We start from the raw sequence: 144,179 nt of genomic DNA on the forward strand, positions 1-144,179 counted from the left end.
ATTGGTCAGGTCTGGTGTGGCAGTGTTACCCAGTCACAGTTTGGTATACCTGTTGTGCCCTGTATATACATGTACTGTATAGATGGAGTAGGGAGCCCTGTATATACATGTACTGTATAGTTGGAGTAGGGGGTCCTGTATATACATGTACTGTATAGATGGAGTAGGGGGTCCTGTATATACATGTACTGTATAGATGGAGTAGGGGGTCCTGTATATACATGTACTGTATAGATGGAGTAGGGGGTCCTGTATATATATGTACTGTATAGATGGAGTAGGGGGTCTACCAGTTATTACTGTGGATGTTGTGAGGCAGCTTCCCTAGCAACCATTGCTCCCTGTGAAAATGAAAGCAGTAATCCTATTGGTTGCTAAGGCTCCAACTGCCGTGTCTGCTGCAGCTAATTATATCACCTGTGTTTGCAGTGAGGAGATTTTCCCATTCATCTCTATGGGGGCGCCTCTCTTTCCCCTCCCCCTCCCCTCCTGTACATCTGGCGGGGACGGGACCTTCGCAATAACCTTCCCGGGCACCCAATGTATCTGTGTGCCAAATTTGGGGTCAAACGGTTCAGGCGTTTGAAAGTCTATAGAGGACAGACAGACAGACAGACAGAAGGACAGACAGACTTTGATTTTTATGATATAGATAATCGATGGCTTTCATCATACATGGATGGTAGACATTAAATCGAATTAATGTGAAAATAAAGATGTTAATATTGTAGGGGAGCCAACACACTATAAAGACCAAGAATACGGACAGGACCAGCCAAGTGGCTTTCCTCTCTTTGTTGACATTCTTGCACAGTCGCATTAAGTTGTTCCTTAAAACACAGATCATTTGAGATGTACAGAAGGTGGTGATGACCACAGGCACCAAGAAGCAAAGAACATTTGCGATGATATTTGTGGCAATATGCCAGTTCTTAAATGTTTTGTCCGTTACACAGTTAGTGGTATTGAATTTTTCATTGATCTCCACCTTATGGAACACCCCATCGGGCAGACTTAACCCAACTGCAAACACCCAGATAATTCCACAGTTCACCTTTGCCCACCAAGGTCTTCTCAGGCGCCCAATGGTCATGGACTTCACCAGAGCCAGATATCGCTCAATACTGACCATCATAAGGAAGTAGATGCTGCTGTAAAAGTTGATTTGAAAAATGGAGAAGACAGCTTTACACATGAAGCTTCCGAATGGCCCTGAATGGCAGGCTACATTAAAAAAAATCAGATCGGCAGCTGCCACATTGGCCAGGTAGATCTCAGTAACTGTGCAGCGACTCTTATGAAGGACAAAGACAGAAATGACAAACAAGTTTTCTGTGAAGCCCAAAATGAAGATGAACCAGAGGTACATGGGGTGGTAGGTACGGAGCCACGTGAAGCTTCCCAGATCTAGACATACTTTCTTTGGAATGTCTGCCATTTCTTTCAAATGTTGCCATTGGGTTAGTAAAAGTCCCATTGGGTTCTGTGCTGAACATCTTGTGTCCTATATGTTTGGCTCCTGTGGAAACACAGAAATAAATAGATTTTTTATAATTTCAGCCGATATTATCACCAGTACAGAACAAGTAATGCCCAACAGCAACATCGCGGAAAATCTTTGAAAATAGGGTCATATTAACTTAAAATGATAGAAAATGAGCCATACCTACTAGTGGCTAGTACAATGACAGATTAAAACCATTCCAAATAATGATGCAGACAGGCCACAGTGCTATATGAATCATCTAAAAAAGGCCAAATAAGACCAGGCCATACACTGACCAATCACAGATGGATAAGTGCCATGTCCCAACCAAAGTTTGTTGTGCTGCTCAGGAATATTTTGCAGAGTTTTGCAAATTGTGTCTATCATAAGTTTACTTGTATACACTGTCATTTTGCTTTTCACACTGTTAATCACTGCTAGTACTGTATATATTATAGTATAATTGAAGAGCAGGGGTTAAAACTTGCATTAGCCACACCCAGTGGTCACATGTCAAGCATGTAAAGAGCTTGGTCACAAGATCTTCCCACAACCAGCTTTAAAGGGGTACTCCGGCGGGGTTGCTTTTTGTTTATCTGGCCGGGGAGGAGGTGGCTGAGGGCAACGACGTCCACTCACCTCCCGGTTCCAGCGGCGGGTCCCGTATCACGGCGCTCCGGTCCCCGCTGCCCGGCCGCTTCCTGGTCTTTGACGCGGGCTTGAGACATCACATTTCAAGTCTACTCAGCCAGTCAGTGATGGAGGTGGGATCCCGCCTCTGTCACTGACTGGCTGAGCGGACTTGAAATGTCACGTCTCAAGCCCGCGTCAGAGACCAGGAAGTGGCCAGGCAGCGGGGACCGGAGCGTCGCGATACGGGACCTGCCACTGGAACCAGAGAGGTGAGTGGACATGGTTGCCCTCAGCCACCTCCTCCCCGGCCAGATAAAACAAAAGCCCCCCGCCGGAGTACCCCTTTAATCTAAAATGTGCTCTGAGGGAGGAGTCTTTCAGGTTCAACCTGTTTCTGGGCTGGAACTCATCCCTGCAAACTTATGTTCAACCATCTCTCCCCCAGGTGCTGGAACATTCTAGTTAGTTCTGGCTTAACTATGTAAGAACATTTACCTTTGTCTCCTCCTGTTTGCTATGCCCTACAGAAAGCCTGGTCAGGTTCCAGATCCTCTACGCAACTAAGTAACTAAAGACGTGTGTGCTATAGAAGTTACCAAACATTCTGTTCCGAATGCTACCTTCACCTTGGATGCCCTAAACCAGTGTTTCTCAACTTCAGTCCTCAAGTACTCCCAATAGGTCATGATTTGAGAATACCCCATATAAAGAACACTTGTGATTATGTTGATGTACAATCATTATTATTATTATTATTATTATTATTATTATTATTATTAGAATTATTATTATTATTGCACCTGTGAAATATTAAGGAAATCAACAGAACATGACCTGTTAGGGATTCTTGAAGGTAGGAGTTGAGAAACACAGCCTTACGCAACACAAAAAGTTCCTCCTGTGTGCGCCCCACCTGGTGTCATACAGCAACTTGACTATGGGTAAGTGCTTAAAGTATTCAGTGACTTCATTTCAGTAAAACTGCTTACAAAACAACTGCTAAAGGGAACGGAGACCAAAACCTCACAATTTACTTCAAGTTGTGTAAGTTTATCCTAATGCTCTTAATCTGTGTTATTTCAGCACCTAAAGGTTAAATTATTAGACGGTAAGACGAAGTATAATACATTTAGGGGGAGATTTATCAAACATGGTGTAAAGTGAAACTGGCTCAGTTGCCTCTAGCAACCAATCAGATTCCACTTTTTATTTTCCAAAGAGTCCGTAAGGAAGCAGGCAATTAGCAGGCACGGTCCGATCACCGTGCCCGCTAATTAGCCTTTTAAATGCAGCTGTCAAAGCTGACAGCTGCATTTAAAATGCTGCTTGCCCACTTCCCTGGTGTCTAGTGGGGGGATCGCCCCCCCGCGAGTTGTCGCAGAGGAGCAATCCCCGCATTTGAGTCCGGCCGGGGTCTGCGCCGTAATGGCCAAAAGCAATAGAGTGCCTATCTCATGGATCTATGCAGTAAATCTATACAGCATAGATCTCTATGAGAGATCAGAGCAGGCATACTAGAAGTCCCACAGGGGGGCTTCTAGTATAAGTGTAAAAAAGTAAATAAATGTTTTACTATTAGAGATGAGCGAACCGGGTTCGGGTTCGAGTCCATTCGAACCCGAACGATCGGTATTTGATTAGCTGTGGCTGCTGAACTTGGATAAAGCTCTAAGGTTGTCTGGAAAACATGGATGCAGCCAATGACTATATCCATGTTTTCCACATATCCTTAGGGCTTTATCCAACTTCAGCAGCCCCCACTAATCAAATGCTGAAAGCTCGGGTCCGGATGGACTGGAGCATGCTCGAGGTTCGCTCTATTCTCTATTTATTATTAATAAATAATCCCCTCCCCTAATAAAAGTCTGAATCACCCCCCTTTCCCCATTTTACAAACATAAATAAATAAACATATTTGGTATCGCCGCGTGCGTAATCATCCGAACTATTAAATTATCACATTCCTGATTTCTCACGGTAAACGGCCTCAGCATAAAAAAATTTCAAAGTACAGAATTGCGCATTTTGGTTTGCATCAAATCCAGAAAAATTGTAATAAAAAGCGAATAAAAAGTCGCATATGCGCAATCAAGGTACCGATAGAAAGTACATATTGCGCAAAAAATGACACCTACAGCCTTTTAAACAAGAGGAGGAAAAACAAAAGCGCAAAAAAAATAAAATTGTCTGGTCCTGAAGGGGTTAAAGGGGAACTCCACATAAGGAAAATTTGTTTTCTATTAAATGTACATTATAAGTTATATAGATGTGTCTATACAATGTATTACGGTATCTGTACGGTTGTGCCACACTGGTAGCTGATAAAAATCCAGGAAGTGAAGAAAAATGGCCTCTGTGCCAATTGTCTCCTGCTTCCACTGCTCTTCCACCTTAGGAGACAAATATTCCATGCCTCTGTCTCACATTGTGCATGTTTTCTGAGCACAGGCTGATGATGCAGACAGGGGGCAGGGTGTGATGTCACAGGAGGTGTGGCTGGATCCCCCAATCCCCTGAGTGATTCACCATCTCTGACCGGCCTAAAGCTGGTGCAACAAGGACTATAGACTGTGATGAACAGCTGAGGGAAAGCATTGCATTCTGGAACCAGTACTGCATTCTGGGAACTGCTCAACCAGGAAGTACAGAAACACAATACAGAACAACCCCCCTACCCCGCCACCCCCCCAAAAAAATAAATAAATAGATTTTTGGTAGTTTCAAAACTGGGATAGACATGTATGTAATGTGTTATGCTTCTGCAGAAGTTTCATTTTTTTTAACCTTTACCTGGAGTTCAACCTTTAAGCAGAGGGGTACATGACATTGAGGGGGGAGGGAAGGGGTATAGCCCCTGCAGACTTTACTGTATTATGGTATGCACTTAAAGAGAACCTATCACCTTAATTAACTGTCCCTATAATAAAAGTTTCTCTCTCCCTAAGTCTACTCATTAAGATACAGACCGCCGCCATCTTAATGACATCACTTGCGTTCCAGCGGTGCGTTCCAGCGCTGGAACACAAGTGACGTCATCAAGATGGTGACACCCGGCAATACTACACCGCTATACAGGATTATGTAAAGTATATGTAACATACTTGCCTTCGCCCGTGGCAGCTCCACCCTCACCTGACATATCAGCGCAGCTTCCTGCGAGGGTAGCGGGCATAGGGAAACGCAGGTCCATTTATCCACATGCTGTGCAGCATGTGAATGCTGTCAGGAGATTAAGCCTCCGGGTCAGTCAAATGTGGTCCCAGTCTTTCAGATCTCCTTGATCTGGTCTCCCTGACAAGCTCTATATAAGGCTTCAGCTGCTTATGGGAGTTGCCTGTGAATTGGTTTCAAAGCCTCTCTAGCATTTATCTACCTGCTGATACCTGTTGTTCTACCTCTGCCTGTACCTTGGATTTCCCTGTGTCTCCGTTATTTGGTTTTTGACGTGCTTCTCCTGGACTTTCTGACCTCGGCTTGATATGTGACTTTGTCTCTGTTTTGAGATTTTGTTCTTGGCGTGTTCTCCTGGTTTGACCTGGCTAATCTGACTTTGTTAGTTCTGTCCTTTTCCCTATCCCTCACAATATCGTAGGAAGGGACTGCCACCCAGTTGGGGGCCACTGTTTAGGGTGGTCGTCAAGTAGGCAGGGACAGTGGGGGGGTTTAATTCCAGGGCTGCACTCACCCTCTTCCCCTCCGGACATTACAATATAAGATACAGACTGCAAAGGCAGTCTGTATCTCCATGAAGTCTTCTTATAAAGATACAGACTGCCTTTGCAGTCTGTATCTTATACTTTACCTAATCCTGTGCAGCGGTGTAGTTCGGCCGGGTGCCATCTTGATGACTGGAAAGCACCTCCGGCCTTACTGCACCGCTACAGGGGAGTAGGTAAGGTATAAGATACAGACTGCAAAGAGCCGGCGCATGACAGTGAAGACAAACATGAATAAATTTAAAATGCGGCCAGAAAATGTATTAATTCTATTTACAAATATTAATAAAAAAGTAATTTAAATAGAATTAAGGAATAAAAAAAAATATTTCTTCTGTGATTGGTTCTCTTTAAGCACATATGTATATGTATGCCTAGAATATTTCTATGAAGAAAGTGAAGTATATGTGTTCCTAGCGTATTACTATGAGGAGGGTGAGGTATATGTGTGCCTACTGTATTACTATGAGGAGGGTGACGTATAGGAATAGATATAACTTTCTGTCTTGTCTGTTTCTTCCTCTCTTTCTCGCAAAAAGATCTGGGGAAAAACATTCCCCCCCCCCTTTTTTTTAAAATCTTTACCAAGTTTGATGCATGTATTATTATAAATCTTATCTGTTTGTTCATGGTACCAGATGGGCAATGACAATATCAATTCTTTTTTTATTTGATTAGCTACAGTTTTGCATTAACCCAATAAGCCCAAAGAGCAGTACAATCTTTCAGCCACGGTCCCCTAGAGGTTTCCTCCATGGTGGGTTTTTCCCTGCCCTAAGTGCTGTGTAAAGATGAGACAAGTTTTAGCTTTGCTTGTAGTTTTACCTTATATGTTCATGTTATTGAATTAAGTGTGCAAAAATGTGTAAATAGATAAAAAAAACATGGCATATTAACAATTTTACCTTTAGTTTGGGGTTCAGGAGTCGGATATAAGTTGCAGGCAAGTGATGGTGGACTCATTTTAAATTATGGAGGATGTAAAGTAGTCTGAGCATAAAAAGTGGCCAACCAGATGAATGTCATAATGGTAACATCATCCAGGGGCGGGCGGGTGATCTATATAAAGCTGTGGCAATTCTAACACCAAAAAATATGTGTTGTGTATTTATTTCATAGTCTGTCTTTATTGTGGTTGGAGTTGTTTGAGGGGAAGGCGAGGATCCATCCCATATCCAAAAGTCATGTCGAGAATGGAGTTGCATGCAGGACCTACCCTTAGACACTCCATTCTACTAGGCCGGAAATGAGGAACATCAGTAAGTATTGCTGTAGAGCAGTAATATGATCATGGAACTCTGACATTTCTCATATACTCCTTTAACAGGAAAGCTATACGAGAAAGCAGATCAAAGAAGTAGTTGGAGTCGCTAAAGGTCTCTTTACACAGAGAGATTTATCTGACACATTTTTCAAGCCAAAGCCAGGAATGGATTTGAAAAGAGTTGAAATCTCAGTCTTTCCTTTATGACCTGTTCCCTGTCTATAGTCTATTTCTTCAGCAACGTGAAACCCCAGCAATCAGATCAAGTCCATACAGTATGGTGATTCCTGTCAGTCAACATGTCGATGATCACCACTTGTCTCAAACTGAGAGGGACGGACTCCCCGAACTTGATCTTGGTTTATCACAGCAGCAGATGGCTATGTATGGAAGCCAAGACTGTTCAGAACTGCGTATCCCAATGATTGTGAAACCAAGAACAAACTGGAATGACAGCAAGAGGTGCACAGGGGAAGGGCAGGTGACCCAGGGCATCCCAAGGAAGTCAGTCAGGATGGTCGCAGTGCGCAGCTCCTGAAATGATTCTCAGTAGACCGGTTCCGTGGCCTGCACCCTCCCAGCTGACCTCCAGAGTCCCCACCTTCTCATCCTATGTTAACCAGACTTCATAGGTTTATGCTCAGGAAAACTCCCAACATCCATTAAGGAGCAATTCTTGTGCTCTGGTAAATATTAGAAAAACCGGAGTTACTCACCGGTAATGTAGTTTCCCCGAGTACATGACAGCACCACCAGAGAGAGGGACTCCGCCCCCCAGGGACAGGAAACCTAGAGAATAAAAGGAAAGGCCCTCCTCTCCACCCTCAGTGAATATCCGAGACTGAAGAGAGCCTTATAATTTTTAATCATGCATATACACAGTGTACAAACACATAACCATAACATAAATTATCCATCTTTGCTTTCAGAATAGGGAACACTTCCTTATCTATGAACTTGTTAATAGAACCCCCTAGGTGTTCACCCGGTGAGAAATAGAGTATTAAGGGGTGGGAATGTAATGGTGCTGTCATGTACTCGGGGAAACTACATTACCGGTGAGTAACTCCGGTTTTCCCCATCGACATGACAGCACCACCAGAGAGAATACCAGAGAGGAATTCAGGGTGGGACTACAGCTTGCAAGACCCTTCTACCAAAGGAAACATCAGAAGTAGAGGACAGATCCAAACGGTAGTGACGGAAGAAAGTGTGAGGAGAAGACCAAGTGGCAGCCTTACAGATCTGCTCTAGAGAGGCATCTCCCTTCTCTGCCCAAGATGTTGATACTGCTCGTGTGGAGTGAGCCTTAAGAGAGAGAGGAGGCGAAAGACCAGTGGAAACATAACATAAGCTTATGGCCTGTCTGATCCAGTTTGCTAGAGTACCTCTAGCCACCTTGTTCCCTTTATTGGGACCAGAAAACTGTACAAATAAATTTTTTGACTTCCTAAAAGGTTTAGTGATGTCTAAATAGGTAAGGACTGCCCTCCTGACATCTAAACAATGATACTCTCTCTCTTCCTCGTTTGCGGGTTTATCAAAAAAGGAAGGCAAAACCACTACCTGGGACCTGTGAAAAACTGAAGCAACTTTCGGAAGGAAAGCCGGATCTGGGGTAAGTATAATTCTATCTTCTAGAACCTTTGTGTAGGGTTCCGAGGCTGAGAAGTGAATCATCTCACTTACCCTCCTGGCCGACGTAATTGCTACCAACAGGACAGTTTTTAGAGTTAGCATTTTTAGAGACGTCTCTGTTAGAGGCTCAAACGGGGCTTTTATTAGGGCTGAAAGAACTATATTAAGGTCCCAAGGGGCCACTCTATTAGTAATTTTAGGACAGAGTCTGGTTAAGGCCCTAAAGAATCTAACAATCCAAGGGTGTTTTGCCAAAGGGTGACTGTATAATGCTCCTAGAGCCGAGACCTGTACCTTAAGAGTAGCTGCTTTTAGTCCTTTTTCAAGTCCTTTTTGCAGGAAGTCCAGAATCGCAGCCAGGTTCGGTTTGTCAAGGTCTATTGTCGTGGTGCCTATGAAAGTAAAATATGCCTGCCAAATCCTAAAATAAATTTTACATGTTATAGGCTTTCTACTTTTTTGCAATGTCGAGATGACTGCATCCGACAACCCTTTACCTTTCAGGATTAACCTTTCAAGAGCCAGGCCGTCAAGTGGAGCTTGTCCACTTGTGGGTGCTGAACTGGCCCCTGAAGAAGAAGATCCGGACGGTCCGGGAGAACCCATGGGTCGGAGATGGACATCTGAGTTAGGCAAGAAAACCACGCTCTTCTGAGCCAAAAGGGAGCCAGTAGAATCACCCTGGCCCTGTCCTGCCTTATCTTCCTTAGTACCCTTGGAAGAAGAGGTAGCGGCGGAAAGGCATACATTAGCCTCCACCTCCAAGTCTGTGATAATGCGTCTATTGCTAGAGGTCGGTCCCTGGGAGATAGCGAACAGAACTGTGTCACCTGCCGGTTGGATCTTGTGGCGAATAGGTCCACCTCCGGTATTCCCCATAGGTCCGTGATCATGTGAAATATTTCCGGGTTCAGTTGCCATTCTCCCTGGTGCAGTGAATTCCGGCTGAGATAATCTGCCCTGATGTTTTGTGTTCCTTTTAGGTGAACCGCTGATAAGGATAGTAGATTTTTTTCTGCAAAGGAGAATATTTTGTAACAGAGGTCCAGCAATGCTGTACTTTTTGTGGTTCCTTGTTTGTTTACAAGCACCACTGAGGTAGAATTGTCTGATAATATTTTCACGTTAGAGTTTTTTACATAATGTTTTGCCGATCTGAGGGCTTCTAATATTGCTGCCAATTCACGGTAGTTTGAGGATTTATCCCTGAAAGATCCATCCCACATACCCTGGAAGTCCAACTCCCCTAAGTGTGCTCCCCACCCCCTAGGGCTAGCATCGGTTGTGACCAAAATCGGAGAAAACATATTCCAACTTAAACCTATTGTGAGATTTTCCTCTATTAACCACCAGGAAAGACTATCTGCGACTTCATGGGGAATGACTGTTTTTCTATCTAACCCTTTTGGAGACCCATCCCACACTTCAAGGAGGTGTTTTTGTAATGGTCTACTATGGATTAGGGCCCAAGGTACCGCTGGGATGGCTGCAGTGAATAGACCTAATAGAGACATACCCTTCCTGATGGTTATTCTGGGGTTTTCTAGTACTGCGGTTACTGTATCCCTTAGTTTGCGAGTTTTGTCTTCTGGTAGGTAGGACTTTTGAGAAGATGAGTTTAAGTCTATTCCTAGGAATTTTTTCTGCTGGGCTGGGGATAGAAAGGATTTTTCATTATTTACAATCCAACCTAACCTATCTAGAATCTTTAGAGTTCTCACTATTTGAGTATTTAGTTTTTGCTCTGACTCAGCTACCAGTAAAAAATCATCCAGGTATGGAATAAACAAACCTGGACCTTCCCGAATGTGTGCTGCCATCTCTGCGATTATTTTGGTGAAAACTCTCGGGGCTATCGCAATTCCAAAGGGAAGGGCCTGGAATTGAAGGTGACACAGGTTATTATTAATCCGTATAGCAATCCTCAAGTATTTTTGATATTGTTTGTGTATGGGTACATGAAGGTAGGCGTCTTTTAAATCAATGGAGGCCATAAAGCAATTTTTCTGTAATAAATTTATTGTGGACTTAATAGATTCCATCTTAAATCTCTGATACTTCAGAAATTTGTTAAGGGGTTTTAAATTAATAATGACCCTAAAGGACAAATCGGGTTTTTGAACTAAAAAGAGTGTAGAGTAAAACCCCTGTTCTATTTCACAGTGTGGCACAGGGACAAGCACGTCCTTATCAATAAGAGAAATCACTTCTTTCTCTAGAGTCTTAGCCCCTACTTCTCCCATTTGGCTCTTTGTTATTACAAATCGTGTGGGGGGTCGGGAGATAAAGTCAAAGTCCACACCTTCCTGAATGTATTTCAGGACCCAGGAGCTGCCACAGATCTTCTTCCACTCCTGGGCAAAAAATTTTAATCTACCCCCCACCTTGATCCCAGTACTACTGGGTAGATGGCTTTTTATAGGTATCGGATTTTTGGTTGAAGAGGTAGCCCCTTGATTTACCGTATCCTCTACCTCTTCCTCCTCTGTCCGATCCTCTTCTGCTAAATCCACCCCTACCTTGTGGACGAAAGAATCTATAGGCATTTGGCTGAAAGGAGGAGGGAAACCCTTTCTTTTTATCTCCCGCCTTCTCCAATAATTTGTCCAGTTCTGACCCAAACAAAAATTCTCCTTCACACGGAAAGCTGCAAATTTTTGCTTTTGCGACTGCATCGCCAGACCAGTTCTTAAGCCAAATAGCTCTTCTGGCTGAGTTTGATGATGATGCTGATCTGGCTGAGAATCTGAGCGCATCGGCTGAGGCATCTGCCAAAAAAGAGGTAGACTTCTTAAGTTGAGCCAGGGAGGATAGAATAGTCTCTTCTGACTCCTTGGCCTTAATTGCATCCTCCAATTGTGCTAACCAGACTAACATTGAACGGGCAACACAGGTACCGGCTACATTTGGTTTAAACGTAGCCGTAGATGACTCCCAGGCTTTTTTAAGGTAACCATCCGCTTTTTTGTCCATGGGGTCTTTTAACGTGCCTAGATCTTCAAAAGGCAGCTGAGACCTCTTTGAAACCTTTGCAATAGCTGCGTCTATCTTGGGGGGCCCCTCCCAAGATGGGATTTCCTTTTCGTCAAACGGATATTTCCGTTTTACGGCTCGAGGAATAAAGCCTTTACGGTCAGGTTTTGCCCATTCTCTATTAATCAGTGCTGATATGGTTCTGTGCACCGGGAACACTCTTCTTTTCTTGCATTCTAAGCCACTGAACATGATATCCTGTACGGATCTCTGTTCCTTCTGCTCCTCAATTTCCATAGTGGAGCGTACCTCCTTAACTAGAGTGTCCACATCCTCCACTGAGAATAAAGGCTTCCCGGAAAGTTCATCATCTGAATAATCCGCCTCTAACTCATTAATAACCCCCTCTTCAAACTCATTCTCTGCAAGGACTACTGCTTCCTGAGAGGTACTCGGAGTAGCGGGGTTAGGAGCAGAAGCAGGTGCAACCGCAGGAGATACCTGCACAAGGGATTTTTGGATTTCCTCTTTAATTAAATCCCTAAAAACAGAAAAAAATAATTTCTGAGAGAGCTGCTCTTATTATATTATTTAACATAATAGAAAAAAGGAGAGAAGGAGTAGAAATGAAAAAAAGAAACCGTCTCACTTCATGGATGATAGAATAGAGGATATATTGGGTGTTTCTGCAGCCACCATCTTATCAATGCAGGATTCGCATGTTGGTTTGTCATAATCTGTAGGCAGTCTCCCCTTGCAAATTCTACACTCCTTCTTTGCAGGTCTAGATTTCCTAGCTTCCTCCTCCCTGGATTTCTCTGCTGGCCCAGCAGCATCCTTCTTCCTCTCGCTCATGCTGGCTGGCACACAACAAAACACGCTGAAATGCTGGCCACCACCTCACTCCAGCACGATCTGCAGCTTTTGACTTCCCAGTGCTGCCTCGCTTCCTGGTGCCCGGCGTCTGACGTCACTTCCGCCGCGCGCTCCGAGAATCCCGTGACGCGTCACCGCGCGTCACTTCCGGGTATTCTCCTGCCGGCCGGATCAAGCTCCACAGCCATACGATGAGGCGTACGAGCGTACCGGCCTCCAGGACGGTGAGTGTGGACTTATGGACCCAACTAGGGCCCGTTTGAGACTCCCCCTCGGCCGCACCGAGCCACCAGGGATTAGAGGGAGCTCCAGCATGCTACATCTCCAGGCTCCCTGCAGGGACAGGAAACCACTGAGGGTTGAGAGGAGGGCCTTTCCTTTTATTCTCTAGGTTTCCTGTCCCTGGGGGGCGGAGTCCCTCTCTCTGGTGGTGCTGTCATGTCGATGGGGAAAAATAAAATATATATATACTCCGCCATCTTTCTTCTCATAAAACTTACATTCCCATATAAACGAATCATGCCCCTCCAACAAACTTTCCCATGTTAACAACATTACCTAGTTCTTCAGCTCTGCAGTCCCATGCATGTCCACAGGCATGATGGGGATTGTAGTTTTGCAACAGCTGGAGGGTTGCGGGTTCCCAACCACTGGCTTAAGCTTCTATTACATGGGGCGACGGAGAGGAGCAATTGAGCACTGTCAGCTCTTGCTTGCTCCTCATTATATGCGAGCGAGCGTTGAGAGCCGGAAGGGGGGTTGGGGGGCTGTCCGGTTTATCGCTAGATTGTCTGGGCAGCCTATAGAAGATAGCAGCAGTCTACTGCGGCCGCTCCTATTCCACGGAACGACTGTTACAGATCGTCGCTATATCAGTCGTTTGTCTTCCAATATGTTGAAAGATAAATGACTGCAACAATCAGCCAACATCGTTCATGTCGGCTGATCGTTGTCTTCTATTACATAAGACGGGCGAATACGGCCGATATTGTTTCGCGTAATAGTACCTTTAGGCAATCGACTCACTGCTAACCTGTCACTGTGTGTACTGTACTTATACTGCTTGTATAAGTGTGTTATTTGTCCATTTAAATTATTTGGCAGTTCTGATTTTGTCCATGATCAGCAATAATGATTCACATAAAGCAGAGCTGGATTTGTCATCCGGCTCTCCTTTCTGTAATGTGATGAATCTCTCTAGAATAATTCAGTAAATATACACAAAGTCCTATGAAAAACCACAGATCTCTTACAGTGATATCCGGATGAGTTATGCCAAAGACATACTCAGCTCTGCATACTGTGTGACATATAGTGCTCTGCATCATCTGTAATAACTTTGTACTGAGTTCTGCTATGTAGGACTTTACAAACAGAACATTGGCAAGAAAAAAGACACACAATAATGGAAAAACAAACAAACAAACAAACATAAAACTGCAGCCACCCCCCAAATACAAAAACATATAGATGTAGCAGAACTAAGTTTGTATTTCGGCAGAGCACATAAAACCAATTTGTGTTTTTACATAGGACTGCATGTAAATCTTCTGCCTTATATTATCATAGTAACAATGCAGCTTCCCTAAAGCTTTAGTAACAACTTCAGCTCTGCTACATCTAAATAAGTAAACTATGGCTGTGAAACGCACAAAGCTCACAAAGATTTTTTTCCCATCTTTGCTGCTGTGAATTAGTTGTGTGTTTCCTGTGGATCTCGCTCCTTTACCTTGGATATAGTAAGATGTGCAGAGTCGGCTCTGGAGATTAGTCGCTGACTGATTCCTCTGTGCTCTGAGTGTCTGTGATGGGGAGATCTGGGCAGGGAGGACCACACCCAGGCTTTTATATGGAGCTGTGGTCCTAATGATCAGATTCTGTTGTAAGCTGAATCAATCAAACATTAACCCCTTAATAGGAAGAATAATTTATTGATTTCAATGCAGACTATCATGGGAGCTTGGTGTCAGGGCTGCGGCAGCGTCCCATGCTCTGCGCTGCAGCCGCACCGGCTCTTTTTGCCACTCGTCTGATGTGGACGCTGGCGGGCGCCTCACCGTTCCGCAATCCTGCTGTCCATTGTCTCGTCCAGCGTGCGCGAACCCACAGGATTAAGGGGACAGTGCATTCCTAATTGGTTAGTGCACCAATCACCTTCCCTATAAGTGCACACCTGTGCTGGCATTCCTTGTTGGAGCCTCTGCATGCTTCCATAGTGTGGGGTCCCAGCTCTCCGTGATTCCTGCCTTTCCTGTTATCTGTGGTTCCTGTCTGTGACTGCTGTCCCCATTCCAGCCCTGAATCCTGCTGTGGTCCTGCCTGCCTACATGTCTCCAGCTGCACCTGCCTGCCGCCGTTAGCAAGCTAAGCCAGGGGTAGCAACCTGGGGGTCACTTGCCGCAGCAAGTCCATCCCGACAGTGAACTTATACAGAAGGAAAGAACTCATGTTCCATTGCATAACTATTACTGGTCTCTACTGCCACCTTGTGTCCCTTTTAAAAACTACTGATGACCAAGGCATAAAACAAACTAATATTTTTCTTTCTGATGAAGAAATCTCCTGATGAAGTGAGCGAAACGTACGTCGGGCTGCTGTGCTGGACGGGGGGTAAGACCTCAGTGGTGGTTATGTGGTATTGATATTATGAATGGCATAAGTGTATAATCTCTGTATACTATGGTGGTTGACTATTATATCTACCTACCTGTATTTGGGAAATTACCTTGGGATTACATACCAGTTTCCCTCAGTATCTGTATTTTTTCCTGAAATATTCTTTCTGAGTATTCTCAGTCACACCTGGCTTTCTATGTCTTAGAAGCCTGTTTTTTTGTGCCATAACCATTAATGACCACTAGATGGTAGTGCTTCAATGCGATTGCATTGCAGCAACCACTACTCTTTCCATTCATCCATGTAATACCACACTGATGTCTTTCTCCCCCTCTAGTTTTGACCTCTGTGTTCTATCCCATATGTTATCTTATCTGCTTTTATGAATTTATTGAATTTCAATAAAGATTTTTTGTATATCTATAGCTGTTGTGCATGTGTTTTTGGTCTCCTTGGGTTTGTTATTGCGCAGCACATTTGTATAGGCAGGACTTTGTAGGTTGTCTAACTTCTACAATGGTTAAATAAGGCAATGCTATTTGCAAACTTTATTCGAATGGACAAAGAAGATAACAGTTCAGACAAACTACCCATCTCTTGCAGCTTTCTTCAGCAGGCATCAAAATGGACCTCCATCAAATTGGTTTTGGAACAGTCCATTAGACAAGTGGAAGGCAAGGCTTAGCACATGCTCTGTGTCGCAGAGAGGGGAACACTGTGTACCTGCAAGATGCGTTCTCTCTCTAAAGGATCTGCACTGCCTCTGAAAGGTAAATCATGGCTTCCCTTTTATCTCAGGAGCAGTTTTAGTGCTTAGTACAACCTCCATCCTTGCTCTGCTTCTGTTGTTTCTTTCATTCCTTCTCACTTAGGGTGGTATTACATGGACCGATGGGGGCTCGATAATACCTGTAAACGAGCGTCGATCTGCTAGATCGACGCTTGTTTACTGGGCCTATTACACGGCCCGATTATCGTTTAACAAGGGCTGCATGGACATCGTTACCGATGTCCTTGCAGCCCTTGCTTAAATTTTATACATTACCTATCCAGGCTGACCCGGGGAGAAGAAGACCGCAAGAGGAGCCCTGCAGCCTGGATAGGTAATGTAAATTGTCAGTCGCTGGCCGAGCACCGCTATTACACGTAGCGATGTGCGGTTGGCGCCTGACAATTATGGGTTCAAACCTATATCAACGATCAGTCGATGATCGTTGTCATCAGCCGATCGTATTTATTCCACGGCCCGATTCGGCCGATTATCCCTCCATGGAAAAGGCCGTTTAGCGCTTTGCAAAGTCAATGCATCAGTCACCACTTCTCCCCTCCACATGCTATCTATACTACTGTAATGTAGAAGTCGTCGGCCAGCACAATGCCAGACTATTCAGTGCACTTTCACCAGCACTATATTTAGGCAGAGCAGAGTAGAGTATGAGCCGTGCTATAATTAGACATCCGACTAAGGGAGGAAATTACTGTGTGTGTACTGCAGGCAAACAGCTCAGCTCTGGTAGAGAGAATGAAAAAGCTGAGCACACGCAGGGTGCTCGGTATTTGCAGTGATATCAATCAAGGACCACGTGCATTGCTCAGAGCTCTGATATACCTCCTTTTTAAATGGGCGGGGAGCACATTCGGTTTATTGAAGTCAGCATATTTATAAGAACATAAATGGGGGGGGGGGTTCTTAAGCCAAGCATTTGTATTGGGGCTCATGCCCATGCAGTCCACCATCTTTTCTTGCACATCCAGTCTTTGTCATGTCGCTCTGTTTCATTTTATCTGAAACTGAACACCTGGGAGCCTTGATGGAGAGTGCATGGGTCAGTTGGTCACAGTTTAGAGTGGGTACGTCCAACTCCAGGTGCATCATGGCCTATGGGATTACAGCAGGGACAGGCAACTTGTCGCAAAACTACAATTTTACAAATCACCAGCCATTGTCCGCACATTTCTCCACGTTATAGGGCAGGGGTGGGGAACCTTTTCCCTGTTGAGGGCCAGTTGGGCATTAATAAAATCATTTGAGGGCCGCAAACTATGCGCCGCAGTTTGTAGCGTGGGTTAGCAGCACCCGGGGCAAGGCAATGCCCCTGCTATTATAGTTAACCCTCTGTGTATCTCTAGTATCTGATGTGAATCCTTAGTGATGCCCGGTGGCAAGAGTTAACCCCCAGTGATGCCCCTGGTAGTCCTAATAAACGCCCAGTGATGCCCCTGGTAGTCCTAATAAACCCCCAGTGATGCCCCTGTTAATCCTAATAAACCCCCAGTGACGCCCCTGGTAGGTCTAATTAACCCCTTATTCATGCCCCTGGTAGGTCTAGTTAACCCCTTATTCATGCCCCTGGTGCAGAACGGCGCACGTCACAGGAGAGCGGCGGGCCACATCAGGAGGTCTCAGGGGCTGGATGCGGCCCGCGGGCCGGAGGTTCCCCACCCCTGTTATAGGGGATCTATGGCTCATGGATGAATAAAGCAAAAGACCATGATTGTTCGACCAGTCCTGGCTCCATGATTCCGGAGCCATCAGTGAACGAGCACTGATTTTCGAAGCGTCTCAGGCTTCTGGAACCATACAAGTCTACTATAATAACGACAAGACTACAGAAAGTAAATGGCGGCACTTTATTGTGTAGATGAAGTGTGCTGCGTCAATTTATTTCTTTGGGTTGACAATCCTTCCGGTGAAAAGAACAGTATCAAGATCTTTGTTTTGAATGGAAATTATAAAAGGTTTATCAACTTTCACATGTGGTGGGAGACTTATATTTGCTATCCCAATGGCTGTGGCGGCAGAAGCTTCTTTTCCCTCCTCATCCACACTCAGCATGGCTTGATGCACAGCCTACAGAGGTTGAGAACAGAACATAAAACATTACAAGAAATAAAGACTACGGGGGAGATTTATCAAACATGGTGTAAAGTGAAACTGGCTCAGTTGCCGCTAGCAACCAATCAGATTCCACCTTTCATTCCTCACAGACTCTTTGGAAAATGAAAGGTGGAATCTGATTGGTTGCTAGGGGCAACTGAGCCAGTTTCACTTTACATCATGTTTGATAAATCTCCCCCTACATCTCCGTTTAAAAGTCTCCTGATTTCCCAGGCCTAGTGGGCAGGGGTATAGCGTGTACTTAGCTCTGCCCTACTCTCAGACACGTCCCCCCACTTCTCACATCCCTCACATTATCCACTGCTCCAAATATAAAGGAATTTTACCTTTGTCACTTTAATATCGGATTCCACCGTGATCCCGGATAGGTCAGCATTGTTAGAGAAAATGTCTGTAAGACCTAATTCCTGTAACGGCCCCAGAAGATCAAGCTCAGAAGAAAGGGTAAATCTGGGAAGCGTTATCATAACCTCCCTGTGCAAAGAAAAAGTGCATTATAATCTATAAATAAGGCTCTGTACACACTAGCATCATGTCCTTTTTCTTATTTATGATCTCTCAGGATCAGTACAGGATAAGTAATGTAATGTATATACACAGTGACCCCACCAGCAGAATAGTGAGTGCAGCTCTGGAGTATAATACAGGATGTAACTCAGGATCACTACATGATAAGTAATGCAATGTATTCAGCATATTCTCTTGCCACTGCCTTACATTGGACGCATTTCTCCGACCCAGGATGCTATTGACACATTCAGAAGAGCTTTTTCAATATCATGTAATTTTCCCTCGCTGGGTATAATGAACATTGCAGAGGTGTTTCCTTTGTAGGGGACCTCGACTATTGTATATCCTATTTCGGGCTTGAAGACCACTGGATATTCTCCTGTTGTGGTCATCATTGGCATCTTCACTACAGTGTTCTTATCCACATGGAAGTAGTCTTCTATGATTTGATATCCTTTAAAAGGGGGTCCCCATGATCCTGCAAGAAATGTAACCAGTAAATTACATTGTAACTAATGTCTATCACATTTACATATTTTGAATTTTAAACCTTTGGGTACTTGAATCACATTTATGTGTTTCTTTGCTTAAAACCATCTTAAGTAACTTTATGTATCTTATAGTAGGATTCTCTGGGAAGCTGAGACTGGTTGCTATGGACAATAAAAGCAGAGCTGGGACTGGTTGCTATGGACAGTAAAAGAGCTGGGACTGGTTGCTATGGACAATAAAAGAGCTGGAATTGGTTGCTATGGACAATAAAAGCAGAGCTTAAACTGGTTGCTATGAACAATAAAAGTAGAGCTGGGACTGGTTGCTATGGACAATAAAAGCAGAGCTGGGATTGGTTGCTATGGATGATAAAAGCAGAGCTGGGACTGGTTACTATGGGCAACAATAATCTTTCTATAAGACAATGCCATTCATTTCCAAGTGTGTACAAATAAGTGTGTATCTTATAGTAAGATTCTCTGGGAACCTGTGATTGGTTGCTATGCACAATAAAAGCAGAGCTGGGACTGGTTGCTATGGAAAATAAAAGCAGAGCTGGGACTGGTTGCTATGAGCAACAATAATCTTACTATAAAACAACGCCATTAATCTCCAAGGGTGTACAAATAATAGTTTTACACCAAGCAATTATTTGCCATACTTGATCGATTGCCAGCTGGCCAAAATCGTGTAATAGGTCATGTTAAAAGGCAGCGATCAAACGACATTGTGGTCTTTCAACATGTTGTATCCAAACGATCATGATAGCGACGGCCTGCTGCCCTTCGCTCTGCACTACAGGAGCGGTGGCAGCAGACTGCTGCTCTCTTCAATGGGCCACCCCTAGATCATCCGAGCAGCCCCTCTCGCAGCTCCCCACGGCCCTCCGCTCCTTCCCGCTCGCTGCCTGTGCGTGTAATAGCACAGACAGCGAGCGGGGAACGAGGAGAAAGCAAGCGCTGATCTGACAGGTCTAGATCGTGCCATGTAATATGGCTTTAGGCCATGTTCACATTCTGTAAGACAGCGGCCGTGTCACAGAACGACTGCTGCCGTCTGCATAAACATAATTTCTTTTGAATTGTAATGCGGGCACATTCGGGTTTGTCCACATTTCAAATTAACCATAGGAGACAATGTAAAGTGCTGCCGGAACCACACTTTACATTGTCTGCACGGTCAATTTTGACGCCAGTTTTCTGTGCGCCGCATTGAATCTCTGTCAGAGTGTATACAGTGTGTATACACTCCAGCCGGGATTCCATATAAAGCACTGTCATTTAATATTTCAATAAATAGCGTTGGGTGTTGCAAACTGCAACAACAGATGTTATTTATTAAAATAAGACATTGTGTGAACGTGGCCTTAGACTGTAATACTAATTGCTTGTCTCTAAAGTAGATCAACACTGAGGGCTTGTATGCCCAGCATTTCGACCTGATAAGTGGAAGTAACATCTGCAATCTGGAAAGCTTCACATCCCCTTCATTGTTTACCAGACACAGCGCCATGCATTTGGTTGTGGCTATGCCTGGTACTGCAACTTAGCTTCTATCACTAGAATTGGATTGAGATGCTGTGGGCTGCAGTATAAGGCAAAGGCAAAAACTTAGTGTATGGTGCTGTATCTGGTTAAAAAAAATGGAGAGGATACAATAATCACTGGAGAGCCTTGGTCCTTTTGACTTGACGGGTGAAGGTGCCAAGAATTGGACTTATACTGATCCCAGTAAGAAAAATAAAATAAGTTCCTGTGGCTAATTTATGGCACCATGCCCTCCTATACTAGTAAGACAACAACCCCCCCATATACCTTGTGAAGAGTACGGACAGTGCGACACATCAGTCAGCTCCCCCATCTGCCAAATGCTGCCTATTGACACCTATGCAAGTTCACAAGCCAGTTGGATATAGGGGGCCCTTCATCTCTATGGGCCCCATAACAATTAAAATAGCTATTTCCATAAGATATACTTCCTTCTTAGAGGGGTTATTCAGAATTGCAAAAACATGGCCATTTTTGTAGCTAAACAGCGCCACTTTTGTCACCAGTTTGCGTGCAGTATTGCAGCTCAGTTCCATTGAAGTACATGGAGTCAAGTTGTAATACCACACATAACCTGAGGACAGGTGTGGTGCTTTTTTTGGAAATAGAAGCATAAGCTGAAGGCTTTGCCACTTACCCTTGAAGAGGACCATATTTACCATAACTAGAATGTTCTGCGGATAAAGATCGTCCAACAAATGTTCAATTTTTCCATTGGTTTTCTTCTCCACGTAACTATTTATTTCTTTTAGGGCTTCTCCTTCCTTTTGGAAATCGGTGGAGATGGCTTCAGATTGATACCAGTTCTTGGCACCATCTAAGAACTTTTCGTGAAGTTTAACTTTGTTGTCAATGAAGAGAGCGTTGGCCATGTTCAGGTTGAGGTTACTTTTAGGTTGGTTTATGAAGTTTAAAAGCTGATGAAAACCCTCGTGGATATTCTCTTCTTTCATCAAAGAAGGGGTGAAACCAAATCCTTCACGGATCTGACTCAGGGTCTTGCCTTTGGCACCAAGTGAGAGCAAAGAAAATGCAATTGAAATACTCAATGGGGAGAAGAAAAAGTTGTCATTGGGTTTAGTAGTAGCCAGGTAGTTGTAGAGCTTATAGGCAAACTTGACATTAGATTCACCTATCTGGTGGAGAAGCTTTGATTCAATATGATGGTGGTCGAGGTGATCATGGTCATCGTCGTGTGGTCCTCCATGGTGACCACACACAAGTGCACAAAGCAAAACTTGGCTCAAGCAAAGAAAAATCAAGAGCTTCATTTTGCTGAAAGAAACATGTTAAACCATTATCAGTATGTGCACCCCTCTACTCTAATATAAGCAGAAATGCAGAACGGTTAATGTATAGATGGAAATCACCTCAACAAAACCTGAAGATGAAAAAGAGTTCAGGAGGGCTGAAAAACATCTGTGAACATAAGGGGTAGAATTACCATTGCAAATACTTTACAACTCCAGTGCAAGTTGCAGCAAAATAAATCATAAATAATAATCATTATTTTTGGGGTGTGGAACCAATTTCTATGATTTGCATTTCTATGATTGGTTATGGGAAAATGTGCTTTGGTTTAAGAGTGGATTTGGATTACAAGCACGGTCCCGGAGCGAATTGTGCTCTGAATCCAAGGCACCACTGTATATATAAATATAAAAAAATATTTATTTATTTATTATTTTCAACACCTTTGTTACTTGCTCAGTAGAGGGACGTGGAAATCAAAATTGCACCTCATTTTGATGCAAAATTTTCACATACAGTAAGCTAACTAACAAGCAGCCTAAACTTTGACTTGGTCAGTGTTCCCCAAATTGTGGCTCTGTAGGTGTTACAAAACATCCAACGTGACATAAGAGCCAAAGTTGCAAAACTACAAATCAAAGTTAAAATAATATAGCATTCTTAGTGAGCTCTGATGGGCTTTGGCTATTAAAGTATGGTGGGAGTTGTAGTTTTCCAACAGATGGAGAACCACAGGCTGAGGAGAATGAAACTAGGGGGTAGACAGCACCAGATTCATCAATTAGCTTGAGCCCCCCCTGCCTGTACCCCCCAGCCTAAATCCCCAAGCCTGATCCCCAGCCTTATCCCTAAGCCTGATCCCCAGCCTGAATCCCCAAGCCTGATCCCTAGCCTGATCGCTAAGCCTGATCCCCACCCTGATCCCTAAGCCTGATCCCCAGCCTGATCCCTAAGCCTGATCCCCAGCCTGATCGCTAAGCCTGATCCCCACCCTGATCCCTAAGCCTGATTCCCAGCCTGATCCCTAAGCCTGATCCCCAGCCTGATCCCTAAGCCTTATCCTCAGCCTGATCCCTAAGCCTGATCCCCACTTCTTGTGAGATTTTAATTTTACATGTAAAGTGTATTGGCGATTCCCCCATAAAAAACAAACAAAAACGAGGGTATAGCTTGGCCTCCTGGCATCCTTGGAACAAACCTAATTGCACATTTTCTAGTGTAATATAATAGTAAGAGGTTTGGGGATTATTATTCTGGATGTTAAGTTAAAGCGAATGTACCACTAGGTCCATTGTTTGGAGTTTTTTACATAAACAGACCGGCACCGCCAGACAGTGTCGGACTGGGCCATCGGAGGACTGGAGGCCCGTCCCCCACTCCCACTGACTGTCCAGCACCTGGGGCCCCCAGACAGCCATAGAATGATGCTGCCTGTTCTCAGAGGGCCCCAGCGTCGGAGGCTGCGGTAGCTGTCGGGCCCTCATGTTGAAACCATATCCCCGATATCTCCCGGGAAGCCCCGCCCATGCCTCGGGAAGCCCTGCCCCCTGCCGACGCGAGTGATCTAACTCATACAGAGCAGGGAGAGGAGTAGCTGGGGGACTAGAGGAACCATACAAGTGAGGTAAGTATAGCTTTTTTTTCTTTTAACCCCTTCTGACCTGTCTCACTTTATGTGCTTAATCTTATTGCTCAGTGATGCTTTAACATATGCAAGCGATTCTGAGATTGTTTTTTCGTAACATATGGCACTTTATGATAGTGGCAAAATTTGGTCACTGTCTTTTTTGTGAAAAACATCAAAATATCATGAAAAATCTGAAAAATGTGCACTTTACAAACTTTGAAATTCTCTGCTTCTAAAAACAGAAAGTCATATCACATAAATTAGTTAATAAGTCACATTATCAATATAGGTACAATGTTCAAACAAAAAGGAACTATTGAAAGCAACATCTAGATGTCTAAGGGGTAGATATATGCTTCCGTAATTTATATGAATTTTTTGTTGTTGAAACGATTTATTTGCATCTGTATTTTTATCTTATTTATAAATGTATTTATTTACCATATATTTAGGTTAGTTATGGAGTTTTATAACATTCTTACACCTATATATTTATTTATTTATGTAGCACCATCTGGTGGTCAGTCTGTAGATCGCTCTGTTTTGGTTTTATCTTGATCCCTAGTTTATATGTGCAATATAGTGTTTATAGTAATGGATACTGAATGTATTTTTAAAGGCAGGAGGTCCTTAGCACCATAACAATCTGTATATATAATGATTTATTTATTTTGATCTGAGTTAGTATGATGTATGTTAACCCCTTAAGGACCGGGCCAATTTAGTTTTTTGCGTTTTCGTTTTTCCCTCCTTGTGCTTAAAAGGCCATAGCATAGCACCACTAATTGTACTTCGCAATGACAGGCTGAATTTTTTTCATAAAGTACACTGCAAAAGCAGGAAAAAATTTAACGTGTGGTAAAATTGAAAAAAAAAAAAAAAGCATTTTGTTTATTTGGGGTAATATTTGGGGGATATTTGGGGGTAAAACTGACTTGTTATATATGTCTGTCAAGTCATTACGATTACAACGATATGTAACATGTATAACTTTTACTGGCTAAATTTTTTCATAAAGTACTCTGCAAAAGCAGGAAAAAATTCAACGTGTGGTGAAATTGAAAAAAAAACAAAAAGCATTTTGTTTATTTGGGGGATATTTGGGGTAATATTTGGGGGATATTTGGGGGAAAAAAACTGACTTGTTATATATTTCCGTCAAGTTGTTACGATTACAGCGATATATAACCAGGTGGGTAGACTGTAAATAGGTTTTAATCAATGGAGTAGTATACGAGTGTCATATCTAATAGTGCTATCTGGCGGTGAGCTATGGTGAGTGTAATACCTTATCCAGACTTGTGCTGCTTGGGGGCGACCTTCTCCGCCGGCGGTGCTGGCCGGGTTCTGGTGTGGTGTTTTTGGGTCTGGTCCTGTGGCATGGGGGTCGCAGGGCCGTCCCATGGCCCCCGTTCCCTGGCTGTGCGCGCCTGCGGCGTTGGTGGCCACTGATTGGCACGGTGTGGACTTAGTGTAGGGACCCATGTGTATCAGATACCGGCACGAGGTACATGGGGCAGTATGGCTTGATCAATTCATACACAAAATTCTGATGTGTTTTTTATTTAGCCTAGCGGCACTAGTATCAGCCATAGGTGTGAGGTGCAGCACTCTGTTTCTTCCCTGAACCGCATTTTGTTTCTCTCTTTTCTCCGTGTATTGCACTCCTCCTGGTGAGACCTACATGACCGCAATTAGCAGGAGACACCTGAGTGCACATGGTTTTAACCTCTTAAGGACATAGGACGTACCGGTACGTCTTATGTCCTCATTAGCACTTCAAAGCGGGGCCGCGCTGCGGCCCCGCTTTGAAGTGCCGCGATCCCGGGTGCCGCGTGTAGCCCGGGACCGCCGCTATTAGCGGGCACGGTCCGATCGCCGTGCCCGCTAATTAGCTAATCGGAGGCAGCTGTCAAAGTTGACAGCTGCCTCCGATTACCGGAGGCAACGTTTCCCTGGTGTCTAGTGGGGGAGATCGCTCCTCCGGGACCTTGTCCCGGAGGAGCGATCTCCGTTACTGATGCCGGCCGGGGACGCGTCCAAGATGGCGCCGTCCTCGGCTCGGCACTCGTTTGTTTCCGGCTGCAGCAGCCGAAAGCAAACGAGTGCCGATCTCATGGATCTCTGCAGCATATCTATGCTGCAGAGATCTCTATGAGAGATCCAAGTGTATATACTAGAAGTCCCCCAGGAGGGCTTCTAGTATATGTGTAAAAAAAAAAAAAAAAGTGTTGTTAATAGTAAAAATCCCCCTCCCCTAATAAAAGTCTGAATCACCCCCCTTTTCCCAGGTTTTAAATAAAAGTAAACAAATAAATAAATAAATAAACATGTTTGGTATCGCCGCGTGCGTAATCGCCCGAACTATTAATTAATCACATTCCTGATCTCGTACGGTAAACGGCGTCAGCGCAAAAAAATCCCAAAGTGCAAAATTGCGCATTTTTGGTCGCATCAAATCCAGAAAAAATGTAATAAAAAGCGATCAAAAAGTCGTATATGCGCAATCAAGGTACCGATAGAAAGATCACATCATGGCGCAAAAAATGACACCTCGCACAGCCCCATAGACCAAAGGATAAAAGCGCTATAAGCCTGGGAATGGAGCGATTTTAAGGAATGTATATTGGTTAACAACGGTTTGAATTTTTTACAGGCCATCAGATACAATATAAGTTATACATGTTATATATCGTTTTAATCGTAACGACTTGAGGACCATGCATAACAAGTCAGTTTTACCCCAGGGCGAATGGCGTAAAAACACATTTCCCCCAAATAAAAGAAATGCGTTTTTTTTTTCAATTTCACCACACTTTGAATTTTTTTCTGGTTTCGCAGTGTACTTTATGCAACAATTCAGCCTGTAATTGCAAAGTACAATTAGTGACGCAAGAAATAAGGGGTCATGTGGGTTTCTAGGTGGAAAAATGCAAGTGCTATGACCTTTTAAACACAAGGAGGAAAAACCGAAAACGTAAAAACGAAAATGGGCCATGTCCTTAAAGGGTTAATCCCTCCTGTTTTTTCCCATTCTGTTTGCTGCAGCTATGGTGAGTGTAATACCTTATCCAGACTTGTGCTGCTTGGGGGCGACCTTCTCCACCGGCGGTGCTGGCCGGGTTCTGGTGTGGTGTTTTTGGGTCTGGTCCTGTGGCATGGGGGTCGCAGGGCCGTCCCATTGCCCCCGTTCCCTGGCTGTGCGCGCCTGCGGGGTTGGTGGCCACTGATTGGCACGGTGTGGACTTAGTGTAGGGACCCATGTGTATCAGATACCGGCACGAGGTACATGGGGCAGTATGGCTTGATCAATTCATACACAAAATTCTGATGTGTTTTTTATTTAGCCTAGCGGCACAAGTATCAGCCATAGGTGTGAGGTGCAGCACTCTGTTTCTTCCCTGAACCACATTTTGTTTCTCTCTTTTCTCTGTGTATTGCACTCCTCCTGGTGAGACCCACGTGACTGCAATTAGCAGGAGACACCTGAGTGCACATGGTTTTAATCCCTCCTGTTTTTTCCCATTCTGTTTGCTGCAGCTATGGTGAGTGTAATACCTTATCCAGACTTGTGCTGCTTGGGGGCGACCTTCTCCTCCGGCGGTGCTGGCCGGGTTCTGGTGTGGTGTTTTTGGGTCTGGTCCTGTGGCATGGGGGTCGCAGGGCCGTCCCATGGCCCCTGTTCCCTGGCTGTGCGCGCCTGCGGGGTTGGTGGCCACTGATTGGCACGGTGTGGACTTAGTGTAGGGACCCATGTGTATCAGATACCGGCACGAGGTACATGGGGCAGTATGGCTTGATCAATTCATACACAAAATTCTGATGTGTTTTTTATTTAGCCTAGCGGCACTAGTATCAGCCATAGGTGTGAGGTGCAGCACTCTGTTTCTTCCCTGAACCGAACATCATATCTAATAGTGCTATCTGACGGTGTTTACCCCGGCGCTGTCGGCCGCGGTGCTGGGCTGGAACAACACCATTACGGTGTGTGTATACATTCCATTAGCAACATTACTTGTCATATTACATCAGATCACAACCATAGAAACAAAGACTGAGTGTTTGTGAGAACACATTGAGTTTGTGCAATATAGCGATACATAAAGGGGATTCCCCCACTATCGCTCTATGAAAGCACTGACTGTTGATCATAATAGCGACGGACTATCTGCTTCAGTGTGTATGCAACTTTAAAAGTAGGCAGAATTTGAATACCGCATCCTATCAGCAACACTATCTTGCTATACAGTAATTATATACTAGCGATTAGTAGTTACACTATCTGATATTGATGAGTTCATAAGGTTGCATCTGCCACTGCCATACTTGAACATCATTTATTTGAGTGCATACCTACAGTGTATGATTATTTAAAACATGGCGAATTTCTACTGGTGCTATTTAAAGTGACTATACATCCTAACTTAGGCTATGTTCACACTACGTATATTTGAGGCTGTATATTTGAGGCTGTATATTTGAGGCTGTATAGCAACCAAAACAAGGAGTGGATTGAAAACACAGAAAGGCTCTGTTCACATAATGTTGCAATTGAGTGGATGGCCGTCATTTAACAGCAAATATGTGCTGTTATTTTAAGGGTATATTCACACAGGCGGGCTCGCAGCGAGATTCTCGCTGCGAGCCCGGCAGGTCCTGGCAGTTCCCATAAACTACATACTTGCTGCGGTCTAAACGACCGCAGCGAGTATGTAATTATACCGTGCTTAACCCCTTCTACTCCCGCCGGCTCCCCCGCTGTAAGCAGCATACATTACCTCTCCTCGCTGCACGGGTCCGGCGTCCTGCTCTCCCGCCCAGCCAATCAGTGGCTGCGGCTGGGCAACACACTAATTGGCCGGACAGGAGAGCAGGACGCCGGACCCGTGCAGCGAGGACAGGTAATGTATGCTGCTTACAGCGGGGGAGCCGGCGGGAGTAGAAGGGGTTAAGCGCGGTATAATTACATACTCGCTGCGGTCGTTTAGACCGCAGCAAGTATGTAGTTTATGGGAACTGCCAGGACCTGCCGGGCGCGCAGCGAGAATCTCGCTGCGAGCCCGCCTGTGTGAATATACCCTAAAACAACGGCTGTTGTATTGAAATAATGGCAGTTATTTACCGTTATATGGCGGCCATCCACTCAATTACAACATTATGTGAACAGAGCCTTTCTGTGTTTTCAATCCACTCCTGGTTTTGGTTGCTATGAGGACCTGACATGAGGACCAAATACAGCCTCAAATATACATAGTGTGAACCCAGCCCTAAGGTGTTAGGAACTGTGAGTTCCCTAGACACCCAAACAGCTATTAATATATAGATCAATTTGATCAACTATTTGGATACCGAGTGATCTGCTGTTTCTAGTACAAGAATTTGCGTCTATTGACAGACATACAATACAACTAAGACAAGTGAAAGCATAATACACACCGTACAATATTGATCCAGACACTGAGCTACTCCATTCAATTTTAATCTCAAGATTTCGCACAATTATTTATTAGTATAAGTAATAAAAGTTAAGTTTTAAGTTAGATCTTCATAGTTAGTGGTTATTTGAGTTAGTACTAGTGTACATGGCATGAAGTTCTGGGGCAACCCGTGTGTTTACCAGTCTGATCACCTTATTAGTGGGCATGGCGATTGGACCGTGCCCGCTAATAGCTGCGGTCCCGGGCTACATGCCGCACCCGGGACTACGGCGGTTCACAGCCAGGTTGCCGCGCGGCCCCGCTGTGAACACCTTTAACGACCGCAGGGCTTAAATATACGCCCGCAATCGTTAAGGGGTTAAGCAGTAGCTGCAGAGTGATCATGCCGTGAGTTTCTACCTGACAGGACCTGCAGCACACTCTGGTTGCTATGGCTTCGGCCAGAGAGAGCATGTGCAAAGGTCCTATCCTGATGATTAGAATGGAGACTTGCTGACATGTGTTACACATGCTTATCTGTTTATATATTGTTTTATATCTTGTAAGAGTTTAGTTTGGAGATTTCTTAGTAATAACCAATGATGGGTTTGATGATTCATACTTTGATGATGTGGAAATTGTTAAATAATCGTCATTAATGTGTATTGGACTTCAGGGTTAATTTGTACTGGTATGTGTATATATATATATATATATATATATATATATATATATCAGCATGTGCTCAGTGTCCTTTTATATCCTTGAGGTTTGAGAAAGAGAGCCCAGCGGTCCAGAAACGCGTTACCTGTGGATATGTACTTTATTATTTAAAAATAAACAGTTGCTACTATTTTAAGCGGTCTGCGCGGAGGTATCTCCTTTTTGTTTGAACATTGTACCTGGATTTCTTGGACCCGGACGGGCGACGGTGGATGACTTCCAGCAGCGGTCGGCATTTATTTGGTCCTACATATGCGTCTTGTAGTGATTGTGACTGTTCACAACCACATCAGGTGAACCGAAACCTGGATGTGTGCTACACATATTTTTAAAGTGCTATACTGTGTCACCCTATGAGGCGCTCTGGCTTGTATTTTTTCTTCTTCTTTCCCATACATTATCAATGTGCCCTCTTTATTCTGAATAGACTACTTTGGGCTGGGACTCTCTCAACATCCTCCTCTCTACTTCTCTGAACTTCTTCTACCTCTCAGCACCCAACCCAGTCAGCACGACTGTTACTCTTCTCAGCTCTCAGCACAGATCCGGTCACTAAGGTCTAAAGTAATTTATCAAGCTGGAAACCTACTGTGTATCATTATATCAAGTATTCTTGCAGTAAAGAAGAGTTTATTTATTGTAAGGAGACTCTGTGATTCTTGTCCAAGCACATGCACAGTCATTGCATTTTCCTTGGGTCATCTCCCCTATCTGTGGGTGGCAGTACCAATAGTCTGGGTGGGTCACAACTCCACTCCGGACCAGCGTGATAAGTACCCAAGAGACCCCCAAACAGCCCGGCAGGTTACTGACCACAAGGGAAAGGGTATAGCCAGCCGCACTAAAATAAAAGCAGGTGTGCCACCATACCTGTGTGCCCAACCGCCACTGGCGTCACGACAGTATAATACCTGGCCAAGCTATTCCCTGACCAACCACTACTGCAGTGTCGTCACAGTTCACTATCTGGCAAGTGACCGGTGCGCCTCTCAGCGGGTGACACCACACATTCAGGAGACAGGGCAGCCCGACACTGTCAGACTGCCCTGACTCCTTTCCAGATGGTTGGGCACAGTGCTGATTTCAGCAAGTTACCGGTTTCAGCACTGTGCTGGATGGCAGGATAAGCTGTGCAGCTACTGATAGCTGCACAGTCCTCTCCCTTCTCCTGCCAGTACCGATCAGTGAGATCAGTGCCCTGCAGGAGAGAAATCTGGAGGGGATATGCATCACATCCAGATGGGGAACTTACCGAGCTAAAGAACCTTTGGTGATGTCACTAATCACTGCACTTAATGTATCCTTTCCTACAATAGCTGTACAATACTGAAGGTAATGCTGTATAATGCTTGCTTTGTATTGCAGGAATATATTATGTTGGTGAAATATGAAAGAAAAATCTATAGAAATCTATATAAATGGTGTCTGTTGGCAATACCATTGTAAATTACTTTTACAGTAAATTTACGGTAATTATGGCGTGGGAGTGAATGGCAAACCCGCACTGCTCACACTGAATCCCAAAAAAGGATTTAGCTGGGAGCTGGAAGTTCTTAGGGCACATGTACAGGTGAGTCAACCGGGGTGCATAGAATGAGTAACAAATATGCATAAAAGAACAAACTCCAGCACTCACGGGGAGAGACGTCTTCAAAGCTTTATTTTCTCTTGTGCAGGGAGAGGAAGATGGAGCAGTGAAGGTCCAGGTACATCAACTGGGATAGCTATTTAAGGACTATTCCCTTCCTCTAAGCCAGGGCGATACGTCACACCAGGGAGGTGCTTTATATGCACAGGTGAATGTTATGAAATAAAATGTGACAACCAAATGGCAAGCACAAAGATAAATGGCAGCATTATGTAAATATATAAGGCACCATATTATATAAACATACTCTGATCATTCCTTTCATTCAGACCTGTGGAACTGGTTGCTTCCAATTTGGATATCCTAAAGGATTCTCTTTGAAGTAAGTAGCAGTGATAATCTCCGCCCCCTGGTGGCTGGGTAACCCTTTCCAGACCAAGAAAGCGTAGGAACCCTGTGTCCCCGCCATGCTTGACTTGACATGTTCGATGAGGCGGGAAACCCCCATTGTTTGACCTTACAGAGTAGCAGTGCTCTTTGAAGTGGGTCCACAGGGGTCTTTTCCTCTTACCTACGTAAAAACGTGCTAGCCTTGTACTCTGCGAGTCACCACTTCTACTATTGCTAACCACATCACCAATTGTGCGGTTTCTCCTAAATGTAATGGTGGGGTGCCGCAAAGTGAAACATTCCGAACTCAGAACGCTGCAAAGAAACATTCCGAACTCAGAACGCGGCGAAGAAACATTCAGAACACTATGAAGAAACATTCCGAACTCAGAATGCTGCAAACATACATTCAGAACGCAGCAAAGAAACTTTCCGAACTCAAAACGCAGTGAAGAAACATTCGGTAGTCAGAATGTGGCAAAGAAAAATCCCGAACTCAAAACGTGCTGAAGAAACATTACAAACACAGAACATGGCCAACAAATATTCTTAACTCAGAACGCTGCAAAGAAACTTTCTGAACTCAAAATGCTGTGTAGAAAGATTCTGAACTTAAAACGAGGAGAAAAAACATTCCAAACTCAGAAAGCTGTGAAGAAAGATTCCGAACTCAGAATGCAGCGAAAAAACATTCCGAACTCAGAAAACTGTGAAGAAAGATTCCGAACTCAAAACGTTGCGAAGAAACGTTCCAAACTCAGAACACTATGAAGAAACATTCCGAACTCAGAACGTTGTAAAGAAAAATTCCATACTGCAAAAAAAAACGCTGCAAAAAAACATTCAAATTCGGAACGCTGCAAAGAAACATTCCAAACACAGAATGCAGTAAATTTCGAACTTAGAATACTGCGAAAAAACATTCCGAACGCCGAGAAGAAACATTCTGAACTCAGAACACTGCCTACAAATATTCAGAATGTGGCGAAGAAACATAACTAGGAAATATACTAGATATGCTGTGATTTACACCAAAGCTCCCACCTCCCATAATATAGACACTGACAGTAGGGTTCTGAATGTTTGCACCAAACCCACTGTCATTCCAAACTCAGAACACTGCGAAGAAACATTCAGAATGCGCCAAAGAGACATTCTAAACTTAGTAAAACTTAGTACACGACAAAAAAACATTCTGAACTCAAAACGCTGCGAAAAATCATTACAAACTCAGAACCCACCAAAGAAACTTTCCAAACTCAAAATACTGCGAAGAAAGATTCCGAACTAAGAACGTGGCGATGAAACAATCCGAACTCAGAACTTGGCGAAAAAACATTTCAAACTCAGAATCTGGCAAAGAAACATTTGGAACTCAAAACGCTACAAACAAGCATTCCGAACTCAGAACGCGGCAAAGAAACATTCCAAACTCAAAATACTGCGAAGAAAGATTTCGAACTTAGAACGTGGCGATGAAACAATCCGAACTCAGAACGTGGCGAAGAAACATTTCAAACTCAGAACGTGGCAAAGAAACATTTGGAACTAAGAACGTGGCGAAGAAACATTCCGAACTCAAAACGCTACAAACAAACATTCCGAACTCAGAACGCGGCAAAGAAACATGACTAGGAAATATCCTAGACATGCTGTGATTTTCACCAAAGCTCCCACCTCCCATAATATAGACACTGACAGGGGGTTTGGTGCAAACATTCACAACTCAAAATGCTGTGAAAAAAACATTTTAAACTGACAACAATGCAAAGAAACATTCCGAACTCAGAACACTGCGAAGAAACATTTGGAACTAAGAACGTGGTGAACAAACATTCCAGACTCAGAATTCTGCAAACAAACATCGCTAACTCAGAATGCTATATTATTGATGAGCAAGCATGCTCGTCCAAGCTTGGTACTCGTTCGAGTATTAGGATACAAATGTGCAGCAGGTAATAGAGACTTGAACATAAGACAACCAGATCTGTGAGATAAGTGCTGAGTAGGAGATAGTTGTGTTGATAGAGTTGTGCTGAGGTAGAGTAGAGAATCTCAACCCACGTAGAAATGTGCTTTGCCGGGATGTTGGAGAATATACTTGTAGAAGAAGAGGAAGAAGAACAAGAAGGAGAACACCTGTGCCTGTGTATTGACCTTTCCTTTAGTCTTCACACCACCTTATGCCCACTAGCGTTGGCCGAACCATACTAATGGGTGACATAGGCCCCAGACCTTGTTACCTGGACTGAGCGGAATGCTGAGGGTTCCCTGCTGACACCCGCGCTGCAAGATGGAGTTCATAGGCTTGCTTGCAACTTTGCCCCACCCAGATCAGTTCCCAGCTCTTTGGTTCTATAGTGAATACTGTCCTGCACTGTGACTTCTTGTCCACGGCGTGGGTTGAGATTATCTGTAGGCTGGTCCTCTCCTAAGAGGTTTAACACTGCATAGTGCTTTGGGTGGGTACGTTGGCGACAGTGTGTTGTTCTGCGTCCTACCCATGTGGGGTACTGACTAAGACTGAACTACAAGGACCTGGCAGAGGGCCAGGGCCCGGACAAGACTGCGGTGGAGAGCTATCTGTGTTGTGTCCTTTGTCCACACTGTCCCGAATGGAAAGCTCTTGCTCCTCCCCCACCAAAGTGACTAACTTCCTATACAGCTTGTGGGGTGTGCTGTGATTGGGTGAAAAGAGTGCAATAGAAGAATAGAGAGAAGAGGTGATAGGAGTAAAGAAAGCAGAAATCCTACTGGTGCGCAGATTCTGGTACACATACATACAATAACCCTTTCTGATCCTTCAGCTGTGCAGCTTCCATATATCAGTATACAATACAGTGGCATCTAGTGGTCAACTCTTAATACTACTTTTGCTTGTAGTAAAAAAAGTACCACAAAAAGTACAGACTTTTGCGAAGGGTGTGAAAAATAGTAACACCCCTAGTGGGACACCACATATGGTATAGACTACATTCAGTTCTCCTCTTTTTCTGCTCCTAATCTGTTCTCTATTAGAACAGTTAGGATCTATAAACACTCTTTTAGCTGCCTCATCTTTTGGAGCCTGAAGATTTCCTTATCTTAGGATGGATAGATGTTTATCCCTGGCAGGTTTACATTTACTTACAGTGTATTTACCAACCCCCTCTGCTGGAAGTTTGTTCCAAATATCTACTACTATTTCTGTCATCTCTTTCTACAGTCTTTGTTATCTAAAATGAATGTATGCTGTATAAATGTTACTGTACCTTGTATTCATGCTGCTCCCTTTTCAAGTCTTAAAAGTGCCATCTAGTGGCCCTTTGCACACACTGTAGTCTGCATGTAAAACCACCTCAGCTACCTTATCTGTAGCCTATCACCCTGTTGACATCATCATCAGCCATTATCTCAGAATACTGAAGACCATCTAAGCTTATTGTAGCATCGCTGCTACCTCCAGCCTAGTATATCTACATCTTAGTGCAGGGGTGTCAAACTCAAATACACAGTGGGCAAAATTAAAAAAAATCTGACAAAGTTGCGGGCCATCTTTGATAATTATTGAAGCGTGTGTCTCCCTCCACTATGCACTATGATAAATGACAACGATAAATTATTATGACATAATTAAACCCCAACCCATATAATAGCCAACCCCCCAATATTACCCCATGTAGTAGCCAACTCAACCAAAATTGCCCCACATATTAGCCAGCCCTCCCAATAGTGCCGAAATAGTAGTCAGCCCCCCCAAGTGTCCCATATAGAAGCCAGCCCTCCCCGTAGTCTTATATAGTAGCCAGCCCTCCCCGTAGTCTTATATAGTAGCCAGCCCTCCCCGTAGTCTCATATAGTAGCCAGCCCTCCCCGTAGTCTCATATAGTAGCCAGTCCTCCCCTGTGGTCTCTTATACAGTAGCCAGCCCTCCCCCATAGTCTCTTATATAGTAGCCAGCTCTCCCCCATAGTCTCTTATATAGTAGCCAGCCCTCCCAATAGTCTCTTATATAGTAGCCAGCCCCCTCCATAGTCTCTTATAGTAGCCAGCCCTCCCCATAGTCTCTTATATAGTAGCCAGCCCTCCCAATAGTCTCTTATATAGTAGCCAGCCCTCCTCCATAGTCTCTTATAGTAGCCAGCCCTCCCCAATAGACACTTATATAGTAGCCAGCCCTCCCCCATAGTCTCTTATATAGTAGTCAGCCCTCCCCAATAGACTCTTATATAGTAGCCAGCCCCTAAAACAGTTGTTAAAGGGAACCTGTCACCTGTGGACGGCCCCAAGAACTCACCCTACCCCTGGATACAGCTCCCCATACTTGCCCCATCCTGCCAATCCCGCTCCTGATGTGGGGCATGCCGCGGAGATACGGATGCACACTCATCTTCTGTCCAGGGGTGACAGGTTGTCCCATTAGCTTGGACTCACCCTTTTCTGCGGCCCGGTGCAGGACATGTGTGATGACATCATTGCACTACCGGCATCAGAACACAGCTCACATACTCTTAGGCCACAGGCTAAAAACTGCCTATGGCCTACAAGATTATAATATGGGTGGTCAGAGCGGCTGTCCGCGATGGTGGGACAGATGTAATTCAAACTCTGAATTGCCTGACGGGCCAAAAATAATGGTACAGCGGGCCAGAGTTTGACATGACTGTCTTAGTGTATAATGATGTGTTTCCTGCTGTTATTTTACAGTCTAAAGTCATTAGCTAGAGATCATGCTTGTCACATGGCCAGGCCAGCATGTTATTTGTGTATATCCCTGTGTGTATCCTCATAGCTATATAGCACCCCCTTAGGGTCACAAGCCCACATAATGTCCTTCATCCTTCCCCTAAAAATTTAATTGAGTCCTGATAAAATCAGAAATGTATAGTAAATGTAATGTGCATACTTCAAACTGTTAAAAGAACGTCCACTAGATGGTGCTATAGGACTTGTTTGTAATGCCTAATCAGGCACTTATAGTCAGTAGTGACTGTAGGCGATGGTGATATCAACTGGAGTCGGTCCAATACATGTGGCATAAGGATGCTCCAGTGAGGAGATAAACTTGTCGCTGTCGTGTTTTTATATAAGCGCCCAAGACTAGTGGTGCATATCTACCATGGCAGGGGTGGATGGCAGCCATCCCCTCTCCTCTGATACCAGTCACTACCAATGAACCTATCTACAAGTGATATAGCCATACAGGCACTACTTACTATAAATGCCTGATTAGGCTTTGCAAACACGAGTTTTATACTTGTCTTATAGCACCATCTAGTGGACGTTCTTTTAACTGCTTGAAGTGTGCACATGACATGGGAAAGCTGATCCTTCCGTTTCCCCCACCCCCCTTCAAACCCCCCACCCCAACAGAAAATGAAGACAATGACCCAGTTTTGGAAAAATTTTGGCCACAGCAGCCAATTTTATTAACAAACACACAAATAACATAAAACATTATGCAAAAATAATACTGCCACTACTAACCCCCCAGCTATCTGAACCCAGAACGGGAAGGAGGTCCTTGAGGCTAAAACTATAACCGGCCACCCATAACTGTGCCACAAAGTATCTGGCTATTACCACTCACTTCCGACCCCCAGCCGGTTCCCCCAGGCTCAGGAGCCCTACCCCAAGACCAATGCCACTGGCCGATTATCCAAAAAAAACCCGCATTACTCCCCGGGACACCACCCAGTCAGGAGCCCAGATTCCTCCAAGTCCCCCGATGATCCTTAATCAAAATGAGGGGGAATGGGGGTGCACCTCACCTCGTGTACCCCCCTTTTACTTCAATTTTTTCAACCCCAAGGACCCCCTAACCCGCCAACAGCTGCTATGACAAAACTACACACCATCCCTCTCCCTGAGACAAATCAACTACAACCCCATTATCCTGTCCCCCACAACTAAGGGAGGGAGGGCGGGTCTCTTCACTGCTGCTCCGCATGTGCTGACCAGATACAGGAAGAGCCTGTTATATATATACCCTCCCCTAACTCCCCTACCCCTCCCCTTAGCAACTCCCGCTCAGAACAGTTCTCCAGTTAACCCCTTCCGTGCCAGCTCCCCTGTCATGCTGGCCTCCCTGTTACGTCCGGCCTTCTCTTTATATTTACTAAACATTCCTGATTTTATTAGGATAAAGGACATTAGATGAGCTTGTGGCCCTAAGTGGGGGGGATTTTTCTTAGTAGAAGTGTTCCTTACCTTCCTGGTTTATTTAGACACCATTTGTTTCTTTTTTGTATCCTCATGGCTGGGATAGCATGTAATCTGTGTGTATCCCTGTGTGTATTCTTATGGCTAGTATAGCATGTCCTCTGTGTATATCCCTTTATGTATCCTCATGGCTAGTATAGCTTGTCCTCTGTGTATATCCCTGTGTGTATTCTTATGGATAGTACAGCATGTTATCTGTGTTTATATCACTGTGTGTATCTTCATGACTAGGACAGTGTTTTTTCTGTATATGTCCCTGTGTGTATCCTCATGGATAGTATAGCATGTTATCAGTGTATATGCCTGTGCATATCCTCATGGCTAGTACAATGTGCTGTCTATGTATATCCCTGTGTATATCCTCACGGCTAGCACAGTGTGTTATGTCTATGTCCTCATGTATCGTATAGTATGTTATCCATACCTCCCAACTTTTGCTGGGAGGAAAGAGGGACAGTCACGGCAATGCGCCACGCCCTTATATCCACGTCACCTATTACCATTATACTACTATACAAGATGCTGGGAAAGCTGGGTGACCGCCATTATACTGACTGCTATACATGATGCTAGGAAATCTGGGTGACCTTCATTATACTACTATACAAGATGCTGGGAACACTGGGTGACCTCCATTATACTGACTACTATACAAGATTCTGGGAAAGCTGGGTGACCTCCATTATACTGCCTACTATACAAGATGCTGAGAAAGCTGGGTGACCGCCATTATACTGACTACTATACAAGATGCTGGGAAAGCTGGGTGACCTCCATTATACTGACTATGAGATACTGGGAAAGCTGGATGACCTCCATTATACTGACTATGAGATACTGGGAAAGCTGGGTGACCTCCATTATACTGATTATGAGATACTGGGAAAGCTGGGTGACCTCCATTATACTGACTATGAGATACTGTGAAAGCTGGATGACCTCAATTATACTCACTTCAATAGATGCTGCTGGAAAGCTGGGTGATCTAATAGTCAGTGATAGAGTTACTATACCTCCCGCGGGTGGCATCGGGGTTGGGGCTTATCAACAGGGGCGGGGCTTGCCGGGAGACACCGGGACCGGCCGTGGGTAAAATCTTGTAAGTGTGCCCCCAGCCCTGGACCATTCCTCCCCCATCCTACACATCCATTACCTACATCTGTGGTGGGGCCCGTGCTCCCTGGCCTCCAGCAGCTCTGCCCGGGGAGACACTTGTCGGCCAGATACCTGTGCAGCCTCAGTGCCTCCTCAGCTCCTTTACAGATAGAGCCTGCAGCAACAGCACGTGTACTGCGGTGACCGGGTCACACAGGAAGCAGCTACAGCCCGGGCACCGCAGCACACTGTCTCCTCCATCCACATCACACCAGCCCCCGCACTGCCACAGGGTACACAGAGTGACAGTTACAGCTCCTTCACTCTGCCGCTCCGCACCAGATCCCACAGGATTTTGAATCACCCGCCCTCCCGCGTACCCCCACAGCCTGTGCCGCCCGCAGGTTGAGAATCCCTGCTCTTGAGTATATGAGGGGCCTCCATGTGACTCACATCTTATGTCAAAAACCAGCAGCTGTGGTGGAGGAGGAGCTAGCCCATCAGCAGTGCGGCGGGACCGGCTGGGGAGAGCAGCGGGACACATGGGGGCTTTACCCGGACGGCGGGACATGATCCCAAAATCGGGACCGTTCCGCCGGATCCGGGACAGTTGGGAGGTATGATGTTATCTGTGTATATCCCTGTGTATATCCTCATGGCTAGTATAGCATGTTATCTGTGTATATCCTCATGGCTAGTATAGCATGTTATCTGTGTATATCCCTTTGTATATCCTCATGGCTAGTATAGCATGTTATCTGTGTATATCCCTGTGTATATCCTCATGGCTAGGACAGTGTGTTATCTGTGTATATCACCTGTCACATGGCTGGGATAGCATGTTATCTGTGTATATACCTGTGTGTATTCTCATGGATGTTCATCATCACATATCATACATGTCTGTGTCTGCATTGCTCTGCATAGTAATGTGTTATAATGTACCACCACATGTCATTACACCTTAGTGAGTACGTTACCTTTCCGGACCTCAGTTTCTCTCTATCTTTGCAATGAATTGCTGGGAGGGAGTTTAGCTGCCAGTAAACTTACAGCCCCTTACACATAAGGAGGACAGAATACTTTTAGTAAAGTAATAAATAAAAATTATTAATCCACTTCCCATCTAATCAACAGTTCAGGCTGCAGCTGTGCCTCCTCCCCCCTTCCTCTACTACCTTAGGTTATGTTTGCACACAGCGTTTAGCACCACTATATGGCCATGATTTCACAATTTGCAACAAAATATCACTAATCAAACTCTGTGTGTGAACATTGCCTTAGTACATAGCTATTATATGCCTCATCAGAGCTTCACTGCTATGTTTTCCCTCCACCATGCTTTACACTGAAGCTTTGCTTGTTCACCTTCAGCTGCAATAACTCAGAACATTGAGAGATTATTTCTATTACAATAAAGACAGAAATAGGAATATCCTGACAGTGTGAACAGGGGCATAATACTCACCAGCACCTTGGGGTGGTCTCCGGGGTGTGTGGGATTGTACGGCTGATCTCCATATATATCGATTTTATATTGACTTTTGAAATTGTGAAATGATAAAGTTCTACAGTCTTGATTTCAGTAACCTTTGGGTTGATATCGAACTGAGTAAACAATTATGCAAGATATTTAGTTCACCCTCTATATCAGAGAAGGCAATATTAAGGCAAATAGAGGGGATGTTGCAAGTTCTGATATTAACAAGAGAACAAATTTACAGTCCCCAAAGCCAAAACAATCAGGAGCACAAGGTCGGAGCACAGTCCAGGCAGTCTTATCAGAGGGTCGCTTTTCATTCTGCTGAATATTTGTATAATGTAGAATCAGTGTCCGCTTTAGGGTAGATGGCGCCCTATGCAGAATTTGATTTTGGCGCCCCCCCACCCCTGGTAGCAGCGCTATCATCAGGGGTGCTGAGGGTGTTATGCAGCAGGTGGGCTTGGTGGCCAGGAGAGGTGTTACCCACCCCCGGACACACGGGCACTGTGCTTAAAGTGTGGGCACAGGTTAGATGAGTCCAGCACTTAACCCAGAATAGACTTTACTTATAGACTTCAGTGTGTGGTGTGAGCTTTACTGGTAGATCTTCCGTGATACAAGTGAATAGTATAATACAATCTTGACTTTACTAGATCTGCACCGAGAACTGTTGAGGCAGAAAGTAGAGTAGCAGTGCTGGCTTGGTTGTGTGCCGAGAAGAGTAGAGAGAGTTCAGAGTAGTGGAGAGGAGTAGGTCATGACAGTTCCAACCCAATGTAGTACTGTGTTCTGCCGGAACTTTAGAAGAAGAAGAATACTTGAGAATACTTGAAAGAAGAAGAATACTTGTGCCCGTGTTTAGACCTTTGTCGCTATAGCCACCTTTTGTCCCGCAGTGTTGAGTTACCCCTCCTATCAGGGTGACACAAGCCCCAGTCCTAGTTACCTGAGTTGAGCAAAGTGTCCAAAGTTATCTGATCACCTGCGCTGCAAGAGAGTACGTAGGCTCTTAGCTGCTTTGCTCTATCCGGGTGAGTTCCTCTACTGTTAGGATACTGTCCTGCACCGTGTTTAAAATGTTCACGGTGTGGGTTGGGATGATCCCTGACTTGTCCTCTCTTTAGTTGTTTAGCACTGCATTATAGGTATAAGTGTTGCTCTAAGAAAGAAAGCCTCTGTGTTCTCCATACGTGTCTGTACACTACAGCTGGTCTGTCCCGGACAGGGATCCTGACTAAATTCAGCAGGATGCCTGATCTGTGTGTCTTGCTCCTCTGAGAAACAAAGAATAACTGAACTCAGTGTGGGTCTACACTTCCTCTCCCCATGTGACAACTTCCTACATGGTGTATGTAACAGCTCCTGTGAGTGGTGTAGAAGAGAATGCAAGAAGAAAAAAGGATAGAGATAGGTAGAAGAGAAGAGTAGCTCTCATTGGTGTGCAGATCACAAACAAAACAATAACCCTTAGTTCACTACAGCTGTGATAACTACAACATATATAGACAGTGACCCCTGGTGGTAAAACTAAAATGTACACCTTCATTATCACATTGTTTCTTATAATACAAGACAAGTGTGAGGGGTGTTCAAACTAGTAACACTCGTGTTGGGACACTACAAGTGCAATACAGGAAACAATACTCAGAGCTTAGCAGGTGCAGGTGACTATAGTGCGTGAGCGTGAGGTAGTAGAGAAAGATGGAGGTGAAGTAAGGCTTGACTGTAGAGAAGGTGTAGGGACCGTCTTGGGGGTCTTGTCCAATGTAGTAGTGTACTCTGTAGTAGTGTACTGTGGACCAGTTCTTTGTCCTTGGTAACTGTCCGGAGAATAATGGAGAAGGATTCCTGGTGTGGACAAGGTATACCCTAGAGGACGGTTACCCCTCCTTTGGGTTTAGCACTGTATCATAAAGCAGTCTCGCTCACAAGAAATCTCTGGCTTTTTTGTCTGTAGTTCCTCCAACTCGAAAACCAACCAAGACCTCCCACCAAGAACTAACTGGGTTTATATAGGGGTGACCGGAGGCTGCCCTGATTGACATATTTATAGACACAGGTTTCATGATAAAGTAATATATTGTATACAGTGGTGCCTTGGATTACGAGTATAATTCGTTCCGGGTCTGTGCTTGTAATCCAAATTCACTCTTATACTAAAGCAAATTTCCCTATAAGGAGTCATTGAAATGCGGACAAATGGTTCCAAAAATAATAATTATTTTTATTCAATTCTGAATAACAGATAAAAGAAATAAAACAAACATTTAAAAAGCTGGATGTGTCATAAGGTACTGTACAATACAGCAATCAGCATGTGGTATATAATGTATAGTAAGTGCATAAACCTGAAAAAAAACAGCAGCAGTTTGTAGATACAGGATGGAACTGCAGATCCCCATTATGCAGTAGCGTAGTACAACAGGCTAGAATAGAGAAGCAGGGCTGCGGTCAGAGGTTTGTGTGGTCACATGATAGCAATGGGGAAGGGGGTGTGTTCAGCATGGACCAATCAGGAAGTGAGAATCACAGAGCTGTGCAGGAGAACACTGACAGAAGCCTTTCTAAGCAGTGTGTATAGCTGAGTGTGAGTGCGGGCACATTATAGCAGCAGTGTGTATAGCTGAATGTAAGTGCAAGCAGATTATAGCAGGAATGGAGAGGATGGGAAACACAAGGGCTGACAAGAGACTGCAGGGAGCATGAAGGAATGAGCAGGGTATATGTGGGCACATACATGCAGCACTCTCTGTCCGGGGAGAGAGGGTTACAGCTATGAAGAGATTACTTCCAGTCCTGTCCCCTGATGCAAGTCCCAGCCTGAAGTGAATCTGCTATGATTTGGAAGGTGAGGGAGACTTCCTGGGTCAGAGTAAAGGGCTGTAGACCCTGCTATGCAGACCATGCCCCTTTTCCACTCTTCCCACCCAGTACAGGGAGCTCTTAAACCAAAGCAATGCTCTTAAACCAATTCACAATTTTGAAAAAATGTGAGCTCTTCTTGCAAAACGCTCTCAATCCAAGTTACTCTTAAACCAAGATACCACTGAATAATTTCTTTTTTTTTTCTATCTGCTGCCTAAAGAACCGCTGGACTAGTATGAGGTCACTTTCCCATTGGATTAGATTTATAAGAACAGCTCATCTTCATCCGCCTTCCTTTTTCTATGCCAAAGCTTCCATTAGAGGTTCATTTTGGACAAGAAGAGTGACTGTCACCTGACACTGTAATTAGCACATGGACTATGGGATCTCATGGGGGAGGGGCAAGAAATGATTGGAAAGTTTGATAGTATTTTATTGTTAAAAATAGACAAATATTGATAAACAAAAATTTTTTCGAAGGAAAGTTTTGGATAGAATCATGTTTGAGGACTGACAATTCTTCCAACAAAAAGAACACTTCCACTTTTGTTATCATAAAATGAGAACATGAAGGGGCGGTTAAATTTAGCAAGGAATGGAGCCGGCAGGTTGCTGTACTCAAGTGCGACCGGTTTTATCCACTTCTCATCGACCGTGAATACGGCCTTATGGACAGCCTGCGAAAGGTGAGATAACCTTATTACAATTTTAGATAGATAGATAGATAGAAGCCAGATAGATAGGTAGGTAGGTAGATAGATAGATAGATAGATAGATAGGAGATAGATGATAGACAGACGGATTGATAGATAGATAGATAGATCGCACCTTAGAAACTTTTATCTTGGCTTCCCCAGTGATACCACAAAGATCAGCATTGTCTGTGAAAACGTCTACTACACCCAACTTGCTTAATGTTTCTTTAAGGTCTATAGTGGCAGAAACTGAGAATTTTGGAAGAATTAAGTCCACCGAACTAAGGGAAAAAAAGAACAGATATGCAATATGTAACATTATCTTAATCTCCTTCACAGCACATAAACATCCAAATATAGGCTGTTCTAAAAAAAAAAAAAAAAAAGCTATGGGATATGGGAATCACGAAAGTGCAGCTCAGTTAAATACTCATAGGCAGTGTGAATATAGATAGATAGATAGATAGATAGATAGATAGATAGGGTACTATTACAAGGAACGATAATCGGCTGAATCGGCCCTATCTGACCGATTCCATGTAATAAGGACAACGATCAGCCTATGATTGTTGTCATCGGCTGATCGTTGATATAGGTTCTGAGCTATATAGGTTCTGAGCGACGACCGTGCACCGCTACATGTAATAGTGGTGCGCAGCCGACGCTGACGATATGCAAAGAGGGATACATACCTATCCAGGTTTGCAGGGCTCCTCTTCCTCTGTGCTTCTCACTGGGTCCCGCGCGCTCCGGCTTCACAGCGGCCTGTGTCAGCTGACAGGCTGCTGGGCCAATCACAGGCCGGGACGGCCAGTGATTGGCTGAGTGGCCTGTCAGCTGAGACAAGCCGCTGTAAAGCCGGAGCGCGCGGGACTCGGGGAGAAGCACAGAGGAAGAGGAGCCCTGCAACCTGGATAGGCAATGTATACAGTTTAAACAAGGGCTGCAAGGACATCGTTAATGATGCTGCAGCCCTTGTTAAACGATTATCGGGCCGTGTAATAAGCCCAGTAAACGAGCGCCGATCTAGCAGACCGGCGCTCGTTTACAGGTATTATCGGGCCCCCTTTGGCCCGTGTAATACCACTCACTGATAGATAGATAAAAGAGAGATAGATAGATAGCCTTTTTACACATGGTACATCCTGGCTGACTCCTAGTCAGTTAATACTGTACTTGCTAGACTGGGCACAGCGCACTCAGACTCATAAGATGTTGGCTAATTGTTACTGCCGTTTGTTGAAAGACAAACGACCAGAACAGCAACAATATGCTACCGTAGCTCAGAAATAGGAGCGGCTATCTTCTATGGGCTAACCGGACAATCTAGCGATCATCCGGGCAGCCCTGGTCCCCCGGCTCTCACCCACTCACTGCCGATGCAGAGATGGGCAACAGTGTTCACTCCTCTGCTTATATTTCTCTGCCAAACATCGAGAACCTTTGATGTTGTGCCATTCACAAAAAACGCAACTGTGTGCATGTCAGTCTGAATAGCATCCTAGAGTTCACGGCAACCGCCCTCTGAGGAATTAAGCCAAGACCCGGATATCGGAAGCTTATTTGATGAGATGTGAACACTGTGGAGGGCTCACTTATTAGCAACAAATGCGAACAGTAAGGATCTCTCCCACCGTGCGCAAAGACGGAGATCTTATTCCCCATCTCAAGATAGATGGGGATAGATAGAAAGATAGATAGATAGACAGACAGACTGAGGATAGACAGAGGATAGATAGGTGCCTTACAGCATCCAAAATGATTTTTTCCACTTCTTAATTGATTCTTCATTAAAATTCTGTTCCACTTCAGAAAACTTTCCCTCTTTTGGCAGGATGAATAGGGCGTTGACGTTTCCTTTACAAGGTATGGAGACCACAGTGGCCGTCTTGGTGAGAGTCAATTTGTACTTTCCTGTCCTTCTTATGAAAGGCACCTTCACAGTTGTGTTCTCATTGATATGAAAATCTCCCTCTTTTGTTAGTTTCTTATGAAATGACGTTTGCCAATTTCCTTGAAGGAATAAACATAGTAGTGAATGTGATGGTACAGTAGTGAATAGGAGAAACATAGTAGTGTATGTGATGGTACAGAAGGGGTCAAGCTGTCGTATTATATGGTACGGGAAGATATAATTCAAATGCCATAAGGAGTTTTACTAGGGTAGAACATAAAGCGGCAACCCATGCCTACCCTTTGTGAAACTATCCGGCCAATCATCAGTGGGGGAAGTTTAATTTTTCAGTGTTTTTCTAGACATCTTACAAAAATAGTTGTAGAAAGCCAGCAATCCAGGATATCATCCACGAAAATTCACATAAAAACAGATTTAACAGCAGTAGCTGACATTTTTCGGCCACAAGGCCTTACTCATATCTTACAAAAATTCTCCAACAAGTGAGTCCCTGAAGGCGGAAGGGGTCAGCATTTATACCACCCTGTGAATGGGCTACAGGTTACATTTTAATATAATAGATTACCTCTGAAGTAAATGTAGTTGATAAGGATAAATATGGCGTCCTGGTCTACACTGTCCAGCAGCTCGGCCATCCTGCAATAGGTGTTCTTCTCCACGTAACTATTGATCTGATTTTTTACTTCTTCAGTGTTATTGAAATCTGTAGAAAACACCTCGGAGTGGTAGAACCTCTGGGCTTCATCTAAGAACGTCTGGAGAATCTTGTGTTCCTTGGAAATGAAGACAGCGTTCCCACTGTTGAACCGCAGAATCCTGACCGCCTCATTCAGAAGATCAAGAAAATGGCGGAAGCCATCATGAATTTCTTGTTCCCAAGTCTTAGAAGTGTTGAAGCCCAATCCTTCTCTAATCTGTGAGTGGGTCTGAGCCTTAGCACCGAGGGACAGGAAAGCAAGTGCAGTAGAGATACTAACAGGGGAGAAGACAATGTTCTCAGATGGATGATCCAAAGCTACCTGCCGGTAGAGGTCATAGTCACACTTCTTGAAAACTAAGTTGTATGGAACTTTCTTGTGGTAGGAGAAGGATGCATTATGGGGATGTTGGGGCTTCACATTATGGTGGTCATCCTTCTCCTGTTTATGATCAGCAAAGACCAACGTGAAAAATGTGGCTACTCCCAAGAACAGGAGGACCCTCATGTTTCTGAAAGACAAAGGAAAGAAAACATCTACCGTATGTTGTTCAGGTTTGTTTAATGAAAGAAAGGGGGAAAAAATGACGTCATCTATATACCGTCTGCTACTACCCTGGTAAACTGCATTGTTTTTAGTGATTTGAGCTTTGGCTAGAAAATGACCCCCCATTGCTTCACTCGTTGCTAAATTCTGAATTGCTCAGATGAGCCATTTGATTACTGGTGGCAGCTGAAGTTGGATGCAGGCCTAGGGAGTCCTAAGTTTCCTAAGTCCTAAGTCTCCATAGCCATCACATTAACAACAACATGTGGCTTTGCTACATCTGCACTTGCTGGCAATAGGGCAAACTCTTTTGCTGTTTATGATTTAGAATAATATAGTTCATGGTCACCATCATGTGGTCCTCCATGGTCACCACACATTCCATTATATATAATGGAACCCTATCATAGAGGGGTGGGGGTTTCCTCCCACTAAGGGTGGGTCAGCCCGCCTCCAGTGCTTCTGCCTGGGCCTGGTGGTACAGTCACTTTAAGTCATTATAAGTATGTGCACCCCTCTACTCTGCTTCTATTATAAGAAGAAATGCAGAACTGTCAATGTCTAGACAGACATCACCTCAACAAAACCTGAAGACAGATGTAAGATAAAGCCCATAAAGAAGTAATAAAGGCTAAGGCAGAACTGAAATACATCTCTAAGTGGAAGACGTAGGTTTACTATTAAAAAAAAAAAAAAGTTTTGGTCAGCTCTCCTACAAAACCATTCACACTAGGCAGCGGCATGTTTCCAGAAGTTAGTATATAATTTGATCAAACCATATTGCCTCATGTACCACATGCAGGTCTTTTGACATGAGTGTCAGGAACCCCATGCCCTGAGACCCCCTGACTAGCCCTGGACTGGTGACCTTACATTTCTGATATATTTAGCGCTGATTTTTTTGTATTATTGTCTATTTATTTTCTATATTTGATAATTTGGTTGTACACTTATGAGATATTCTTTGCACTTGCACTTTGGTACTGTGTCGGGCTATAGGATCTATACAGGGGTTGTCTCCATTATTGTAAAGGACAGGGAGTGAGCTGAGGCTAAAGCCGATAGCTCAAAGATTTTGGGGGTTTGGTCCTATGACTGTGACGTTGCAGAGTCATTCTGTGGCCCCCCTCCCCTGTTGGTGTTTTGCGGGGTTGGTAGTCACTGATCGGCACAGTGTTGTTTTAGTGTAAGGACTCATGTGGGCCAGAAGACCTGCATGCAGTACATGAGGCAATATGGTTTGTTAAAATTATATACCAAAATTCTGGCTTTGGTTTTAAATATAGCTGAAAGGCACTAATGCAAGCCATGGGTGTGAGGTGCAGCCACTCCTTTTTCTCTAGGTCTGAATAACTACTATAATACTGCTCCTATATACAAGAAAATAACTACTATAATACTGCCTCCTATATACAAGAATATAACTGCTATAATACTGCCTCCTATATACAAGAATATAACTACTATAATACTGCCTCCTATATACAAGAATATAACTACTATAATCTGGTCTGGTCTGGTCCTGTGGCATGGGGGTCGCAGGGCCGTCCCATGGCCCCCGTTCCCTGGCTGTGCACGCCTGCGGGGTTGGTGGCCACTGACTGGCACGGTGTGGACTTAGTGTAGGGACCAATGTGTATCAGATACCGGCACGAGGTACATGGGGCAGTATGGCTTGATCAATTCATACACAAAATTCTGATGTGTTTTTTATTTAGCCAAGCTGCACTAGTATCAGCCATAGGTGTGAGGTGCAGCACTCTGTTTCTTCCCTGAACCGCATTTTGTTTCTCTCTTTTCTCCGTGTATTGCACTCCTCCTGGTGAGACCCACATGACCGCAATTAGCAGGAGACACCTGAGTGCACATGGTTTTAATCCCTCCTGTTTTTTTCCCATTCTGTTTGCTGCAGCTATGGTGAGCGCAATACCTTATCCAGACTTGTGCTGCTTGGGGGCGACCTTCTCCGCCGGCGGTGCTGGCCGGGTTCTGGTGTGGTGTTTTTGGGTCTGGTCCTGTGGCATGGGGGTCGCAGGGCCGTCCCATGGCCCCCGTTCCCTGGCTGTGCACGCCTGCGGGGTTGGTGGCCACTGACTGGCACGGTGTGGACTTAGTGTAGGGACCCATGTGTATCAGATACCGGCACGAGGTACATGGGGCAGTATGGCTTGATCAATTCATACACAAAATTCTGATGTGTTTTTTATTTAGCCAAGCGGCACTAGTATCAGCCATAGGTGTGAGGTGCAGCACTCTGTTTCTTCCCTGAACCGCATAACTACTATAATACTGCTCCTATGTACAGGAATATAACTACTATAATACTGCTCCTATATACAAGACTATAACTGCTATAATACTGCCCCATATATACAAGACTATAACTGCTATAATACTGCCCCATATATACAAGAATATAACTACTATAATACCCTAAGCTTGAGGAAGCGGCAATCAGCCGTGAAAAAGCTGTCCTGGGGTAGCGTGCGCCCGCACCTCCACCTGTCCTCCCTTCCCCGCTGAACATAGTGCCTGAATAAAGAAATCATACCTTGCCGGTGAGTGCCCGGATCTGTTTTTTCCATTTGCTATAACTACTATAATACTGCTCCTATATACAAGAAAATAACTACTATAATACTGCCTCCTATATACAAGAATATAACTACTATAATACTGCCCCTATATACAAGATATAACTACTATAATACTGCCCCTATATACAAGAATATAACTACTATAATACTGCTCCTATATACAGGAATATAACTACTATAATACTGCTTCTATATACAAGAATATAACTACTATAATACTGCCTCCTATATACAAGAATATAACTACTATAATACTACTCCCTATATACAAGAATATAACTACTATAATACTGCTCCTATATACAAGAATATAACTACTATAATACTGCTCCTATACACAAGAATATTACTATAATACTGCTCCTATATACAAGATATAAGTACTATAATACTGCTCACTGTACACAAGAATATAACTACTATAATACTGCTCCTATATACAAAAATATAACTGCTATAATACTGCCTCCTATATACAAGAATATAACTACTATAATACTACCTCCTATATACAAGAATATAACTACTATAATACTGCCTCCTATATACAAGAATATAACTACTATAATACTGCCTCCTATATACAAGAATATAACTACTATAATACTGCCTCCTATATACAAGAATATAACTACTATAATACTGCCTCCTATATACAAGAATATAACTACTATAATACTGCTCCTATATACAAGAATATAACTACTATAATACTGCCTGCTATATACAAGAATATAACATGTATAATATGATAAATGAGAGAAACAGTCCAGCACTCACCGACTAGCAAAGATCTGTGATTTATTTCAGGTAAGTAACACAGGGAGGGGGGGATGAGAACAAGTGTGGGTGCCTTCCTGGTACGACTATTTCAGGGTTAAACCCTTCTTCCTGCCAGGAATCCACGTCACTGGGGAGGAGTGTTTTATATACAAGTACACACAGGTGCAAGGTGCGATTAAAAATCAATAGTGTTACAATGACAGACGTACGGGGAGTAAAAACAAAATAAAGACACAATGATAATTAATAGAGATGAGCGAACCGGGTTCGAGTTGACCCTGAACCTGAACGTTTGGTATTTGATTAGCGGTGGCTGCTGAACTTGGATAAAGCTCTAAGGTTGTCTGGAAAACATAGATACAGCCAATGACTATATCCATGTTTTGCACATAGCCTTAGGGCTTTATCCAAGTTCAACAGCCACCGCTAATCAAATGCCGAAAGTTCGGGTTCGGATTGACTTGAGCATGCTCGAGGTTCGCTCATCTCTAATAATTAACAAAGTCTTGAAACTCACTACGCTCTCCATCCCACACGCCGAAAACATCATCGACATACCGAAAGTATGCCTTGATGTTTCCTGCGTGTGGTTTGCAAGTAGAAAAGACCAGGCCATTCTTCAGCCTAGCTAAGAAAAGAGTAGCGTAGGTGCAGGAGACCAGCGTGCCCATGGCAGTGCCGATCTCCTGCCCATACAAACATGTCGGGGTTAGCTTGGCGATGTTGTGGCTGCTAGGTGGGTGTAGGGTCACTTGGGCACTTTTCATGTTAGCCTGGAGTGGCGTTGGTACCCTCCCCCGGTTGGAGGGGCACTGCTTCCGCAGGTTTGGATAACCCAAGTGTATACTGATTTGTTGGTGCAGAATGATAGACAGAGTCCAGTGACTTAACCGGAGTAACGTCCCAGGAAGAAGAAGTAGTAGCTGCAGAAGTGAGAGTAGAGGAGCATCTTGAGGGCCCTGTCCAATGAAGTGCTGCATAGCGTAGCTGAGAGTAGTAGAAAAGAAGATACTCTTACTCATGTTTCAGACCGCCTAATGCCCTACAGTGTCAGGATACCCATCCTGTGAGGGTAAAACGAGGTCTCAGGTCCCTGCACAGGGCAAAGCAGACTTCCCAAACCTTTCCAGGATATCCGTGCGTTACGCAGTGGAATACATAGCTGGAACTACAATATGCTAACTGCATCATTTTTTCACTGGGGTAAGTGCCAAACTGGAAACAGGTCACTGCCCTGTACTGTGTAGAGAGTATCCCTGTTATAGTCAAGGTGTTCCTCCAGAGGCATCTAGCACTGCATGCTAGCAGTGGTTACTTGCTTAAGAAGGAAACAAGTGTAAGTCTCTTAGTCCTTGACAAGGGTCCTTGCCAGGGGCGGAAACAGGAAAAATTTGCCTGGGTCCCCCAAAAAGTAAACTATGCCACCACATTCCTGGCTGCCCCCATCCCCACACACAATACCAGGGGTCCCCCAGGTCATCAGGATGCCTGATGCCGCATTCGCCAATGCATGACCGCCAGATGACATCATTGGTGCGCCATCCTGAGGCAGGGCAGGAGAGTGGTGCTGCTGAGGCTGGCCATGGCTCACATATCCAGAAGGGGCCCTCCAGAAGGGGCCCTCTTTTTGCCTGGGCCCCTGTGCAGCTGAACCGGCTGCACAAGTGATATGTCCGCCACTGGTCCTTGTCTAAGCCAGACCTTGACTTAACTGCAGCAGGAACTGTTTCTGTCTGTGCCTCTCTCTCCTGCAGAACTGACCAGTGAACTCTCCCACCAGGAACTAATCTCCTTTTCTAGGGGTGAACTAAACCTCTCAGTGATTGGTGGGGTTGTGTTTTGCAAGAGAGAAAGAAGAGGATAGGTCAGAAAAAGGAGGGAAAACAGCCTGTACCCAGGGCCATATTTGCCACTAGGCACCCGTGGTCCGGTGCCTAGGGCGGCGCCCTGCAGGGGGCGGCACCTACAGGGATCAAAATATATTTTTTTTAAATAAAAAAAAATATTTTTAAGCCCTGCCGCCCTAGGTACCGGACCGCGGGTGCCGTGTCCGCGGCCGTGGGGGGGGGGGGGCGGGCGACACCGCCGCTGCCGCCACCGTTGTGCAGCCCCGGGGCATCCGGGGTGAGCTCCTTCCGGCACACGCTGCTTCTATCTCAGGCCGGCAGCTCACCCCTGCAGCCCCGCGGTGCCCGAACTTCTTCCTGCTCGGCGCGATGACGTCACGAGCACTGCAGCAGGAAGAAGTTCGGGCACTGCGGGGCTGCAGGGGTGAGCTGCCGGCCTGAGATAGAAGCAGCGTGTGCAGGAAGGAGCTCACCCCGGACGCCACGAAGCTGCTTTGGGGGGACCTGACCGGTCTGCCTCTGCCCCCGGCTGTTCCCTCTTCCCCCCCACAGCTCCTCCCCCTGCCTGTGCCCCCCATCTGCTCCCCCTGCCTGTGCCCCCCCTGCCCTCATCTGCCCCCTTTGCCTGTGCCCCCCATCTGCTCCCCCTGCCCCCATCTGCTCCCCCTGCCTGCGCCCCCATCTGCTCCCCCTGCCCCCAATCTGCTCCCCCTGCCTGTGCCCCCCATCTGCCCCCCTGCCCTCATCTGCCCCCTTTGCCTGTGCCCCCCATCTGCTCCCCCTGCCCCCATCTGCTCCCCCTGCCTGTGCCCCCCATCTGCTCCCCCTGCCTGTGCCCCCCATCTGCTCCCCCTGCCTGTGCCCCCCATCTGCTCCCCCTGCCCCCAATCTGCTCCCCCTGCCTGTGCCCCCCATCTGCTCCCCCTGCCCCCAATCTGCTCCCCCTGCCTGTGCCCCCCATCTGCTCCCCCTGCCCCAATCTGCTCCCCCTGCCTGTGCCCCCCATCTGCCCCCCCTGCCCTCATCTGCCCCCTTTGCCTGTGCCTCCCCTGCCCTCATCTGCCCCCTTTGCCTGTGCCCCCCATCTGCTCCCCCTGCCCCCATCTGCTCCCCCTGCCTGTGCCCCCCATCTGCTCCTCTGCTTCCCAGTTGCTCCCTCTTCTCCCCTTGTCCCCCCAGCTTCTCCCCTGCCACCCCAGCTGCCCCCATCCTCTCCCTGCCACCCCAGCGGCTCCCCCTGCCCCCTCAGATGCTCCCCCTGCCTCCCCAGATTCTCGCCCTGCCCCTGCCACCCCCAGCTGCTCCCCTTTCCGTCACCCCAGCTGCTCCCCCCCTGTCACCCCAGCTTTTCCCCCCTGTCTCCCCCAGCTGCCTCTCTTCCCCAGTCCCCCCCCAGCTGCCTTCCTTCCTCAGCCCCCCCAGCTGCCTCCCTTCCCCAGTCACCCCAGCTGCCTCCCTTCCTCAGCCCCCCTCAGCTGCCTCCCTTCCCCAGTCACCCCCAGCTGCCTCCCTTCCCCAGTCACCCCCAGCTGCCTCCCTTCCCCTGTCACCCCCAGCTGCCTTCCTTCCTCAGCCCCCCCCCCTCAGCTGCCTCCCTTCCCCAGTCACCCCCAGCTGCCTCCCTTCCTCAGCCCCCCCAGCTGCCTCCCTTCCCCAGTCACCCCCAGCTGCCTCCCTTTCCCAGTCACCCCCAGCTGCCTCCCTTCCTCAGCCCCCCCAGCTGCCTCCCTTCCCCAGTCACCCCCAGCTGCCTCCTTTCCTCAGCCCCCCCCCCAGCTGCCTCCCTTCCCCAGTCACCCCCAGCTGCCTCCCTTCCCCAGTCACCCCCCAGCTGCCTCCCTTCCCCAGTCACCCCCAGCTGCCTCCCTTCCCCAGTCACCCCCAGCTGCCTCCCTTCCCCAGTCACCCCCAGCTGCCTCCCTTCCTCAGCCCCCCCCAGCTGCCTCCCTTCCCCAGTCACCCCCAGCTGCCTCCCTTCCTCAGCCCACCCCAGCTGCCTCCCTTCCCCAGTCACCCCCAGCTGCCCGCCTGCAGACGAGTTATGGTCAGAGAAGTCTTCATGATGGTTGCGTCAGATGGAGAAGAAAGCAAAAAGTGAGCAACGGCAATGGGAGAAGACGTCACCTGTGAGTCATTAGTAACTGCACTGTAAACACTTCTATAGTGTGCAGAGCCTGTGTACCATTGGGGTCTAAATGGGTCAGTGTATGGTTTGCGGTAGTGTACTGACACAGCCCCGCGTACACTACAGTACACTAGCGCAAACTTTTAAACTAGAATCAAACTACAACAGCTGCAGGCACTACAACTCCCAGCATATGCTGAGGGCTGCAGACTGTCAGTACATGCAGGGAGTTGTAGTGCCTGCAGCTGTTGTAGTTGGGCCCTAGGTGGCATATAAGAATATATAGATCAGTGGGGGCTCAGTGCAGGGAAGTGACCCCAGAACATCACTAATAGGGGATAGAACAAAAACATCTCCCCCTACCATATTAGTGATATTCTGGGGTCACTTCCCTGCACTGAGCCCCCACAGATCTCTGAATTCTGAGTGTATGATGCACCTGGGACCCAACTATAACAGCTACAGGAACTAGAACTCCCAGCATATGCTGACAGTCTGCAGCCCTCAGGATATGCTGGGAGTTGTAGTACAGCGTAGACAGATGTTTTTCTGGACCTTCAGGGCTGATGGTTGTCACCCACAGATTGCAGCCTCCAGGAGCCTCTGCACACAGTGATTTATTACAGGGTTGTCCTCTCAGAGACTACAACTCCCAGCATAGCCGGAGAGCTGTATAAATGTAGGGATTTGTCACAGATACAGATGAATTCAGGAAAGGAGCGGGGTCAGCATGTCGTGTCTCACTGGTTCTATATTGGTGGCCCCAGGTGCCCCAGTCCCACACTGGACAGAAGCGGCCCCCAAACTAAGACGTCCCCGGCCTCCTTCCTTCCTCCATCACGTCTGTTTGATGAGAATAGCGGGCATCAAGCAGAGCGGCACCCAAGTGCCAGGGTATATACCATGCATGTAACCAGCCAGTGCCGGGGGGGGGGGGGGGGCGCCTCAGCAAGCAAGGTGCCTAGGGCAGCATGAACTCTAAATACAGGCCTGCCTGTACCTGTGACAGAAAAAAAATGAACAAGTGACATACAACAGTTAACCCAGTGTTTCCTTTAGCTGTGCATAAAATAAAACATACAAAAAACACAGTAGTGACACCTAGTGGGGAACACACAGATTACACCTCTGAGCATATCCCACTTTGAGAACCTGATACGAGTTACTTTGCCCAGGTGCAATACCAAGTTAGTGGCACACCTGTGCTGGGACACTACACTTAGAAGCAGTGGACACCCACTCTGGGACACTGCATTACCACTTCCCTTGTCAAAATGGGAGTGTTTGTATACAGGTTGTTATTGTCAGCACTGATTGGCCAGTGTTCTACCGAGCAGGGACACACCTACCTGGTAATACCCAGATGTTAATATATTCATTCATTCAGGAAGACTACCATGGTGTAGGTAGGGTTCTTAGAAAAAACACCACAGAACTGTTTTTATTTTATTTTGAGACCACTCTACAGCAAATACATTCAATTCACTAATACTGGCTTTGGCAAATGCAGATCAGAGGTTACGTAGTTAATGAGTAGCCCAGGTTTCACAATAGGATGCATCCATTGTCCTCATATAGAGTTACTGGTGATTCTGTAGACAGCTGAAAAACAGAAGTGTGAGCATCCAAAACAAAGTAAGTATGGAGATATTATATTGCTTTAGGTTCTTCTATATGAGAAATCTCAATGAATCCAATGATCTTTTCTGATTTTCGGGCCTATAGAATAGAAGGAGTTGGTTGAGTTTCTTTATTGTATATTATATCGAGCACGGCTAAAGGAAGCATTGGGTTGATAGCTGTTTATGACGTGTTTGTTTTCCTCCTATCACAGGTGCAGGGCTGTTTTCCTTCTTTTTCTGTCCTATCTCCTTCATCTTGTCATCTGGACACACAGCTCCACAAATCACTAGGAGGTTTGTTTTGCCCCTATAAAAGGGAGGTTAGTTCCTGGTGGGAGTAGTCTTTTGTCAGGAGTGTGGGGGAGAAAAGGACACAGTGTGAGAGACGTTCTCTTAAGATGTTCACCATCGTTAGTATGCAGTGCTAGACCCTGCAGGAGGGAAGGACGTCCTCTGAGGATCACCTTGTCCACGCCAGGGATACTCTCTACAAGACACAGGACAGCATACCTGAGCTAGGTACTGACCCCAGTAGGACAAAGCTGCAAAGTTAGCCTACGTATCCTGCTACAAAGCACGGCTATTCTAGGAAAGCCCGGGAAGTCTGCTCAACCCAGCGCAGGGACCTGGAAACTCGGACTACCCTAGCAGAATGGGTATCCTGAGACTATAAGGCATAAGGCGGTCAGATCCAATTTCCCAACTGTTTGATTTAGAATTCAGCGACCTGAGTGAAGCAATAAGTTTATTTTGCGGACAGAGCACAAATCCCCTCAAGTACTCCCAGCCACACTAAAAACACATAGGGTAACAGAAGACGGTATATAGACGACATCATTTGAAATTTCTTTCTTTTTTTTTTTTTATAGTTTTATTGAAAGATTTTTGCATTTTTAACAAAAGAAAGACTCATATACAAGGCAACACATTGCGCATTGACATTAACATTAGCAACATGCCTAATGTGAACAAAACAAACAAGAAACAGTTGTCTCTTCCAGGTGTCAATAACATACAAAGCACATCATATTAGAATAATCATTGGTGGTATCTATTCTTAAAGATGTAACCCTTTTTGTCAGAGTCCGCTAGGGCACCGTCACCGAACTGTGCATCTAAAACAGAAATTATGTACATTGGATTGAGGGTATGTCTCTGAGTTTCCATTAAGTGTTATTATCTGCTGATGTTGGAGGTGTTTCGGGAGAAGTAGGAAGGAGGTTAGGAGATGTTCCTGGGAGGGAAGAGAAGAAGTTAGGGGATAAGCTAAGCCACTTTCCCCATTTGGATCTAACCTTGGCACCAGAGTTCAATCTAGACGCAATTGACAATTCCATCTGGCAATTGTAGCTGACTACATTCATGATTTCATTTACATTGGGAATAGTAGTACCAATTTTTAGCAATACAATTCCTTGTAGCTAGCAATATATGCATAAGGATAGTAAGATCAGATACATTCAATTCCTCGGTGCCTAACCCTAAGAGGGCCATACCTGGAGTCCACATAAACAGGGTATCAATAAGACACAGAAGAGTGGAATGGATTTGTGTCCACAGAGGTTTGATTTTTGGGCATGACCACCAAATATGCATTAGATTACCAGTGTCAGCAAGACCATGCCAACATAAGGGTGAAGAGGTAGGATAAATTTTTGACAACCTATAAGGAGTTAGATACCACCTGTATAGCAGCTTGCGAGAAGCCTCTAGGTGGTTAATGCATCTGGATACTTTTTGTACTGACGTAAAACATGCTTCCATTGATCTTGTGAGATGGTACATGCCAGATCCAACTCCCATTTAGTAAGGCATGGTAGGGTATATGAGTTTTCTTGTAAGGCTTTGTATGCCCGGGATAGCCCTTTAGGTAATAATAAGGGATTAGTAAAATACTGTTCATATGCAGGGTTGGTGGACCTGCCCTGATTTAATGGTAGGTGTTGATGCAGACAATGTCGCATTTGAAGATATTTGTAGAAATCTCTATGGGGTATGTCATAGGTTGATGTTAGCGTGTTAAATGGCTTAAGCATATCATTGTCATACAAATCACCCATTGTGCGTATACCTTTAGCTAGCCAAGCATTGTACTTGGAGTTGGGGATTAGTGAGTGTAGAATGCTCAAAGGCAGAGATAAATAGTGGGTGGGGAGAAGGGAAGTAGCAACCTTGGGGTTCGACCACACATGTATTGCAGCTATGATTGTAGGGGATTCCTGCTTTACATTAGGCGGCATAAGTCTGGCCGATCCCAAAAAGGCTTGCAGATTCCCGTCAGGAGTACAGTATGATTCAGTGTCTACCCATTGTCTGGATTTATCATTTGCCCACCAGTACCTCAGTTGATCCACCAAGTTAGCATAATAGTATGTTTTCACATCCGGGCACCCTAATCCTCCATCTGACGGTAATAGACATAGTATGCACTCTCGCCCTCTGTCCAGGCCAAACAAAATTATTAATAACTTTTTGTATTGGCTTTAGCATAAATACGGGGATTTTAATGTGGTAACCCAGAGCAACTAATTTCTGCCCAAAGTAAGGTAGAATGAGGTGTCCTTAGGTTTGACTCTGTGGTGTGGTGTATTTAACTGCAGAAAACCTCTGTGGAGCCCTCCATTTTGTTTGTTAGCTATCTCAGCTCAGCTACATCCATGTTCTAACATGTGCTTGTGTATTTCTTGTCTGTATACCAAGAGTTTACAAGAGATCTGTGAGGTACGCCTTGTGTCCTTGGTACCAAGACAGAACCCCTCTGATTGGGCCAAGAGATAACTTTGCCCCAACTCCACCCTTCTCTAGGAAGGAGTGAGATTCCCTGGTTAGGACCAGTGTAGTGTAGTGTGTAGTGTGTAGTGTGCTTTGCTCTGCCAGGTGAAGTTAACCCTGTTCTCAGTCCACCTTCAGGTCTGGGAATTAGAAGAGAAGCAAAGCAGCATCTTTACTACCAGAACTACTAGATCCCTTTGGTAGAGGATCCTGGATCATCTGTTTGGGACCAGTGTAAGAGTAAGTGATCTACTGGATAGAATCCCCAAATGCCAGAGGACTTCTCTGAACTTACCAGTATACCAAAGTGTCCCACTCCAGTTCAAGCTACTGAGATATCCTTCTCTAATTTCTGCAATTCAGAAAACTTCAGTCATTAGGTCCACCCTGCTCCAGAGACCTTCTGCACAGGCCCGAGTGTATGTGAGACCCTCAGCTCTGCCTAACCTATTCCTCAGTAAGCTGCTCATAAAGATAGAAGAACTGAGAGGATCAGAGTTATTAGCTGCCTCAGAACCCCATTACTAAACTGAAAGCTGCCACAGATCTCACCATTACCTCCTGGTGTTGGATCATCCTGACTGAATATTGCCACCTTATGCCACTGTATGAACTGTGCCAAAGTTTTACCTCAAGTAAAGTGCCTTAATGCTTTCATACTACAAGTGTGTGGACATTACTTACTTCAAGGTACATATTACTTTGCATCTCCTGTGAGTGTGCTGAGAGGCCGGGCCACCATAACACCCTCAGACCCCACCGTGACAAGTAGGTTCCAGTTAGGCCCCAGTTGCACCATAACACCCAGCAACCCCTCACAGTTACACCGGGATACCGCATTAACCGGGAGGTTCCTACATCATTTCAAATTTCTGACATTCATTAAAATCTGAATGAACATGATTTTTTTTTCTTTGTCTTTTAGAAACATGAGGGTCCTCCTGTTCTTGGGAGCAGCCATATTTTTCACTGTGGTCTTTGCTGATCATAAAGAGGGCCATCATAAACAGGAGGATGACCACCATAATGTGAAGCCCCACCATCCCCATAATGCTTCCTTTTCCTGCCACAAGATAGCTCCATACAACTTAAAGTTCTCCTATGACCTCTACCGGCAGGTAGCTTTGGATCATCCATTTGAGAACATTGTCTTCTCCCCTGTTAGTATCTCTACTGCATTTGCTTTCCTGTCCCTTGGTGCTAAGGCTCAGACCCACTTGCAGATTAGAGAAGGATTGGGCTTCAACACATCTGAGATCTCAGAACAAGAATTTCATGAAGGTTTCCACCATCTTCTAGATCTCCTGAATGATGCGGAAAGGGAGCTGCAGCTAAGCAGTGGGAACGCTCTCTTCATTTCCAAGGAACAAAAGATTCTCCAAATGTTCTTAGATGAAGCCTGGAGGCTCTACCACTCCGAGGCATTTTCTACTGATTTTAAGAACACAGAAGAAGCAAAAAATCAGATCAATAGTTACGTGGAGAAAAACACCCAAGGCAAGATCGCCGAGCTGCTGGATAGTGTAGACCAGGACACAATATTTATCCTCATCAACTACATTTACTTTAAAGGTAATCCATTATATTGAAATCTTTAAAACCTAGCCCATTCACCGGGTGGTATAATGCTGACCCCTTCACCCTTAAGAGCTTCACTTGTTGGGAGGACTTTCTTAAAAAAGAAGAAAAACACTGAAAAAGGAAACTTTCTGGCACTGATGATTGACCAGATAGTATCACAAAGGGTAGGGCATGGGTTCTACCCCAATAAAGCTCTTTATGGTGTTTGAATCTATGTGTGCAATATAATAATACAGCTTAACCCCCTTCCTTACCATCACTTATTATGTTTCTCTTCGTCCCTTTTAGGAAAATGGCAAAAGCCCTTCAATGAGAAATGGACAAAAGAGGGAGATTTCCATGTCAATGAGAACACAACTGTGAAGGTGCCCTTCATGAGCAGAACAGGGATGTACAAAGTGGCCTTCGCTGATGATGCCACCGTGGTCTCCATACCCTATAAAGGAGATGCCTATTCATCCTGCCAGAGGAGGGGAAGTTTTCTCAAGTGGAACAAAATTTTAATGAAGAATCAATTATGAAGTGGAAAAAATCTTTTCGATCTGTGTAAATCATCTGTATATATATCTATTTATGTCATATCTATCTATCTATCTATCTATCTATCTATCTATCTATCTATCTATCTATCTATCTATCTATCTATCTATCTATCTATCTATCTATCCCCTAGTTTCTTACTGTCTCTGGCCCATAAGCAGTTCGGTACCTCTTTTATTCTCACTCTATACTTTGTATTCACCTCTCTTAACACTGCCCCTCAGTATTCATGGTCTATACTTCTGGTGATTCCCATATAGATTTTTTCTTAGAACAGCCTATTTTTGGATGTTTATGTGACATGATGAATTGACGTATTATCTTACATTATTATCTTACAAATTGCATTTCTTTTCCTCTTCTTTTTATTCCCTAGTTCATTGGATTTATCCCTCCCCAAATTCTCAGTCTCCAGCACTATCAACCTTAAAGAAACATTAAGCAAGTTGGGTGTAGTAGACGTCTTCTCAGACAATGCCGATCTTTCTGGCATCACTGGAGAAGCCAAGATAAAAGTTTCTAAGGTGCGATCTATCTAAATATCTCTGTCTCTCATCATCCATCTATCTATCTATCTATCTATCTAAAATTTTATCTTACCCTCGCAGGCTGTCCATAAGGCCACACTCAGTGTGGATGAGAAGGGGACAACAGCGGCCGGCTCCACAGGATTTGAGTTCCTCAACCTGTCGTCTAAACGTCATGTTAAATTTGACCGCCCCTTCATGTTTTCATTGAATGAAGACAAAACTAGAAGTGTTCTTTTTGTTGGAAGAGTTGTCAGTCCTCAAACATGATTCTATCCAAAACTTTTCTTAAAACATTAAAGTTTATCAATATTTGTCTATTTTGTTTTTCAAATTGCAGTAATAAAATACTGGAAAACCTATTATCCCGCCTATAATAATTACATGTATATACAGGGGTACCTTGGTTTAAGAGTAACTTGATTTAAGAGCGTTTTGGTTTAAGAGCTCACAGTTTTTCAAAATTGTGACTTGGTTTAAGAGCATTGCTTTGGTGTAAGAGCTCCCTGTACTGGGTGGGATGCGGAGTGGGGGAGGGGCATGGTCTGCATAGCGGGGTCTACAGCACTGTACTCTGACCCAGGAAGTCTCCCTCACCTTCCAAATCATAGCAGATCCACTTCAGACTGGGGCTTCCATCAGGGGACAGGACTGTGGGGGGTAATCTCTCCATAGCTGTAACCCCTCTCTCCCAGGACAGAGAGTGCTGCATGTATGTGCCCACATCTGCCCTACTTATTCCTTCATGCTCTCTTTGGTCAAGCACATATAATATTAGGCCCTTCAATGCCCCCCTATAGTAGTTAGTCCCCCTTGTGCCCCCTTCAGTATTAGACCCCTCTGTGCGCCCATATAGTGGTAAGGACTCCCTCTGTGCATCCATATAGTAGTTAGGTTCCCTCTGTGTATCCATGTAGTAGTTAGGCCATCCTATTTGACTCCATGCAGCAGTTAGACCCCCTCTGTGCACCCATATAGTAGTTAGGTTCCCTCTATGCATCCATGTAGTAGTTAGGCCAGCCTATTTGCCTCCATACAGCAGTTAAACACCCTCTTTGTAGCCATATAGTAGGTAGTGTTAACTAGGGATGGTCCGAACCCGCCGAGGTCCGGGTTTGGCTGAACCCGAACGCTCGGCATCAGATTCCCGCTGTCTGCCCGCTCCGTGCAGCGGGCGGATACAGCGGGAGGACCGCCTGGAAAACTGGGATACAGCCTATGGCTATGGCTGTATTCCAGTTTTCCAGGCATTCCTCCCGCTGGATCCGCCCGCTGCATGGAGCGGGCAGACAGTGGTAATCATTGCGGAGAGTTCGGGTTCATACGAACCCCGTCCAAACCAGGTTCGGACCATCCCTAGTGTCAACCATGTAGTCATTTTATCTTCCATTTAGGTAATCCTCCCTGTACCCCCTGAAGGTACCCACCCACCTTCCTAGATAATCACCCTACTATAATCCAGTCCTCCCCATGTAGGCAATCCCTCAGTAGGTAACTTGCCTGTTTGGAATGTGAAAAAAAACACAATTACTCACCTTACTCTCCTTTTTCTTCTTGGTCTGCAGGCACAAGATGGGCGTCATAGAGTTTGTAGTGCCAAACTCTATGACTGAGGGGTGTAAGCAATATGTCCGATGACAGACTCCTGCAATGCAAGTCCGCCTTACTAACACACCAATTTACTCCAGATGTGACATAAGTAGTATAATAACAAAAAGGAACAAAAAGAAACATAACACCATGAAAAACCAAGACCAAAAGAGAGGGTGGGTGGGCAAACCGCGAGCAGGGCAGGAAGCTGAAGGGATAGGGAGGGTTAGAGCAAGGAGGGAAACAAGCCAATTGGCCACAAAGCTTATAGGAAACACCCAAGGAGGTGTGTCTGAAAGGGGGAGGGGTGTGGGAGGAGTTCAATGCTACAACTAACTTTTAACCCTTTCCTGGCAGCTGCTAACAGTCAGGATTTAGGAGGAAAAAGAGGGGGATGCACTCCGCACACAATGGTGAACACACATATATACAGTAGATACAGTACAAACATTTATATATACATATATACACACACACACACAGCTAAAGTACATAGATACACACTCACTGACACACATAGATACAGTACATACGCACACACATTGACATATACATATATACACACACAGATACAGTACATACATATACACACAGGGGGAGATTTATCAAACATGGTGTAAAGTGAAACTGGCTCAGTTGCCCCTAGCAACCAATCAGATTCCACCTTTCATTTTCCAAAGAGTCTGTGAGAAATGAAAGCTGGAATCTGATTGGTTGCTAGGGGCAACTGAGCCAGTTTCACTGTACACCATCTTTGATAAATCTCCCCCACAATACTTAGCTTACAGCTCTCACTCTTCCCCCTCTTCCTCTCTGTAGTCAGGCCATGTTGCTTTATAGTGATGAGCGAATAGTGAGATATTAGAATATTCGATATTCGTACATACGATCGAATATTCGATCCCATTAAAGTCTATGGGAACAAGTATTCGATTAGTGAAAAACATCTATTTAACCATTTGGAGGGTAAAACCGGAAGCTGGGGGATTTGAACGCTTATCGAATATTTATTGAATATTCGCGGGATATTTGTATGAATATCGAATATTCGAATATCTCACTATTCGATCAAATATCTATTTGATCGAACAGTATTCGCTCATCACTATTGCTTTACACTGCAGGTCAGGTGACTCAGGTCCTTCATCACTGTCCCTCTCTGTGTGCAGGAGTATAGGCTGGAGGCTGAAATGCCGTCTACCCCCTTCAGTTCCAGCAGAGACCCCTTGTAATAGAAACCTTACTCTGCCTTATGGAAGGAGCAGCCCTAAAAAAATCAGTTTAAGGCCACATTCACACAATGTTTTTTGGCAACAAACAACGGCCACTCTTGCAAAAATGGCCAATATTTATTGTCGTTGATCGATTACATTACAGTGTATAAAACAACGGCTGTAGTATATACACCCTGTATACACTACAGCTGTTGTTCTCTTCGGCCGCACAAAATAATTGACAGGTCTATTTTGTATGCCCGCTAATCGGCGAATAGGTTGTGCTCACACTGTAAAGTACGTCTCCCCGCTGTGGGCTACGGCATATTGGATTGCGGGCACACCTAAATGTGCCCACATTCCAATTATAATCAAGTGATGTTCATCCGGCCAATACTGCAGTATCACACACATAAAAAAGAACTTACAGCATTATATTTTAATATCCATAACACACAACCCCCTCCCCCCGCCCGGACATGGCAAAAAAAAAAAAAAAAAAGAACCTCGGAATCACTCATCATATTTCCTTCCAGTACTTCCATATTGCCCTGAAACGTCTAGTAGCTTTAACTGAGATTTTAGATGCAACACTTTGATAGCTCTTCACTTTCTCTACAACCTTTCCCCATTCCTCATATGGTGGTGTGGAATCATCCACCCAATGTCTAGATATTATTACCTTAGCTACCCCCAGTATTTTCAAGAGAAAGGTGCCTCCTTCCCCATCATCAGCCAGACCCCCAGAGCTATTTCTACTGCGGTTAGATGCAGGATTTTCCCCAAGCACAGTTCAGCATGTACTATAACCTTAAAACAAAATTTTTGCACCTTAGCACAGGACCATAACAAATGAACCAGGTCAGCCTCATCAAATCCACACTTATTACAACAAAGGGGTCCCTTTTTCCAGAACTTAGCCATAATCCTAGGTGTATATTATAACCAGTAAAATAACTTAAAGTGAATTAACCTATGTGACATACTCACCGACCCTCTACTTAAATTACTTATACATAATACCTAAACTTTCTCTGATGTGTGACCCACCGCTTCTTCCCATATACTCTTCCCCTTATCTAGTTGAGGGATTCTTCTTTCTAGAACCAACAATCTATACATTTTTGTGAGTATTTTCTTCCCCTCCCCTATTCCCTGCATGCACTCAACAATCTTATGTGAAGAAATTGTGAATTTGTGTTTATTCTGTGTTGCCACATAAGCACAAAAAAAACTGCATATACCTAAATCTGTGTTTCTCACTTATCATATTCTGTGTTTTAAGAATCTCAAACCCTACAGGCTTCCCTTCCATAAATAACTGATTCACATATCTAACCCCTTTTGTTTCCCAAAACCGCGCTCTCTCTCCAGATAAGAATTCTTTTAACTCTTTATTTCCCCATAACGGTGTACATGCTAAACTGCCCTGAATCCCACAAACACCCTTAAGTTTTTTCCATACCTTGTCGTATAAGGGAACAAAAAACTGTGGCAGTGAGGGAATCTCTAACATCTCACCCGTTTCCAACACCTCAAAAACATTCAAATTATCACCCAGACAAGAAAGAATATACCCCAAAATAGACGAGGACCTCCACCTCGCCAGACTCCAACCGCTCCAACCGCAAGAAAATAAAGCCCAAAGTCCTTCAAGGACAGATCTCCCTCCCCACCAAGACCCTGTATTTCATTCTCACGTTTTTCCTGCCCCAAACTAACCGGTTAATCAACACTTCTATCCTCCTAAACCAAAACTCAGGGATCCAAATGGGGGCTGCCTGCAGATAAAACAAAAATTGGGGGAGCAGTACCATTTTCCCTAAGGCAATTCTCGCCGCCAACCCCAAAGGGAACATGAGCCAAACGTCAATTTTTTTCCCCACTTTTCTCATCAAGGGTTTTATATTCAAATCTGCATACTGATTGACGTCCTTAGATATTTTAACTCCCAGATATTCTATCACCTCAGTACTGGTAACAGGGGAGGGCTCACCACCCAATTCTCCTTTACCCCTCTCTAACAAAAGCTCCGAGGATTTTTCCCAGTTGACCTTTAGGCCTGAGAAGTTACCGAACTCAGAAATCAACCCAACAAGATAGGGAATACTCTGCTGGGGATTCTTTACAAAAATCAAAATATCATCGGTGTAAAGCAACAGCTTACTAGCACACCCTCCATCCCAAAGCCCTGAACTCCCTCCTCTTGTCTTATTCTACATGCTAGGGGTTCAACATAAAGGTTAAACAGAAGAGGGGATAAGGGGCACCCTTGTCTAGTACCCCTTGTAAGCGAGAAATGCTCAGTGCATTCATCATTAATTATTACTTTGGCTATAGGATTGAAATAGAGTAATTGCACCCATTTAATAAAATTATCTCCCAACTCAAAAAAATCCAAAGTCATCCAAAGGTACCCCCATTCCACCCTATCGAAAGCTTTCATAGCATCAAGCGAGAGGATGGAATGGGGGGCCTCATCTCCCACCTGAATATTAGCAAATACCTTGTAAATATTATCAAAAATAGACCTCCCAGCCAAAAAATCAGTCTGATCCGTACTTATCAAATACGGCGACACCCTTGCCAGTTTCCTTGCTAAAACCTTGGCCAGGATTTTGAGATCCGTATTCAACAATGAAATGGGGCGGTACGACTCAATTTTATAAGTACTTTTTTCCTCCTTAGGTATAAGAACTATGTTGGCCTCACACATAGAGGCCGGGAGTACCCCCCTTTCACAGGATTCATTAAATAATTCAAGAAAAATAGGTATGAGGGTATCCCCGGACTCTCTATAGATATCAAATGGCAGGCCATCTGACCCAGGTGTAGTGGAGCCAGATATACTATCTAGTGCTTCAGCTCTCTAATACTCAATGGTTGATTTAGTAGCTCCCTCTGTTCTTCCGAAGCTTTAGGCACCCCACTCGCCCTTAAAAAAATTTCCCCATTCTCATTGTCATGACCCTGTTCAGACGTATACAGAGATGCAAAAAACTCCGCCGCAACCTTCTTGACCCCTGCCTTGTCATTAACTAACCTCCCCTTAGTATCATAAAGACCAGAGATGTAACTATTCCTTTTCTGAGCCGACAGAAGGGATGCCAATGACTTCCCCGGTTTTCTAGCTTCAACAAAATTCTTCTGTTCCAAAAAGAAATTTTCAGCTAAGAATGTAGTATAACTATTCTGGGCTTGCTGCAGCTCCTCGAACTGCTGTGTGGATGGATCCCTCCCCCATTTCTGCTCCGCTAAGTTCATGGCTTTTCGTAGTTGTTCTTCCTGGGCCTGAAACGCCTTCTTCTTACATTTAACCTTTACATTTGACCCTTTATTTATCCTCCAAAAATAATCTAACTCTGCTACAGTAAAATCGTGATTATTAATTATCTTAAAGGGGTAGTGCGGCGCTAAGAAATTATTCACAGAATAACACACATTACAAAGTTATAATAAGTTGTACATAAGTTGTAATGTATGTTATGTCTGTTATGTAATGTATTTTCCGCCCCCCTCCCCTTTAACGTAACATAAAGCTACTTTAGCCTCCCATCCCTCCAGACAACATCCAACACCTATTACCCGCCATACACACAACCTGACCCCCAGCCATGCACACAATGACCCCCAGCCATTCACGCAGCTACTACTTTCACCTCCTGCCATACATGCAACTAACCCCCAGCCATACCCACAACTACCCCCCCAGCCATACACGCAACTACCCCCTCAGCCCCCAGCCATACACGCAACTACCCTCTCAGCCCCCAGCAACACAAACAACTACCCCCCCAGCCATACAAACAACTACCCCCCCAGCCATACAAACAAGTACCTCCCCAGCCCCCCACACAACTATAGCCCCCAGCCCCCGCCGAATTCTTACCAGAGCTTACCAAGCCCCCCACCCCCCACATCTGATGTTTGATCAATATTCTCAATAAGGGTATACATGAGCAGAAACAAATTACAAATGTAATAGTGATGTATGGCCGATGACTGATGAACCTCTAAAGAATATAATAAATTATATTCTTTACCTGTCCACACTCCCTGATGCTTTTACTGGCTCCCCAGTGTCTTTCTGGCTTCTCCCACTTCCCGCAGTCACCACTCTCTAAAGTGTCAGGCTGCTCAGTGATTGAGATTCAGATACCAGCCCAGCAATCATGCGGCTACGGGCAGCAGCAGAAGCCAGGAAGTCCAGGGATAAGGACAGGTATGTACAGTGGGGAAAAAAAATATTTAGTCAGTCACCAATAGTGAAAGTTCCACCACTTAAAAAGATGAGAGAGGCGTCTGTAATTGACACCATATGTAGACCTCAACTATGGGAGACAAAATGAGAAAACAAATCCAGAAAATGTCTGATTTTGTAAGAAATTATTTGCAAATTATGGTGGAAAATAAGTATTTGGTCAGTAACAAAATTTAATCTCAATACTTTGTTATATATCCTTTGTTGGCAATGACAGAGGTCAAATGTTTTCTGTAAGTTTTCACAAGGCTGGCACACACTGTTGTTGGTATGTTGGCCCATTCCTCCATGCAGATCTCCTCTAGAGCAGTGATGTTTTGGGGCTGTCGCTTGGCAACACAGACTTTTAACTCCCTCCAAAGGTTTTCTATAGGGTTGAGATCTGGAGACTGGCAAGGCCACTCCAGGAGCTGCCCTGGCGGTGTGCTTTGGATCATTGTCATGTTGAAAGACCCAGCCACGTTTCATCTTCAATGCCCTTGCTGATGGAAGGAGGTTTGCACTCAAAATCTCACAATACATGGCCCCATTCCTTCTTTCATGTACCCGGATCAGTCGTCCTGGCCCCTTTGCAGAGAAACAGCCCCAAAGCATGATGTTTCCACCCCCATGCTTTACAGTAGGTATGGTGGTTTGATGGATGCAACTCAGTATTCTTTTTCCTCCAAACACAACAAGTTTTGTTTCAACCAAACAGTTCCACTTTGGTTTCATCAGACCATAGGACATTCTCCCAATACTCTTCTGGATCATCCAAATGCTCTCTAGCAAACTTTAGACGGGCCCGGACATGTACTGGCTTAAGCAGTGTTACTGATGGTAGGCTTTGTTACATTGGTCCCAGCTCTCTGCAGTTCATTCACTAGGTTCCAACGCGTGGTTCTGGGATTTTTGCTCATCGTTCTTGTGATAATTTTGACCCCACGGGGTGAGATTTTGCGTGGAGCCTCAGATCGAGGGAGATTATCAGTGGTCTTGTATGCCTTCCATTTTCTAATTGTTGCTCCCAGTTGATTTCTTCACTCCAAGCTGGTTGCCTATTGCAGATTCAGTCTTTCCAGCCTGGTGCAGGGCTAGAATTTTATTTCTGGTGTCCTTTGACAGCTCTTTGGTCTTCACCATAGTGGAGTTTGGGGTCTGACTGTTTGAGGGTGTGCACAGGTGTCTTTTTATACTGATAACAAGTTTAAACAGGTGCCATTACTACAGGTAATGAGTGGAGGAAAGAGGAGACTCTTAAAGAAGAAGTTACAGGTCTGTGAGAGCCAGAAATCTTGATTGTTTGTAGGTGACCAAATACTTATTTTCCACCATAATTTGCAAATAAATTCTTACAAAATCAGACAATGTGAATTTCTGGATTTGTTTTCTCATTTTGTCTCTCATAGTTGAGGTCTACCTATGATGTAAATTACAGACGCCTCTCATCTTTTTAAGTGGGAGAACTTGCACTATTGGTGACTGACTAAATACTTTTTTCCCCCACTGTATATACTTTATTATTTTACACTAAAGGCAAGGGCTGCATGGACATCGCTAATGATATATATACAGCTCTTGTTGCACAATGCCACCTTATAGAAGTTGCAAAAAAAGAGCCCATGGAGACTCATTTAAGAGTCTGGAAACACAGGACTAGCCAGATATCCCTTCAGAAAGGACCCAGCCAAGGGGTGGCTCCTGTAGGGAAACCACCAAAACCACCATATTAAGTGGCCCTGTAAGTCAATGTAATGACAAGGGAAAAACCAAGGCCAGATATCCATCCACAGACAGCTGTTTCGGGGTATTGTCCCTCATCAGTGTGGAACAGGATTCTGGCTAGGTGGGAGCAATGCCTAGTAGAGCCATAAGAGAAACAGATCACTGATTTCAGGGAGACCAGCCAAAGATAACACTGCCGGCTGCTAGTTAAAGCACTCAATGCAGTAAAATCCTAGGTGCATTGCTCCCTGGGAAACAAATATGCAAAAAGAGCCTGTGGAGCCTCATTTAAGAGTCTCAAAACACATGACTAGCCAGCTATCCCTCTGAGAAGGATGCAGCCATGGGGTAGCTCCTGTAGGGAAACCACCAAAACCACCATATTAAGTGTCCCTATAAGTCAATGTAATGACAAGGTAAAAACCAAGGCCAGGTATCCATCCACAGACAGCTGTTTCGGGGTGTTGCCCCTCATCAGTGTGGAGCAGGATTCTGGCTAGGTGGGAGCAATTCTTAGTAGAGCCATAAGAGAAACAGATCACTGATCTTAGGGAAACCAACCAAAGATAATACTGTTGGCTGCTAGTTATTGTAGACCTTACATTGACTTATAAGGCCACTTAATATGGTGGTTTTGGTGTTTTCCCTACAGGATCCACCTCTTGGCTGGGTCCTTCCCGGAGGATATCTGGCTAGTCCTGTGCTTCAAGACTTTTAAATGAGGCTCCACAGGCTCTTTTTTTGCACCTTCCTGCAAGTGTTTGACCCCATTAAGAGACTTAGGACATGACTGGAGGTTTCTCAAGCCAAACCATACACTCCCCAGAAGAGCCTACCCATCTATCCATCATCATACCAAATAACTGTACATAATCCTCCCCCCATACACATACTCACTTGGTGTGGTGCAGTCCCTCGGCATTCCTTCTTTCTCCTAGTTCTGAAAAACATGAGTGACGTCACTTGTGTGCCAGGGAGCTGGGAGGGAGAGCGGCCTCTTGTGGCTGGAGGTGCAATGCTGCCTCCAGCTACGAGAGAGTCTGGTAGGGCGGGAAGTCAATGGCTCAGAGTAATGCAGCATTTAACTGTGAGCGATAACACAGTTAAAGTCCCACGAAATTGAAAAAAGTAAACTTACCCACGCCTTGTAGTGCCACTCCCAGGTCCCCTTCGACAGCCGCCCACCACTTGCAGCTCTTCCAGCTGCAACGTCCCATACCGGGGTGATTGATTGCCTGCTCTGCCGATCATGGAAGAAGTGCGTTTATGACGTACCCAGATTCCAGATGAAAAAGACATCCAGCGGCCGTCAGCGGGACACAGGAGCCTCTTATAAGAGTATCATGAGATAGAAGTGGGTATCACATGACAGGCGTTCCCTTAATTAGGATCAGCTATGTTTGCCCATCTGTTTGCCTGGTTGACTAAAGGCCCTATTCCACAGAGCGATTTTTGGCCGATATCGGCCATTACGGCCGATAATTGTCCCGTGGAGTAGGAGGCAACGATCAGCTGACATCATTCATGTCGGCTGATCGTTGAAGTTGTTTGTCTTTCACTATGCTGAAAGACAAACGACTTATATAGCAGCGATCTGCTGCCAGCGCTCCGTGGAATAGTAGCGTTGGCAGCAGACTGCCGCTATATCCTATGGGCTTCCCGGACGATCAGCGATCACCCGGGCAGCTCCCCGCAGCTCCCCCAGGCTCTCCCCGGACTCACCCGCTCATTGCTGCCGCGTGTAATAGCGGCGGCAGTGAGCGGGAAAGGAGGAGCAAACGAGCGCTGACAGCGCTCGGTTGCTCCTCACTGTCGGCCCCTGTAATAGGGGCTTAACTGTGCAGTATATCATTGTTGCAATATAAAAAATAAAATAAAAAAAATGAACAATCTATAATATTTTATTGATGGAACGTTTGGAAGAGAATCATTTCTGAGGGTTTACAATTTTTGCACCGAAAAAAATCGTTTCTTTGTCGTACATTAAAATCTTAAAAGGTCGGTTGAATATAATACGAGGAGGAAGCATCGTGGGGACTGCCTCAAAGGCCGTAGAGCCTGCGGCTTCTGTTCCCTTCTCGTCAACGGTGAGTGCGGCTTTATGGACAGCCTGTGGAGGTGGAGAATGAAAGTATTACATAGAATTAAGATAAGGAGATGGACAGATATGTTGAAAGGTAGATAGGAGATAGATGAATATATTGAACTGTATTACTGTAAAATTTACTATTCATGTAAAATTTGGATGAAAACTATGATGAAATTGTGTTACCCATCCCAAATGGTAACACAGTTTGGAAATAAACCCCACATAAGTGAAGTACTAGAACTGGGGCACATTTATCATCTGCACAATTGGTTCCTTGCCCAAAATTCATTAGTAGACGTAGTGGCCTTGATGAATTTGTGTGAGTAATTTTTTTGGCTTAAACAGCTTGGCTAAAAAAGGCAGCACAAATGCCTTTATAAATTTTACACAAATGTTTACTCAGTGAAAAGTGATTATTAGCCAAAATAGTGGCGCAAAATCAATGTAACATTTTCCCCTTACTGCCCAGTAGACTACCAATCATGTAATTGTCCTAGATTTATAAAACAATGGGAAGCATTGCTTAACAGCCTAACAGAATTCACTCTAGTTCTACATAAATGTGCACAAAAAGAAAGGGAATCAGGTCTGGAAAGAAGAAGGTCTGAACCTCAAATTTATAATTCATATACAGTGGTACCTCGGTTCTCGAACTTAATTGGTTCAGGAAGGCAGTTTGAAAACCGAGCAGTGTCTTCCCATAGGAAATAATGTAAATGTGATTAATTGGTTCCAGCAGCCACCAATAATTACCTACAATCCTCATTTATTACACTGATAAGTGCTCAGTATAACCACTACAGTACAGTACAGAACAAGCACTAAACATATAAGAAATGGGCTGGCACATAAGAAATGTTCATCAGAACCAGCAATTATAGCACAGTAGTCACCAACTCCTCACCCATCCTTTACTGTATAGCGTCTCCCAGATCCAAGCACTGTAATGTATGGGAGATGGTGGTGCACTGCCTGTACTACTACTGCACTGTATATGCACTCCAGCAGTCTTATACAGCACTGTACTGTATGGGAAGCCTCACCACTGCTTAACTCGCCAGGTACAACCCACCATCCACGCTCGCAAAAACGTTCGAAAAACGTTCGAAAACCAAGCAAAGTTCTAATTCCAAACACTATTTCTGGGTAAATTTTCGTTCGAATACCAAGCAGTTCGAGTTCCAAAGCGTTCGAAAACCGAGGTATTACTGTACTTTATTTAAACACAAAAAGACACAAGAAAATTTAAAAACATTACACAATAATACAGAGATAACAGCATAATAACATCACAAGAAAATATACAATATAAAGTGCACCATGCAACTATCTGTAAACTATCTGACCCTATTATCAAGTGCCACAAAGTGCAAATCAGGTGGAACAATATGTGCAAAAAATGACCAACAAAGGATAGCAGTGAAAAAATAAAAAAAAAGAGTTTTGGTCACCAAAAAAGTAGGATGAGACTGCTATCTCACAGATAGACCAGGCAGATTCTTGCAAACTTTTTTTGTGTGTGTTTTTTTAACAACAGTAAACACCAGAGCCTTTATTACATTTGGCATGGAAGTGCTGAACATTTTTGTTTTTAGATAGAGAGACAGATAGAACTGACCTTAGAAACCTTCATGTTGGCTTTTCCAGTAATACCAGAAAGATTGGCATTGTTTGAGAAGACGTCTACTACACCCAATTTGCTTAAGGTTTCTTTAAGGTTGATCGTGCCGGAGACAGAGAATTTGGGGAGGAATAAGTCCACCAATCTACAAAAAATAAAAAGAGACACTCTATGAGAAAAGACCTTTGACAGCATTTTACATCGGTCATACAGAGATAGATAGATAGTTTCTTACCGTCTCTGCATTGTTTTCTTCCACTTCAACATTAATTCTCCATTGAAATTTTGTTCTAACTGGGAAATCTTCCCCTCATCTGGCAGGATGAATAGGGCATTGGCATCTCCTTTATAGGGTATGGAGACAACGGTGCCCTCGTCAGTGAAAGCCACTTTGTACATTCCAGTTCTGGACATGAAAGGCACCTTCACAGTTGTATTCTTATTGACATGAAAATCTCCCTCTTCTGTCAATCTCTCGTCAAATGGATGTTCCCATTTCCCTAGAATGAAGTGAGTATAAGAAAAATACTGAATTATTGGATAGGATGAGTGGGGCTAAGCTGTGACATTGTATAGAAGAGTATCACAGGCACGTATTTGCCACTAGGCACCCGTGGTCCGGTGCCTAGGGCGGCACCCTGCGGGGGGGGGGCGGCACCATCAGGGAACAAATGATCGAGGCTGTCTGTGTAGGAAGAAGCTCACCCCGGACCCGAATCTGCTTTAGGGAAGACCTGCCCAGCCTGCCTCTGCCCCCCGGCTACTCCCTCTTCCCCCCAGCCTACTCCCCCTGCCTGTCCCCCCAGCTGAGCGCTCCCCTGTCCCTCCTCGGCTGCTCCCTCTCCCCCCTCTCCCTGCCCCCGAGCTTCTCTCCCTGCCCCTGAGCTTCTCTCCCTGCCCCCATATGCTCCCCTGCCCACCCCCAGCTGCTCCCCCTGCCCTCCCAGCTGCTTCCCCTGCCCTCCAGCTTCTCCCCCTGCCCTCCAGCTGCTCCCCCAGCTTCTCCTCCACCGCACAGTTACGCCCCCCTCCAGCTGCTCCCCCTGCCCCTGTTACCCCAGCTGACCACCATCTTCTCCCCCTGCCCCCATCTGCACTCCCTGTGTGTCCTCCCAGCTTCTACCCCTGCCCCCCCAGCTTCTCCCCCTGCCCCCCCCAGCTTCTCCCCTGCCCGCCCAGCTTCTCCCCCTTCCCCTGTCACCCCAGCTGCCCCCCATCTTCTGCCTGCCACCCCAACTATTCCCAGCTGCTCCTTCTGCCCCCCAACCTTACCCCCTGCCACCCCAGCTGCCTTATCTTCTCCCTGTTACCCCAACTGCTCTTTCTGCCCCCATTTTCTCCATCTGCACATCACCCCAGCTGCTCCCCTGCCCCTGCCACCCCTAGCTGCTCAACCTGTCACCCCAGCTGCTGTCCCTGTCATCCCAGCTGCTCCCCCTTTCACCCCCAGCTGCCTCCCTTCCCCAGTCACCCCCAGCTGCTCCCCGTCACCCCCAGCTGCCTTCCTGCCCCAGTCACCCCCAGCTGCGCGCCTGCAGACGAGTTGTGGTCGGAGAAGTCTTCATGATAGCTGTGCCAGATGGAGAAGAAAGCAAAAAGTAAGCAACGGCAATCAGAGAAGACGTCACCTGTGAGTCATTAGTAACTGCACTGTAATCACTTCTATAGTGTGCAGAGCCTGTGTACCATTGGGGTCTAAATGGGTCAGTGTATTGTTTGCGGTAGTGTACTGACACAGCCCTGCGGTCACTACAGTACACTAGCGCAAACTTTTAAACTAGGACCCAACTACAAGAGCTGCAAGCACTACAACTCCCAGCATATCCTGAGGGCTGCAGACTGTCAGTACATGCTAGGCTAGTGCCTGCAGCTGTTGTAGTTGGTTCCTAGGTGCAACACACACGGGATGCTTTGTGGCATATAAGAATACATAGATCTGTGGGGGCTCAGTGCAGGGAAGTGACCCCAGAACACCACTAATAGGGGATAGGGGTAGGCGGGGGGGGGGGGGGGGGGGGGGGCCTCAGCATGCAAAGTGCCTAGGGCAGCATGAACTCTAAATACAGGCCTGAACACAGGTGGATCTGAAATTGGTTTATGTGCTACTGCAACAACTCTATGATGTCTATTGGCCAATCATTAATACTAAGACTTAGAAAACTTTTCTAATAAGGAAACCATGCTCTATTATAACATAAAGGATTACCTCTGAAGTAAATGTAGTTGATGAGGACAAATATGGCGTCCTGGTCTACACTGTCCAGCAGCTCGGCGATCTTGCCTTGGGTGTTCTTCTCCACATAACTATTGATCTGATGTTTTGCTTCTTCAGTGTTCTTGAAATCAGTAGAAAACGCCTCGGAGTGGTAGAGCCTCTGAGCTTCATCTAAGAACAACTGGAGAATGTTGTGTTCCTTGGAAATAAAGAGAGCGTTCCCACTGCTTAGCTGCAGCTCCCTTTCCGCATCATTCATTATGCCCAGAAGATGTTGGAAGCAATCATGAATTTCTTGTTCAGAGATCTCAGAAGTGTTAAAGCCCAATCCTCCCATGATCTGTGATTTGGTCTGAGACTTAGCACCAAGGGACAGGAAAGCAAATGCAGTAGATATGCTAAGAGGAGAGAAGACAATGTTCTCAGAAGGATGATCTTGAACTACCTGCCGAAACAGGGCAAAAGCAAATTTAGAATTATAGGGCATTATCTTATGGCAGGGTAAGGAATCATTAAGGTGAAGGTGGGGCTCGTCTCCATGATGTTCCCCTTTCTTGTGATGGCCGTCTTTGTGATCACGGTGGTCATGTTTATGATGGCCTTCCTCATGATCAGCAAAGGCCAATGTGAAAAGTAAAGCTACTCCCAAGATCAGAACGATCCTCATGTTTCTGAAAGACAAAGAGAAAAAAACAATTTTGTTCAGATTTTACTAAATGTAAACAATGCGCTCTGCAAACTGCACTGGATAAATATTCATTAGGAAGGCAGGCCGGCCGTGGTGGAGCGCTGCTCTGAAGGTAGTAGTCGAGCCCCCAGTGTACCAAACAGCCCCCCCCCCCCCAACAAATTTATACTTTAAAGAGTCACTGTCATTTCTTTTTTTTTGGTTGCAGAAATCAATAGTACAGGCAATTTTAAGAAACTTTGTATTTGGATATATTAGGCAAATATGCCATTATCTGCATTCAAAATGACTTTTCCCAGGTCCCAATCCCCCCTCCTCTGTCTCATTCACAGCTCATTATCAGGAAATCTTGACTCTTTTACATCAGTCAAGCCCTGTGTAACCTATGGAGAGGGGAGGGGGAAGGAGGGAGATTAGTAGGCAGCAGAGAGCAGAGAACAAAGGATTACACAGCAGGGAGCTACATAAAAGCTTCAGAGGTCTGAGAGGTCAGAGAGATAAACTGGTGATGTAGCTAATTAACTCTTTGTTGTCATGTTTTCGTGCCTCATTTCCCTCCACCCCTTCACTCTTCATAAGAGAACCATGAAGACAGGGAGGAAGAGCTTCAAACTGCTTTTTCATGATAAAAATGCATTTTCCGGCTAATAACCCCAATTAGAAAGTTTCTTAAAATCGCCTGTACTAATTTCTGGGAAAAAAAAAATTAAAAATTAAATGACAGTGACACTTTAAGTGGTGTATTGTGCTCTGGCTACAGTTCTGCCATGATTTGCAAAAGAATTGCTGCCTTTTTTTTTTTTTGTTATTTTAACTGTGATTTTGTACAAATTAGGGCAAAAACTGCAGCCGGGAGCCAATTCAGTAACATTAGAGTACATACTGAAGGCGTGTCACCACAGGTCCTGTACAGTCTGCACTATAGAGGAGGAATAATAAACTACAGGTACGTGGATTGTGAATTGAATTGGGAGGAAAGGGGTAGTACATTATTTTATACTTTAACCCCTTGATAACAACCATCTCCCTAGAATAACAGTACACTCGGGCTCAAGCTGGAGATAGAACAGGAAGCTCCGCTTGTTAATTTACAGGTACAAACAGCAGGGAGCAGAGACATGTACATGTAACTATAACATTACAGTATTTTTTGTTTTACTAGATGCACTTTTTAGCAAATGAAGAAAATATCTTGCTAAATAGCTGATAGCTGCACAGTCCTCTCCCTGCTCCTGCCAGTACAGATCAGTGAGATCAGTGCAGGAGAGAAATCTGAAGGGGATATGCGTCGCATCCAGATGGGGAACTTACCGAGCTGAAGAACCTTTGGTGATGTCACTTATTACTGCACTTAATGTATCCTTTCCTACAATAGCTGTACAATACTGAAGGTAATGCTGTATAATGCTTGCTTTGTATTGCAGCAATAGATTAGGTTGGTGAAATATGCAAGAAAAAGAGAAGATTAAGTTTTTATTTTAATATACAGTATGCATAGAAATCTATATAAATGGTGTCTGTTGGCAATACCATTGTAAATTATTTTTACAGTATACCTGCGGTAATTATGGCGTGGGAGTGAATGGCAAACCCGCACTGCTCGCACTGAATCCCAAACGGGGAGTTAGCTGGGAGATGGAAGTTCCTAGGGCACACGTACAGGTGAGTCAACCGGGGTGCATAGAATGAGTAACAAATATGCATAAAAGAACAAACTCCAGCACTCACCTGGAGAGACGTCTTCAAAGCTTTATTTTCTCTTGTGCAGGGAGAGGAAGATGGAGCAGTGAAGGTCCAGGTGCATCAACTGGGATAGCTATTTAAGGACTACTCCCTTCCTCTAAGCCAGGGCGATACGTCACACCAGGGAGGTGCTTTATACGCACAGGTGCATGTTATAAAATAAAATGTGGCAACCAATAGCAAGCGCAATGATAAATGGCAGCATAATGTAAACATATAAGACACCGTCTTATATAAACATACTCAGATCATTCCTTTCGTTCATACCTGTGGAACCGGTTGCTTCTAATTTGGATATCCTAAAGGATTCTCTTTGAAATAAGCAGCGGTGATGATCTCCGCCCCTGGTGGCTGGGTAACCCTTTCCAGACCAAGAAAGCCTAAGACCCCTGTGTCCCCGCCATGCTTGACTTGACATGTTCGATGATGCGGGGAACCCCCTTGTTTGACCTTTACAGAGTAGCAGCGCTCTTTGAAGCGGGTCTATAGGGGTCTTTTAGTCTTACCTACATAAAAACTTGCCAGCCACATACTCTGCGAATTACCACTTTACTGACTATCTCATTCATCGCGAGGTCTGGAATGCAAATGTAAATGTCTTGTCATCTATCTGATGTCTATCATTTTTATGGGCAGTATAAGGGAGATTATTCCTATCTTAATTAAGGGCACGTATAAAAAAACGTTCCTTACCAGCGGTCTCGGGTATGCCCTAGTGACATGCCCTCCTCTAGTTTGCGAGCCAGATTAGGCTGCCCTCCCTGGTGTGACATATCACACTGGCTTAGAGGAAGGGAGTAGTCCCGAAATAGCTATCCCAGTTGATGCACCTGCGTCACTCCATCTTCCCCTCCCTGCATATGAGAAAATAAAGTTTTGAAGACGTCTTTTCCAGTGAGTGGTGGACTTTTATGCTTGATACCTACAGTAATACTGCAGGAAAATGCAACCTGCATACCTACCAAGTGTCCCTCTTATGGAGGGACAGTCCTTACTTTTGACTCATGTCCCTCTGTCCCTCTTTTTGACCTAGGAATTAGATTTGCATTAATAAACCTTTTATGTTGCTCTAGAAAGTGCTTGGTTTCCTACTGTATAATAGATCCAAACTTGCATATTATTCCATCATAGAACACACAGCAGAGCCGAGTGTGTATGGTGTAGCAGAGCTGAGTGTGTATGGTGTAGCAGAGCTGAGTGTGTATGATGTAGCAGAGCTGAGTGTGTATGATACAGCAGAGCTGAGTGTGTATGATGTAGAAGAGCTGAGTGTATATTGTGCATGCAGCAGCTGTGTATGTGTAGGTACAAAGCACTGCCATTTCAATAAACTTTGACCCCCTTCACTGCTTTATCCCCTTCATGACCTTAGACAACCAGGGAAGTTTAATTAGCATGAAATATTTTTTACCTGTTTATAGTGGTCTAAATCAGGGGTGCGTCTTATAGTCGGGTGCGTCTTATTAAGCAAAAATTACATCATCTATCCCGCAGGCTTGGTAAATAGCCTGGGACCTGCCCCTTCCCAAGACTATTACCACATGATCACCACTGCCATTTTTAACCACCAATGCCTCCAAATCCCCCTCCTGCTCCAGCCACTGTGACATTCAAACTTCATCACCAGGTATAAACAACAAGGTGGGCGGAACTTCTCACTGACCAGCTCCACACAGGCTAACTTCCAAAGTTGCTATTTCTCCCTATAACACCTCTGCCCTGCTGTTCACCTTTCTGTCATGTGCGCCCTCCTCTATACTGTGTATCGCTCCTGGAGCTTGCTTTCCAAACTTCCACGGGACGATTATCGTTTGCATAATCGTTAACGATAAACGATCCAAACGACCGCTATTACGAAAGACCTGAAATCGTTCACCCATTTACATGGAAAGATAATCGTTACTTATGATCGTTCTTGCGGTCGTCACTACTGCGAACGTCCAATCGACTTCTTATTAAAGGGGAACGATTTGCGAAGGAGCAACGATAAAAATAGGTCCAGGTCTTATTAAAAGATCAACGATTTCTCGTTTGGTCGTTAGTCATTAACTGCTATTCAAACAAACGATTATCGTTTAGATTCGAACGATTTAACGATAATCTGAACGATAATCGTCCGGTGGAATAGGGCCCTTAGAACACAACAAAGAAACATTCCGAACTCAGAACGCAGCGAAGAAACATTCAAAGAGCAGTGAAGAAACTTTCCGAACTCATAGCACTGTGAAAAAACATTTGGTAGTCAGAATGTGGGAAAAAAAAATTCCAAACCCACAAAAATGTGAAGAAACATTCCGAATTCAGAGCACTGCAAAGAAACATTGAGAACATTCCGAACTCAGAATGCTGCGAACAAACATTCAGAACGCAACAAAGAAAGATTCCGAACTCAGAACGCAGCAAAGAAAGATTCCGAACTCATAAGACAGAGAAGAAACACTCTAACCTCAGAACGCAGTGAAGAAACATTCAAAACTAAGAAAGCTGCGAAGAAACATTCCGAACTCAGAACGCTGCAAACAAACATTTAGAACGCAACAAAGAAACATTCCGAACTCAGTAGACAGCGAAGAAACATTCAGAACGCGACAAAGAAACATTCCGAACTCATAAGACAGAGAAGAAACATTCTAACCTCAGAACGCTGTGAAGACCCATTCAAAACAAAGATCGCTGCAAAGAAACATTCCGAACTCAGAACGCTGCAAACAAACATTTAGAACGCTGCAAAGAAACATTCAGAACTCAGAACGCGGCAAAGAAAGATTCTGAACTCATAAGACAATGAAGAAACTTTCTGAACTTAGAACACAACGAAAAACATTTCAAACTCAGAATGTGATGGAGAAAACATTCGAAACTAAGAACACTGCAAAGAAACATTCTGAACTCAGAACGCTGCAAACATTCAGAACCCGACAAAGAAACATTTCAACCTCAGAACACGGCAAAGAAAGATTCTGAACTCAAAACACTGAGAAGAAACATTCGGTAGTTAGAATGCAAAGGCAAATGTTCGCCTTATAATGTCCAGATTGCATAGTCCTTTTATTTTTCATTTTTATGGTCTACGTATGTTACAGCAGCGCCGTCACATCTGCAGATCATGTTGCCGTAACCAAAATGAATATTATGAGATAGGAGACATAACCATTAACAGCTATAACCAACCGTCAACACAAACAGAAATGCAAAAGCCAAGGAGACTCCCCCCCCCCCCCCACCCTTTCTTTATATCAGGCAAGTTTCAGTGGACCCAGTGTGCCTTTCAAATCTTCTTTGCAATACCATTCAGTACATCTAAAGGGACTCATGAGGTGTGTGATCTCCTCCCTTGAAAAGGTATGGACTATAAAGGCCCTCTATTTTGCAAAGAAATTTTTTGCGGACTGTTCCTTGTTTATAAGTGTATGTAGTTTATCCATGTTTAGTAAATGTTTTAGAGTGTCGCTAATGTCCTGTATTGATGGAACCGTGTCCTTCAGCCAGTTCCGCAATAAACATTTAATCACAACTAGCAGTACATTGTGTATGGCTTTGTTAGCTACGAGAGGTGGTTCGGGATCATCCCTCTGTTCACAGGTATAATGGAGCAGACAGCCAACAGGATCTATCTTAATGGTCCTCTGCCATATTCGTCTAATAAAGTTCCCGACTTCATTCCATAACGGGGCCACGTAAGGGCATGTCCACAGGGCGTGAAATAAGTCAGCCTTGGGGGTTTCACATTTCGGACAATGTCGCAAATAGTGAGCGGGAGCCTCCTTGTAGGGGAAATTGAAGGCATAAATGGCCTTGTGAATGAGCCGGATGTGCATCTCTCTCCACCTCTCGTTTACAATGAATTGGCGAACAATTTTGTTGTGTAAGTCCGTGTCTTCTATATGCAATGACCAGGCATTAAAGAGAGTGTGGTCTAGCGTGTCAAAGACATGCGAGGCTAGGGATCGATATAAATTGGATAGGGACATTTTGTTGTCAGCAGTCCCCATCAGCAGATCAAATCTGTTCGTCCGTTCTGCTTTTGCAAAATCACGTACCAAGCCCTTACAGTGACTTAGAAGCTGTAAATATTGAAGTCTATGATGTTGTGGTAGGTCAAATTTCATTGATATATAGTCCCAGGGATGGAGAGCACCTTTCTCTGCATCTATAAGGTCATTAACACATAGTACCCCTTGGATTTCCACAACCTGAATAATTTATTCTGGCTCCCTAACGGGAAGGAAGGTGAGTTCCAAAAAGGCATGTACTTAGACATACAGAAGGGTGTAGGGTAAAGTTTCCTAATCGCTTTCCATGCAGCTATGGTATCGGTCATTAATAAACTATTCCTAATGGGGCGGGGTAAGTCTGCTCGTTTAGTGTGTAAGAGTGCCCCCAGGTCCCATGGGTGTGCAAAACTACGTTCTAAGGGTAGATTGGAAAACCACGACATACCCCAGACCCAGTCCCGTACTTGTCTAGATAGTGACGCTAAGTTATACAGTCGGATGTCAGGGAGCTGCAGGCCGCCACTAGCTTTTGGAAGACAGAGCTTTCTGTAAGCTATGCATGGACGTTTGCCCTGCCACAAGAATTTGACAAAAGCGGATTGCAACTGCCTGACATCCAAGTGACGTAACAAGAGGGGTATTGTCTGTAGGGGGTAGAGAAGTCTCGCAAAGCTCACCATCTTGAGCAGGTGTGCTCTGCCCGTGAGGGACAATGGCAGGTTTTGCCAACGCTCCAGTTCCTTAATGATCTTAGTGATTAGTGGGGTGTAATTTAATCTGTAGAGGGATTGGGGATATTTACCTATTTTTATCCCTAAGTATGTGAGACATGTAGATACCACTTCTACTCCTTGTGGGAAGATGGGGGATGAGGTGTAAGTGTCTAAATACATCAGCTGGCTTTTTGTAGGGTTCATTTTATAGCCTGAGTAGGATTCATAGTGGGCGAAAGTAGAGAATATTTGATTGAGGTGTTTGGAAGGGGACTGTAGGAAAAGTAGTAAATCATTGGCAAAACATGTAAGACGGACTTCCCTTCCTCCCACCCGGATCCCTTCATAAAATGGTGAGGAGAGGAGATGGCGTGCCAAAGGCTCCAGCGCTAGATCGAACAGGAGTGGGGACAGCGGGCAACCTTGACGGGTGCCTTTCTGCAGGTGGATTACTTCCGATAAGAAGCCCGCTGTATAGACTCTGGCTTTGGGTGTTTTGTACAAGGCATTGACATAAGACCTGAGCATGCCAAAAACCCCAAAGGGGTCTAACACCAGCTGCATCCAATTCCAGTTAATATTATCGAATGCCTTCTCGGCGTCGATCCCCAACAAGGCGGGGGTTCCCCGCTGTCCCCACTCCTCGCCACCGTATCCTGCACCGCAAGGACTGTCCTTATATTAGTCACTGCCGCTCGCCCCAAGACAAATCCCACCTGATGGGGGCCTACAAGAGAGGGAAGGATGGAGGCCAGCCTGTCTGCCATAATTTTCGACAAGATTTTGACATCCTGATTTATTAATGATAAATCATTACCGCGGTAGGCGGTAGGGTTCGAAAGATCCTTTCCCTGCTTTGGCAACACCTTGATGTACGCCATATCCCCAGTAGGCAGGTTTTTTTCCCTGGATAATGTATGATTATATACTGTCAGCAATGTGGGTGTTATTTCCGATCTGAGGGATTTATAAAATTTGCTGGTAAATCGGTCGGGCCCTGGCGCCTTATGATTCGGTAGGCGTTGAATTGTGTGTTCTATTTCTTGTGTCGTCAGTGGGGCATTCAGGGTTTCCAATTGCTCAGGGGTAACTAATGGGAGATCCAATCGATCAAGAAAAGTTTTCCCCTCTGAGATGTTTTGTGTGCCCTGGGTGTAAAGCGTTTTGTAATATTGCTAGAATCGGGTATTAATAATGTTAGGGTCATGTTGGGGGGTGCCATTCTCATCTCTGAGGTACGATATATTCGTCACCCGTCTTTGGCCTGACGCAAGATTTGCCAACAATCTACCTGCCTTGTCTCCATATCTGAAGAATTCGGCCGGTTTTTGTTCTCTAACAAAATTCTCCAACATATCTTGCGGCAGGTCAAACCCACGTTTGGCGGTAACCCCCTTCTCTTTGTTATCTGCAGTAGGGGATTGTAGGTAGCTAGTATAGGCCGCTCTCAGGGCCTGTGTAGAGGAGTTAAAGTTCAGGACAGCGGCTTTCTTTTTACCAGAGTAATGAGAGATTATTCGTCCCCTTAGCACAGCTTTCGCCGTTTCCCACATCAGAAAAGGACTATCGGTGTGTTCCCTATTGTCTCTGCAGTATTCAACCCACCACCCTTTCAGAAACAGGATAAAGTCTGTGTCCTTAGCCATGGCCGAGGGATATCGCCACAGAATGTCTGTGCCCTTAGGGTAATCTGGGCGGATGGTGATACTAATCGGGGCGTGGTCAGAAATAGCTAGGTCATGAATTTCCGCCCCTGATAGTTTTGACAGCAGGTTTGGTGATAATAATAAATAGTCTATGCGAGACCACATGTCATGTGCGTAGGAATAGTGAGTGTACTCCCTGTTGTCGGGGTGGAGGTGGCGCCAGGTATCTACCAAATGTGTGGAGGTGAGAAGAGTTTGGAGAAGTTGGTCCCTGCTAGTCGTGTGTGTGGTGGGGGGACGTGAGCGTTTCCTATCCTCTGAGCTGTGCAATACCACATTAAAATCCCCTCCCACTATGAGACTGTTCCCTCTATTTTGCAGTATGTCCAGCTCTAAATTTTGTAGAAAGGGTTTGCTGTGGTCATTTGGGCCATATACATTATAAATGTGCAGTTTACCTGAGGGTGAGTCATATATAACACGTGATATCCCACCATGGTCATCTGCTTCCGAGTGCAGCACCGTGTATGTCATCTTCCTGCTTAACAGGATCATACCTTTTGCTTTCCCTCTCACAGCCGAGGATCCCAGGACATCACCCACCCACAGTTTCTTCATCCGATTAAAATCAGTTAGGTGAGTCTCTTGGAGTAGCGCTATGTCTGTTTTTAAACGTTTTAGATGTCTAAGCACGCTCATCCGTTTGTTAGGTGAATTTAGTCCCTTGACATTCCATGATGTTATGCGCATGAATGGGGGGGGGGGGGTGATGTCACTGGGTCCAAACAGCTTACACTTTAGCGGGTGGGGTGAATCTCTTTGGCAACAAAGAAAAACAACAAAAACATAAGTAATTATAACATGTACAGCATGAAAACATATCAGAACAATACCAAAACAGTATAAGATGGTTGTGATACGAAGAAAAACACGAGTGAAAGTAGTTGTGGACTTCACTTCTTTCGCTTCCACAACGGAGCCTCGTGAACTCCCCATAGTTACCAGAGTTATCTGAATAAGAAGGGATTGCGCCCCAGTCCACCCCGGGCCCTATTGCTTATCCCCGTACATCAGGGAAATGGGTAGAGAGCAAGACAACATCTATACTACGAAGGGACGCAGTATGCCAAAACCGGTATAAGTGTCGCAGAGCATGGCTATACTTATCACATGTTACTGTTCAGTCCATGACATCTGAAGCAGAGCGTGGACTCTGTGTACGTCTCCTCTTAATAGTGTCAGATGGTACCGCAGATTCTGTATCTTTCCTTAGCGAATCCACAAAAGAGGAGGCAGCCAACGGAGATCGTAAGGTTTCCATGGCCCCGTCCTGGTGGAAAATCCTGAGCACCGCCGGGTACTGTAGAGCAAATCTGATCTGATGTTTCACCAGCAGAGTGCAAATTGGTGCGAATGCCTTCCTTTGTTTGGTCACCTCAGCCGAGTAGTCGTTGAACAACAGCACCTTAGCTCCTCGTATGACGACCTCTGACCTTGCCTTCTTAAACGCTTGTATAACCATTTGTTTGTCAGTAAAGCTGAGGAATTTCATGATCACCTGGCGCGGTCTATTCCCCAGGCGTTTGGTCACCGCGTCAGTTGTTTGCGGCGGAGGGGATCCCATTCGATGGGCTCGTTCTACCGGGCAAGGTCCTGTGAGGCCTAGTGCAGCAGGTAGCTCGGTGGAACATATTTGTAACAGTTGCGTCACAGGTACCAACTCTGGCAGCCCCACCATCCTTAGATTACTCCTGCGGGAGCCGTTTTCCAGGTCCTCTGTTTTCACCATAAGATACTCGCATTCTCTGACTACATTAATCAGGCAATCTGCCAGCTCTCCCTCCGTTCTCTGCATCCTCCCCTCGAGCTCCGAGATCTGATTGGCATGAGTTGCCAGCGTGGCCTGCATCTGTGCCAGGGATTTAGCCACTGTTGATTCTAGAGAGGCCACCAGGTCCGGCACCAGTATCTTGGCTACTTCTATCGCCATCTGCTTGCAGGTTACCTGTAGCCCTGGAAGAAGTTCTTCTCCCCCTGGGGTAAAGAGATCTTGTGAGGTCGGGAGTTGTTCTTCAGGCTGGCTGGGCACATGGTGTATCTGCGCCACAGTCTCCTTCAGCGTCGTTGCGGGCGCCATCTTGCCACTCTCCGTCTCTCTCTGGGGCCGTGGATCGGCAGCTGCAGCCGGCTCCCCGCCGCGGATAACAAACTTCTCCATCCTATTACCGAGGTAAGGATGGTACGATGTGCGGGTTTTCAGACCCTGTCGGGCGGTGTGGGTGGCGGGGTAGCCTTCGGCAGTTGGGTGCGGGGACGGAGCTCTGGCGCGCACGTCCTCACATCAGCGAGTTGGAACCAGAAGTGGCCACTCCAATTTGACACAGCCCTGCAAGTTTAAAAATTGTTTTTTAGGACAATAACTGCATTACCTGCCGGAAAAAAAACAGGACAGATCTTGGATTAAAAACAGCTATCTGACGGTACAAGTGGTTTGGAGGGGCAGATTGTGGATACAGAGTTGTCTTTACTGAAAACATTGGTCCCTGTCATTGGGTATGTGTTTAATCGGTAGGAGGGAAAACTTGCACTGGGTGCATTCTACAGAGTGGCCAGAAACATTGTGTAAGCAGAAGCCATTAGTTACATTTGCACAGTGCTTGTTAACCCTATTGCGTAATGTCTGAGTGGTGCGGCCTATGTACTGTAAACCTCATTGGAACTCCAGTAGATACACAACGTAGGTGGAGACGCAATTCATAAAGCTCTTAACCGGAAAAATCTCTCCTGTGATGTTTGATGTGAAACGGGTGGCTTTGTTGCGTATGTTTGCACAGCATTTACAATTTCTTATGCCACATTTGAAGCTGCTCAGGGGGGTTTTGAAAGAAAAGGGGTTGGGTTATTGTTGGGGTGTTTTACCTTTCATAATTTACTAGGGGCCCGGATGTTTTTATAGGGAAATGGCCCGTCCGAAAGTGACTAGAGGTTTTGGAAGCAACTTTGGAGCGGCCTGACTGAGCTGTCAGACCGCTCAGCCAATCACTGGCCGCACCGAAGCTGATGCTGCACCGCGGGAACCGGGGGGGAAGACGGAGCGGAGGAGAAGCCCTGCTAGAAGTAATGTATGCTGCTTCTCAAATCCCCGGTCACCCGCCGCACACGGCTATTCCACGCAGCGATGCGCGGTGGGTGACTAATGATTTTAGGTTTGGGCCTAAATAAACCATCAGCTGATGACACAATCATTGGCTGATCGTTTTCTCTATTCCACCGAGCCGATCGGTCGGGCCGATTATCGCTCTGTGGAATAGGCCCCTCAGAAAATGGGATGAAGAAACATTCCGAACTCAAAACACACGATGAAACATTCCGAACTCGAACGCTGTGAAGAAAGATTCTGAACTCAGAACGCTGCGAAGAGACTTGACTAGGGAATATGCTAGATTTACACCAAAGCTCTCATCTCCCATAATATAGACACTGACAGGGGGTTGGGTACAAAGGCCACAATGGGTTAGCACCCCAGCCCCCAAGACCAGTATTGGATTATGATAGATGCTTTTAGGCGGTAGCCTGGGGCCCTGAGCTCCTGGAGGGCCCATTGCTATCCAAACCGACTTATACGTTCAGTGGTGTATTATCTTCTGACTACAGTTTTGTCATGATTTTCAAAAGAATGGCATTTTTTTTTTTCTACTGCAATTTTGCACAAATCAGGTGCCACAGTTCCAGTGTGGGGGGAGGGGGTTAACCATGTGAGCAGCCCGGGGCCTATGGTAAAGTTAATCCGCCCCTGCTTTCAGGGACTTGCTATGGCCTAATGGGACCTTTGTTGATAAATGTAGAAAGCCATAACAAGTGAGGCCCATTGATTTACAGGATGGCCGGACTAATTTTAAAGGGGTTATCCGGGATTAGAAAAACATAACACTCTTGTCTTCTGTTTGTGTATAATAATGCAGCTCTGCTCCGTTGAAGTAAATGGAGCCAAGTTGTAATACCACACACAACCTGAGGGTAAAGGGGTATTCCACCCAAGAGCTAAAAAATTATATGCTCCCAATTCTAGCTGGTTTTACTCATCAAGTCCCCCTGAGTATTTTGAGCTGGTCTATATCCAAGATGGCACCGGCCAGAAAACTACATTTCCCATCATGCAGTGCTTCTCTCTGGTATGTTCACATACCCATCCGCTTAGATTTCTTTTGTGCCCACTGCTTGTCACTCTACCTTGCACATTAAACAGCAGCCCTGACAGAGCAGACAAACCCCTGACAATAGTAATTAGAGAAATCATTGTTATAAGCCTTCAAACACCTCCTGGCATTACTCCTCCAACACCTCCTGGCAATAGTCCTGCAAGACCTCCTGGCATTACTCCTGCAACACCTCCTGGCAATAATCATGCAACAAATCCTGGCAATACTCCTATAACACCTCCTGGAATTATTCATGCAACACCTTTTGGCAGTATTCATGTAACATCTCCTGGCATTACTCCGGCAACACCTCCTGGCAGTATTCATGTAACATCTCCTGGCATTACTCTGGCAACACCTCCTGGCAGTATTCATGCAACACCTCCTGGCAATAATCATGCAACAAATCCTGGCAATACTCCTACAACACCTCCTGGAATTATTAATGCAACACCTCCTTGCATTACTCCTACAACACCTCCTGGCAGTATTCATGTAATATCTCCTGGCATTACTCCAGCAACACCTCCTGGCAGTATTCATGTAACATCTCCTGGCATTACTCCAGCAACACCTCCTGGCAGTATTCATGTAACATCTCCTGGCATTACTCCTACAACACCTCCTGGCAGTATTCATGTAACATCTCCTGGCATTACTCCGGCAACACCCCCTGGCAGTATTCATGTAACATCTCCTGGCATTACTCCGGCAACACCTCCTGGCAGTATTCGTGTAACACCTCATGGTATTACTCCTGCAAGACCTGCTGGAAGTATTCATGTAACACCTCCTGGCAATATATGACTTTATTATTATTAATTTTATTTTTTTTACAGTTTGCACATAGTGGGCTTGTAATTGACCTAACCCCTTATAATAAACATTGGTAGTGATGGTGCTTTACATACATTTATGAAGAAGCAGGGGAAGGAAGCCGCACAGGGAGGAAGCCACATGCAGGGAGCTGCAGGGGAAGAGAAGGTGCACGGGCAGGGAGCCGCAGGAGAAAAGAGACACACAGGGAGTGAGCGGCAGGGGAGGGGGGCAGAGTTCAGCTTACTGCCTACTGGAGGCAGGCACACTGAAGGTGATGTCAGTGGGTCAGGTGTCCTCCCTCTCTTAAGTGGGCAGGGTCATAATGGCTAACCTGGCCCATTGAAGAGACGGAGGACATGTGATCCCCTACACTGATGGTGGGGGCCAGGAGGAAGGAGGATGTTGGCGTGGACTCTGTTTACCTTCTTTTTTGCATCCAGAGGGGGTGGGGCTGAAGAAAAAGCACCAAAACCTCTCAGAACTCATAATAACTTGCTTCGACTAATATGTAAAGTTATCGGTGCTCTATTACATGGTGTAAACATTTTGGGAGGAATACCCCTTTAAGTGCTTGGAAGACTAAAGGCCCTATTCCACCAACAGATCTGACGACAGATTATCTGCCAAAGATTTGAAGCCAAACCCAGGAACAGACTGTAATCAGAGATCAGGTCATAAAGGAAAGACTGAGATTTCTCCTCTTTTCAAATCCACTCCTGGGTTTGGCTTCAAGTCTTTGGCAGATAATCTGTCGTCAGATCTGTTGGTGGAATAGGGCCTTAAGCCTTGGTGCCCCTTGGTTCCTTCCCCCGCACAGTCCATAACAATTGACTAAACTGCCCAGTATTTAACTCTTGAAGCAGTGTAAATAAAATAAATTTAACAGAGAAGACAAACCATAATATTTTATTGAAGGAAAGTTTTAGGGAATCATTGCTGTGGGTTGGCTATTCTTCCAGTGAAAAGAACACTCCTGGTTTTGTAGTCATACAGTGAAAATATGAAAGGACGGTCATATCTAACACGAGGAGGAAGCATCATGGGGATCGCCTCCAGAGCTGTGGTGCCGGCTGCTTCTGTACCCCTCTCATCAACACTCAGTACAGCTTGATGGACAGCCTGCGGAGGTTGAGATAAAGAATAATCATGTGTTATATAGAATAAAGATAATAAGAGTTGATAGATAGATAGATAGATAGATAGATAGATAGATAGATAGATAGATAGATAGATAGGAGATAGATAGATAGATAGATAGATAGGAGATAGATAGATAGATAGATAGATAGATAGATAGATAGATAGATAGGAGATAGATAGATAGATAGATAGGAGATAGATAGATAGATAGATAGGAGATAGATAGATAGATAGATAGATAGGAGATAGATAGATAGGAGATAGATAGATAGATAGATAGCTAGATAGGAGATAGATAGATAGATAGATAGATAGATAGATAGATAGATAGGAGATAGATAGATAGATAGATAGATAGATAGATAGATAGGAGATAGATAGATAGGAGATAGATAGATAGATAGGAGATAGATAGATAGGAGATAGATAGATAGATAATAGATAGATAGATAGATAGATAGATAGATAGATAGATAGATAGATAGATAGATAGATAGCTCTTACCCTGGAAATCTTTGCATTGGCATCTCCTGTAATACCCGAAAGATCAGCGTTGTCTGAGAAAACGTCTACTACCCCAAATTTTCTTAATGTTTCTTTAAGGTTGATAGTGCCAGAGACTGAGAATTTGGGTAGAAATAAGTCAATCAACCTATGGAAAAACAGAGGCAACATTATTATACATAATAAACTGTAAACCTACATAACATATAACCATCTAAGCATGGACTGTTCTAAAAAACAAACAAACATATCCCTTCTCTATGATAGACTGCAGAGACAGATAGATAGATAGATAGATAGATAGATAGATAGATAGATAGATATGCAGACAGACAAACAGACAGACAGACAGATAGATAGATAGATAGATAGATAGATAGATAGATAGATAATAGAAAGTAGATAAATAGCAAATAGCTGGATCATTCCTTACCGTTTGTGCATTGAATTTTTCCACTTCATAATTGATTCTTTATTAAAATTCTGTTCAACTTCAGAAAACTTCCCCTCCTCTGGCAGGATGAATAGGGCATTGGCATCTCCTTTATAGGGTATGGAGACCACGGTGGCATCATCAGCGAAGGCCACTTTGTACATTCCTGTTCTGCTCATGAAGGGCACCTTCACAGTTGTGTTTCTATTGACATGGAAATCTCCCTCTTTTGTGAATTTCTCGTCAAATGGATTTTCCCATTTACCTTAGGGGAAAAAAAGGGAGAAAAATAGTTAGGTTACCTTAAGATTTGAGAGGAAATCATTTTAAGGATCCTATTAGATGGGCCGATTACAGCCCGATCAATAATGTAAACGAGCGCTGATCTGCTAGGTTGGAGCTCATTTACTGAGCCTATTGTGTTTAGCAAGGGCCGCACGGACATCGTTAGCGATGTCCGTGCAGCCCTTTACCTAAACTGCATACATTACCTCCCCACTTTCCCGAGTTCATTTGCCCTCTGCTGTCTTCCTGGAGCAGTGGAGAGGTAATGTATAGAGTTTTGCACGTAGTGATATGGGGTTGGTAGCCAACAATTTTAGGTGAGGACCAGAAGACATGATCAGCTGATGATACATGTAACAAGAATCGGCTGAATCGGCCTGATTCGACTGATTATTGCTCTGTGTAATAAGGCCCTTAGATGTTTTAAACAAAAATCCCAATACATGAGCCCTCAGGGCACTACAAAGAGGCAAAATTACATCATAATTTGCATTACATTGGATAGAGTTACCTCTGAAGTAAATGTAGTTGATGAGGACAAATATGGCGTCCTGGTCTACACTATCCAGCAGCTTGGCGATCTTGCCTTGGGTGTTCTTCTCTACGTAACTATTGATCTGATTTTTTGCCTCTTCTGTGTTCTTGAAATCAGTAGAAAATGCCTCGGAGTGGTAGAGCTTCTTGGCTTCATCTAAGAACGACTGGAGAATCTTGTGTTCCTTGGAAATGAAGAGCGCGTTCCCACCGCTGAGCTGCAGCTCCCTGTCGGCCTCATTCAGAAGATGCAAAAGATGGTGGAAGCCTTCATTGACTTCTTGCTTGGAGATCTCAGATCTGTTGAAGCCCATTCCTTCCATGATCTGTGAGTGGGTCTCGGCCTTAGCGCCGAGGGACAGGAAAGCAAATGCAGTAGAGACACTAATAGGAGATATGACAAAATTCTCAGAAGGATGATCCCGAGCTACTTGCCGATACAGATCAAAGGAAAATTTTGAATTGTATGGAGCTATTTTGTGGCAGGGTAAGGACTCATTATGGTGGTGGTGATGGTGGTGTTTTTTGCCATGGTCTTCCCCTTTCTTGTGATGGTGGTGTTTGTGATCATGGTCATCGTGGTGGTCATGGTCATCGTGGTGGTCATGGTCATCGTGGTGGTCATGGTCATCCTTGTGGTCATGGTCATCCTTGTGATCACGATGGCCACCCTTATGATGATCGGCAAAGGCCAATGTGAAAAGTAAAGCCACTCCCAAAATTAAAAGGATCTTCATGGTTCTGAAAGAGAAGGAAAAATATCACTCTGGGTTAGGTTTTGTAGAATGTAAGAAAAAAAATGTGTTATCTATATACAGTCAAGTAGTAAAGGAGTAACAATGGTTATATCTAGGCATTGTTGGTTTGGCTACTAAAACACCTTGCTGTGAAATTCTGAATTGCCAAATAATGCAATGAATAGGGTATTGGGTTGTGTGGTTTAATTGGTAAATTATTAAAAATGAGGTAGAGCAAGCAGTCAGGTAGTATCCAAGAGACTAGCGGCTAAAAGAGTCCACTTCTATTGGCTATATCCCCCTCCTGAAGTTTTTTAGGTAAGCTAAATAATATGGCTACTTTCTTCTGGGAACAGCTCCGCACCTGCCCATGGATAGTGTCTCATATTGCAGCTCTTCTCCACAATTCGGGATTAGTTTCAATACCATAAACAACCTTCATCAACCATAAACAACTATTCAAAGAGGACAACCCCTTCAAAGGGAATGATCATGATGTGATATAAAATCCATGACACACTTAACTCTACTACATCAGTATATGCTGTTATTAGCCTACAGTGAGTGCAAATTTTTAACAATTCAGAATAATTGTAAACGTGATTAACCCATTGTCATTCGACCAACAAATCATAAGATCGTTGGATTTATATAAAAAAAAACATAAATAATTCCTTATTCCAACAATATTTAAAAGTGAAAAACATCATATAGAATTTCTGCATACTCACAGTGTTCCTGGAAGCTCTAGACTTTGCCAGGCTCCTACAGCATCACGGGTGAGGACTTATTATATAGGACCATGGATGCCATCCGAGTCGTCTCAAATCATTAACCAGGTAACCTCTGGACCACAGGTTCATGTTTTGCCAGAGTCAATATTAGTCAATTGAATCTATTTGCTATTGTGTCATCTCTATGTAAAGCAAAACCTCTGCCCCTCTTAATGGAGCTTTTTTTTTTTTTTTTGCAGTTCATTCAAGTAATAATAATGTGATTTTTAGAAAAAGTTTGCTTAGTCATGCAATACTATGCTGTAGATGTGGCTGGTGGACAAGTCCATCATGTTCATTACTTTATCTCTGGTTTCCACATCATGCCCTGTCACATGTGGGGTGTCCTTGTACGACAGGGATGGGGGGAACCTTCAGCTCGCCAGCTGTTGCAGAACTACAATTCCCATCATGCCGGGACAGTCAATGCAAAAGCTTTGGCTGTCCCGGCATGATGGGAATTGTAGTTGTGCAACAGCTGGAATGCTGAAGGTTCCGTAGGGGTTTGACCATGGTTTTGTCTCCACTGTATCACAAAGTATGTAGTAAAAGTTTAGAGAAAACCTTGATCCCTATGGTTTATAAATCACCAGCTTGTACAGAATTCCGGACATAAAAGGGGAGCTAGAGATGAGCGAACCAGGCCATCGACATTTGACTCCCGCTGTTTTCCTGTTCCTTGGGGAAGGCGAAGTCAGCGCTAGTCCCATCTAAAAAACAGGAATACAGCCTAGACCATAGGCTGTATCCCTGTTTTCCAGACGGGACTCGGGCTGTCTCTTCTTTCCCCATGGAACAGGAAGACAGCGGGAGTCAAATGCTGATGGTTTGTACAAGCCCGAACCTTGGCTCAGTTCGCTCATCTCTAATTACAGCAGTCGGCTTTAATCTATGGAGACACTTGGCGGTGCCACCACAGAAGAAACTAAAGGAGATATCTACAGAGCAGGAAGGGTCCTACCTTTTCTGCTTTCCGGCGCTACACTTTCTTCGTCTTACCATCCGTGCTGATACTTCCGCAGACGAAAGGGAGGCAGAAGCATGTTGCAGGCAGTGATCAGTAGCTGCTCGATGTTACTGATTTCATGGCAACATCGGGCAGCTATTGGAAATTGTGTGCTGGTGTGGTTTCCACACACAATGTTTACAGCACCCACAACATGTTCCCCTCCCCCTTTTGTCTGCAAAAGTTAGGGCCAGTTCACATGGACTAAAACCGGCGGAACCCCGCCAGCCTCCGTGTCATACAGAGAGTCTATGAAAGGGCTTGCACACCTCCTCTCTCCGCACCTCTTCGCTCGGAAGAATTGACATGTCAATTCTCCCGTGCGGAGAGAGGAGGCGCGAACCCTCCCATAGACTGCCTGTATGACACTGCTTGCAATTGCCGTAAGTTGTATAGATTCCATTATAATTGCGCCCACCACTACTTTAGTAGTCAGATCGGAGATGAAGGAGCAGAGCGTGCACATCTGCCTCTTGGTTCTAGCCATTGGCAAGGATCTCAGCAACCGGACCCCCACCAATACATACCTCTGTCATGTCACAATGACATATCAGAAGTTTGTTTAAATGATAGGTACCCTTTAAGCATTGCCCCTTGGTTCAAACAATCAGCAAGGATCTCATTACCCTGTACGCTTTAAAGAGTCACTGTCGTATTTTTTTTTTTGTTTTTTTTGCAGAAATCAAAAGTACAGGCGATTTTAAGAAACTTTGTAATTGGGTTTATTAGCCAAATATGGCATCATCTGCATTTAAAAAGCCTTTTCCCAGGTCCCCCCCCCCCCCCTCGTTTCTCTTTTCCATCCACTGCAGAAAATCTGAAAATTGTGACTTGTTGCATCAGACACAACCCTGTCTGTTCTAGGGAGAGGGGAGGGGGGAGGAGGGAGTTAGCCGACAACAGAAAGCTGGGAACAAAGGGATTACAGGCACGGAGCTGGGTGACAGCTGTAATCAGAGCTCAGAGAGGTCAGTGGTGACTGTCAGAGGAGATAAAGGGTGAGCGATTTGTAGATTGACTCTTTGTTGTCCTGTTTTGGTCTTTTATTTAGCTCTCTCCATAGGAGAACAATGAAGACAGGGGAAAGAGCTTCAAACTGCTTTTTCATTAAAAAATTCATTTTTCGGCTAATAAACCCAATTACAAAGTTTCTTAAAATCGCCTGGACTATTGATTTCTGCAAAAAAAAAAATCACGACAGTGACTCTTTAAGCATTGCCCCCCTTGGTAATGCATTTCAGGAGATTGTCTGACAGAGACAGAGAAATGTCTTTAGAACCATTCATTCTTTCCAAGATATCGAAATCTCGAACAGAGATCTTGGGGGACAATTCTTAAGGGCTTTACACCGATTTTTCAGTGAATAAGTGTTGGTTGGGCACATTTTTGGTCTAAGTGGTATTTCTGAACCATTGTTCGTTGTGCAAATAATTATTAGATGCAATTTTATTTTATAATTTGTCTAATTTGAGTACTTACCTAAATATTCGCATAATCCGTTATTTGCACCTTGTCTATCATGTGCACAAAATGTACAATTTGCACCTACTGACACAGGCCTACGTCTCATCGAGATTTGGTGAATACATTTCGTAACACTCGTGGTCCCTACCAGCCTCCTGTAGCTCCTGGAACTGTGACATCATTACCTGGCTCAGCTTTACCTGCTCAGCCAATCAGTGACCACAGAGCTGTCCCGTCTCACTCACTGATTGGCTGAGCAGCTATACCTGCTCAGCCAATCAGTGACTGAGACGGGACAGCTCTGCGGTCACTGATTGGTTGGGCGGCTAGTTCCTGCTGGGTCATGATGACACAGGAACTGGAAGAAAACTGGAGACTGAAATTGAGCTGGTAATGCTTCTGGGGGCATGTGGGCAAGTAAGTATAGCTTTTTTAATATTCCATACCCCACCACCACCACCGCTCCTGCGCCATGGATTTTCAATTTTTTCTGGAGTGCTCCAGGATCCGCTCTGTCAACTCAGAACTCCCTATTGTGGTATTTGAGAATAGGTTTTCTATACCAGATGACTTGCGTCTGGCTTACTCTGCATACGCTCAGTAACATCTCTGCACATGATGACCTGATTGCATCAGACAAGAAGAACTGTCCATACAAGCCAATGTGTAACCGGCCAACTACTCTGTATATTTGCATTGATGAGGACGCAGTTGGTGGGAACCTTGATCCTTAATATTTGGATACCCCATGCTTGTACTGAACCTGTTTTTAAAAACAAACATCAGTTTTAATGAATAATCAATGTCCCCACTGTGCAGCCATAATATTCACACCACAGACTAGCTATGTGTGTTTGGCAGGGAAGTCATACAATGGATTGTGGGGGGTTGGGCGTGAATACAACCTTCCTATGCCTTATGCTGCGTTTACACGTAACGATAATTGGCCCGATCGAACGATTAAAGATGTCGGAGTAACAATTTTTTCATAACAATCAGCGTTTAGACGGTATGATATATCGTATGTAAAATTCGTTTTGCGATCGCTTAGGCCTATTTCACACATTGGTTAAATCGGCGAACGACGATTTTTTTTGCGAACGATCAACGTCGATTTGAGAAAATGTTCAAAGATCAAAATGAACGATTTCTCGCTCGTCGTTTGATCGTTCGCTGCGTTTACACGTACGATTATCGTTCGAATTTGATCGTTATCGTGCAAATTCGCACGATAATCGTTCCGTGTAAACGCAGCATTGGGGCCCTATTCCACCAGACGATTATCGTTCGCCTAATCGTTAACGATTAACGATCTGAAACGACCGCTATTGCGAAAGACCTTAAAACGTTCACTCGTTTCCATGGAACGATAATAGTTACTTATGATCGTATTTGCGATAGTTTTTTCTTCGCTATTGCGTTCGTATCTACTCCGAACGACCGAACGATGTCTTATTCAATTCGAACTATTTGCGAACGAGCAACGATAAAAATAGGTCCAGGTCTTATAAAGCGATCAACGATTTCTCGTTCGGTCGTTAATCGTTAACTGCATTCCTACCGAACGATTATTGTTTAGATTCGAACGATTTAACAATAATCTGAACGATAATCGTCCGGTGGAATAGGGCCCTCAGGGAAGACAGATTACATATACATTACAGATGAGTGACCACCATCACCATTACGACCTGTATGTATCGAATAGACTCATTAACATATTGAATAATCTAGAAGTCTCCTACTAAACTGTTCAAATATAAAGCTAGAAGAAGAACCACTTAAAATACTAGGATTGATAAGGGCAGTACCCAGGACATTGCCATTCCCATAATTCAAAACAATTATGTGAACTTTTTCCACTACTTCTCCCTTTGTGAAAAATCTCACGGTGAAAAAAGTCAGGTTTCCTTGTCAGTCTGGTGCAATTGAGGCGCAGTCGCATTGCACCAGAATTAGGGCCAGTTCACACTGAGCAAAATCGTCGGAATTCTATGGCAGAGCTCTCCGCCGCAGAATCCCGCATGCCTCAGTGTCAAACAGCGTGTCTATGGGATGGCTTACGCACTTCCGCTCTTTGCAAGCCCTTCCATAGACGCATTGTTTGACACTGAGGCAGGCGTACTGTATTGCAGCTGATTTTCTGCTGCAGATCCGCAGCAGATTTGACTAAATGAATGACAACAGCATTAAATCCGCACTGTAAAATCCGCTGCGGATCTGATTTTACAGTGCGAATTTAATGCTGTGTTCATTCATTTAGTCAAATTTGCTGCAGATCTGCAGCAGAAAATCAGCTGCGATGTGGTACGTGTGAAGCTACACTCAAGGTGTAATTCATAGTAGGGCCAATAAGAAGGGACCTATGCGATTGGCATTACCAGCCTGTCCAGTTCTGTTCACTATTTTCCAAATACACTTTCAACCTGTTTCTCATATCCTACAGCATGGGTTCATCAGGGAACCTCAGAAAGAAAACAAAGGGCATACAGTTTGGGGCAGTCAGTTTAGAGGCCACATACAGATGTAACATGAAGTACTAATGGCTAAATACTATGCAGAACTGATATCAACTACTGTTATCATAATAGATCCCCCAGAAGAAGGTACAAGAACCACTCACATGGCAGGTACAGAACCCCACATCCCCACATAAAGTGGGCAAAAGTGACCCCACCAGCAGAATAGTGAGTGCAGCTCTGGGGCAGGGCCGGATTTAGGTTGGTGGAGGCCCTGGGCGACAATTTTGTTTGGGGCCTCTCATTTTCCCCCTACCCCCCCCCCCCCCCAAAAAAAAAAAAAAAATGATACAGTCACCCATACAAATGGCTGCCTTACTGTAGGGGATTTATAATGTTCATGAACATTATACACGGCTGTGACACCGAGCTCTTCATGAATTGTAGTCAAATTGTTTGTAGATGTTTCCTTTCTTTCAAATTCAGTGTTGAAAACTGTCAGTTTTCATTCAATTTCATGCGGGACCCATCTCTGTGTAGTATCAGTGTGATGTGGGGTCCCCCTCTCTGTGTAGTGTGATGTGGGATCCCCCCTCTCTGTGTACTATCAGTGTGATGTGGGGTCCCCCCTCTCTGTCTATTATCAGTGTGATGTGGGTCCCCCCTCTCTGTCTATTATCAGTGTGATGTGGGGTCCCCCCTCTCTGTCTATTATCAGTGTGATGTGGGTCCCCCCTCTCTGTCTATTATCAGTGTGATGTGGGGTCCCCCCTCTCTGTCTATTATTAGCGTAATGTGGGGTCCCCCCTCTCTGTGTACTATCAATGTTATGTGGGGTCTCCCCTCTCTGTCTATTATCAGTGTGATGCGGGGTCCCCCCTCTCTGTGTAGTATTAGTGTGATGTGGGTCCCCCCTCTCTGTCTATTATCAGTGTAATGTGGGGTTCCCCCCTCTCTGTGCAGTATTAGTGTAATATGGGGTCCCCCCTCTCTGTGTATTATCAGTATGATGCCGGGTCCCCCTCTCTGTATAATATCAGTGTGATGTGGGGTCCCCCCTCTCTGTCTATTATCAGTATAATGTGGGGTCCCCCTCTCTGTATATTATCAGTGTGATGTGGGGTCCCCCCGCCCTCTCTGTATAATATCAGTGTGATGCAGAGTCCCCCCTCTCTGTATATTATCAGTGTGATGCGGTGTCCCTTCTCTGTATATTATCAGTGTGATGCGGGGTTCCCCCTTCTGTGTATTATCAGTGTGATGTGAGGTCCCCTCTCTGTGTATTATCAGTGTGATGCGGGGTCCCTCTCTGTGTATTATTAGTGTGATGCGGGGTCCCCCCTCTCTGTATAATATCAGTGTGATGCGGTGTCCCTTCTCTGTATATTATCAGTGTGATGCGGGGTCCCCCCTCTCTGTGTAGTATCAGTGTGATGCGGGGTCCCCCCTCTCTGTGTATTATCAGTGTGATGCGGGGTCCCCCCTCTCTGTGTATTATCAGTGTGATGCGGGGTCCCCCTCTCTGTATATTATCAGTGTGATACGGGGTCCCCCTCTCTGTATATTATCAGTATCATGCGGGGTCCCTCCTCTCTGTGTATTATCAGTATGATGCGGGGTCCCCCCTCTCTGTATATTATCAGTGTGATACGGGGTCCCCCTCTCTGTATATTATCAGTGTGATACGGGGTCCCCCTCTCTGTATATTATCAGTATGATGCAGGGTCCCCCCTCTCTGTATATTAACAGTGTGATGCGGGGTCCCTCTCTGTGTATTATCAGTGTGATGCGGGGTCCCTCTCTGTGTATTATCAGTGTGATGCGGGGTCCCCCCTCTCTGTGTATTATCAGTGTGATGCGGGGTCCCTTCTCTGTATATTATCAGTGTGATGCGGGGTCCCTCTCTGTGTAGTATCAGTGTGATGCGGGGTCCCCCCTCTCTGTCTAGTATTAGTGTGATGTGGGGTCCCTCTCTGTGTATTATCAGTGTGATGCGGGGCCCCTCTCTGTGTATTATCAGTGTAATGTGGGGTCCCCCCTCTCTGTGTATTATCAGTGTGATGCGGGGTCCCTCTCTGTGTATTATCAGTGTAATGTGGGGTCCCCCCTATCTGTGTATTATCAGTGTGATGCGGGGTCCCTCTCTGTGTAGTATCAGTGTGATGCGGGGTCCCCCCTCTCTATGTATTATCAGTGTGATGTGAGGTCCCCTCTCTGTGTATTATCAGTGTGATGCGGGGTCCCCCCTCTCTGTGTATTATTAGTGTGATGCGGGGTCCCCCCTCTCTGTATAATATCAGTGTGATGCGGTGTCCCTTCTCTGTATATTATCAGTGTGATGCGGGGTTCCCCCTCTCTGTGTAGTATCAGTGTGATACGGGGTCCCCCTCTCTGTATATTATCAGTGTGATGCGGGGTCCCCCCTCTCTGTGTATTATCAGTGTGATGCGGGGTCCCTCTCTGTGTAGTATCAATGTGATGCGGGGTCCCCCCTCTCTGTGTATTATCAGTGTGATGCGGGGTCCCCCCTCTCTGTGTATTATCAGTGTGATGCGGGGTCCCCCCTCTCTGTATATTATCAGTATCATGCGGGGTCCCTCCTCTCTGTGTATTATCAGTATGATGCGGGGTCCCCCCTCTCTGTATATTATCAGTGTGATGTGGGGTCCCTCTCTGTCTATTATCAGTGTGATGCGGGGTCCCTCCTCTCTGTGTATTATCAGTGTGATGTGGGGTCCCTCTCTGTCTATTATCAGTGTGATGCGGGGTCCCCCCTCTCTGTGTATTATCAGTGTGATGCGGGGTCCCTCTCTGTGTATTATCAGTGTAATGTGGGGTCCCCCTCTCTGTATATTATCAGTGTGATGCAGGGTCCCCCTCTCTGTATATTATCAGTGTGATACGGGGTCCCCCTCTCTGTATATTATCAGTGTGATGCGGGGTCCCCCCTCTCTGTCTAGTATTAGTGTGATGCGGGGTCCCTCTCTGTGTATTATAAGTGTGATGCGGGGTCCCTCTCTGTGTATTATCAGTGTGATGCGGGGCCCCTCTCTGTGTATTATCAGTGTAATGTGGGGTCCCCCCTCTCTGTGTATTATCAGTGTGATGCGGGGCCCCTCTCTGTGTAGTATCAGTGTGATGCGGGGTCCCTTCTCTGTATATTATCAGTGTGATACGGGGTCCCCCTCTCTGTATATTATCAGTGTGATGCGGGGTCCCCCCTCTCTGTCTATTATCAGTGTGATGTGGGGTCCCTCTCTGTGTATTATCAGTGTGATGCGGGGTCCCCCCTCTCTGTGTATTATCAGTGTGATGCGGGGTCCCTCTCTGTGTATTATCAGTGTGATGCGGGGTCCCCCCTCTCTGTGTAGTATCAGTGTGATGTGGGATCCCCCCCTCTCTGTCTATTTTGAGTGTGATGCGGGGTCCCCCCTCTCTGTGTAGTATGAGTGTGATGCGGGGTCCCTCCTCTCTGTGTATTATCAGTGTGATGTGGGGTCCCTCTCTGTCTATTATCAGTGTGATGCGGGGTCCCCCCTCTCTGTGTATTATCAGTGTGATGCTGGGTCCCTCTCTGTGTATTATCAGTGTAATGTGGGGTCCCCCTCTCTGTATATTATCAGTGTGATGCGGGGTCCCCCTTCTCTGTGTATTATCAGTGTGATGCGGGGTCCCCCTCTCTGTGTATTATCAGTGTGATGTGGGCTCCCCCCTCTCTGTATATTATCAGTGTGATGCGGGGTCCCTCTCTGTGTATTATCAGTGTGATGCGGGGTCCCCCTCTCTGTGTATTATCAGTGTGATGCGGGGTCCCCCTCTCTGTGTAGTATCAGTGTGATGCGGGGTACCCCTCTCTGTGTAGTATCAGTGTGATGCGGGGTCCCCCCTCTCTGTATATTATCAGTGTGATGCGGGGTCCCCCTCTATGTGTAGTATCAGTGTGATGCGGGGTCCCCCCTCTCTGTATATTATCAGTGTGATGCGGGGTCCCCCTCTCTGTGTAGTATCAGTGTGATGCGGGGTACCCCTCTCTGTGTAGTATCAGTGTGATGCGGGGTCCCCCCTCTCTGTATATTATCAGTGTGATGCGGGGTCCCCCTCTATGTGTAGTATCAGTGTGATGCGGGGTCCCCCCTCTCTGTATATTATTAGTGTGATGCGGGGTCCCCCTCTGTGTAGTATCAGTGTGATGTGGGGTCCCTTCTCTGTATATTATCAGTGTGATGCGGGATCCCTCTCTGTGTAGTATCAGTGTGATGCGGGGTCCCCCTTCTCTGTGTATTATCAGTGTGATGCAGGGTCCCCCCTTCTCTGTGTATTATCAGTGTGATGCGGGGTCCCCCCTCTCTGTGTATTATCAGTGTGATGTGGGGTCCCCCCTTCTCTGTGTATTATCAGTGTGATGTGGGGTCCCCCCTCTCTGTGTATTATCAGTGTGATGTGGGGTCCATCTCTGTGTATTATCAGTGTGATGCGGGGTCCCTCTCTGTGTATTATCAGTGTGATGCGGGGTCCCCCCTCTCTGTGTATTATTAGTGTGATGCGGGGTCCCTCTCTGTGTATTATCAGTGTGATGCGGGGTCCCCCCTCTCTGTGTATTATCAGTGTGATGCGGGGTCCCTCTCTGTGTATTATCAGTGTGATGCGGGGTCCCCCTTCTTTGTATATTATCAGTGTGATGCGGGATCCCTCTCTGTGTATTATCAGTGTGATGCGGGGTCTCTCTGTCTATTATCAGTGTGATGCGGGGTCTCCCCTCTCTGTCTATTATCAGTGTGATGCGGGGTCCCCCCTCTCTGTGTATTATCAGTGTGATGCGGGGTCCCCCCTCTCTGTGTATTATCAGTGTGATGCGGGGTCTCCCCTCTCTATGTATTATCAGTGTGATGCGGGGTCCCTCTCTGTGTATTATCAGTGTGATGCGGGGTCCCCCTTCTCTGTGTATTATCAGTGTGATGCGGGGTCCCCCCTCTCTGTGTAGTATCAGTGTGATGCGGGGTCCCCCCTCTCTGTCTATTATCAGTGTGATGCGGGGTCTCCCCTCTCTGTCTATTATCAGTGTGATGCGGGGTCCCCCCTCTCTGTCTATTATCAGTGTGATGCGGGGTCTCCCCTCTCTGTCTATTATCAGTGTGATGCGGGGTCCCCCCTCTCTGTGTATTATCAGTGTGATGCGGGGTCTCCCCTCTCTGTGTATTATCAGTGTGATGCGGGGTCCCCCCTCTCTGTGTATTATCAGTGTGATGCGGGGTCTCCCCTCTCTGTCTATTATCAGTGTGATGCGGGGTCCCCCCTCTCTGTGTATTATCAGTGTGATGCGGGGTCTCCCCTCTCTGTCTATTATCAGTGTGATGCGGGGTCCCCCCTCTCTGTGTATTATTAGTGTGATGCGGGGTCCCACTCTGTATATTATCAGTGTGATGCGGGGTCCCCCCTCTCTGTGTATTATCAGGGTGAGATCAGTGGTCCAAAGTCAATTTTATTTTGAAATCATAATTTTGTGTTTTTACTTTGATGCCCATTTTTATGCCACCCGTGAGCTCCTTTTGGCCATTTTTATCACCAATCCCCTCAGGGCCCCTCACTTACGGTAGGGTATGAATATTATACATTTTCTGTAGGAATAATGGCTAAAATAGGAAAAATAAAAATCCTTTGAATAAGAAACTGCTGAATAAGAAACCAACTTCAGCCTGGTTAATGTAGATGCTATATAACAGCAAGATGGCAGACATCATGTGGTAATGGGGACAGCAGTACAGCAATACTGTGCACTGGGCCACGGAAGGGGTAGCGGGTCTCACCACAAAATGTGGGCATTGTTGTGGAAAATGGGGGGGGGGAGATGGCATTAAGGGGGCAATGTGGAAAGAACAGAGTGTGCAAGTATAGATAGCAGAGCTGTATGTGTGTGAGCATTCATAAAAAATATGTATGTGTAACAGGCAGGTGTGTGTGTGTAACAGGCAGTGCTGTGCTGTGATGTGTGTGTGTGTGTAACAGGCAGTGCTGTGCTGTGGTGTGTGTGTGTGTGTAACAGGCAGTGCTGTGCTGTGGTGTGTGTGTACATTGAAGGGCTGGTTAACTGCTCATACGGACATGAGGTCCTCTCCATAGACATCCTCTCCGACAGCCTGCAGAGTCTGGCTCCTCCCACATCACATGGGCCTAACATCACCACAGGTCCTTTAGCTCACACGGAGCTGGGTATCCCATCCTGCAGCTGCCCTGGTGTCCGGTCTCTCAGCCATATCACAGTCCTCACAGGGAGGAGCAGGAGTCACAGGACACACAGGCTGCTGTAGCCATGGTTAGCAGCAAACAGTGCGGATACACAACACTCTGTGTGAGGTTGTGTATCCTCTACTGTTTGCTTTCTTTCACAAGCCCTACTTCCAGGTTTGGGCTGGTGGAGGCCCCCTTGTGGTGGAGGCCCCGCAGCACGTGCCCCTGGTGCCCTCCCTTTAATCCGGCCCTGCTCTGGGGTATAATACAGGATGTAACTCAGGATCAGTACAGGATCAGTAATGTAATGTATGTACACAGTGACCCCACCAGCAGAATAGTGAGTGCAGCTCTGGGGTATAATACAGGATGTAACTCAGGATCAGTACAGGATCAGTAATGTAATGTATGTACACAGTGACCCCACCAGCAGAATAGTGAGTGCAGCTCTGGAGTATAATACAGTACCTCATAATCAGTACAGTGTACAGTAAGTAAAGTGTGTACACAGGGACTCTGCTGGATATGTGGTTTTTATCTGTATAAACGGTAAAATGGGGTTTGAAGCTGAGCAGACATTTTTAAGAGGATCTGACATTTCCAATCACACGATAGACGATTCGGTCTCATAAAGCGCAGCAATGTCTGTCTGTCACTCTATAACCGTCTAATTCTACCACTGATAACACCTTACAACTCGGTCTGTAAACACGGTGCCCCCTCCCCCCTCCTCCCCGCTTACACCACCGTTTCCAATCTCGCGCACTCTACAAATGGCGTCTGGGGAGAAATATACCGACAGGTTACACAGTTTCAGGAGTCTCTGTTGAGCTTCATAAAGTTTTGTTGCTCAGCTGTTCCCGTGTTAATAGGAAGCAGGTGGCACTAATACCGCTCTAATGTCGCAGCAGGTTTTCATTAACCGTATTGAGAGCAGAATCTTATTTCACCTCTCCGAGAAAGAGAAGCAAATGGAACAGGAGACAGAGAGAGACGTACACAAGGGGGTCTACACAGGCAACTGGGGTGTCTGCCATATCCATTGCACTGACTGTTACAGGGGATGTATGGGCTTGTAATAAGCAGGACTTTCTGCAAATGTGTTTTTCTGTAAATATCCAGTGAACATATGACCCTTATTCTAAGCTGTAGCCCCTCCCCCACACACGTATATCATACAATGGCTAAATAACCTATGTACTTTGTTGTATCCCCCATATAAGAGAATGGCTGGGGTTGTTACCAGAGAATAATGGCACTGTCCTTAAAGGGGTTATCCAGCGCTACAAAAACATGGCCACTTTTCCCCCTACTGTTGTCTCCAGTTCAGGTGCAGTTTGCACTTAAGCTCCATTTACTTCAATAGAGCTGAGTTTCAAAACCCCACCCAATCTGGAGACTACAGTAGGGGGAAAGTGGCCATGTTTTTGTAGCGCTGGATAACCCCTTTAAAGGGGTACTCAAGAGAATTTTTTCTCTTTCAAATAAATTAATAGAGATTTGTAATTTACTTCTATTTTAAAATCTCAAGTCTTCCCATACTTATCAGTTGCTATATGTCCTGTAGGAAGTGGTGTTTTCTTCCTAGTCTGACAGAGCAGGAGAGGTTTTCTATGGGGATTTGCTACTGCTCTGGACAGTTCCTGACATGGACAGAGGTAGCAGCAGAGAGCACTGTGTCAGACTGTAAAAAATACACTATTTCTTGCAGGACATACAGCAGCTATTAAGTTCTGGAAGACTGGAGATTTTTAAATAAAAGTAATTTACAAATGACCTTTCTGAATTTACATTCTGAAAATAGGGTATGTTCACACTGAGTAAAACAGGTGGAATTCCACTGCGGAATCCCGCCTGTCTCAGTGTCCCATAGCTCATCTATGGGAGAGCGTGCGCTCCTCCGCAGCCGCCACTCTCCGCTCAAAGAAGTGACGTGACTTCTTTGAGCGGAGAGCGTCGGCAGCGGAGGAGGAGGGCACGCTCTCTCATTCACTCACAGCGGGACACTGAGCAAGGGGGGATTCCGCTGTATTTGCTCAGTGTGAATTTTAAAGAAGAAAAAAAATCACTAGAGTACCTCTTTAATAGTTGTATTTGTTGTAGTTTCCTTGCATAGTTCTGGTTGCTGCATTGTGATCATGTGGGATCTCAGGGTCTGTTTTGCTACATCTTTGCATTTTACTTATTTCACTGTCTTTTTTTTTTCTATATGAAATACAATGCTATAAATTTGGCCACTAGGTGTCTCACTTACTGGAAAACTGCTGTCGGGTCTCCGTCACTAAGACTATTTGGTCTTTAGTAACAGCAAAAAAGAAAGAGACCAAATGCAGGAAGTGATGTCAGGTGTCTCTTTGCTCCGCACAGACTGGTCCAGTGAAGATGAATGCTGATTGGACAGCAGCTGTACATACCCCTGTACATACCCCTGTGCTTGGCTGCAGCTGAGTAGACTAACTGAACTTCTGTATATTTGTGTTCTTTCAGATTGCACTGGTTAAAGGAAAAGTACAGCGGATTCTAAAATCCGGCAGGCGGCAAGAGGCAGGTCCAGCGCTCCCAATGCACTGATATCGCTTCCCCTGGGTGATGCACCATGTTCTGAATCCAGTCCAGGCCTAGGCTGGCTCTGCCTCAGCGCTTCACCCAGGGGAGGATATATCAGAACCCACCTCCAATGATCCAAGTGACCCCATTAACATGTATAGAAAACAGCACGGATCTCGGCAGCTGGGCAGAGGATGCTCTTTTCCTCCATTTGTTGACAGCTTGTTGTCTAGGTTACCAAGCACCACTCTGCTCTAAAAGCAGTGGTCAAACATATATATATATATATATATATATATATATATATATATACACACACACACACACACAGTACATGCTATTAGCTCTTAGCTTTCACTTTACCAGGGTTCATAAATATATATAAGCTGAGCTATGATTGGTTGCTATGGGCAACACAGGCCATTCCTACTGTAACACTGATTGATAAATGACTCCATAATGTGTATATACTCTATAATATATATGTATACTATATATCTGTATATCTATATACCAGCCAAACCACTGCTATTAGAGAAGAGCAGTGGTTGGTAACCTAGACAACGAGCTGTCTACAATGGGATAGAAAGAGTTTGATAAATTACTGTATTAACTAAGGCCAGGGTTCCTCTTCCTGTGTTGTGTCTTGATCTCTCTGTTACTAGAAACAGACCGAGCCAAACAACAGGCCGTGGACAGCAGTGTAAAAGAAAGTTAGACACCTAGTGGCCAAGACGTTAGAGCTTTTTATTTTCCATTTTTGGTAATTGAAGTAGTCATTGTATTATTGTCATTTTAGTTACCATCGGGAACTAGAAAATCGCACACTACACTACAATTACACTACAGTCTCCGTAATGTCACCCATTAGCCCTAGTCTTATCCAACAACCCAGTAAGAAGTTTGTCTAAATCCAATGCGATCCAATTTTGAGCGAATCCTATAGATCAGTAGGAATTTGTGGAAATGCTCGGATACTATACGACCCATTGAGATAGAGGAGCTCCTGTGTTTGCACGGCAGGATAATTGTGAGGAGGAGGCAGCCTTGACCATTGTTGCCACATGATATAAAAGTCAAATATTATGTCCACCCGTGACCCTTGTCCCCTTTATCCTCATTGAGTCCGTTGTGTAACCTGTGTGGGTGGAATCATTAATACTACTAGAAATCAGCAAATATCCCTCAATCTCATAGGGTTGTATTCCTATAGTGGTCATGCTGCGTTTTGTCACATTTTATGGAAAACACATGACCTTACAAAGCAGACCATTGACCTACAGGGTAGCTGCCTATATGTGGCACTAGAGAGACACTATTATTTCTAGTGGAGCAGGGCTATTTTGCATATTTTTCCAAGTGTGCACCACGCTAAAGACTCCATACTAGGGGCAGAACTACCACCATACCAGCCATAGCGGCTGCTAGGGCTAACAGTGGCCTGGTACTGTAATGGCCTGGGCCCCCTGAGCTCACATCACTTGCAGCACCCGGCAGTATGGGGGCTGCAATTGACCTCCCAACCATCCTGATTTCAGCCCTTTAACCGTGAATGCTAAATACAGGGCTCTAATTGACAGCAGTGGCGTAGGTACCATAGAGGCAGACCACGCAACTGTTAAGGGGCCCTTACAGCACCGTCTCTCTTGTGGTCGGAGGCATCATTGCACCTCCAGTCATAAGAGCCACCTCCGCAAGGCACATACTAACAGGACCCAGAGGCTGGCGCATTGTCCCTGTTCCCCGACACGTCAGTGACCTCACTCATGCGCCGGAGTCTAGGAGAACAGTGCACCTGTCGTCTGGTCCTATGAGCATGTGCATCATAAGGGGGAAGGGGGTTGGCATTGGTTAACTTACTGAGGGGGAAGATGCTAATTTACAGAGAATTGCCTACATGAGGAGGAAGGGGTTACCGTACAGACGATTCTCTACAAGAGGGCGAAGGGGTTAATTTACAGGAGGCCTCCTACATTGGTAGAAGGGGTTTAAAAAAAAAAATAATATATATATATATATATATATATATATATATATATATATATATAAAAATACAGATGCCCTGAGGGGACATAGACAGTCCTAACTATTATATGGAGGGCACAGAAGGTTCTAACTACTATATGAATACAGAGGGGACTAACCACTGTATGAGGGTACAAATAGGGCAATATAGATGTAGAGGATGTCAATGGTGCCTGAAATATTTGTCTGGCAGATTCTACAAGGGCGACTTGTGGCTGAAAGGAGTCCTCATAAAGGCCGGATAGAGATGAAAAGGAAAAGTAAGCAATCCAATTGGAAAAGATGCCACCTATGATTCAATCAGAAAAGACGCCCCCCTGTGAGTCGCTGGCTGTAACTGCAGTGTGATCACTTATGGTCGGCAGAGCCTGTGTAGAGCTGAAATCTACTACTATACGGTGACTATATGAGGGGATATTGGTCTTTGTACAGTGGATTGTATTCCATAGCAGTGGTGGTATAACTCAGTATGTGGGGGTAATAAGAGATGAGTAAACTGGCCAGAAATTGACTTCGCGAGCTTGCAGATTTTTGGTCAAACTCGTTTAGATTAGGGAATGGAATGTTAACGAATTTCATTAAAACAGACAAATTATAGTAGCTGCAGTACTAAGACTATTACAGAAGGGCGAATTTGTTAAAGTATGTTGTAAATATCAAAAATCAGAAAATCACAATTTAAAAAAAGTCAAATTCCGCCATTCATCTCCTCTCTGTCCCTATATTGCTCTGTTAGTCTCTCCCTCCTCTGCTCTAACTGCCTGCTGCCATCCTGCTCTCTCCTCCACACACATCTGACTGGCAAGGGGGAGGGGCTGACATCACAGAGGGGCCTGCAGCTGATTGCAAGGGCGCTATGGATTATGGTTAATCCCTTTCTCCCACCCAGTGACGCTCCAGACAGCATGTGCAGCCGCCATTTTATAATTTTTTTGTGAAGCTACTTAACAGTGCGATTCGCAGCAAATCTTGACTCGACAGATTTACTTCGCTCCACTATAGTGGTAATATTTGTCCCTAGTAAACTGGTACTGTTAGTATTATTGGTCTTAGTGTACAGTATAGTGGTAATATTAGTGGTCACGGTGTGGCGGTAATAGTTGTATACTGGTATAATTGCTAATATCAGTTTCGCTATACAGGATTGTGTCAGTAACAGTGTGACAGTGATATGTATGGTAATAATCTTTGCTCCTTAAAATACTGATGCTATGATACTCCAGTATATTTTAATCTAAATCCCCCCAATAAGAATCAGTAGCCACATTAGCACAGCTGTATCATGTGCCACCAGTAACATAACATACTTTATATTACCTCCTACGGTGTATCCTATATGTTGTATTATGGATTATTATGCCATCCTATAGGTGGAAATCCCAACATCCTATGTGGCCCTGCATCATTTCAACTCTTGTACAGAATAGCTGTGACTATATTAGAAAAGTGATAGCTAAAGGTTCACTCCAGAAAAAAAAATGTGTTTCAAATTAACTGGTGTCAGAAAGTTATACAGATTTGTAAATTACTTCTATTTAAAAATCTTCAGTCTTCCAGTACTTATCAGATGCTGTATGTCCTGCAGGAAGTGGTGTATTCTCTCCAGTCTGACACAGTGCTCTCTGCTGCCATCTCTGTCTATGTCAGGAATTGTCCAGAGCAGCAGCAAATCCCCATAGAAAACATCTCCTGCTCTGGACAGTTCCTGACATGGACAGAGGTGGCAGCAGAGAGCACTGTGTCAGACTGGAAAGAATACACCACTTCCTGCAGGACATACAGCAGCTGATAAATACTGGAAGACTGGAGATTTTTTTAAATAGAAGTAATTTACAAATCATTATACATTTCTGACACCACTTGATTTTAAAACATTTTTTTCCCACCAGAGTACCTCTGTAAGCAGTTACCTAAAAGAAACACTAAAGAGCCTGGGAGAGGTTAATAACATGCAGACCTATAGGCCAAAGTCCACAAGCAGCCTGGCATCTGCAGCCACCAGATCACAGATTATTTCCTGCATCTCCAGTAATATTCCAGGAGCAGCATTAAGAAGTTGGCCGCTGTTCATCCAGAAAAATAAAAGTAAAAATCTAAATTTATAAACAGAACTTAGTAAAAGCAAGAACAAGAACTTCTTAGGGATTAAAAGGGATAAAAGTGGTAAGAATCACACTGTGTTTATTTCTATAGAAAATAACATTGATATGGTGGGGAGGGGGCATATGGAAAGAAATTATAATTGATGATAAAAGCTGATAATATGTTATATCGCTTATATATGACATTACTTATCCTGTACTGATCCTTAGTTACATCCTATATTATACTCCAGAGCTGCACTCATTATTCTGCTGGTGGGGTCACTGTGTACATACATTACATTACTTATCCTGTACTGATCCTTAGTTACATCCTGTATTATACCCCAGAGCTGCACTCACTATTCTGCTGGTGGGGTCACTGTGTATATATATTACATTACTTATCCTGTACTGATCCTGAGTTACACCCTGTATTATACTCCAGAGCTGCACTCACTATTCTGCTGGTGGGGTCACTGTGTACATACATTACATTCCTTATCCCGTACTGATCTGAGTTACATCCTTGCAGAAAACCTCTTCCTCTCTGGATCGTTCCTGACATGGACAGAGGTGGCAGCAGAGAGCTCTGTGTCAGACTGGAAAGAATACATCACTTCCTGCAGGACATACAGCAGATGATAAGTACTGGAAGACTTTCAAAAAAATTTTTATAGAAGTAAATTACAAATCTCTGGCACTTTTTTGGCACCAGTTGATTTAAAAGGAAAACCTTTTTTATTATTTCACTATTTTTCTATGATTTCATTATTTTACTAAAATTCTCCCAGTTCTGCCTATAAAGAATATTAGATGTCTGTTAATTTATCAAGCTTTTCAGAAAAAAAAGAAAAGTCAAGTTATTGTCTATAAAGTACTTTATACAGCGAAGGCAGGAGAGACAATATGGTGAGTGACCACCAGATGGCAGTATAAGGTGCACAAATGGTAACACCCTGTGAGTTTATAGCAGGATTGTGATGATGTCATATATGAATGTGCTGCCATTGAACCTCTGAATTTTCACTCTCTTAGATGTTTGTCACAACGTAATACAGTAAATGGAATATGTTGCTAATCTGACATGGACTTCACCCTAATGTCTGGTTGTGAAGTATATTTAATAGTCTTGGATGCATTTATTATAACCTATGAGTAGGCCGAGAGTGGAACTAGTGACATCATCTAACTAGGCATGATGATGTCACCGAAAGCTTAGCTCCACAGATGTATCTATGGATTCTGAAGGCTATTGTACTTCCAAGCAACCACTTCTGGGTGACCACCATTAGAGAGGAGAAAGTTCTATCAGAGGTCACTGGAAATTCTGCCTGCAGTACTGTAGACTATGGGGGAGATTTATCAAACATGGTGTAAAGTGAAACTGGCTCAGTTGCCCCTAGCAACCAATCAGATTCCACCTTTCATTTTCCAAAGAGTCTGTGAGGAATGAAAAGTGGAATCTGATTGGTTGCTAGGGGCGACTGAGCCAGTCTCACTTTACAGCATGTTTGATAAATCTCCCCCTATAACTCTCCATACTACACTTGTATAGTCATAGTGGTGTTGACTCATAGAACTTCTATATCACTTGCTCACTGCTGGGTTGGGCCCTTTTAACCCCTTCAGGACCGGGCTAATTTTGACTTTTGCACTTTCATTTTTTTCCTCTCCATGTTTATAAGGCCATGCCGCTTGCATTTTCTCACCTAGAGACCCACATGAGCCCTGATTTTTACGACACCAATTGTACTTTGCAATGGCAGACTTAATTTTTCCAAAAAGTAAAAAATTATTTGTGCAGTGAAATTGGGAAAAAAAAAAAGGAATTTGTTTTCATTTTGGAGGGTTTCGTGTTTACGCCATTTGTCCTATAGAAAAACTAACATTTTATATGTTCTTCAAGTCAGTACGATTACAGCGATATGTAACTTGTATAACTCTTTTATTTTACCTGTTTTTAAAAAATTAAAACCTTTTAAAAAAAATTACTAAATGTGTTTAAAATCGCCCTATTCCCATTCTTATGATGCTTTTTTTTTTTTTGGTCTATGGGGCTGTGTGAGGTGTCATTTTTTGCACCATGATCTGTACTTTCTATCAGTGCCTTGTTTGTATATATGTGACTTTTTGATCACTTTTTATTACAATTTTTATGGATTTGATGTGACTAAAATCTGCAATTTTGCGCTTTTTACTGTGCAAGATCAGGAATGTGATAATTTAATAGTTCGGGCGATTACGCATGTGCCGATACCAAATATGTTTATTTATGTTTGTAAAATGGGAAAAGGGGGGTGATTTAAACTTTTATTAGGGGAAGTACCCCCTGGGGTACTTCTATATGCACAGCACTGATTTCTCATAGAGATCAATGCTGTGTATATAATATACCACTGATCGATTAGATCAGTGCTGTAATACTCTGGGCTGCCGCAGACCAGATCTGTCAATTACCAAGCCAGGTAAGTTGCGTCATTCTGACACTAAGGCCCAGCGGGTTAAGTTGAATGGATCCCCCCTCCGCCATCACCCCTGTCAGCTTTGACAGCTGAATTTAAATAGATAATTAGCGAGCGTAATGATCAGACCTGGCTTGCTAGTAGCTGCGGTCTTGTGCTGCAAATAGGAGCCAGGATCATGGCAGTTCAGAGATGGGTCACTGTGCGACCCCTTTCTGAACCCCCCATTTACTTTCTTATGTGGGAAGGGGTAAAAGGGGTACTAAATATTGTCGTTTATATTAAAGGGGTACTTCAGAGGACAATTTTTTTTTTTCAAATCAACTGATGTCAGGAAGTTATGCAGATTTGTAAATTACTTCTATTTAAAAATCTCCAGTTTTCCAGTACTTATCAGCTGCTGTATGTTCTGCATGAAATGTTGTTTTCTTTTCAATCTAACAGAGTGTTCTCTGCTGCCTCCTCTGTCCATTTTAGGAACTGCCCAGGTTTTCTATGGGGATTTGCTACTGCTCCGAACAGTTCCTGACATGGACAGAGGTGGCAGCAGAGAGCATCAGAGTACCCCTTTACAGCCAGGATCCCTATAGAATGACCTAGGTGTTCGCTAGGCCTCCCAAGCCTTAGATGCTTTGGTAGAATTTCCCTTTAAGTATTACATGAACCAACATTAGTTTTAATAATGTAAAAGGAACAAAACCAAAACCCGCAGTTATCCTAAGAAGGACATCTGATCCACCAACAGAACTCTAGCCATTATTGGTTAGTGGAGCAGAAAGCTTTGGTTAGTACCAAGCCCCGGAGCTTAATTGTTTCAGAAGCTTCGATGGAAAATGCAGAGTCGGTTCTCCAGACATTATTCACTTTGTAATAAAAACATCAAATCTACGTCCCTGACTCATTCTATTATAATACGTCGGGTTGGACTGTCTCCCAGATGTTTCCTCCATGCTCTCTCTCTTTCCACAATTCTCAATTTTTTCATTTTTTAAATTCATGTTCAGCAGAAATTAGAGGTTTTAGAATGATTACAAGTTAATGTGTGAATTATGGCGTCTAATATCCTGTTAATGTTCTAGAATCTCCCCTCTTTGTGTCTAATCTGACATCCAGCTATCTCCAAGTGCTGCGGTCTAGCTACCCCTCAGCAGCCCACACTCGTTTCATGGGATTTTTTTGTGCCACTTTGCTTAGCTATATCCTAATTACATGTGAAAAGAGATGGATGGGAGGGGAAAGGAGATAACCGCAGTCAATTCAGGATTCTAACATTGCTCCTGCCAGATTTTTCTCCATAATTGTTCTACTTAAAGGGGTACTTTGGCAAAAAATGTTTTTTATTTTTTAATAAAAGATCAACTGGTGTCATAAAGTAATATATATATATATATATATATATATATATATATATATATATATATATATATATATATATTTTTGTAATTTACTTCTATTTAAAAATCTCAAGTCTTCCAGTACTTATCAGCTGCTGTATGTCCTGCGGAAAATGATTTATTCACCTTAGTCTGTCACAATGCTCTCTTCTGCCACCTTTGTCCATGTCAGAGACTGTCCAGCGCAGTAGCAAAATCCTTTTAGAAAACCTCTTCTGCTCTGGACAGTTCCTGACATGGACAGAGGTGGCAGCAGAGAGCACTTTTTAGTTGATTTATTTAATTACTTTTTTTGCTGAGTACCCCTTTACTATATTTAATATTTACTATAATATGTCCCCCTATATACAAGAATATAACTACTATAATGCTGCCCCCAATATAGAAGAATATAACTACTCTAATACTGCTCCTATATACAAGAATATAACTACTATAATACTGCTCCTATATACAAGAATATAACTACTCTAATACTGCTCCTATATACAAGAATATAACTACTATAATACTGCCCCTATATACAAGAATATAACTACTATAATGCGGTTCAGGGAAGAAACAGAGTGCTGCACCTCACACCTATGGCTGATACTAATGCCCCTAGGCTAAATAAAAAACACATCAGAATTTTGTGTATGAATTGATCAAGCCATACTGCCCCATGTACCTCGTGCAGGTATCTGATACACATGGGTCCCTACACTAAGTCCACACCGTGCCAGTCAGTGGCCACCAACCCCGCAGGCACGCACAGCCAGGGAACGGGGGCCATGGGACGGCCCTGCGACCCCCATGCCACAGGACCAGACCCAAAAACACCACACCAGAACCCGGCCAGCACCGCCGGCGGAGAAGGTCGCCCCCAAACAGCACAAGTCCGGATGAGGTATCTCCGTGTATTGCACTCCTCCTGGTGAGACCCACATGACCGCAATTAGCAGGAGACACCTGAGTGCACATGGTTTTAATCCTTCCTGTCTTTTCCCATTCTGTCTGCAGCAGCTATGGTGAGCGCAATACCTCATCCAGACTTGTGCTGTTTGGGGGCGACCTTCTCCGCCGGCGGTGCTGGCCGGGTTCTGGTGTGGTGTTTTTGGGTCTGGTCCTGTGGCATGGGGGTCCCAGGGCCGTCCCAGGGCCCCCGTACCCTGACTGTGCACGCCTGCGGGGTTGGTAGCCACTGACTGGCAAAGTGTGGACTTAGTGTAGGGACCCACGTGTATCAGATACCTGAACGATGGTACATGGGGCAGTATGGCTTGATCAATTCATACACAAAATTCTGATGTTTTTTATTTAGCCTAGCGGCACTAGTATCAGCCATAGGTGTGAGGTGCAGCGCTTTTTCTTCCCTGAACCGCATAACTACTATAATACTGCTCCTATATACAAGAATATAACTACTATAATACTGCACTTATATACAGAAATATAACTACTATAATACTGCCCCCTATATACAAGAATATTACTACTATAATACTGCTCCTATATACAAGAATATAACTACAATAATACTGCCCCCTATATACAAGAATATAACTACTATTAAAATACTGCCCCTAGAACAAGAATATAACTTCTATAATACTGCCCCCTATATACAAGAATATAACTACTATAATACTACTACTATTTACAAAAATATAACTACTATAATACTGCCCCTATATACAGGAATATAACTTCTATAATACTGCCCCCTATATACAAGAATATAACTACTATAATACTGCTCCTATTTACAAAAATATAACTACTATAATACTGCTCCTATATACAAGAATATAACTACTATAATACTGCTCCTATATACAAGAATATAACTACTATAATACTGCTCCTATATACAGAAATATAACTACTATAATACTGATCCCTATATACAAGAATATAACTCCTATAATACTGCTCCGTCCTATATACAAGAATATAAGTACTATAATACTGCTCCTATATACAAGAATATAACTACTATAATTGTATGTATGGAGCAAGAGACCTCAGGACAACCAGGTAATGAATAAACCAAACCTAAGTCAGTGTGGAGTACAGGTGTAGGTGGAGGGGGCGGTCTCCGTGGAATCAATGGCTTGTATGGGTGGTGCGCGGGCAGAAATGGAGCAGTTCAGACCATGCGTAAAGGTAGATAGAAAGTCCAGCACTCACCGATATCAGAGGTATGCAAGCTTGTATCTTTATTCCATCTTACGAAGTTGGCAGGGAAGATCTCAGGTCACTTCTGAATAGACACGTAGCTGCAGGGGCTCTGGATAGAGAGACGGCAGAGAAACTGATACCCGACTCCCCTAGGGCGCCCAGGTGGTATTTTCTCCCCAAGATCCACAAATCTTTGGAGAAACCACCTGGGCGCCCTATTGTCTCAGCGATCAATTCGGTTACTGAGGGCCTATCCCAATACATTGAATGGATCCTCAGACCCATACTTGAACACACCTCGTCGTACATTAAGGACTCTGGTGAATTCCTCGGGGCAATTAAAAATATACATTGGGAGGCTGGAACGGCCCTTACCTCCATAGACGTGGAGAGCCTCTACACCCGCATCCCACATGATGCGGGTGTAGAGGCAGTAGATTGGTTCCTCGAAAAAGGGGGCAATCCCGTGGCCCTGCGAAACTTTGTAAAGGAGGCCCTTATGTTCATTTTAAGGAGCAATGTGTTTAAATTTGAAGATGTATGGCATCGGCAGGAGATCGGCACTGCTATGGGCACGCCGGTCTCCTGCACGTACGCTAATTTATTCCTGGCTAAGCTTGAACACGACCTTATATACACAGAAAATAATCCCTTTATTCCATATATAAAGGGTTATTATAGGTTCGTGGACGACATCTTTATTGCATGGGGTGGTAATGAGAACCTGTTCTCAGAGTTTGTCCTATATCTCAATAACTGTAATAACAGAAATATGTTCTTTACATCCAAGTTTGGTGGCCCCACACTCGAGTTTCTAGATATCTCTGTAGAATTAATAGATGATGGTATCAAGACCTCTGTATATAGAAAACCTACTGCGTGTAACTCTCTCCTACATTTCACCAGCTCGCACCCCCCAGTTGTTAAAAAAGCCATACCATATGGCCAAATGCTGCGCCTCAGAAGGGTTAATAGCGACGTTGGTAGTTTCATAAAACAGGCTGGTGATTTGGAGGAGAGACTTACACGCAGAGGCTACCCCAAACCCATGGTTAAAGAAGCATTCAATCGTGCTCTGGATACAGAAAGATCCAATTTATTACAATCCTCCTCCCGTAAAAAAGTGAATGAAAAAAGATTTATGTTTATTTTTCAAAATTCACCACTCAACGACACTATAAGACAAGCCATAAACCGCCACTGGTTCCTTTTAGAGAGCGACCCCGACTTACACGATATTGCCAGTCGCAAACCGTGTATTACCCATAGAAAAAACAAAACCATAGGGGATATGCTCAGTAGCAACAATAGGCAGGACACAAAGAAAAAGAAAACAACACACTGGCTTAACGCATCTCTCCCCGAGGGTAACCGCAAATGCGGCCACTGTAATTACTGCCCACAAATGTTGAGTACCTCCTATATTCATCTAGGAGGGAAAGAATGCTACATTAAAGATTTCATCACATGCAGAACTACGTACACAGTATATGCCCTGGTCTGCCCATGTAGAAGATTCTATGTGGGCAAAACAAAACGCCCTCTCTGGAATCGATATAAAGAGCATATGTACTCTGTTCACACAGGAAAGGGAGTACCACGCTTAATAGAACACATCCGAAAGGAACACGGGGGCGACACAAAGTGCGTTAAATTTTTAGGTCTGGAACGGGTTAATCCCAGAGGAAACAGTACAGACCAGCATCGGAGTCTACTGAAAAGGGAGTCTTTATGGATTGCAGGTCTTGAAGCTACAGGCCCCCTTGGCCTTAACGAAAGAAACGATTTGGCTGTATTCCTGTAATGTTTTATTGCTTTGAATGATTTTAGATTGTCACTGATCACGTGTGTTACCTTTACCTATATCACACCCCCTTCCTGTTACACGGCGCATACTCTCGGCTAGACGAAAGGCCCTAGAGGCCAGAAACGGCCGTCGCCATTTGAGTCACGCCGCGCACCCTCTCCCTCCCTGCCAACTTCGTAAGATGGAATAAAGATACAAGCTTGCATACCTCTGATATCGGTGAGTGCTGGACTTTCTATCTACCTTTACGCATAACTACTATAATACTGCTCCTATATACAAGAATATAACTACTATAATACTGCTTCTATATACAAGAATATAACTACTATAATACTGCAGAGTTCAAGTGGGCAACTCTGTGGTACTTTGTCCTCTCTGTATACAGTAGTTGGCAGTATAAACCTTCTTGTTCTGGATGTTTCTGGGGGTGTTGTCGTGTGTAGGGCGGTGTGATGGCGGTATGTGTTTGGCTCGGGCAGTGGATTCCTCTCGCTGATTGTTTTGTGTTTTCTCTTTCATGTAATGGATGTTCCTGTCGCTCAGGATTGAGACAGAGTAATATTGGAGGAGGAGGAAACATTAAACAGACACTCACACACTGCAACAAGCGACACCACGAAAGTGAGAGAATGGCGGAACAAACAAGAATTCAAAAAATGAGGACTAGGAGATTGCGCCAAACATGAACTCAGCTCCCAAATTCTGGAAAATGTACAAGGAGAAAATCATATATATAGTGGAAGGGCTCCCAGCAGCGCAGAGTATTACAGGAGAGGAGAGGGTAGTGATCTATACATGCATGCGGGGATGTTAGTGAGGATAGGAAGTGATGGAAGGAGGCGTATGGAGACAAGTGGGAGATCAACAGCTGAAGATTACATAGAGGAAGAAGCAGGGCTCCCAGCAGCACAGAGCATTTCAGGAGAGGAGTGTGTCACAGAAACCTTTCCACCCATGTACTTATTTAGTGAGTATAAGGCTTACACGTTAAAATGTATATACTGAAAAAAGTGTCTTCAGCAGCACAGAGTATTTCAGGGAAGTAAGCTGATACTGGGGACAGTGACCTGTCAAATCATAGACTAATGGTGCGTTTACACAGTGAGATTTATCTGACAGATTTTTTAAGCCAGAAACAGACTATAAACAGGGAACAGGTCATAAAGGAAAGACTGAGATTTCTCCTCTTCTCAAATCCATTCCTGACTTTGGCTTCCAAAATCTGTCAGATAAATCTGTCTGTGTAAACGCACTCTAATGCTACGTTTACAAGAAACGATAATTGGCCCGATCGTACGATTAACAATGTCGGAGTAACGATTTTTTTTTTCAACTGCAGCCCCCTGCGCCACCCCGATCGCCACCCCCGCCGCTCCGATCGCCACCCCCCCCCACTCTGATCGCCACCCCCGCTCCGATCGCCCCCACCGCTCCGATCGCCCCCGCCGCCCCGGCCACGAGCATACGTTACCTGCTCCACGTAGCAGGTGTTCGAAATCCCCGGCTCCCCTCTTCAGTGCACTGATTGGCTGAAGAGGAGCCGTTTGAAATTCCCGGCTCCCCTCTTCAGCCAATCAATGCACTGAAGAGGGGAGCCGGGGATTTCGAACACCTGCTACGCGGAGCAGGTAACATATGCTCGTGGTCGGGGCGGCGGTGGCAATCGGAGCGGCAGGAGTGGCAATCGGAGCGGCAGGGGTGGCAATCGGAGCGGCAGGGGTGGCGATCAGAGCGGTGGCGGCGATTGGGGCAGCGGGGTGGCGATCGGGGCGGCGGGGGTGGCGATCAAGCCGGCGCAGGGGGCTGCGGATGAGCGGGGGGCCAGGCTGCGGATGAGCGGGGGGCTGGGCTGAGGGCAGCCGGACTTTCGCGCGACGACTGTTAACACGGAACAATCGGCTAATTTTTTGCGAACGACGATTTAAGAACAAGTTAAAAGATCAAAATGAACGATTTCTCGCTCGTCGTTCGATGCGTTTTCACGTACGATTATCATTCGAATTCGATCGTTATCGTGCAAATTCGCGCGATAATCGTTTCATGTAAACGCAGCATTAGGGTCCATTTACACAGAAAGATTATCTGACAGATTATCTGCCAAAGATTTGAAGCCAAAGCCAGGAATGGATTTGAAAAGAGGAGAAATCTCAGGCTTTCCTTTATGACCTAATGTCTGTTTATAGTCTGTTTCAGGCTTTGGCTTCAAATCTTTGGCAGATAATGTCAGATAATCTTTCTGTGTAAATGGACCCTTAGGCAGGAGGCTACAGGTGACAGAAGCATTGTCATCATGTGAGTAACATCATGTAAGGACTCTCTCCTCCCTGGCAGCACAGAGTATTTCAGGAGAGAGAGACAATATTGGGGGGCAATGACCTGTCATTTCATGGGATGATCTAAGGTTAGGCCTGCAGGTTATGGTTTTATTGCCATTGTGTAAAAATAAAACACATTGATTTAATTAGTGGAAGGAACAATACTCCTCCCCAGCAGCACAGAGTATTTCAGGACAGTGTGCTGATATTGGAGAGCAATGACCTGTCAAATCATTGGAAGATCTGAGGCCGGGGGGTGCAGGTAGTAGTAGTAGTAGTAGTGTCAGGTGAAGATGGAACACACAATGTAGGAGAGTTGTCAAACATGGTGTAAAGTGAAACTGGCTCAGTTGCCCCTAGCAACCAATCAGATTCCACCTTTCATTTTCCAAAGAGTCTGTGAGGAATGAAAGGTGGAATCTGATTGGTTACTAGGGGCAACTGGGCCTGTTTCACTTTACACCATGTTTGATAAATCTCCCCTATTGAGTTAACTAGTTTAAGAAACAAGGCTTACTCCTACCCAGCAACACAGAGTTTAAGAGTAAGCATAACTGGGTTCTAATAATATTGTATGTGACGGGCACTATGCCTCTATAGCTGTTGCAAAACTACAACTCCCATCATGCCTGGACAGCCAAAGCTAAAGCTTTGGCTGTCCAGGCATGATGGGAATTGTAGTTTTCAGCTGGAGGGCTGAAGGTTCCCCGTCGGAGTTTGGTGTCTCTCCCATTGTATCCCCTCCCAGTAGCCCGGTACCATATACCCATATAGGCAGCATCCTGATGGTGGAGACCTGAGAGGGGCAGCGGCCGGCCGGGTGAGGAAATGTATAAAATGGTTGTAAACCGTCCTAGTAATAAAATATCACAGTCTACGGTTTAATAAGAAAATAAAGCCCTCGCAGGAGCGGAATGGGCCGCTGCATCTGAATCCCTGGCCTTGTGTCAGCTTCATGTGAACGCTCTGTAATAAAATAAAGAAAATATATTTAAAGTGTGTTCTCCGGTCCAAGGTATACAGAACGCGAGGACGCGGCAGTACGTGGAAGCAGAACACAACACTTCTAGCTGGGGGATATTTCAATGAATACACGCCGGCTCTGCCAATAATTTTTCCTATGGAATCTGTGAGTTCGGTGGAGGTTTGATGAGTATCGGTGTACGGCAGGGGGGGGGGGCCTCTTAAGGGCGACTTATACCTGAACAATCAGGTGCAACAAATAAAAAATCCAAAAAATAGGCTGGGCTTAACGGTAGGGGGTGTGGCTTCCTTATTTGGAATATTTTCTCCATTTCGTAGATGGACGTTGTAATAAATTCATTGAGGCGTCATTCACACTAGCGCGCGCATTCGCTCGTATCCATCAGCGACGTTTCGGTGCAGACTTATCCTTGCAGTAAAGAGGTTAATCCCCTATGACCGGCTGTGTACATCTCAGGACGGCTCAGGATTAACTAAATTGTCACTGGTGGAAATCTGATAATACGTTGAGAGAGAAACACGCAGGGATCTAGCAAATGCAATAGGGCAGAGAAGAAACAGGCAAGCCCCCCGCCCCAACCTGATAATTAAAGCCCAGGATGTGAAGACATGCCAGGGACAATCACTACGAGTCCGGCTCTTATACACGATTACGTGGAGCAGAGAGCCGGACACACTCACATTGTGCAGTCAGCTCTCATCAGGCCTCAGGTTACGTTACAATGACCAGAGCTGCTAGGGACAGTAATTCCCTATACACGGCAAACACCTCCTCCAACCGAGCCGTGACGTCATGTACCCCAACATAAAGAGCAGCCACATGTGGGGAGGGGGGGACCCAAGTCCATGAATCACCCATATGGAACTAGAGATTTACCAACCCCAATAGACCCTATATGAGAAACTAAAGACTCATATATCATAACAACACTGACCCAACCTGGATAGGATGAGTAGAAAAAAATGAAAAAAATATATACATATATATATATATATTTGTTTGTTTGTCTGTTTGCTTTTTCAGGATGTTTTCGTTTCAATGTAGCCTGGAATGTGATGTTTATCGTCCCATTCATTTTATTATAGTATTACATTACTTATTTATTTGTGGGTTTATTTACCTGTGTATTTATTTATTTATTTATTTGTGTGGTTTTTTTTTTACTTATCTGTGTATTTATTTATTTATTTACTTATTTGCCTATTAATCTAGCATTGTATTTGTTCACATCTTTATTGTTTGATTGTTTTTTTTTTTTCTTGTCGGCTTCTATTGTAGCGTCAGCTCCTTTATCTCATTTATTTAGTTTTTTTAAATGTCTTTTTTAATCCATTCCTTTTGGATACACTTCAATACATTTAAAATTGGAAAACACCTGGGGGACAAAATGCAACAAAAGTGGGAGAAAAAAAGTTTAATGTCAGATGATGCCAGTGGAGCGAAGAGTCCGGAGTGCTGTATTTTCAATACCCGACCTTTTCATATGGGAACGATAAGCCCCCTCCAGTAGAAACATGGCAAATGTTTATGTCTATGAGGAGATCACAGAGATAACTGTTGGCTGAATGATCGTTTGACCAACTGTTAGGGTAGGTTCACACTACGGAATCCATGCAGATAAGTTCCAGCGGATTACGTGGCTCGTACCCATTGACGGTGGCGTGCCTCGGCGACACCATGCTATGCCCAGGTGGATTCCGCCTTCCACAAAAGAACTGTCTTTCTTTTCTATTCTTTTGGCAGACAGTGGAATCGGCCCGGCCATAGAATGGTGTCTATGGAGCGGACGGAAAGGCGCGTGGTCGTGAGCACTTACTAGTGACGGAATCGGCTGGAATTTATCCGCGTGGATTCTGTAGTGTGAACTTACCCTCATTGAGGAAGTATCACCACTAGGGATGAGCATATATCGAGCACACTTGCTTCCGTCCAGACCCGAGCGTTTGCCACTTGATGCAGCCCTAGGGAATCCTGGAAACCATGGATACATCAATGGTCTATTGCCCCCTTACTTTTCTTTATGTTTTAGTGTGGAAAGGTGATATATTCAATATATTACCCCAAAATAAATACATTGTGGCTCTTGTTATTGGTAACTGAGCAGTATCCTTTAATGCAGGTGGCCCACATCACTCTTGAGGTTCCCATACACATTATGGTTTTGTCGGCTGTAAGTGCCACTTGTGGTATAAGGTGTATGGGGCTCTCCTGACCCAGCACCGACAAATAAAGTCAGTGGAGATACGGGATGGGCGTGATGGAAAATCACTGCCTGACTCATTTGTTCTGAGAGAGATAAGCCAGAGTCAGAGCTCTCTGGCTGCAGCTTAACCCTCCTCATACAGAACGCAGAATCTTTCAGCCAGTATAGCCAGCTAGTATCCACTATAGTGGTCTTATAATGACCTTGGTGCCCATCAGCCTTCCATGCGCAATGTGTTTGCTGCAGGAATTAGTGATGTGTAAGTGTGCACTGGCAGAATAATCCCGAAATTATTATTATTTCAGGAAAGCAAAAGTCTTATATTGATCCGACCCATGGAAGAGACTGCAACAAATGATTGAAAAAACACGTATGACTATAACGTGTGCCAGAGACATTACATGAGCTTACATTATCAGGATCCATATATATATATATATATATATATATATATATATGTGTGTGTGTGTGTCTAATAGGCATAGGGTTACACCTCATCGTGCCAACGCATCGCTCACAGTCACAGCTCTTAGTACAGATAACGTCTGCTCCCTGTTTTATTCAAGGAGGAGCCAAAAATTTCTGGATTTTAAAGGGGTTATCCAGTGCTACAAAAACATGGCCACTTTTCCCCTTACTGTTGTCTCCAGTTCAGGTGCAGTTTGCAATTAAGCTCCATTTACTTCAATGGAACTGAGTTTCAAAACCCCACCCAAACTGGAGACAACTGTAGGGGTAAAGTGGCCATGTTTTTGTAGCGCTGGATAGCCCCTTTAAATTTTCAATTAAATGACATAATAAAAATGGAGCGAAGAAATATAGTAAGAGTCTGAACGCTTCTATGTGACCAAGACCAAAATCTTCGCTCATCCTGCTCCTCCTGATACATGAATATGATTCCAGGACTACAAAGGATAACAGGCACCAGTAGTAGACATCGCATCCCAACAATCAAACTTTCAACAGACCAAGTGATGTGCCTATTACTAGACAGCAGCACAGCCTGAGCCACTATTACAATATACAGTATATATATGTAGATATATATATATATATATATCTACATATATATATATATATATATATTTATACCAAATCAACTAGTATCAGAAAGTTATATAAATTTGAAATGTACTTCTATTTAAAAATCTCCAGTCTTCCAGTACTTATCAGCTGCTGTATGTCCTGCAGGAAGTGGTATAGTCTTCCCAGTCTGACTCAGTGTTCTCTGCTGCCACCTCTGTCCATGTCAGGAACTGTCCAGAAAAGGAGAGATTCTATGGGGATTTGCTGCTGCTGGAGATGTTTAAATCACAAATCTACATAAATTTCCTAAACCAGTTTACTTGAATACTACTTTAAGGGAATGTTGCATTGTGCAGTGTTATTATTATTATTATTATTATTATTATTATTATAATAATAATAATAATAATAATAATAATAATAATAATAATAATAATAATAATATTTTTTTTAATATAAAAATGGGTGCCTTTGTGAGATCCATCTTTGGTGTACATTAAAGGTATATGTCAGGGTATCCCCCCAACATATCCCTGAAGTGCACAGTATTTATCTCTGGTGGACCTAGCATTTATGTACGATATATGGAAAACCCATTGATTTCAATGGAATCTACTGTTACATTATGGAGAACCTTCAGCTTTCATTGCATCACAGCTAAAATACACAGTAAGTTATAGTAGTCGACAAGTGAAAAAGTTCATAAAAGTGTAACATTTATGGCAAAGGAGTAATACTGGTCTCCTCGAAGAGAGGCATTATGTGCCCCCTAAGGGCTTATAGCTACACCCCTTTTTTCTGGATAGAAAATCTTCAGAATCCCCAGTACCATGCAGGAAGTGGTGTATTCTTTTCAGCCTGACATAGTGCTCTCTGCTGCCACCTTTGTCCATGTCAGGAACTGTCCAGAGCAGTAGCAAATCCTCATAGAAAACCTCTACTGCTCTGGACAGTTTCTGACATGGACAGAGGTGGCAGCAGAGAGAACTGTGTCCGACCCAAGTTTCTCCAGATAAAGGATCAGGTATGTTGAACTTCAACCACCTGATCCTTTTGTTGTCTGAGGGAGGAGTCCAATCCAGTATATGCACGCTGATCTGGCTGGGTGTGTATGATTATGGAGTATAGAAAGAGACATAGCTGGCTTCCGTCTTACTGCTACCGTGTTTCCCCGAAAATAAGACAGCGTCTTATATTAATTTTTGCTCCCAAAGACGCTCTGTGTCGTATTTTCAGGGGATGTCTTATTTTTCCAGGAAGACGAATACTCACCAAAGTCCTCAGTAGATGCTTGCTGCAGTAGGACCCCCGGGCAGACCGCGGGCCGTGACATTGGGCTTGCGATGGGACGCTCGGGCAGTGACCACAGGCATGTGGTGGGCCGTGACGTTAGGCAGGATGTGTGGCAGGACCTTACCTCGGGCGTGCGTTGGGACGGGACCTCGGGTGTGCGATGGGATATGCAGCAGGACCTGACCTCGGGCGTGCAGCGGGGACATTCATCAGGACATGCGGCAGTACCTGACGTAGGGTGTGGGGCAGGACCTGACTTCGAGCTCGCAGTGGGACCTGACCTCGAGCGTGCGGCAGGTCATGGGGGCCATAGACCTGCGGTATGCCTGTGGAGGGGCTGGTGTTGAAGGGTGGCAGAGGGTAGCGGAGGTCTTACTTTCAGGGGATGCCTTTTTTTTGGGGGGGGGGGGGGGGCTTATTTTTCTCTATCCCGTAAATCCTCCCATATGTCTTATTTTCGGAGGATGTCTTATTTTCAGGAAAAACATGGTAGGTTTCCTTAAAGACTGAGTTCCCTGCAGCTGGACATCCTGCTTACCATTTCCTTCCAAGTGTCCAAAGTGGAGCATCCCTTGAAGCTTTATCAACTCCTACACACAATCTACACAAATCCCGTACGTACACATGTTCCCAGGCCTTCTTATTCAGCGATAAGCGCATTGAATTCCTTCCTAACCCTCCTGCGCTCATTTGCAGACATGATGCAATAGTAATTAAAGTCCCTCCGAAATGTTTGCAGTCACCAGAGAACTTGTTCCTCATATTGGAAAATCCCCGCGTCTTTACAGATACTTTACAAAAAAAAAAAAAAAAAAAAAATTCAATATTCTTTCAATGACAAACGCAGACCGGGGCGTACAATAACGAAGCCGCCATGGCCGACTTACGTAAAGCCCTACAGACCGCTAATTAACATGTAGCGCAGGAAGCCTTTCAATGGGCCGGCGGCCTCGAATTTGGCAGACGGTCCGGGCCTCTAAGTGAAGTGTGTTTAAAACGCTCTTTAACTTTTGCTGCAAATCGAGTCTCGGATCAATCTTCTGGGACTTCTCTATTTAATAAGAAGCTGTCTGTTGTACTTGGAATGTATTAAAGGGCCATTCACATTTACTGGTAGTAAAAAGACACATTTTCAGATCCATAAATCAAATACTTGTCTCTTTATTAATGTGGCCCAGCTGCTGCACTTTACTCCTGGCATCGACTGGGAGAAAAAAAAATTATACCCATAGATATATGCACAATATATACATAGCTTCGCTAATATCGAACAGAACACTGTGGGTTAAATGGAACTCAATAAAAAAAAAACAATCAAAAAGATCAGCGTCAGACACCAACAAGAATCGGGTGATTTCGAGGGAGAGCTCAATAGAGAAAGCTTTATTTTTTATACAGATTTGTATGAAAATTAAGAAAAAGACTTAAATTTTATTTAAATTTTATATACATATATATTTATATATAAAAACTTACATAAAGTAAAAACACTGGATAACTAGAAGACATGACTATGAGGATTATTTCTAGACCTGTTGTGACTTGTTCTACTTTACTTCCAAATACAGCACTGGGTAATCTATCAAATAAGGATGGGTTCACACTACGTTTTTGCTGTCCATCCAAGGGATCAAAAAAAAAAAAAAAAGATCTGTTTCAATCCAATGGAAGACAAGTCAATGGGAGATCCTGATGGATGGCATACAACTGCATCCGTTTTTGCATCTGTTTATGTACCAAGATATGTTAAATAGACAGCAAAAACGCAGTCTAATTTAGGCAAAAAAACTTAAATTTTAAAATTTCAAAATGTAATCTTTTTGAATAAAAACTAAATTACTTCTGCAGTAATGAATGGGGAGGACTATAGGACAGGAATTGTGAAATTTCACGGGAGGGGACATATATATAAAAAAACTTTATTTTATTAAACATGATCCCTACAATTTTTTTTCTTTGAAAAGCCAAAACTTTCTTTTGACATTTTCTTAAAATGATATTTAAATAATTAAAAAAAAAAATCTTAAATGTGAGCGTTCTCAAAATCATATTATCTATATCCGTCTCTCTATCGCTCTCTCACTTGTTATATTTATGGGGGGGAGATTTATTTACTATATATATTTAAAAAAAAAATCTCAAGTTCAACATAAATAACAAAAAAAAAAAATCCCAAAGTTTAATTTTGTCTTTTTTTAAATGGTAATAATAAAAAACAGGCCTTGACACGCTGATCGGGTCACTACTTATATTATTTTCTAAGTAAATACATAGATTTTCATTTTCTTTCTGGATAATCTCTGTAAGTGAGTGAAAAGGAAAATCACCAGAGACAGTTGTGTTTTCCCTTTTAGTTTGAGTCTAAGGGGGTTAGATGGATTAACCCGGGATGTCAGACGGTCTACGGGTACTAATTATGAAGAGATCAGGTTTCTGCAGCCAGGCTTCTCCAGCGAGATGCAGTCAGTAATATTTGTTTAATATGAACCAGCGATACCACGTACACTTTTTAATACTATCCAGGGGCGCAAACATTTTATTTCACAGAATTGCAATTGCTTTCCAAGACCCGATAAGAAAAAAATAGGTTTTAGTTACTTATTAAACTGATATTTTGTTTTTATTTGACTATATATATTTTTTTAAAATTCAATTTGGGACATTATCTAAACCAGGGTGCAAAAATCTGCATGCTGCTCTGAGCCACAACCGGGCCCTGGATGCAGATATTCTTACAGGTCAGTTGCATTTTGTGAATCCAGGGCCAAGAGAGTAAGGTTTCTGCTGTCAGTAAGTGCTGTGAATACACCTATTACTACTGTACACTGAACAATTACTATAAAGTGGCAGACCCACTTTTGAATGTGTATGTGCAAGGTGCACCGCCCTCCTAGTTGTCTGTAATATTGCCCTGCTTTCACTTAACAAAGTCTCCTCTACAAAATATAGCCCTTAGCTCCTCCCATTAATTGCAGCCAGCCCTTTCCTGTAGCCCCTCCCCTCCCTGTCTGGCAGCCTCCTCCTGTAGCTCCTTCCCTTCTTGACAGGAAGTCTCCTCCTGTAGCACCCGCACTCCCTGGCTGGCAGCCTTGTCTAATAGTATCTCTCCTCCCTGGCCAGCAACCTCCTCTTGTTGTTTCTCCCGTCCCTGGCTGGCAGCCTTCTCATCTATCTCCTCTTATTCTTGGTAGGTAATTTTCTTCTGTAGTCCCTCTCCTATTTAGCTAGCAGCCTCTTCTGGCACCTCCCTTCCCTGGCAGGCAGCCTCCTCCTTTAGCTCCTCCCCTCCCTGGCTGGCAGCCTCCTCCATAGCTCCTCCCCTTATTGGCTGGCAGCCTTATTGGGATCATTACTACAGACTTGCATCATTACTACTTCCATGTAAATAAAGGGAATGACGGGACCGTCAGTGACGGATCAGTGAGGAATTTAACATTGTTGTTAACATGGTTATGTGAAACACTGTCTGAGGAGACAAATTATTATTGAGTCTTGTAACCACATCACTCAATGTTATTTCTAGGATATGTTTAGAAGGGTGTGGTGGAAACATCATTATTATTATATGCATATAATATATACTATACAGAACACGAACATGCAAAAATACTGCAGAGACACTATCTTGTATTTCTAGGCACATCTGTGAATCTAGAAACATTGCTCCTATTTGTCTTTCTGGGGGCATATTTGTTTTTCCTAGGGAAATGTTCATATTCACTGATGTTGACAAATCAAGAAAATAACAAGAGTCAACAACATTCTGGTACATAGGAGGAGAAGACCCTGCCCATAAGGGCTAACATAGGGAGAGAGAACCCTGCCAATTAGGACTTACATAGGGAGAGAGAACCCTGCCAATAAGGACTTACATAGGGAGAGAGGACCCTGCCCATAAGGGCTTACATAGGGAGAGAAAACCCTGCCCATAAGGGCTTACATAGAGAGAGAGGACCCTGCCCATGAAGGCTTACATAGGAGCAGAGGACCCTGCCCATAAGAGCTTACATAGGGAGAGAGGACCCTGCCCATCAGAGTTTACGTAGACCGAGAGGACCCTTCCCATGAGGGCTTACATAGAGAGAGGGGACCCTGCCCATGAGGGCTTACATGGGGAGAGAGGACCTGCCCATAAGGGCTTACATAGGGAGAGAAGACCCTGCCCATAAGGGCTTACATAGGGAGAGAGGACCCTGCCCATAAGGGCTTACATAGGAAGAGAAGACCCTGCCCATAAGGGCTTACATAGGGAGAGAAGACCCTGCCCATAAGGGCTTACATAGGGAGAGAGGACCCTGCCCATAAGGGCTTACATAGGAAGAGAAGACCCTGCCCATAAGGGCTTACATAGGGAGAGAAGACCCTGCCCATAAGGGCTTACATAGGGAGAGAGGACCCTGCCCATAAGGGCTTACATAGGGAGAGGACCCTGAGCGCGGAGCTTACATAGGGAGAAAGGACCCTGCCCATTAAAGCTTACATAGGGAGAGAAGACCCTTCCCATGGTGGCTTACATAGGGAGAGAAGACCCTGCCCATGAGAGCTTACATAGGGAGAGAGGACCCTGCCCATGGTGGCTTACATAGGGAGAGAAGACCCTGCCCATAAGGGCTTACATAGAAAGAGAAGACCCTGCCCCTAAGAGCTTACATAGGGAGAGAGGACCTTGCCCATTAGAGTTTACATAGAACGAGAGGACCCTTCCCATGAGGGCTTACATAGAAAGAGGGGACCCTGCCCATGAGGGCTTACATGGGGAGAGATGACCTGCCCATGAGAGCTACATAAGGAGAGACATCACACCCTCACTAGAACTGCCCACAGCCAATCAGTGACATAGGGGGCCTACTGCTGCAGCGCACTGATTGGCGAGTATGTAAGTCCATTGAAGTAAATGGGCAAGTATCCACAGCGGATTTCGCTGCGAATTCCCAGTAAGAAATCCGCTGCGGATACGTCGTGTGCGATTTTACCCTTAAAAAGTTTTTACATTTTTAATCACTAAAAATGATTTAATAGTAATAAAAAAATAATTTAACAAATTAAAATTATATATTCCTTTACATGTTATAAAAAAAATATCAATTATTTAAAAATCAAAACAAGTTTAAAAAATAATTTTTTATTTTTTTTTTATCATGTGATGAAACAACATAGGAGAACTGTAACTCGGTAAAGTAAATTGCCATATGGATGATGTTTGTCAACACAAAGATTTAGCAACCCCCCTAAAATTTCATATTGTTCCAAACCCCACGCTAGTCTAGTCCATTAGGTTCACATATTGTGCCCGTTCCAGCACTCAGGCTCCCCAGTTTATGTTCCTTGCACTGAAGCATATAATCTGAATGACTAAAATCTTAATGGTCGAGCTGATGAGTCATTAAGAACCTAATTACATTTCATGCTTGATGACTTTTCCAGGACTGTAGAACCATTGGCCGTACAGCAAACAGGTGGACGCAGCTGAGATATGAGGTGCCAAAACCTGTCCTCTCCCTGTGATAGACCTGACCTCAGCACACATATTAGTTTTCACGGTGTTCCTATGTTTTCCACAGAAAGACTCCTCACCAGTATAATAAGCTGGCACCTACAGAATGGGAAGGAGCAAACTGGTCCCATCCAACCGATGCCATGTAATGTGATGTAGGAGAAAAAAAGGTGAAAAGCTGTAAATATGTTATTTTTCATCAATTTAGAATCTCAGCTGGAGAAATCATAAATGATGTATGAAGTCCAGCCAGTCATGTAGAACGTTTCATTTGCTTGTACATAGGGGGCAGTATTATAGTAGTTATATTCTTGTATATAGGAGCAGTATTATAGTAGTTATATTCCTGTATATTGGGGGCAGTATTATAGTAGTTATATTCTTGTATATAGGAGCGGTATTATAGTAGTTATATTCTTGTATATAGGAGCAGTATTATAGTAGTTATATTCTTGTATATAGGAGCAGTGTTATAGTAGTTATATTCTTGTATATAGGAGCGGTACTATAGTAGTTATATTCTTGTATATAGGAGCAGTATTATAGTAGTTATATTCTTGTATATATGAGCAATATTATAGTACTTATATTCTTGTATATAGGAGCAGTATTATAGTAGTTATATTCTTGTATATAGGAGCGGTATTATAGTAGTTATATTCTTGTATATAGGAGCAGTATTATAGTAGTTATATTCTTGTATATATGAGCAGTATTATAGTAGTTATATTCTTGTATATAGGAGCAGTATTTTAGTAGTTATCTGCAATGAAATAGAGGATAGCGCCCGCACTACAGGTGGATGCGGCTCACGCTTGGACAATCGGGCAGAGAAGGATCATAGACGGATCAGCTGAGGTGACAGTCGGGGTGCAATCGGGGAGAGGAGGGTATGAATGGCAAAAGCGAGTAGAAAAAAATCCAATGCACTCACCGATCAGATGCACTCTTCAGTGATTAATTATGTTCATATCATACCAGGGAGGGGGAAGGGTGGAATAGGTGCGGGAGCGTCTCTGCAGTAACAACGGTTTCACGCCGCAGCGCTTTGTCAAGTTCAGAGTACGTCACTACCGGGATAGGAGTGTCTTATATACAATTAGTGCACACATGTGCCAAAAACAAATACAACAGAAAGACAAAAGTGCAAGTAATAAAGAGAGGGCAAGACGCCAAAGACAGAAGAGGGGTCTCAAAGAAACGTGTAACATGGAGACGATAGATGACGCCCCCAACGTCATCAACATCTCAGGAGTCAATTTACCACCGGACTGCATCCATCTCCTTACCAGAGGTCTTAACTTTGGACTCAATGAAGAATTCTCAGCCACTACATTTGACGTAGATCTATTCAAGGGCGTTCGCAAAATGAATTTAGCTAAAGTGTTTAGCAATCAAAGCACCACTAAACAACAGGACCCACGAGAGGTTCGCTGCACAGTGGGCCCCCTGGGTTTTCAAATTCCAGCTGAATTTAACCCACAGGAGGCGCAATGCGTCCGCCTATTAGCAGACATGGATATACACACCCTGACGGATAGACCGGATTTATGCGAGCCATTTAAAGGAGGGAAGAAGTCCACTTATTGTCCACAAGTCACACCAGGAGGCCCTATAGACACATTCCAGAAATTTGTCACTCGGGACGTTAAAGCCCTCCTTTATCCCAAGCCCATCAGTAACCTGTCAGTCGCAGAAAGTAATGCTCTGAAATGGTTAAAAGGTCGTCCTGACCTAATTGTGAAGAGGGCGGATAAAGGAGGGGCCTCAGTGGTTATGTCACGCTCCTACTACAATGAGGAGGCCAATAGACAACTACAGAACCGAACTACCTATACCCCATTGGCCAAGAATCCTCTGCCCAAGATATCGGAACAGCTACGAGGCCTCCTCAATAAATATAGTGGCAAAGGAGCCATTGACAGATCCACAGCAGAAAAATTGCTTCCTTTGGCACCAAGGGCGCCCAGGTGGTATTTCTTACCTAAAGTCCATAAAAACCTGGACAGACCACCTGGGCGCCCTATTGTGTCAGCCATAGGATCTAGTACAGAGTTCCTGTCGCAGTTCCTGGACTGGGTACTAAGACCTCTCCTGGTAGAGACACCAGGGTACCTTAAGGACTCGGGTGATTTCATTAATGCCCTCGATCATATTCACCTCACAGAGGGATGCATTCTGGCTTCCATTGACGTTGAGAGCCTCTACACCCGCATCCCTCGTGATGCGGGTGTAGAGGCGATCGACTGGTTCATGGCAAGATGCGATAAGCCCCCTGAATTCAGGGATTTTGTTAGGGAATCTTTGCTTTTCATTTTGAACAACAACGTCTTTTTATTTCAGGATCAGTGGTACGTGCAGGAGATCGGGACGGCAATGGGCACGCCGGTCTCCTGCACGTACGCAAATCTATTTTTAGCCAAACTTGAGAATGATTTAGTGTTCAATACCCGTAATCCATTCATCGGCAGCGTCAAGGCATACTTCAGATATGTCGACGACGTGTTCGTTGTATGGGAGGGATCCCATAGTAGTTTTACACAGTTTGTAGAGTTCCTCAATTCCTCTAATGGAGTAAATATGCTGTTCACATACAAAGTGGGGGGTTTATCCCTAGACTTCCTAGACATCCAAGTTGACATAAAAGATGGCCACCTCTTGACATCTGTCTTTAGGAAGAAAACAGCCTGTAATTCTATCCTCCACTATGCTAGCTCCCATCCCACTAGCGTTAAGAACTCCATTCCCTATGGCCAATTGGTCCGCTTAAAAAGAATTAATAACACAGAACAATCGTTCTCTAGCCAAGCTAAACAACTAGAATCTAGACTTTTAGCTAGACAATACCCTTCCGATATTATTACTCAGGCCAGAAGGAAGATAGACACACTATCTCGAGATAGTCTATTAAGAGATAAAAAAACCTCTACCAAGACACAAAAAAGATTCACTTTCGCTTTCCAAAATTCTCCGCTCAATAATATCATAGCACAAAGTATACGTAGACACTGGCACATACTTGAGCAGGACGAAGATATTGGCCACATCGCTACACACGGCCCCCTTATCACCTACAGAAAAAATCGCACCATCGGTGATGTTCTTAATATGAACACCGTCGCTAAAAAAACTGGCAGTGAATGGCTCACACATAGTCACCTAAAGGGTAATAAACGCTGTGGGACCTGTAATTACTGTTCCCAACTCATTGCCACCGACTATATTAAACTCAATGGCATAGACTGTTACATTCGTAACTTAATTACTTGCAGATCAGTATTCATAGTGTACGGCATTATATGTCCATGCAACCGGTTTTACATAGGGAAAACTAAGAGACCCATCTGGACCCGATTCAAGGAACACATGTATTCTATTAGAACGGGGAAAGGTGTTCCCCGCCTAATAGACCATGTGAACACAGTCCACGCAGGAGACGCTAAGTGCTTGCGTTTCCTGGGTCTGGAGAAGATAGATCCGAAGGAGAGAGGAGGGGATAAACATCAGAAGCTTCTCAGGAGAGAAGCTATATGGATAGCGGAATTAGACGCTATCGGCCCTAACGGGCTCAATGAAAGAAACGACTGGAGTGTTTTCTTGTAAGATTGCTTCTTTAATAGATATGATATTTATTTGTTTATTACTTGCACTTTTGTCTTTCTGTTGTATTTGTTTTTGGCACATGTGTGCACTAATTGTATATAAGACACTCCTATCCCGGTAGTGACGTACTCTGAACTTAACAAAGCGCTGCGGCGTGAAACCGTTGTTACTGCAGAGACGCTCCCGCACCTATTCCACCCTTCCCCCTCCCTGGTATGATATGAACATAATTAATCACTGAAGAGTGCATCTGATCGGTGAGTGCATTGGATTTTTTTCTACTCGCTTTTGCCATTTTAGTAGTTATATTCTTGTATATAGGAGGCAGTATAATAGTAGTTATATTCTTGTATATAGGAGCAGTATTATAGTAATTATATTCCTGTATATAGAAGCAGTATTATAGTAGTTATATTCCTGTATAAAGGAGCAGTATTATAGTAGTTATATTCTTGTATATATGAGCAATATTATAGTAGTTATATTCTTGTATATAGGGGGCAGTATTATAGTAGTTATATTCTTGTATATAGGAGCAGTATTATAGTAGTTATATCCTTGTATATAGAAGCAGTATTATAGTAGTTATATTCTTGTATAAAGGAGCAGTATTATAGTAGTTATATCCTTGTATATAGGGGCAGTATTATAGTAGTTATATCCTTAATATAGGAGCAGTATTATAGCAGTTATATTCTTATACTTAGGGGGCAGTATTATAGTAGTTATATTCTTGTATATAGGAGCAGTGTTATAGTAGTTATATTCTTGTATATAGGAGCAGTATTATAGAAGTTATATTCTTGTATATAGGAGCAGTATTATAATAGTTATATTCCTGTATATAGGGGGCAGTATTATAGTAGTTATATTCTTGTATATAGGAGCAGTATCATAGTAGTTATATTCTTATACGTAGGGGGCAGTATTATAGTAGTTATATTCTTGAATATAGGAGCAGTGTTATAGTAGTTATATTCTTGTATATAGGAGCAGTATTATAGTAGTTATATTCTTGTATATAGGAGCAGTATTATAGTAGTTATATTCCTGTATATAGGGGCAGTATTATAGTAGTTATATTCTTGTATATAGGAGCAGTATTATAGTAGTTATATTCCTGTATATAGGAGCACTATTATAGTAGTTATATTCGTTTATATAGGAGCAGTATTATAGTAGTTATATCCTTGTATATAGGAGCAGTATTATAATAGTTATCGGTGGGGCTATCAGGTTTCGGTGGGGCTGTTTGGGTTTGGTCCTGTGACATGGGGGTTGCAGGGCCATTCCGAGGCCCCCCTTCCCTGCATGTGCACGCTTTGCGGGGGTGGTGGTCGCTGACAGACACGGTTGTGGAGTTAGCGTAGAGACCCGTGTGAACCAGAGGACCTGCGCGGTGGTACACGGGGCTATAATGGCTTGATCAATTCATATACAGACACTCTGGTGTTGATTTTTAATATAGGCCTAGCGGCATTAGTGTCAGCCATAGATGGGATGTGCAGCCGTTCCTTTCTCTCCAGTTTCCGTGTTTTACAGTTCTCCCTCTCTGAACAGCTTGCACTCCTTTATAAGACCCACATGACCAAAATTAGCAGGATATGCATGTGCTCACATGTCAGTACCTCCATGTTTTTCCCATCCTGTCTGCAGCAGTTTTGGTGAGTGTAATACCATATCCATATATATCCATTGATCAAGCCACACTGCCCTGCACGAGGTACATGGGGCAGTGTGGCTTGATCAATTCACATACAGAATTCTGATGTTTTTTATGCAGCCGAGAGGTACTAGTATCAGCCATAGGTGTGAGGTGCAGCGCTCCTTTTCTTCCCTGAACCGTATTTTGTTTCTCTCTTTTCTCCGTGTATTGCACTCCTCCTGGTGAGACCCACATGACCGCAATTAGCAGGAGACACCTGAGTGCTCATGGTTTTAATCCCTCCTGTCTGTCCCATTCTATCTGTGATAGATATGGTGAGTGCAATACCTTATCCAGACTTGTGCTGTTTGGGGGCGACCTTCTTTGCCGGCGGTGCTGGCCGGGTTCTGGTGTGGCATTTTTTGTGTCTGGTCCTGTGGCATGGGGGTTTCAGGGCCGTTCCATGGCCTCCCTTCCCTGACTGTGCACGCCTGCGGGGGTGGTGGTCACTGACTGGCACGGTGTGGACTTAGTGTAGGGACCCATGTGTATCAGATACCTGCACGATGGTACATGGGGCAGTATGGCTTGATCAATTCACATACAGAATTCTGATGTTTTTAATGCAGCCGAGAGGCACTAGGCCATAGGTGTGAGGTGCAGCGCTCTTTTTCTTCCCTGAACCGTATTATAGTAGTTATATTCTTGTATATAGGGGACAGTATTATAGTAGTTATATTCTTGTATATAGGAGCAGTAATATATTAGTTATATTCTTGTATATCAGATCAATATTATAGTAGTTATAGTAGTATAATATTATAGTATAATGTAGTGCTAAGTGGAGGGGGTCACAACTTATTCTTTTTGTTTGTTTTTATCTACAAATACATATAAACTTAGCCTTTAGGTGTGCATCTGATTCTTAGTACTCACCGTCACTGTATTAGCAGAATAATGAGTTCAGCTCTGAAGAACAAGGTAGATTTCTTACACGAAAGTAATGTAATATATTGACAAAATTACTTCCCTATGTATGTCGAATAATCCTGTGTGTAAATGACAAAAATGGCATGGACCTTTGGCCGTAATCTGTAAGAATTTATATTCCCATCGGTTAGGTTTGAAGGGATATTACATTGACTGAGAAAATTGTCCCAGGCATAATCAGGGGGCACTGACCATGCACAGACAGCACTCATTTTGTATGGGGTAAAACCTTGGTGAGTTGGGCAGTCAGCAGTATTTGGTGGCCCCCGAATGACCAGACTGCAGATGCACAGTGCACTCTGTTCATTTCAGGGACAACTTTGCCCCTATTCTTGGGAACGGTGGGGGCACTACTTAAAATGTGGGTTTTCTTATAAAACTTCAGTCTACTCTGCTAATGATGCAAACGCAAAGTCAATGAGAAAACTTTTCCCTAGACATGGACACACAATCGCCTAGACTTAGAGGTGCTGTAGACAACTGTGCGATGCCAATGAGAAAACTCCAACCTTGGCCGGCTAGCTGCAGCTTTGTGTTGAGAGCCGTCCTAATCAAGATATATAAGGAGGCATCCCGCTTGTGACATTGTATGGTGCCTTTTCTAACTAAAGAGAGTGTCGCTTTAATTGTATAATGTCTTCAAATACTTTACCAAACCAAACACCTGCAGAGAATTACTGAGGTTACCATCTGTCAGGGGGAGTATAATGTGCCGTGTAATAAAATATATTTTAATGTAGTAACAATAATTAAGTCATGTGGAAGTTATAATGGCCAGGTGTGTACTGGTCCCAGCTCCAGATCAGCAGCACAGATATTTCTAGTAAAGACTTAGAAAGCTCCTTAAAAGATATGTATAGTGGTAGGGGTCTTAGTATTAGGAGTAGTAGTGGTGGTAGAAGTGGTTAGAAGAGTAGTAGAGGTGGTTGTGGGTCTATAATGATTGTGCCGGTAGGTAGAGGTGGTTATAGTGATAGTTGTTGTGATGGTTCCAGTACTAGATGTGGTGGTAGTGATGATTGTGGTTGTGGTAGTTCAAGTAGTTATTTTGTTGGTGATAGTAGAGTTGGGGGTTAGTTGTGGTAGAGTTTGGGGCTTGTAGTAGTAGTGGTAGATCACGTGGTAATTGTTGTGGTCGTGATAATAGTATTAAGGGTGGTGGTTCAAGTATGAAAGGTCTTGGTAGAAATGGTGGTAGGTGTAACAGCCGCGGCATGTACCTCCTCCCGTGGCCGCGCTGTCTTCCCTGGTGGCAGTCGGGCTCGTTCCCCTGGCTGCACATGGTCGTGTATCCTGTCCGTATATTACCGCCTGTGTATCCCGCCCGTGTATCCTGTCCATATAGTCCTGCCCAGTGGTTCCAGCCATTCCTGGTTCCTGCCGTCTCACTGTTGTCTCAGTTCCAGCCGAGCCTTCTCCTGAGTTCCAATCTATCTGCCTACTTGTCTCCAGCTGCACCTCGCCACCGCCACTAGCAAGCCAAGCCAGGGGTAGCGACCTAGGGGTTGCAGCGGGCACTGGTGAAGACCAGCAGCCCCTTAGACTCCACTCCCTAGTGTGGCTTATGTCATCGCTAGTGGTGGCACAGGGGGTCCACAACACCCATCGTTACAGTAGGGACAGTGGTGGCATAAGTGAGGGTGGTCTAAGTATTAAAGATGGCCAAAATAGTGGTTGTTCAATTGGTATTGGTGGTGAGAGATGGTGCTGGTAATTGCAGATATGGTGGTAGAAGGTTATCATAGTAGTGGTGGTTCTAGTTGTAGCGGTAGAAGGTTTAGTATTCTAGTACTAGTGGTGCTAGATGTGGTAGAGGTTGTGGTAGTAGTGAGGGTGGAGACAGTGGTTTGGTTTTAGTAATAGTGGTGTAAGGATCCTATTAGACTAAGAGATTTTTAGTTTCCACCCATTAACGATAAAAGATGAGTGCTTTTGGGATCGATCGGATATCATTCACCATAAGACATGGAACAATAGTTGTTAATTACGATAGCAATTACAGTCGTTTGTATACTCTAGTCTACAAACGTTCGTAATTACAAATCAATGATGTGCACATACACCAAAAGATTTGCGAATGATTAGCAAACAATTAACAATGATTTTATGGTCAGCTCAACGACATATGAACACATTTTTGTTTCGTTTGATCATTGTCTGCATGTACACGGAAAGAGTATTGCTTAAATTTGAACGATTTAACGATTTTTTGCATAATAATCTTTCCATGTAATAGGGCCCTAAGTGAAGTTGTTGGTAGTAGAGATGGCGGTAGTGATAGGTGTGGTGCTGGTTCTAGTAGTAGTTGTGGTGGTGATAAAGGTGGTAGAGGGGGTGGAGGTTCAAGCAGTAATTCTGCTGGTAGTAAAGATGGTAGTGATAGTGATGACAGATGTGGTGTTGGTTCTGGTAATAGTGGTGACATTTATAATGGTGATGGTAATAGAAAGCAATGATGATGGTGGTAGTTCTAGCTGTAGTAGGGGTAGAAGTCATAATGGTGGTGGTGGTGGCCGATGTATTAGTGTTGGTAGAAATGGCGTTTGGGATAATGGTGGTTGACGTAATGGTGGTTCAAATATTAGAGGCAATGTTTGTAATAAGTGGTGGAGGTTCAAGTGGTACAGATAGCAGTAATAATAGTCATGGAGATGTTAATGGTGGTTCAAGTATTATGGGTCAAAAAGTGATGGTGGTAGTGATGTAGGTGGAAGTGATGGTAGTAGTAAAGATAGTGGTAGATGGTAGTGATAGTAGTGGATAGTATTCATGAAGCTAATGATAGTGAAGAGGCAATGCTAGTTTAAGTATTCAAGCTGGTAATAGTAACAGTGGTGGTGAATTAAATTGTAGTGGTGCTGGTATTGATAACAGTGGTAGAGCTTGTGGCGTTATGGAGTATTAGTAACTGTGTTGGTGTTTAAAGTGATCATGGTAGTGATGATTGTAGAGGAGGTGGTGGTGGTATTATTAATAATAATATTAATAATAATAATAGTAGAGTTGGTGGTGTGGTGGACTATTGGTGATAGTGGTGGTGTTAATAATAGTCCTAGAGTTTGTGATATGATGAAGTATTAGTGATAGATTTGGTGGTATCAATAATGGAGGTAGAGTTGGTGGTGTGGTGGAGTATTGGTGATATGGTGGTATCAATAATGGAGGTAGAGTTGGTGGTGTGGTGGAGTATTGGTGCTAGTGGTGGTATTATTAATAGTGGTAGAGTTGGTGGTGTGGTTGAGTATTGGTGCTGGTGGTGGTTTTAATATTGGAAGTAGAGTTGGTGATGTGGTGGAGTGTTGGTCATAGTGGAGGTATTAATAATGTAGGTATTGGTGATATGGTGGTATTATTAATAGTGGTAGAGTTGGTGGTGTGGTTGAGTATTGGTGATATGGTGGTATTATTAATAGTGGTAGGGTTGGTGGTGTGGTTGAGTATTGGTGCTAGTGATGGTGGTAGCAGTGATTGTAGAGGGAGTTGTGGTATTAATAATAGTGGTGGTGGTAGCAGTGACTATAGAGGGTACGGTGTTGGTGATGATGAGATCCTTACCGCTCTCGCATTGCTTTATTACACAAACCATCATTGTTGTTTGGGATTCTTTGAGTCCAGCCAATCAGCTTCGCCCTTATCCTCCAGCCCTTAAGCAGTTAAATGTTTATGGAGCGGTTGTGTGTAACGTGATATCTTACCGCCTGCAGAAAATAAATGAAGTTTGTAGATGTGGTATGATTTTATGCAAATAAATATGAAAATTGCATTCATTCTCACTAAACAAGCATTAAACCTTCAGAAAGCAGAGAGTGGTTTGATTATTTTCTTAGGTGTTTTTTGTTATTTCTTTGCCGTTTTATGAACTTTGCTCAGTGTTATTTGGCCGCGTCTCCACGTTACAGAGGAGAAGGGAGAAGAAAGGAGGATCCTTAGCAAACTACAGATGTATGGCATTATAGTGTGTTCTGCCAAACCAAAGAAAATGTCTGAGTAATTGGATGTTTCTCCATGGTCAGATGAAGCCTTGAGGGATCTAGAGTGGAAAAAGGCAAAAAACAACAAAAAAGTAAATAAATAAGAAGATTAACCGTATTTCATAGTCTGCTGCGATGTAATATAAATAAGTAATCAATAAAGGACCATGTGTAAATGAAGTACAGCTGCTCATCCTCCAAGGTCCATCTCCAAGACAGAAATGACTCTGCCGGCTGATAGGTCTCTCCACCAGCATCATCCATGGCCCAGCAATGCTCATGGTGTGTTAGATCCTTGATATGATATTGTGCATGACAAAACAAAATAATTCAATGCCTCCGGTTATGTGCTGGGGAACAATGCCCAAACATTAGTCTTCTCTATGAAACCTTCATGTTTCGGCATATGATGGTCTACACGTTCTACTATGACCTGTTGAATAGAAACACATTGGGATTCACCAACATAAGAGAATCTACAGCTGCACCTTTACCTCTTCTGTCTATTCCACTTACTGTATAAGGGTATGTTCACACTGAGTAATTCAGCCGGAATTCCGCAGCGGAATCCCAC

General features: G+C 44.4%; 5 protein-coding genes and 1 pseudogene across 13 annotated transcripts; 1 reads left to right on the plus strand and 5 right to left on the minus strand.

The window, feature by feature from the left end:
• Positions 1-351: 351 nt before the first annotated feature.
• Positions 352-14,418, minus strand: LOC138770867 (B2 bradykinin receptor-like). 4 transcript variants are annotated; one of them, XM_069950142.1, is made up of 2 exons: positions 14,316-14,418; positions 352-1,519 (listed from the first exon to the last, which is right to left on the minus strand). In XM_069950142.1, exon 2 carries the CDS (start codon positions 1,475-1,477, stop codon positions 575-577), a length of 903 nt encoding a protein of 300 aa, XP_069806243.1. In that variant the 5' UTR covers positions 1,478-1,519; positions 14,316-14,418; the 3' UTR covers positions 352-574. The 4 variants fall into 4 exon arrangements, with proteins under 4 accessions (XP_069806243.1, XP_069806242.1, XP_069806241.1 ...); XM_069950141.1 differs by lacking the exon at positions 14,316-14,418 and adding an exon at positions 5,252-5,500; XM_069950140.1 differs by lacking the exon at positions 14,316-14,418 and adding an exon at positions 5,221-5,500.
• Positions 14,419-17,814: 3,396 nt separating this feature from the next.
• Positions 17,815-40,513, minus strand: LOC138770332 (alpha-1-antitrypsin-like protein GS55-MS). Its single transcript, XM_069949358.1, has 5 exons — positions 40,411-40,513; positions 21,288-21,925; positions 18,819-19,089; positions 18,428-18,575; positions 17,815-18,053 (listed from the first exon to the last, which is right to left on the minus strand). Exons 1-5 carry the CDS (start codon positions 40,461-40,463, stop codon positions 17,865-17,867), a joined length of 1,299 nt encoding a protein of 432 aa, XP_069805459.1. The 5' UTR covers positions 40,464-40,513; the 3' UTR covers positions 17,815-17,864.
• Positions 40,514-42,628: 2,115 nt separating this feature from the next.
• On the minus strand, positions 42,629-50,618 carry LOC138771296 (alpha-1-antitrypsin-like). Its single transcript, XM_069950906.1, has 5 exons — positions 50,522-50,618; positions 46,466-47,109; positions 45,734-45,998; positions 44,119-44,266; positions 42,629-43,967 (listed from the first exon to the last, which is right to left on the minus strand). Exons 2-5 carry the CDS (start codon positions 47,103-47,105, stop codon positions 43,788-43,790), a joined length of 1,233 nt encoding a protein of 410 aa, XP_069807007.1. The 5' UTR covers positions 47,106-47,109; positions 50,522-50,618; the 3' UTR covers positions 42,629-43,787.
• A 5,241-nt stretch (positions 50,619-55,859) lies between these two features.
• Positions 55,860-61,900, plus strand: LOC138771295 (alpha-1-antitrypsin-like; annotated as a pseudogene).
• Positions 61,901-72,224: 10,324 nt separating this feature from the next.
• On the minus strand, positions 72,225-85,728 carry LOC138770708 (alpha-1-antitrypsin-like). 6 transcript variants are annotated; one of them, XM_069949889.1, is made up of 7 exons: positions 85,512-85,594; positions 78,477-78,565; positions 78,232-78,331; positions 76,224-76,903; positions 74,253-74,517; positions 74,015-74,162; positions 72,225-72,417 (listed from the first exon to the last, which is right to left on the minus strand). In XM_069949889.1, exons 4-7 carry the CDS (start codon positions 76,897-76,899, stop codon positions 72,235-72,237), a joined length of 1,272 nt encoding a protein of 423 aa, XP_069805990.1. In that variant the 5' UTR covers positions 76,900-76,903; positions 78,232-78,331; positions 78,477-78,565; positions 85,512-85,594; the 3' UTR covers positions 72,225-72,234. The 6 variants fall into 6 exon arrangements, with proteins under 6 accessions (XP_069805990.1, XP_069805991.1, XP_069805989.1 ...); XM_069949890.1 differs by lacking the exon at positions 85,512-85,594 and adding an exon at positions 78,649-78,724; XM_069949888.1 differs by lacking the exon at positions 78,477-78,565 and having other exon boundaries at positions 85,512-85,728.
• A 5,197-nt stretch (positions 85,729-90,925) lies between these two features.
• Positions 90,926-94,505, minus strand: LOC138770778 (alpha-1-antitrypsin-like). The gene is made up of 5 exons (XM_069950003.1): positions 94,400-94,505; positions 92,909-93,672; positions 92,113-92,377; positions 91,680-91,827; positions 90,926-91,154 (listed from the first exon to the last, which is right to left on the minus strand). The coding sequence occupies exons 2-5, from the start codon at positions 93,666-93,668 to the stop codon at positions 90,966-90,968; spliced, it is 1,362 nt and encodes a 453-aa protein (XP_069806104.1). The 5' UTR covers positions 93,669-93,672; positions 94,400-94,505; the 3' UTR covers positions 90,926-90,965.
• Between the last annotated feature and the right edge of the window lie 49,674 nt (positions 94,506-144,179).

Source organism: Dendropsophus ebraccatus, chromosome 13, assembly GCF_027789765.1.
Source record: "Dendropsophus ebraccatus isolate aDenEbr1 chromosome 13, aDenEbr1.pat, whole genome shotgun sequence".
In the NCBI taxonomy this organism is placed as follows: domain Eukaryota; kingdom Metazoa; phylum Chordata; class Amphibia; order Anura; family Hylidae; genus Dendropsophus; species Dendropsophus ebraccatus.

Coding starts and splice junctions, on each gene's coding strand:
- LOC138770332 (XM_069949358.1), bottom strand. CDS start 40,463: ATGGAGATCAGCCGTACAATCCCACACACCCCGGAGACCACCCCAAGG. Junction 21,926..40,410: donor GAGACCACCCCAAGGTGCTG/GTGAGTATTATG, acceptor TGTTTCTTTCAG/CAAAATGAAGCTCTTGATTT. Junction 18,054..18,427: donor CCGATATTAAAGTGACAAAG/GTAAAATTCCTT, acceptor CAACCTCTGTAG/GCTGTGCATCAAGCCATGCT.
- LOC138770778 (XM_069950003.1), bottom strand. CDS start 93,668: ATGAAGATCCTTTTAATTTTGGGAGTGGCTTTACTTTTCACATTGGCC. Junction 92,378..92,908: donor CAACTACATTTACTTCAGAG/GTAACTCTATCC, acceptor TTTTCCCCTAAG/GTAAATGGGAAAATCCATTT. Junction 91,828..92,112: donor AAAAATTCAATGCACAAACG/GTAAGGAATGAT, acceptor GTTTTTCCATAG/GTTGATTGACTTATTTCTAC.
- LOC138771296 (XM_069950906.1), bottom strand. CDS start 47,105: ATGAGGGTCCTCCTGTTCTTGGGAGTAGCCACATTTTTCACGTTGGTC. Junction 45,999..46,465: donor CAACTACATTTACTTCAGAG/GTAATCTATTAT, acceptor TATTCCTTCAAG/GAAATTGGCAAACGTCATTT. Junction 43,968..44,118: donor CCAAGATAAAAGTTTCTAAG/GTGCGATCTATC, acceptor CACCTTTCGCAG/GCTGTCCATAAGGCCGTATT.
- LOC138770867 (XM_069950142.1), bottom strand. CDS start 1,477: ATGGGACTTTTACTAACCCAATGGCAACATTTGAAAGAAATGGCAGAC.
- LOC138770708 (XM_069949888.1), bottom strand. CDS start 85,716: ATGAGCGTGCTTAGACATCTAAAACGTTTAAAAACAGACATAGCGCTA. Junction 78,332..85,511: donor CTCGGAAGCAGATGACCATG/GTGGGATATCAC, acceptor TGCAATACAAAG/CAAGCATTATACAGCATTAC. Junction 74,518..76,223: donor CAACTACATTTACTTCAGAG/GTAATCCTTTAT, acceptor ACTTCATTCTAG/GGAAATGGGAACATCCATTT.